This window comes from Dipodomys merriami, unplaced genomic scaffold (assembly GCF_024711535.1).
Source record: "Dipodomys merriami isolate MVZ:Mamm:240054 unplaced genomic scaffold, mDipMer1.0.p SCAF_319, whole genome shotgun sequence".
Classification (NCBI taxonomy): Eukaryota; Metazoa; Chordata; class Mammalia; order Rodentia; family Heteromyidae; genus Dipodomys; species Dipodomys merriami.
The window spans coordinates 423421-540249 of NW_027204704.1; the positions used below are offsets into that span (position 1 = coordinate 423421).

The 116829-nt window shown below is 39.0% G+C and overlaps 3 protein-coding genes and 1 pseudogene across 3 annotated transcripts in view; 1 reads left to right on the top strand and 3 right to left on the bottom strand.

The window, feature by feature from the left end:
* Positions 1-27273: 27273 nt before the first annotated feature.
* LOC138841389 (zinc finger protein 182-like) lies at positions 27274-49266 on the top strand. The gene is given in 9 exon segments (XM_070042058.1): positions 27274-27435; positions 29418-29541; positions 31620-31900; positions 34748-34874; positions 36051-36140; positions 37088-38316; positions 38389-38516; positions 38518-38609; positions 49193-49266. Coding segments are annotated over 9 exon segments (2307 nt in total).
* A 1974-nt stretch (positions 49267-51240) lies between these two features.
* On the bottom strand, positions 51241-72143 carry LOC138841390 (zinc finger protein 717-like; annotated as a pseudogene).
* A 6786-nt stretch (positions 72144-78929) lies between these two features.
* On the bottom strand, positions 78930-104056 carry LOC138841391 (zinc finger protein 25-like). Its single transcript, XM_070042059.1, has 5 exons — positions 103912-104056; positions 88759-88817; positions 81658-81784; positions 80857-80946; positions 78930-80218 (listed from the first exon to the last, which is right to left on the bottom strand). The coding sequence occupies exons 1-5, from the start codon at positions 104054-104056 to the stop codon at positions 78930-78932; spliced, it is 1710 nt and encodes a 569-aa protein (XP_069898160.1).
* A 5482-nt stretch (positions 104057-109538) lies between these two features.
* LOC138841392 (zinc finger protein 717-like) overlaps positions 109539-116829 on the bottom strand; it is a 13920-nt gene continuing 6629 nt past the window's right edge. The window contains exons 3-5 of the mRNA XM_070042060.1: positions 112420-112546; positions 111133-111222; positions 109539-110491 (exon numbers count right to left, since the gene is read on the bottom strand). Of these exons, the coding sequence (XP_069898161.1) occupies positions 109539-110491; positions 111133-111222; positions 112420-112546 (1170 nt within the window). The remainder of the gene's footprint in view (positions 110492-111132; positions 111223-112419; positions 112547-116829) is intronic.

Below are 116829 nucleotides of genomic sequence, written 5' to 3' on the forward strand. Positions count from 1 at the left end.
TAATGTAACATGTGTGGAAAGGCTTTCACCTGGAAGTAAAACTTCACTGTCCATCAGAAAACACACATGAAAGAAACCTTATGAATGTCATATGTGTGGAAAGATTTTCAGCTAGAAGCTACACCTTACTGTCCACCAGAGAGCACACACAGGAGAGAAATTTTATGAATGTAACCTATGTGGAAATTCTTTCACCCAGAACATACACCTTTCTGTCCATCAGAAAAAAACCCACCAGAGAGAAATGTTATGTATGTAGTAGGCATGGAAATTCTTTCATCTGGAAGGCAAACCTTAACATCAATCACAGAACACAAGGAGAGAAACCTTATGAATGCAACCAGTGTGGAAAGACCTGGAGTTCACAGTTTAACACACAGAAGTTGATTCACACAAATGAAATAACTTAGGATTGTACCAAATGGGGAAAGTCTTTGATCTGTAAGAAAATTGAAATTGCAATACTGAACCAATACAGGATAGAGACCTTATGATATAGCAGATGTCGAGTCCTCGAACTACAAGACACAGCTCAGAGTGCATCACAGAACACCCAAAAACACACAGAAACACAGACACATACTCTCACACACAAAGAGGAGAGAAATCATATGTAGGAAAAAATGGAAAGGTTTTCAAGGAAAAGTCCTAACTCAGTTTGCATCAGAGAACAGACACAGATGAGAAAATACAAATATATCAAATGTGGAAAGTCCTTTACTAAGTATTCATAGATCCAAGTTCATATAACACACAGCAGAGAAATCTTAAAAATATTACAAATGTGGAAGCTCTTTGACCTGAAAGGAATATCTCAGTGTTCATGAGAGAACTGACTCACATAGGAGAAAAGGAAGTAGTGCATAGAACATATGTGAAATGACTTTCAATCAGAACTGAGTCCTCAGCATATGTGAGATCAAACACAGCAGAGAAATTATGAGTATAGAAAACATTTTGCCCGAAGTCTAAGGTGATTTACAGTGTATAGAAGATTCTCTGGAGATTATATTAGAGGTGATTTGCATGGTATAGAATGATGTGTGCAGGTTACATGAAAGCAAACTAATAAATACATGTCAGATGAGACAAACATAATAAATAGCAAAGTGATCACTAAAATGAAACCATGTTAATATTGTAATATAAAAATAGTAAATATATCAGGTACTGTCTGATTTGAACAGAAGAAAACATACTCAAAAAACTCAATAAGCCAAAAAGACATACATAAATTATCAAGAAATTAAATCAATATAAACATATCATAAGCAACAATCATTATTGAAAAATACAAGTAGTCATAATATGAAAGGAAAGGAACCTCAGCACAAATTGTGTTACCACAGATACGGAGCATTGATAATAACAAGCAAATTATAAATCTGTATAACAAAAGTTCTATTCTGAAAAGTAGTCTACAAAGACATGATTAAAAGGACAAAGAATGATAATTTCTTTAATCTATCATTATGATAGGAGAATTAATTTTCCTCTTAATGATTGTATAACTAGACAAATGGTCACTAGAAACACACACAGGGATTGCATTATCTTTACAAAATGCTGTTTATAAAGCACTATGCAGTTATATTTACCAAGACAGACACACTGACAATAGATCTAAAGACAAATTGTCTAGAAATCAGTATGACAAATAAATCTATGATATAAATACAAAAAAATCCAACAATATGTTTCCAATAATCTAACAGTAAAATAAACAGAAGGAAACTAGAATGAATATGTAAAAATATATGTATGCTATCATTGTGATTTATTAAAGAGAGCTACTTTCTTACTTCACTTGTGAAATAAAAACAATTGTTTTCAATTATGTATGGTGTATTCACATGTATATCTTCTGGTGGGTGTGGCAGAGTCATAGAATGTGAGGGAAATAGGATGATGAAAGTAAAATATACAACTCAAGAGTAGAGATAAGAGGGAGAGATTGGGAGAGAATGAAGGCATGGAAGACACTGCATGAAAGGAAGGGTATTTTTTACCTCACTCATGACATATCTCTCTATACATCACCTCCATAATAAGATTAAATTACATTAGTTATAAAACAATACCTTCAGCATAAACAATCTGCTTAGTGAAGAAAATCTACCACACGTAGAACAGGTACAGTTGTTAGAAAAACAATACAACACTTAATTTGAAAGATAAACTATTTCAGTTTAGGTTGCAATATAACTCTACATAAACTAGAAACAATAAATTATTTCTTTGTAGTATCCAATTAAGTATTAATGTTAAATGTTGAAGTAAGAAAAATCAAGGCAAGTACTTCTTGCTCAGACTGTCATTTTAGCCTAGCTACTAAGGAGGAAACAGGTCTGCAAGCCAGCCTGGATAGACAACTCAAACTAAGCAGCTAATGAACAGGTTAGAGGTATGGCTCAAGTGATAGTGCCAACAGTGAGTGAGGATGTTGACTGACTATGAGACCTGCAGTTCAAGCTCAATAGTAGCTCAAGAACACCATGAGGTATATTTATTACTGTGTTTCTAAGTTAGAAGCCTAACTGTAGTGATACTAGCAAGTCTTCATCTCAGATATAAAGGGAAAAGAAGATGAGTGGAGGAGGGAGAGAAGGGAAGCAAAAGGTCAGGAAAAAGAAGGAAGAAGAGAGGACAAGAGAGTAGTGGAGTGGAGGGGAAAAGAGGAAAAGGGAAAAGAAGAGAAGAGAGATGGGGAGGAAAGTTTCATGGCATCAGATTTGACAGTAACTGGTCTGGGAAGATTGCTCAGTGGTAGAGTGCGTGCTTATCATGCATAAGGCCCTGGGTTTAATTCCTCAGTACCACATAAGCAAAATGTTGGAAATGTTCCTTTGGTTCAATCTGTAATGTACTCACCATGAGCTGAAGAGCTGAGTGACAGCACCCAGGCCTACAGTTCAGGACTCACTGCTGAGAAAAAAGAAAAGAAAAGAAAAAAAAATAAAGCAAGATTTGACAGTAATCCCATAAATAAAACTCCAAAACTACCTCTTGGAAAAAACAAAGAAACAACAAACAATGTGAGTCTCTGATGGATCACACCTGTAATATTAGGTACTCAAGAGGGTGAGATCTGAAGATCGGGTCTCAAAGTCAGCCTGAGCAGGTATAGCTGTGAAATTCTTACTTCCAGTAAGTCACAAGAAAACCAGAAGTGGTGCTGTGGCCAAAGTGGTAGAGTGCTAGTCTTGAATTTAAGAGCTGAGGGACAGTGTTCAGGCAAAGAGTTCAAGCCCCATGACCGACAATATATAAATAAATAACTAATAAATACAAATGAAAACCTTGTATATTGAAAAACACTACCAATAAAGGGAAAAAAGCATGTATGTGAGAAATATTTGCATATATCTCTAAATGGATTGCTAACCAATATGAATTAGAAAATATAAAGGAAATCCTTCAAGTAATGCAGACAACAAAATCTAATTTTAAAGTTGGAAAAAGATTGAAGAGATTTTGCTAAAAACGACATACACATGTAGTACATTAAAATATAAAAATAGTTTAATATCTGTAGTCATGAGAAAAATTCAAATCAAAATTCCAATAAAATAACATTTGATGCATGCTAGTATGGACATAGTTTTAAATAAAAACAACAAAAATACTCCCAAAGTCTCAAAAAAGCTAGGAAAGATGTGAAAAGGATGTAAACCTTGGTGCATTTCTGTCATGTATGTAAAAATATCAAAGATGAAGCCAGGTACCCGTGGTTCACACCTGTAATCATATCTACTCAGAAGGCTGAGATTTGAGGATCATGGTTCAAAGCCAGCATGGGCAGGAAAATCCGTGAAACTCTTCTCTCCAATAAAACCACCAGAAAACGAGAAATGTTGCTGTGGCTCCAGTGGTAGAGCGCTAGCCTTGAGCTAAAGAGCTGAGGGAGTACGGCTCAGGCCCTGAGTTCAAGCCCCTGGATCGACCTAACAAACAAACAAACAAATAATCTATCAAAGATGGTACGAAGAGTCCTAAAGAGAACTAAACATAGAATTATATAGGAATATGGTCCAGCTTTTCTATGCTTGTGTGCAACAGCAGATAAAGCAGGGAGTACAACAAATGCTTGGAGAATCACTTCTCAAAATCTACTCACAATAAGCAAAACATTGAAGCATGTAAACCAATAAATGTGTTCAAAGGAGAAAACTTTACTACATTTTATGGCAGGGATGAACTTTAAGTAAAATTAGCTAAATAAAACACACCAATCATAAAGGAACAGCCATGGTATAATTTCCCTTACTGAGCTTCCAAGGATCAACAAACTTGTGGAGCCCAAATGTAGGATGATTCCAGAGACTGGGATAGAGAGGAACAGGGGCTGCCTATTCAATGATTAAACAGCTTCACAGATGGAAGATGAAAAGTGTTGTAGATGGATGGATGGAATGGCTTCACAAGAGTGTGGCCCAGTGTTTTATCAATGAACTCTACACATAAGAATGGCTAATGTAGCCACACACAGTCTTAAACACAAGTATTCTCCCTGGACTTGGGAAACTCAAGAAAGATTATTTGCCAGCCTAGGCTACATAAAAAGATGAAGAGCTTGCTTGGAGGTGGGTGGGGGAATGTAGTCCAGGAGATGGGAGGGCCGGGATGGTAGGGGAAAAACAAAGGAGAAGGCAACAATGCTTAATAAGAAATGTACTCATTATCTTGCTCATGTAAGTGTAACCCCTCTGTATGGTATTTTCACAATAAATAAACTTATTTAACAAATAAGAGCTTGCTGGACTACATAGCAAGACCTATCATCCAAAGAAACATGGAAAAATCAAATTTTGGATTTTGTGGAGACATATGGGTGACAAACATATCTATTTTACCTACTAAAATAACAAACTGAAAGTGTTTGAACACATGCTAAAACAGTGTTTAGTTGGAAATACACACTACAAATAGCATTAATAACAAACACACATGGACAAAAATACAAATTATTATTATCTGTGTAGGTTTAAAAGATGATTTCACTGACTATTGCTCAAATGTGTCACATATTCCTGAGCCATTTCTTCCACTAGATTCCCGAGGATACATTGCCACACATGCTATTTAGTATTGAAGTTCCTGAGATTAAAGTTTACTACTTAGCAAATGTATGTCAGAATTTTCCATTAGTGATATTTCCAATACGAAAACCATAGTCACTGTATGTTTATTTTCACAACCAGCTTTTATCTTTTAATGTCAGTTAGTGCAAATATGCAAGCAGAGCAAGAAGAAAAAGGAAAACTTCAGGAACCACATCAAATGAGGTTAAACCAGAGAAAGATAATAGAATCTGGGAAACTCAAATTATTTTATGTTTAGCAACAATTTTCCTGTATAATGAGTGAGAAAAATGTCAATTTTCAGAGACACGTCACCAAAAGAAAACTGATCAGTAAGAAAATCTACTTCCCAGATAAACCATTTGAAGAAAAGTAAAAATAAGAGAAAAAATGGAGGAAAGAGAAGCTGAGAGAATGAAAGAGAAAAAGAGACAGAGAGAAAAATAGACAATGAGAGAAGGAAGAGAGAACTAAAGCTAGTGAAGCCACATGGTGGTGGCTCATGCCTGTAATCCTAGCTACTCAGGTGGCTGAGATCTGAGCATAGAGGTTCAAAGCCAACCCAGGCAGGACCATCTGTGAGACTTGCATCTCCAATTAACCACTAGAAAACTGGAAGTGGCAATGTAGCACCACTGGTAGAGTACTATCCTTGAGCTGCAGAGTTTAAGTATAGCGACTAGGCCCAGGGTTCCAGACCTCCAACTGAGAAAAAAAAGAAGAAAGAAGGATGGTAAAGGGAAACAAAGGAGGAGGCAACAATGCATGATAAGAAATGTACTCACTATCTTGCCCATGTAATTGTAACCCCTCTGTACAGTATGTTCACAAAAAAATAAAATGAAAAATATTACAAATGTGGAAATCCTTTGATCAGAAGGAAATACCTCATGTTTATCAGAGAACTGACTCACCTAGGAGAAAAGAAAGTAGTGCATAGGACATATGTGAAATGACTTTCAATCAGAACTAGGTATTCAGCATATGTGAGAGCAGAGACAGGAAAGAAATTATGAGTATAGAAAACATTTTGCCTGAAGTCCTATCTGTACAGGTGTCAGAGACCTGGACACATGACAGGATCTCTGTAACTATAAACATGAGAGGATGTCTTTCACCCAGAAGCCAACCTTCAGCAAGTATTAGAACATTCACCCAGGAAAGAAGCCCAATGTAGGAAAATCTTTGTCAGAAAACCTCTGTAAATTATACAGAGAAATCCTTCATGGCAGAGGTAAGCTAGGTGTGAAGGGAAACCATTCTTCACTCTTCAGCTTTCTTTGAGCCAACATTTCTCATCCTCTCATCGTGTTGAGTGGGGATGGTGTCATTCAATATTATCATTTGGCAAATACTTTTGCTTGAGCTCAAAATTTAAGGGACTTACTGCTCACTGAGTTGGTAAAGTACCCTTTCTTTCTTTTAATTTAAAACCTGCAATTAAAATGAGCAATGACACTCCCTCATGTGTGGAATCTTAGCTATTCAGGAGGCTGAAATTAGAAAGGTAGTATTTGTAGGCCATCCAATGCAAAAGCTTCATGAATATGGTTTCTTAGCCAATAAAAGGATGGATCTGGTCATATGTGCCTCTCTTGTTTGCTACTTGTGATATGTAAGTATAAAATTAGTGTGTTGAAAGGCCCAGACAAAGAAGCAAGACTCTAAGGTGAAAAATCAGTGATACAAAAGGGCATCTAGTATAGAAGGTGAAGGAAGCCTCACAAATTTTGTCCCTGAATTCAACCTGAGGACCACTAATATGATCTGTGCAAACAATGCATTCTTTCAAATATTTAGTGAAAGAATTTGGATGTGGTTTACAGAATGATAGGTAAACAGACCTCAACTGAGATTGCAAAAGGACCTTTGCATATGTCTATATGAATTTTTTATCCTATTCTGTGGAAACCATGAGTCCTGCTTGGATCAAGTAATTAAGATCTTCTGATCTAACAGGGCACTGGTGCTTCACATTGGAATTCTTAATTGCTCAAGAGTATGAGTTTTAAAATCACAATTGAAAGGGCAACTAGGTAGGAAATGCTCTGAGACTGTTTTCACCTAATTTCCCACAAGTAGTGCTGTGAATCATGTTGATAGACTGTCATCACTTTTGTTCCTTTATTACAAAATCTCAGGGACAGTACCCAGGTCCTGAGTAGAAAGAACTTCAAGGCCGGGGAAGATATTGTTTAAAATGGGTTCTTTGGCCTTCGTGCAGGAAAGTTTCTACTCCTATAGGAATCTGAAATACTCCATAGGGTATAGTCATGGTCCCTCAATTGAAGTTGATATTGAAATGTCTTAAAGCCTGGGTAATGATAAATTGTCACAAATAGTTTGGTATCTTTTGTCATGTGAATAGACATGCATATACCTTTATATTTCTGACTAGTTCATACATCCTTGCAGAGGTTCAAGTTACTATGTAGGACAATGTGGTCCACATCTGTAGGAATTAGACATTCCAAGAGAGATCTCAACATATAAAATGTGGCCGAATATTTCAATCTACTTGAAACAGTATCATAAGAAAAGAAGGAGTCAATAGTGATCATTTAAGATCCCAGAATACCAATATATTTGAATGAGAAAACAATGGTCTTCTACTGTGTGCACACAGATGTAGGAGAAAGAATCTTTTCAGTCTATTCTGTCCAGATGTGTAGAAGCAATATTGTTGTTCTTCCCTTATGGATTGCACTTTATTTCAAGGCCACTCCCGGGGGTGAATGACAGGATCTTTAGTTTCAGCTCATTCTAAAAGCTCCTATGTCCTGAGAAGAAAAGTGGTGAACCATGATTTGGGTACATATCCACCCTAGACCTAATCACTAAGAGTGGGTTAAGTTCTATAATTTTTCAGAATGTCAATGGTCCTACCACAAGGTTCATCCTGAAGCAATATCCAAAGTTAGGCTTTAGAAGAGGTCTCCCTTTCTTCAATGATTTCTACTCTAAATTAGATTATTTTCAATAGCCATTCATTGAATGTTACTGGGTAAAGTATACAAAGATAGTCACATCTATGTTACAGAACATTGTGATATCATCAGCAGGTGCAATTCATATGACCCAAAGTCATGACCCTGAAGAGTCTGCTCTCCAGAGATCTAAGTATTTAACCCAAAACCTCCAGTTCCCAAGCAATCTTGATCCCAATGAGAGAGCAGGATTTTAGGTGAATCCTTGTTTCTTCCTGAGGTTAACCTGGAATGATGCATCTCAGAGTGACTGGAAGGGACAGAAGCCGGGATACTGAGCACAGTGGGTACTGAACAAGGCTCTCATAGGATTTTCATTAGAACCTCAGGGACCACCCAAGGCCTCCTTCCATTAGCTTGAGCACTTATATCTTTAGTGTTGTCCACCTCTAGGTCATTTTTCCTCCCATAATTAGCATAGTATTAAGTGTACAATTTTCCTGCTCCTTTGAGAAACATCTTACCCTAACCTCTCTTTTCTGTTTCCTCAATGAATTCTGAGGTTCTTTTAAATTTTTTTTGTTCAAGGTTCTGGATCAGAAACATCCTTGTGTGAAGTCCCTGTTATAAAGTTGTCAGTACTTTGAGAAAATCACTACCTGGAGCATCCACAGCTAACCATCTTTTCTTCACTTGTCCATGGGGTCTGAGCAAAACCAAGACAAAATCTTTATATGTGCATTCTAACTTAAATGTTTGTTACCAAAAGTTTGATGTAGAGACTTCATCAGGTGTGTTGGAAGTTGTTTGGGCTCATAGTCTAGGCCAGAACTCAAAATGGAAGGTACAGGAAAGAAAAGATTGGTGAGGAGCCAGCCGAGGAGAGGAGCACAGTGCCAAAGTCTTCATGCAATATGCAAGCCTGGCAAGCCCCTTGGAACAGGAGTGAGGAGCCCAGAACAGGGCCTGTGCTACGCATCAGTACACCACCAGCACCACATGGCACCTCCAGCATGGGACATGGTGTGCCCAGGTTTTAGGAGGGCTGACTGTTGACACAGGGACCTGTTAGTCAAGTTAAGCCAGTGGCCTAATGTAATTGTCTTGTCTTGTGTAGATGATACAATTGCTGTGGACAAGAAGAATTGGTAAAAAAAAAAAAAAAAAAAAAAAAAAGAAGAATTGGTAATAAAACTATTGTGTGGTGAACTAGTTAAAATTCTTCAGGATATTTGTGTGTGTGTGTGTGTGTGTGTGTGTGTGTGTGTGTGTGTGTGTGTCCTAAAGAGAAATTGAAAAGTAATTCAGAGAGAACTCAAATGACAAGAGTGTCAGACTTAATTCCTCAGCAAGATAGATCCTTTACAATCACAACCAATAAGTGAAAAGGAAAGGTTTCCTTCACTTGTTTTTACCTACCTTCACAAAGACCATTGTGTTCAAGATAATAAGAACAGAAATGTATGTGTTGATGCTTACGGTTGTACAACAGCTAGTTTACAAGTGACAGCAGAGGCATAGAGTCTCTTCTGTATGCGGCCCCTGCACTCACTGGAAAGGAGGACAGTAGTATTGGAAGTGAACTAAAGTCACTTGTAAGTTTGTCTTTTAAATTGCAGGGAAGCATTGACTAATTTAAATGAGCAGACTTTTTGTTTTGCTGGTCCTTAGGCTTCAACTCAGAGGCCAGGTGCTGCCCCTGAGCTGCTTTTGCTAAAGTGTAGCTTTCTACCACTTGAGCCACAGCACCACTTCCAGGTTTTTCTGTGCATGTGGACCTGAGGAATAGAACCTAGCTCCTCATTCATGCGATGCAAGCACTATACCACTTTGCTACCTTGCCTGTCCTATAAGCAGACTTTTTATGTTAAAAGAAGATAGAATAGGTTGGTACGTAGTATCCACCTTCCATGTGCAAGTCCCAAGGTTTAATCCCCCAAAGTGAAAGGAAGAAAGTAGAAAATGGAATGATATGAACTATACAGATACAAGAACAAAGAAAAATAGAAGAACAAAGGCAATGAGCAAGTTTTTAGGTTTTTGTTTGTTCATAATTGTTTCTTTTTTCTTTTAATTGTTAGCTGTGGGGTTTAAACTCAGGGAGGGCCTGGCATATTCCTTAGGTTTTTCACTAAACGCTGGCATGCTACCACTTCCAGCCAGAATGTCACTTCTAGTTTTCTGGCATTTCATTGGTGATAAGTCACAATGAATTTTCTGCTGATGTGGGGCTGAGGAGTGGAACCCAGTGCCTCATGTATGCAAGGCAAGCTCTCTACCACTGAGCCACAATCCCAGCCCTGCCTCCTTTCTGAAAATAGTGTGGTTGGGGCTGGCAATGTGGCTTAGTGATAAAGTGCTTGCCTACCATGCATGGGGCACCAAGTTTGATATCTCAATACCTAACAAACAACAAAAACTACCAAACACCCCTAGAAGCACTGGTGTTGTAGCTCAAGTGGTAGAGTGGTAGGCTTCAGCATAATGAAATTCAGGAACAGTTCCCACACCTTGAGTTCAAGCCTCAGGAATGTCAAACAACAACAACAAATGAGCAAATGAAAACAAAAAACCCAATGTCAGCAAGTTTCATTGATAAACACCACACACACACACACACACACACACACTTTTTTTTTAAACCATATTCACCTCCTTTACTGTGTGTGCTCACCCTCCTGGCTCCAAATGCTACCTACATCCATAGGAGAACTTATTCTATGTTTCTGTTGTTTTTGCATTCTTATAAAAATTATTGTGGGGGCTGGGAAGGTGGCTCAGTGGTAGAGCGCTTGCTTTACATGCCTGAGGCCCTGGGTTCAATTCCTCAGCACCACATAAGCAAAAAGAAAATAAAAAGCTGAAAATGGCACTGTGGCTCAAGTGGTAGAGTGCTAGCCTTGAGCTGAAGACCTGAGGGACATGGCCCAGGCCCCAAGTTCAAGCCCCATGACCAGACCCCCCCCCAAAAAAATTATTGTAAAGGTGATATATATATATACATATACATCTGTACATACATATATCTGTCTATATATACATATATATGTACATATACATATGTATGTATATCATATATATTTACATCTATGTATACATACATATGTGTGTATACATATATACCTCTGTGTATATATACATATATACATATATATATATACCTATGTATATATACATATGTGTGTATATATGTATATATACATAGATGTATATATGTATGTCAAAGTTACATAACCCAGGTATTGATTTCATTACTTGATTGATTACTCAATTGATTTCATTACTTGTTGAACAATATGCATTTTTGTACAATTCCATCCCCTTTGGAAAGCAGCATTTATTTCCATATAACACAGTAAAATATACCAATATTAGGTATTGATCTCATTGTCTGGATGCTGTCCCTGACCATTTTATCTTAAGGATCTATCACTGGAGCCATCTATCAATTTCTACCCCTGGATTTTTAGGTGATTAATTGTAGATAAGAGTTTCTGTTTATGTGGTGCTGAGCAACCTAACCCAGGGCCTCATGCATGCAAGGTAAGCACTCTCCACTGAGCCACCTTTCTAGCCCCTACAGTAGCATTTTCAAAGGAATATATTAGGCCTTAGATATTTGTTTGTTGCACAGATTCAACAAACCATAGAACCCAAACACTTGACAAAGTATGGTACCTATAGTAAACATGCAGCCTTTGAAAAACTGCCATTATCTGATGAACAATGCATTGTAACAACTATTTAGTAGGATTTAAATTGTAATAGGTATCAGAGGTGATTTACGGTGTATATAATATTCCCTGGAAATTATATTAGAGGTGATTTGCACTGTGTAGAACGATGTGTGCAGGTTACATGAAAACAAACTAAGAAATACACATCAGATGAGACAAACATAATAAATAGCAAAGTAATCACTAAAATGAAACCATGTTAATATTGTAATATAAAAATAGTAAATATATCAGGTACTGTCTGATTTGAACAGAAGAAAACATACTCAAAAAACTCAATAAGCCAAAACGATATACATTAATTATTGAGAAATAAAAGTAAATCAGTATAAACATACCATAAGCAACAATCAATACTGAAAAATACAAGTAGTCATAATAGGAAAGGAAAAGAACCTCAGCACAAATTGTGTTACCACAGATACAGAGCATTGATAATAACAGGCAAATTATAAATCTGTATAACAAAAGTTCTATTCTGAAAAGTAAAGTCTACAAAGACATGATTAAAAGGACAAAGAATGATAATTTCTTTAATGTATCATTATGATGGGAGAAGTAATACTCCTCTTAATGACTGAATAACTAGACAAAAGGTCACCAGAGACACATGGATGACATTATCTTTACAAAATGCTGTTTATAAAGCACTATGCAATTATATTTACCAAGACAGACACACTGAGAATAGATCTGAAGACAAATTGTCTTGAAATCAGTAAGACAAATAAATCTATGATATAAGTACAATGAAATCCAACAATATGTTGCTAATAATCTAACAGTAAAACAAACAGAAGGAAACTAGAATGGATATGTAAAAATGTATGCTATCATTGTGATTTATTCAATATTAAAGGGAGCCACTTTCTTCACTTGTGAAATAAAAACAATTGCTTTCAATTATGTATGGTGTTTTCACATGTATATCTTCTGGCGGGTGTGGCAGAGCCATAGAATATGAGGGAAAGAGGGTGATGAAAGTGAAGTATACAACTCAAGAGTAGAGATAGGAGGAAGGGATTGTGAGATAGTGAAAACATGGAAGACACTGTATGAAAGGAAAGGTATTTATTACCTGACTCATGTCATTATAATCTCTGTATACATGACTTCCATAATAACATCAAATTACATTAATTATAAAACACTACCTCCAGCATAAACGATTTGCTTAGTGAAGAAAATCTACCACAGTTAGAACGGTTACAATGGTTAGAAACACAATACAACACTTAATTTGAAAGATAAACTATTTCAGTTTAGGTTGCATATCAATTCTACATATACCAGTAATAAAATCTACTTCCCAGATAAACCATTTAAAGAAAAGTAAAATTAAGAGCCAATTGGAGGAAAGAGAAACAGAGAGAATGAAAGAGAAAAAGAGACAGAAAAATAGACAATAAGAGAGAGAAAGAGAGAAATAAAGCTAGTGAAGCCACATGGTGGTGGCTCATGCCTGCAATCCTAGCTACTCAGGAGGCTGAGATCTGAGCATAGAAGTTCAAAGCCAGCCCAGGCAGGACCATCTGTGAGACTCTTATCTCCAATTAACCACTAGAAAACTGGAAATGGCAATGTGGCACCAGTGGTAGAGTATTAGCCTTGAGTATAGCACCTAGGCCCAGAGTTCCAGACCTACGACTGAAAAAAAAAAAGAAAGAAAGAAAGAAAGAAGGGACGGTAAAGGGAAACAAATGAGGAGGCAACAATGCTTGATAAGAAATGTATTCACTATCTTACCCATGTAATTGTAACCTCTCTGTATGGTATTTTCACAATAAATAAAATGTAATGCAAAAGAAAGAAAGAAAGCTAATAAACATGAAAAACAGAACTAATTGTGAAAATAGGTAAGAGAACTCCTATGAGAGCACCATAGAGAAAAACAGAGATTTCTATGAATACAATCAAATAGAGCCTAAGTTTCAAGTAAAACAAAGAGCACAAAACAGTCCAAGAGTATTTACAGAGATTAATTGAAGTACTTATAGCTCACTCAGTCCTTTAGAATATTTGAAGTTATATTTGACCACACTGTTTCAGCAAATCCAGTAAAATTTCATTAGGATAGTTTAATATTATATATGAGGATGTGATGTCTGAGCAGTTGCTAGCCATCCTTCACCTTCTATGAGAAGTCATCTCCTAGGTGTCACTGAACCACATAACTAGTGGGACAACTTTCTCTCACACTAGCAAAAGTAGAAACAAACTGAAGCATATCTGCTCTTAATATAGAATATCTGATTTTATAATCTGCTAAATCTCCAAGCCATCTTTATCTATTTTTTTTTTTGTCGGTCGTGGGGCTTGAACTCTGGGTTTGGGCACTGTCCCTGTGCTCTTCAGCTCAAGGGAAGGGCTCTACAGCTTGAGCCACAGCACCACTTCTGGTTTTCTACTGGTTTATTGGAGATAAGAGTCTCCCAGACTTTCCTGCCTGGGCTGGCTCTGAACCCTGATCCTCAGCTCTCAACTCCTGAGTAGCTAGGAGTACAGGTGTGAGCCACTGGTGCCTGGTTACATCTTTAGCATTTTTAGAAACATGGTCCTGAAGCTGAATCTTTCTTTTTCTCTTCTTCAATCTTGGACACCCTTAAGTTCATAATGGAATGTCAAAATGAGAAATCAAAGAATCTCACTAGAGATCTTTCATTCTTTCTTGCTCTTGACAATGAATAAAGATTCTGGAACCATGGCTAGGAGCGAAGGCAAATATGGAAGTCAGAAAAGAACCTGTGTGATTTTACCCTAGATGTTCCTGCTCAAAACATGATATGTGGGCTGGAAAAGCATAAAGCCTTCTTATGGGAGAAGAATCATTCCTGTCTTAAGAAGAGCATTAAAGTGTCAACTAAAGAAATATGCACAGGGGCTGGGAAGGTGGCTCATTGGTAGAGCGCTTGCCTTGCATGCATGAGGCCCTGGGTTCGATTCCTCGGCACCACATAAGCAGAAAAAAAAAGCCGGAAATGGCCCTGTGGCTCAAGTGGTAGAGCGCTAGCCTTGAGCTGAAGAGCTAAGGGACAGTGCCCTAGCCCAGAGTTCAGGCACCACGACCGGACCACCCCACCCCCCCAAAAAAGGACATATGCACGGTCAATTAGCAGGTAGATCCACAGTATAAAAGCAATTCATAGCTAGGTTAATATGCTTATAGATCACATAAAAACTAAAGCTCCTACAAAAGATTGTTGAAAAATTGAAACCAAAAAAGGAAAACATGCCATGCCACCTGTTTACTAAAAGTAATTATCACTGAAATACACCTAGTGATATAAACTATTTTTCTATTAATGTACCATAAAGATATCTTAGGCCTCCATTGAGTATTTGTACTCTACCTCATTTATTTACATATTCAAACATGTATGTTAGGAACAGTATTTTCACACAAAGTTATAGAGATAAAATATATACAACACATATTTTTGTTTTATAATATTTCAATAATGGTTGTCAAATGGCACGTTTCCCTTTATGCAAATAATTACCATACCTTGGTACAATGACTTGCAATTTGAGTTTGAACCTGCTTTGGCCAAAGGTACATCAGTAATGATCACATAAACACAGATTGAGAAGTCCATCACTTTCCTAAGTAGTCATATTAACAACCATGACCATTCTGCTGGAGATACAGGGCCTCATAAAGATGCAACATAAAATGCTGGTCAGAGGAGTGACAAAATCCCAGTCAACCATCCCCAGCCAAGGCACCAGTAGATTGAAGTCTTATGTGTTACTAAACAATCTTAACAGAAAATACACCCCAAAATGTAGATCCATCAAAATTAAAACCAACAAATTATATCACAATGTGCTTTTGCTTGTACTTATTGGTTGATTACACAGGATATTCTATTATTCAGAGTACTGGTGTAATTTTTACAATTACGTAGAATGGTAATTGTTAATATAAAATACATGACCTTTGCAGTGACATATACAAAAAGTGAAAATTTATTCTGTATACATCATTGAGGTTGTTTTTTCTCAGACAGACACTATGAATCCTTTAAAAGCAATAATTTCACATTACTACTGGGTTTTTCTGTCACAAGAATGTTTTCTTACTTTGAAAAACTTAAAAGAATTTATTATAGACTAAGTGTTCACATTCACAATACTTAAGATCAAGAGTATACAGATTTCAAGGTGGGGGCATTTTCTGTGTGTTTTGGGATTTGGACTGTCCTCATACACATTAGTGACTGAACATCCTGCCTTAAAATTTTCAAGTTTTCTATTTCATATTATTTCTTTAGAATATAATCTGAATTTTAAAAACAGCATTGTAACTGGGCTATCATGTCTATTAGCTGTAATCTTAAGTGTTCAGAATACTGAGATCTGAGGAAAGTTAGTATTATCCCAACCTTTAGTCCTCAGCTCCACCCAGACCTGAGCTCCTCCCAGACCTAGAGTTCCCTCCATACAGCTGGCCACTCCCTCTGTCATCTCAGACTCACCTGAACATGTACTTATCTCACTTCCTGCCCCCCAGATCCTGTTGCAACCTGAAGAGGGACAAATGCTTGTGCTCCCTCTCCTGGGAAATATGGTCCATCTAATAAAGCTTATAATAATCTTTCTCCTGTGCCTGCTTGTGGTCCCCTGGGATGGACATGAAGGAACCCTACAAGGATCACAGATTGAAGTTAGGAGGATATGAAAGTCTGAGAGATTTATCTCCAATACACTAGCAAAGGAGTGGGAAGTGTGAATGTGGCTTAAGTGGTAGAACATTATCATTAAACCAAATAATTTCAAGGTCAGTTTCCAGACCTTGAGTTCAAGAATCAGGACAGGCAGACACATAAAAGGGCATTGTATTGTACTCAAATTTTAACATATTTTAACAATTGTTATATTTAACATTAGTCATATTTTAACAATTGTTTTTGGTGTACATGTATAGGAAATCTCTCTCATTTATTTTGTCGGTTTGGGGCCTGAACTCTGAGCCTGGGCAGTGTCCCTCTGACCTTCAGCTCAAAGCTAGCACTCTACCACTTAAGCCACAGTACACTGCTGGCTTTTTCTGCTTATGTGGTTCTGAGAATCAAACCCAGGGCTTCATTCATGCAAGGCAAGCACTCTACCACTGAACCACCTGCCCAGCCAGTCTCTCTCATTTTAAGTGATGTAAAATGGGCTAATTATATTAGTGGAGAAATTATAACGTGTCAGAACGGACACATCAATTGGAGTATATCTTGCCAGCAACATTTTGAAAGTTTCAAAAGCCATAGGAAGTGCAGAGGGTGAAAAGAAGATCACTGTTTATATAAGACATTTTCAAGGAATGTTTACCATTCATTGGCTTCAATTCACAAAAAGCTAGTTTATAAAATCACATGGCTGACTACCAGAATCTCTAGGTTTAGGAGTATAAACGCACAACTCCTGACTCTCCTTGTCTCGAAAATCAGAGGTTTGTGAACCCCTTTCTGGCACCTGGAGTGCTAATGGCAGAACAAACCTATAAGCCCATAAAATATCATCCACCACAGACTGGGGAAAGATGGGAAGGGCAGACTCGGGCTAGGAGCCTCAGATTGCTTCATGTTACAGCTCCCAAGTTCCCCTGAAAAACAGAATCTGGGCTTCTACCTCTTGGCTCTGACTATGGAGTGCAAAGCTGCACTTTAGAGCACTTCCAGCAGCAAGGGAAAAGCAAAGTAACCCGAATTTGCAAAATAAAAACACAGTGAGCAAGGAGGAACTGGCACCTCTTCCTCCCTCCACACCCCATCCCCCACCCCACCCCCAAACTTTCAAAGGATCTATTCCTCCATAGAAACTACAATTCCCAGAATGCAATGCACAATTCACCTGGAGGAAGTGGGCTTGTTACAGGGTTTTGACTGGCACAAGGCACTTGGTCCTAAGTGTGCATGGATGCATGGGGACCTTTCTCTCCCAGCTGCGGGAACTTAGGTGAGTTTCTTCTTGAAAATTCAGTTAACCAACATAAATATTGTGAGACCAATTAAAAACACAAATGTATTAGGAGCATTGCATAATTTGGCTTTTTAATTCTTAGTTCTTTTAATATAATTGAGGTTATGAATCTACTTAGTTTAGATTTTTGTTTTTGTTCATAAAGTACGTTCTGCTGAATGTAAATTATGTCTCTGTTTTTCCTTAAAGTTTTGAATATCTCCCCTGTCACTTTACAAAGGTATTTGTAGCTGGGTGCCAATGGCTCATGCCTGTAATCCTAGGTACTCAGGAAGCTGAGATATGAGGATCCAAGTTCAAAGCCAGCCTGGGCAGGAAAGTCCATAAGTCTTATCCCCAACTAACTACCAAAAAATGGAAGTGGCCTTGTGGCTCAAGTCGTAGAGAGATCAATTTGAGCTGAATAACGCAGGGACAGTGCTCAGGCAGGGTTCAAGCCACAAGATCAACCAAAAAAAAAAAAAAAAGTACTTGCAGACAGTAAACTGATTGATTCTGGCATCATCTTCCTCTGCCCTAATATATATACTGGAATAAAATAAAAGAATTTAAAGACAGATATACTTTATAATCTTTGAATTAAATGGATTTGTCAAATTCTACTCATTACTTTCCCCCAAACTCCCAAATTCCATCTATGAAATTTTAAGGAGTTTTTGGTTATTTATGTCTGAATTTGCCTTTCCTTATAAAGTTTTCCCCTTGTTTTGTTGTTGGTCCTGTGGCTTGAACTCAGAGCTTGGGCACTGTCTGTGAGAATTTGCTGTGCTGTACTTGCCTTTCTTTTATTAATTGCTTCAGGAGACTAGTGAAAAGTTTCCTCCTAGGGGTTTCTTAGAAAATGGTACTCCTCCTCCAAGACTCTTCAAAAAAATGGTTGTGTAGGTAGATCAGGAAGAATGTGGGAGGAGGTAGAGTTCAGGGCAGGTCTATGTTCATGTGAAGCTTGATTACTTGCTCCAAACCAGCCTGTTTTTTTTTTTCTTTTCTGTTTTGCATATCCTATTTTGTTTTGATTTTCTATCTCTTCTCTGATCCTAGAAGTTCCTGTCAGCAAGTCTAGGCCACGTATCTAGGGGACCTCAGACTTGTCTTCCCAGACTGTATCCATTACACTGTGGAATAAATCTTTTGCCTCCCTCCCTCATATCAGAAATTCTAAGCTTGTCTCTTAAGGGTTTATTGTGATTGAAGATGATCCTTTCTCCACATTGGGAAGGATTGTGTAGGAAACTTTCATACCTGATATTCAGTCCTCCAGTGTAAGGGTTTTCCATCCCTCTTTTAGTGGGCCTTAGCTATTCCTCATGAAAATGGAGATCGTGAGGCACGTTTGGATGTATAGACGGCAACACTGGAGCACTTACAAAATATGAAGGAAAAAGAATTCTTTCTTTCTGTAAAAGTTAAAAGTAAGTTCCTGAGAGGCAAGGATATAAGGATCAGGCAAAAATGGGTGCTTCCTACACTAGCTGTGTCCCATAGTTGTCATTGTTCTTGGTTACATTTTTAAAACATTCACTTCTAAGTTTTATGTTTATTGTACTAGTATAAATAGAATTTACTTCCTATATTATTTTTGAATTGTTCATTGCTCACAGATGTAAGTCTCATTATTATACAAATATTATATCCTCTACTTCATTGATCACAGTTATTGACTATTGCAGATCCTGAGGTAGAAGGTAAAAATATGGTAAGGTATTCAGGGATATATTATGGGTCTGACTTCCTCTGGAGGAAAAGGCGAACCAATGGAAAAAGATGGAGCTTATGCATAACACTTGTAGAATTCCTTAGGCAGGAGATGTGGTGCATCCCTCTTGGGTTCCACTATACCCAGCGATTCCAATGGTTTCGATGATCCATCGCCTGTGGATTTCACACCTTGTCCACAGTTCTAGTGGTAGGAGTCTCCCAGTATGTAAGGCAGGACTGGTCTCAGAGGAGTGATGTGATCAGTGGTACCTTGCTGGCTCCCATGTTTGTCAGTTTGTGTGGACAAGCACACCCTGACAACTTGAGCCTGGCTCAAGTTAATGCCTCTCACCATCCCATACCTCTATTTCAGAGACCTGTCCAGTTTCATGGTTTTGTTTCATTTACTGTGCAAGCTTGTGTTATGTATCCATACATGCTAGTAGTTGGGCTGGGTATGGTTTTCATTGTTGAGGTGGTGTTTCATGCCTCTTGCAGGAACAATTGTGTTCTCACTAACTGCATGAGTAATCCTAGCTTACTATGCAATCTCCTTAACTTACATTGCATGTTCAGTTGATAGAACCTTGGTATAATAAGTTTGGGTCTCTGTTTGCTATCGAGGTTCAGAGGATTCTTTGCCATTGCTGCAGATTTTGGGGAATATTGGTTGCCCACATTATTGCTACCCCGACTCTTATTGCTAGTGCTACTGCTTCTCCTGTGACCCTTGTAGAAACCATATATACAGAAAAACGTGTTAATACTTTAGTTTGAAATGTTTCTGTTTTACCCTTGATATTCAGGTGGGAGTAGATAAAATGATTGTGATATGTTTTATGATTTGGAAACAGCAATGATGTATGTTGATAATCACATAGACCTGCTAAAGACCCAGTTAAAAATGATGTGTCATGCTAATTGTCAGTACATCTGTGTTATCCCTCTTAAATATGATGGAAATATGACGTGTACCAATATCCAGTGACATATTTGAGGAACCTTGCCCTCTGATCATTTAAGCTTAGGCATTATGCAGCTTCCGGGTCAGATATCTGGTATTGGTCACTCCACCATGCAGGCTTAGCTGTATCACTTCTCCATTACCTATAGGGATTCACCTGGGGAAATAGCACTCTTTTTGTTATTTCGTAGGCATTTTCCTGTTTATTGTTTTGGTATTTCTTTATTCTTCCATTCTTCCTGAGATGTATGATCTGCTGATTTTCCAGGTTCAGGCTGATAGACACTTGCTCAATTTACAAAATGAAAAAGGGGGAAGGGGTGCAGACCCTGAGGTGCCAAGAGCTGTAAAGGTGTGAGTAAAAGCTCCACAACCACAGACTCCAATCTTCAGGGCTATAAGTACTTGCCCTTGTCATAGGAGGGAGTGTTCCTTTTAGCTTCTGGGCCTAGGGGCTTACCTCTAGGTGTTTGTTGGACTAAGGTTGAACTAGAATGAGGAAAGATGCATATGGTCTGCACTTGTTGACTCAGTGAGTACTAGAACAATGTTATGCAAGCACTGGACCGATCTAGAAAGTGTCTACAGCTAAGGTTATTGCTGAAATAAAGAGAGATTCATCATTGGCGTTCTCTCAGTCTGTTCCATTATCATCCCGTTGTCCTTCCAGAGCACTGTTGGTGTTGTGGCTGTCCCGCAACAGTAGTAGAGTGCTTACCTAACATGTATGAAGCTCTGGTTCAAGTCCTCAGTACCACATACATAGAAAAAGCCGAATGTGGAATTGTGGCTCCAGTACTAGGGTGCTAGTTTGGAGCAAAACTTTAGGGACAGTGTCCAGGCACTGAGTTCAAGCCCCAAGGCTGGGACATAAAAGAAAAGAAATGCAAGCTGGGTGCTGGTACCTCATGTCTTTAATCCTAGCTATTCAAAAGGCTGAATCCTGAGGATCGCAGTCCAAAGTCAGCCTGGGCAACATTGTCTGTGAGACACTTATCTCGAATAAAAACCAGAAAACCAGAACTGGTGCTTTAGCTCACATTGTAGAGCACTTGGCTTGAGCTGAAGGGCTAAGGGATGGTTCCTAGGCTCACAGTTCAAGTGGCATAACCAAAAACAAAACCAAACCAAACAAAAGGATAAAAGAATAAAGAAATTCATCATAAATGTAGGCTTGAGCAATGAAAACTATATTTCAGGGATGGAAAGACGGTTCAGTGGTAGAGTGCTTGCCTTGCATGCATGAGGTCCTGGGTTCGATTCTTCAGCAACACATAAGCAGAATAAGCCAGAAGTGGCACTGTGGCTTAAGTGGTAGAGCACTAGCCTTCAGCTGAAGAGCCGAGGAACAGTACCTAGTCCCAGAGTTCAGGCCCCATGACCAACAAAAGAAAAGAAAAGAAAAGAAAACTACATTTCACAGATACTGTTGATAGCACCCCAGTTTTATCACTTTGTCTCTCAGGAATTTAGTTTTAGGGAGGATTATTTTTTGTGGTTGTGGGGCTTGAACTATGGGCCTGAGCACTTGTCCCTCAGCTCTTCAGCTCAAGGCAAGCGCTCTACCATTTGAGCCACAGTGCCACTTCCCAGGAATTTATTTTTAAAGAATGAAATTATTTTGTCTTTATATTGTTAGAGGTGCTTTTAAGTTGAAGTCTATACATTCAAATATGTTCTTTGATTCCCATTTTCATGAGGAATAGTTCAGCTCCACAATAGAGACATGGAGAACCCATACACTGAAGAACTAAAATCAAATGTGAAAGTTTCCAATCCAGTCTTTCCCAATTATTTTTTATAGAAGGGATTTCAAAATATCACAATAAACACCTAAGAGACAAGTGTAGGTTCTCTGATAAGAGAGAGGGAGACTGTTGTAGACCCTGGGGTGCCTGCCAGGAGCAGGCAAAATGGGAGCAAAAGCTTCAGAGCCATTAACTCCCACCCTCAGGACTGCAAGTCCTTGCCCTTTCTTGGTTTGAGGAAGTGTGTGTTCTAGCTTTTTGGCCTGGGGCTTTAACTCTCTGGAGGCTTGGGTGGAAAAGGTGTATTGAAATAAAATGAGGAAAGATGTGTGCTGTTTGCACTTTTGGGCACAGTGGGTCTAGACCAATATTACGCAAGCATTTGAGAAATATAGCAGAATTGTGCCATCAGCCATCTCTCTGTCCCCTTAATTATCATCCCATTGGCTCTCAGAGCCTTGCTTGTGCTCTGATGGCATTGTGGCAGGAGACAAAAGATTTGTTGCACACTTTCATGGATAACATCTGAGAAGACAAGTCTGAGGTCCCTTAGATATGTAGCCTAAAGCTACTGAGAGGAACTGTTAGGATCAGAGAAGAGGTAAGAAGTCTAAAGAGATTTTCACATGCAAAATGAAAAGACAAAAGCAGACTGGTTTGCAAGTGATTAAGCTTCACATCAACATAGCCTAGCCTAAACTTTACTCTTCTATCTCTCCTGCATTCATCCCTGACCCCCCTAACAACTATCTCTTTGAAGGGAAATGGAGGTGATGTGCCATATTCATAAGAATCCCTGTGTGGGAACTTTTCACTAGTTACCTGAAGAAATTATTAAAGGAAATGCAAATAGAGCATAGCAAATGCTCACAGACAATGCCTGAACTGTGAGGTCAAGCCACAGGACCAACAACAAAACAAAACATAAAATCCTTAAATGAAATGCAAAATTCAGCAAAAAAATAAAAACTCATTTGATTTAATAGATAGAATTGGGGAGTTTCTGGAAAATTAATTGTTAAATTTTTGTGAAATCCAAATCACCAGTAGTATTATGCTGCATATTTACCTAACAAGCTCACTATTTTATGCCAGTGTATACATTACAGCAATGGGAAATGACCCAGGTATAAGTTTAGTGGCAGTGAATACCTTTGTAAAGTAAGAGGGGATGTATTAAAAAATTTAAGACAAAAGAGAGATAAAATTTACATTCAGCAGAAGGCAGGCATTGAATAAACTGAAAGGTAGAAGCAACGCCGTCTCATAACCTCAAGTTCATTATTAGAACTAAGAATCAAAAAGCCTATACATCCAATTCTCCCCATATAAATCCATTTTCTGGGTGGTCTTATGTATTTCAAGAGGAAACAGTGGTTTTCAAGAAGAAACTGAGCTTAACTCCCACAGCAGGGAGAGAAAAGTCCCAATGCACACAAGCCACTTGTTCCCAGGTATGTAGCAGGGTGTCACCGAGCATTGTAGGAATTATAGTCTCCATGGAGGATATTTTCTTTGAAAGTCCTGGTTTGTTTTTGTTTTCCGGAGGGTGGAGGTGGGGCAGAAGATGCTTTTGCGCATGCGTCTCCCCGCCCACCATAGGCCTTTTAAGTCTGCCTCTTCATGATTCTTTTCTTTGCCTTGTCGCTGGAAGTGCCCTGAAGTATAGTTTGGCCTTAGGAGCCAGGAGTCCGGCGCCCAGCTCTGTGCAGTGGAGCTTGGGAGCTGTAACTTGAGGGAATCTCAGGCTTTGGAACTGATGTCAGGTAGGAACAGTGCTATTGCTGGGGAGTCTCCCCTCCATGGGTTTCTGTTTGTTTTTCTGTTTCTGTTTGTTTGGTGGGGCCTGAACTCTGGGCCTGAAAGCAGCATTCCTGAGCTCCTCAGCTCAGAGGGAGAGCTTTACACTTGAGCCAAAGCGCCTACTTCCCTCTCCACGCTTTTCTCCAGTCTGGGGTTGATAATTTGCTTGAGGTTCAGGAGTTTGTGCTGCCATTAGCCTCTGGGCCTTCTGATGCAAGAGCCTGATTCCCAAATGTCTGAGAGCAAGCTGGGTGATTGTCCAGACTAGGAGAGCCCAAGAGCTGTGCATTTGTACTCCAAAACCAAGGGATTCTTCTATTAACTCATGTGACTTTATTTGCTTTGCCCAGGTGGAGGAGGAGTACAGGAAGAATTCTAGTGAAATTGTGAGGTGTGTGCCTGCCTGAGTCCTCTTACACTGCAGTTGTATTTGGGGCTTCTGTGTTGTTTCTCTTAGACATGTTTTAATCTATTTGGCTTGAGTTTTTATTTTCCCGGCTTGAGTTCCCAAGCGTTTGTACACAATCCTGTTTCTAGAGACAGTTGTACATGGGATATTGGAGTAGTGAGTACTGGGCCTGTATTTTTAGGAATGAAGCCTAGCAATGTTTGAAGCAGAGCACCCTATGAAAAGGAATCTCCATCCTAAATGAATAGACCTGGTCAATTCTGGGAAGCCATATAGAGCAGAAGCAGAAAAGCACAGGAAGGGGAAGATGTTGCTAGCTTCCCTTGCCTTATGCAAAAATTGTTGCCATTTCCCTGAGTACCAGATTCACCTGGTACTCTTTCCTACACCACTCTCAATCACTTTTTGCTGTTGAAACATTTAAACTAATTTCTTGCAGTGTGATGTGATGGATTGAGGAATAAACCAGAGCGTAGTTATCACAGGGTACCTGAGGCAGTGGTTTGGGATGGTTGGGCAATTATTTTGACTGAAAGTATTTATTTATGTACAAATCCCTAATCTTCTCGCTAATTTATGCAGCCTGTTTCCACTAAGACTTCTAGTATGTAATCATTGAAACTTCTCTTAAATATGCCATCTGTGGATTTGCTAATGCTAGCTCTAATCAGTTGGTTGTGCCTGGTAGTTCAGGTGGTCAGGGACCTTTGGTCTTACAAGAAAAATCACAGAAGAAACCTTGGGGTAATATGTCTTCTCAAGGTTGTATGCTTTGTAGATGTTGCCTATCATCAGTTGTGTCACTCCTATATTGTGTATTTTATGCTGTACATTTTTTTAGCCCTGTATCTCCAGTAGGATGGCCAAGGTTCTTCCCATGACTGTTTAGGAAAGTGACCAGTAGGAACTTCTCAAACCAGGGTTTACATCATCTTTACTCATGTTCCTGTGGCCAAAGCATGCTAAATGTCAAATTACAAGTCATTGCATAGGTGTGCAATGGGTACAGTGAAATTTGCCATTTGACAATCATTATTGAAATAAGATCACACCAGAAATATGTTCTGTATATATTTTCCTTTATAACATTTGATAAAAACTACTGAGTTACATCAGACATGGATTCCATGGAGTTTAAATATGTACATCAATGAGGTAGCACATAAATTCTAATGGATTCCTAGAATACCTTTGCATTAAAAGAAAGCAATTCATACATCCTGAAGTACATTCAGTAATAACTACTTTTAGTGCAAATGTGATATGTTTTTGCTTTCAATTATTCATTTTTGGGGGAAACTTTCATTTTTACAAAGTTAGTGAGTATATAAACATGGAAATTAGTTGCTTTAATGATATCTATGTACCAGGAAATGGGCTGGATTTGTGTTTATAGGAGAAATTAATGTTCTTGAGACATTAAAGATTCTTCACTTATTAGAAAGCTTTATGCTTTTCCAGACCATGTATCATGTTTGCAAGAGGAAATTCTGGGGCAAAATACTCACAGATTCTTTTGTGAATATGTCATTTGCCTTATATCTCAGACATCCTTCCAGAATCTTCTGTTCATTGTCAGCAGCAAGAAAGAATGAAAGGATCTCTGGTGAGTTTTTTTTCAATTTTTATTTCTCATTTGTTTTCCATTCCATTATATAAACCTAAAGATGTTCAAGAATTAAAAAACAAGGGGGTGGGAAGGTGGCTCAGTGGTAGAGCGCTTGCCTTGCATGCATGAGAACCTGGGATCCATTCCTCAGCACCACATAAGGAAAAAGAAAAAAGCCGGAAGTTGTGGCTCAAGTGGTTGATTGCTAGCCTTGAGCTGAAGAGCTGGGGGACAGCGCCGAGGCCCAGAGTTGAGGCCCTTCGACTGGACCCCCCCCCCAAAAAAAAGAACTGAAAACAATACCAGCCACACAGATTCAGCCTCAGGAACATATTCTTAAATCAGATAAAGATGGCTTGTAGATTTAGCAGATTTAATGGTTATATTCTTTCTAAGTTGAATGCATATTTGTTTCAGAATGTCTATGTTTTGTGTTGTCATAAAGTTGATTCACACTTGTTATGTGATGTAATGACACCAAGGAGGTTATATATCTCATGAAAGGTGAAGGATAGATTGCAACCAGATCACATCCTCATGAGTAACATTAAACTAATTCAATGACATTTTCCTGGAATTGCTGAAATAGTCTGGTCACACAGAACTTCATGTGTTCTTAAGGAATGATTAACCTATATGTCCTTAAATTAATCTCCATATCTACTTTTTGAGCTACTTCATGGTCTTGGTCTTACTTGAAACTATATTTGTTGCTAAACTTTATGGTCTTCCTACAAAACCCTGTTTTCTAAAGTATCCTCACAAGATTCCTTTCCTCTATATTCTCCCTCCATTCTTGATTTTCTACTCACTAGTGTTGGTTATTTTTCTCTTCCTCACTCTTTGTATCTATCTTTGAATCATTTTTTTTTTTTTACTTTTTGCATTCCATCTTTCCTCCATATGTGTCTCAGTTGTTTCTTTTCTTCAAATGATCTATCTGGGAGCTAGTTTTTCTTAGTAATCAGTTTTACTTTGCTGACATGGCTCTTATGATTAGCATTTTTCTTACTCATTGTATAGGAAAATTGTTTCCTAGAGAGTTCTACAGGATTCCAGAACCAAAGACAATTAGAGAAACACAAAAACATAAACAGATAGACTTAGGGGAAATTAGGGTTTTGAAGGCTCTCTGGCACTTGGTCCCTGGGTGCCAGCAAGCAAGAATATTTCCTTGAGTGCACATGGGGAAGATTACTATTGATAACATGTAAAAATGAAGTATCTATATTAATATTACATTCAGAGCCACAACCGGTTGTGGGGGAAACATATTTCCTTATTCTCCTGAGACAGAAGACTGGTACCCAGAGAAAATGCAGACATGACGTTCACCTTACCTAGCCCTCAAGGTCAACAGCACCTCAGTTTCAGCTGCTATCTTTCCAAAACTAAGGAAAAGGCCTGCACTCCAGTTTCTGAACCCTCTCCAGAATTCTCTTTTAAGCCTTCTGCAGCCAGCTCTCAGTGCTCTCAGTGCTGTGAGGCTGGAATTCCAACCTCTCCATCCTTTTCCCCCTCAGCTCAACTTCAGAGTTCCATACAGAAAAGTAGTTCCTTCCCCCAATTGATACTCTACAAGAAAATCAGATTTCTCCTGCTTCTGTTATCTTTGGTCTAACTTCATTTGATGTGGTATTCAGTTTTGTTTTTCCTTCCCACTATTTTTGAATATTTTAATTTACTGCCAGTTTAAGATTTGAAGTACTTTTGATTAAAAAAAATAATACTGTGATGAGGTCTTCTCTATTAGAAATATCACTTGTTGCAAAATCTCACAGATGTTTGCTCCAGAATTTATTTTGATCTCTGAGGAATTTCACTAATAACTAACAAAAGTTGAAATATATCCTTAACGATCTACTGTTGAAATGACTCAGGAATATGTGCCACATTTGATCATTTGGTCATATTTATCATTTTTGTCATCTTGAGTGTTCCTTGACCCTGCATAAATTTGCCTCCACCTTCCATGAAGGCCTATTAAAATGAAAATCTTGTCAAGGAACATTTTATTTCCCTCCTACCTATATTTTGTATTGTAGAATGTAGGCAAACTTTACAAAACTTCATGGTAGCAGTTCTTTTTTATGTAGGAAGGAAATATCAGGGTATCTATGACCACATTTCAATATTTAGTATTTAAACCAAACATGGTTAACCTACGATATTTTTTTCTTTTTTTTTGGGGGGGGGATCCAGTCGTGGGGTCTGAACTCTGGGCCTGGGCGCTATCCCTCAGCTCTTCAGCTCAAGGCTATCACTCTACCACTTGAGTCACAGCGCCACTTCAGGCTTTTTCTTTTTGCTTATGTGGTGCTGAGGAATCAAACCCAGGGCCTCAGGCATGCAAGGCAAGCGCTCTACCACTGAGCCCAACCTAGGATATTTTTATATGGGAACTAAATCAAATCTTATAAGGGCCCAAAAAATCATTAGCTTCTTTCTGCAGTACTGCTACTGTTTTTTAACATTCATGTGGACAGTGCTTTTCATAGATCTGGTCATGTTCTATGTTCTGTATTCCATGTGATATTCTGAATATGTTCTGTTTGCTTATTATAGTACTTATTAATAGAAGATCTAAATAGAATGTATGGTCATGTAGTACATGTAAATGCAGGAAAAATATTTGTGTAATTCATTGTTACCCTGATATGTACTAAAATTTTATCAAAAATTATAATATAATTTTTAAGATACTACCTTAGGCTTATTGTTGTCATGACAGATTATTGTCTCCTTAGAATTTTTTTTTTTTTTTTTGGCGGGGGGTCTGGTCCTGGGGCTGAATTCTGGGCCTGGGCGCTGTCCCTCAACTCTTCAGCTCAAGGCTATTGCTCTACCACCTGTGCCATAGCGCCACTTCTGGCTCTTTTCTTTTTGCTTATGTGGTGCTGAGGAGTAGAACCCAGGGCCTCATGCATGCAAGGGAAGTGCTCTACCACTGAGCCACCTTCCCAGCTGTCCGTAGAATTTTTACCTTGTCTCTATTGCTAGCAGCAGAAATGTGTTTGCATGCATTAGGGAAACTGTAATTTTTTATTGGTCTTGGGCTTCAATTCTGGGCCTGGCTGTTGTCAATCAGCTCTTCGGGTCAAGGTGAGTGCTCTACCCCTTGAGTTACAGTGCTAATTTCAGTTTTCTGGTGGTTTATTGGAGATAAGTGTCTCATGGACTTTCCTGCCTGCACTGGCCTTGAACCATGATCCTCAGAACTTAGCCTCCTGAGTAGCATGGATTACACGCATAAGCCACCAGCACCCTACAAATCTGTGTATTTTAATGACCAGGTTTATATATTGTCAAATATTTCTAATTTGCTATTTAATTCTCCCAGTGAATAGATAACACAGCAAGCTGCAAACATTTTATGTAAGACAAAAGCATACCTGCAGCATAATGAAATTCCAGATTGGAGTTCTCATAACCCAGGTCTGATTTCTTGATGGACATGTGCCATTACAGAATTTATCATTTGATGATGTGGCTGTGTACTTCACCTGGAAGGAGTGGCAGGATCTGGATCCTGGTCAGAGGACCCTTCATAGAGATGTGATGCTGGAGACCTATAGCAACCTCATGTCCTTGGGTGAGCAAAGGTCATTTTTACTTGGAAGATCAAGTGTTTTTATTTTAGTAGACATTAGACTGTTTAGGTTATTTAGAGATAAGATTCCAGTCCATGGGAAGTTTCATTTCTTTCTAAGGGAAACTTCAACTTGATTATATGTAACTCAAGAGCTAATTTTATTCTCACTATTTAAGAAAGCAAATCAGTAGTTGGAAAAAAATCCTAAACTATGTTCCACTAATACGAGACTGACTTCCCAGACTTGGAATGATTATTGAGGTGGATCTGCAGTCTAGATAGAATATACATTACTACTGATTATGATGTGGAAATCAGTAGTTGAAAGTGTGTATTTGTACGCCAAACCCGATATAGAGTTTAGTGCTTCAAGCTTTGAATTCTAGATACTCTGGAGGCTGAAATCTGAAGATTTTGGTTTGAAGCCAGCAACTGTAGAAAAATGACCATGAGACTCTTATCTTCAATTAACCATTCAAAAACTAGAAATGTAGCTAAGATTCAAACTAGTACAATGCTATCTTTGAGCAAAAGAGCTGAGTTCAAGCCACACAATTGGCACAATAAACCAAAGTTGGGGAAACTCCACAATTGGGCTGTTAAGAATTGGGAAACCATGGGCTGGGAAGGTGGCTCAGTGGTAGAGCGCTTGCCTTGCATGCTTGAGGCCCTGTGCTTTGATTCCTCAGTACCACATAAGCAGAAAAAAAAGCTGGAAGTGATGCTGTGGCTCAAGTGGTAGAATGACACCAAGACAGGGATTCTGATCAAACTGCCAATTTTTATTTTTCACACAAGGGTATTTATATGCTTGGAATAAGTAAGCTTTTTCATTGGCCGAAGCAGCTGCAGGGTGTTTGCTTAGGGCAAGGTGAAAAGGTGGTTGTTAGTAGCTGCAGGGTGTTTACTTAAGGCGGGGTGAAAAGGTGGGATCTGTAAACTCAGCCTCAAGATATTCCAGTGAGATAGTTAAGCCTATTATGTTGAGAGACTTAACTTTTGATTCCCAACACTCCCCCTCCCCCCCAAAAAAAAAACAATTGAGAAATAAGATTTAGTAGCAAGCTTGGAAACAGGATGTCTGTGACCTTACATTAATGATGACCCAGCAAGAGCAATAGTTCTCCACTATTTCTTAATCACAGGGCTCTGTGTTCCTAAGCCTAAACTGATTGTCAAGCTGGAGCAAGGTGCAGAACCATGGATAAGAGAAGGCTCAGAAGAGAATTTCACAGGTGAGTTAAAGCATCTTGAATGGTAATGATGGGTCCAGAGCCCAGTTGGTCTGTTTAACTTGAGCTGTACAGAGCAATAGTATTCCTAGTGCTGCTGAGTCATGTATGGCAGAGAAGTAAGTGATCCTTTGTCTCAAGGAATTGTCAATCCAGAATTCACGTGGAGACAAACTGAATTTGGTATGCCAGTGTAGTTAATGTTAGCAATTCTCTTGTCTTTAGAGAAGTCATTCTTGAAGAAAGAAACACATTGAGAAATGTAGAAAAGGTGATCTCATTTTCCTTTAAACTAGTATGATGCAGGTGGGAGGAAAATAGGAGTATGCTAGGGCTGCTATCCTCTGATCAGGACAATTTCTTGTCAGTGGTGCTGGGCATAGAGTGAGATTCAGAATTGAAGCATTAAGAGTACATACATGAATAATTTGAGTAAATATTTCTTGGATAAAAATAGAAAAATCTGAAAAACAGAAAACATTGTTTTCTATTGTAAAATGGCAGTACTACTTTCTTAATTACTACATTGTGTAGAAAAGTATATATTCTGCATAAAACAATGCTTTATTATTTGAAAATCTTGTAACAGAATGTGAGGAAATATCTTTACATTAAGGAATTTATGGATCTCATTTATGTTTTTGTCTATTTTTCTATTATTCATTTAACATGTCCAAGAAATGGAGGATGTGATTAGCACCTGTCAGGAAAATCACAATGAATATCTATCTGAAGTAACAATCATGAATAGTAACCCAGGGGAGGAAAAAGTGAGACTTAAAAGAAGTTTTAATTTGAGCTCAAAACAGAAGTCAGAACTGATTAAGAATAATGGGAACTCCTTAGGGATGAAGACAGAAAAGCTCACTGGGTGTCAGAACATGGATGCTTTCAGTGAACCTGGTAAGATATGTGCTGCATATAGACCTCATGTGTCTTCTGTAGTTGAAGAATATAAACAGTGTGGAAGGTCTTTCACCGAGAAGACAAACCTTATTCTCCCTCAGAGAACACAAACAGGAGAGAATCCTTATGAATGTAACATGTGTGAAAAGATTTTCACCTGTAAGGCATATCTTACTGTCCACCAGAGAATCCACACAGGAGATAAACAATATGAATGTAACGTGTGTGGAAAGTCTTTCACCCAGAAGCAAAACCTTACTGGCCACCAGAGAACACACACAGGAGAGAGACCTTATGAATATAACGTGTGTGGAAAGTCTTTCACCTGGAAGACACACCTTCCTGTCCACCAGGATTACAGGCGTGAGCCACCAGCGCCCCGCAGAAATATATTCTATATACATTTTTCTATCTAACTTTGGGTGAAATTTACTGAGTTACATCATACATGCTTTCCATGGTGTTTAAATATGTAAATGAATGAGGTAGAACACAAAATCCAATGGATTCCTAGGAAACTTTTGCATTAAAAAAGCAGTTCATGGGCTGGAAAGTTGGCTTATTGGTAGAGTGCTTGCCTTGCATGCATGAGGCCCTGGGCTTGATTCCTCAGCACCACATAATCAGAAAAGGCTGGAAGTGGTGCTGTGGGTCAAGTGGTAGAGCACTAGCCTTGAGCTGAAGAGCTGAGGGACAGCACCCAGGCCCAGAGTTCAGGCACCAGGACTGGCAAAAAAAAAAAAAAGGAAAAAAAAGCAGTTCATACATCCTGAAGTATATTCAGTAATAACGAATGAATTTTCGTGGAAATATATGTTTTTGCTCTCAATTATTCAATAATTTCAGTGGGAACATTCATTTTTTCCAATTTAGTGTGTACATAAATATATAAATTAGTAGGTTTAATAATATCTATCTATCAGGAAATGGGCTGGATTTGTGTTTATTAGACACTTTAATGCTCTACCTAAGACATTAAAAATTCTTCGCTTATAAGAAGGCTTTACGTTTTCACAATAAAAAATAAATAAAAATTACAAAAAGAAGGATTTATGCTTTTCCAGTTCATGTATCATGTTTGCCAGAGGAAATTCTGGGCCCAAAATCTCACAGATTCATTTCTGAATGCATCATTTCCCTTAAATCCCAGCCATGCTTCCAGAATCTTCTGCTCATTGTCAGCAGCAAGACAAAATGAATGGATCTCTGGTGAGTTGTTTTATTATTTTTCATTTGTTTTCCATTCCATTATATGAACCTAAAGATGTCCAAGAATTAAAAACAATACCAACCACACAGATTCAGCCTCAGGAGCATATTCATAAATCAGATAAAGAAGGCTTGTAAATTAGCAGATAAAGATTGCTTGTAGGTTTCGCAGATTGAATGGTTATATTCTAAGTTGAATTCAGATTGGCTTCAGAATGTCTAGGTTTCATCTTGTCATAAAATGTAGTCATACCTGTTATTTGATGTAATGACACCAAGCAGGTTACTTCTCATGGAAGGTGAAGGATAGATTGCCACCAGATCACTTCCTCATGAGTAACATTAAACTATCTCAATGAAATTTTCTTGGAATTGCTGAAATAGTGTGGTCATACATACCTTCATGTGTTCTTAAGGAATGATTAACCTATATGTACTTAAATTACTCTCCATATATAGTTCTTGGACTGCTTCATGGTCTTGGTCTTACTGGAGACTTTGGTCTTTCTACAAATTCCTGTTTGTTTTCTAAAGTATTCTCACGAGATTTCTTTCCTCTATTTTCTCTCTCTATTTTTGATTTTCTACTCGCTAGTGTTGGTTATTTTTTTCTTTCTCTCTCTTTGTATCTATCTTTCTATCATTTTTTTCTTTTTTCATTCCCTCTTTCCTCCATATGTGTTTCAGTTGTTTCTTTTCTTCAAATGATCTATCTGGAACAAGATTTTCTTAGTGATCAGCTTTAAGTTGCTGACATGGCTCTTAGGATTGACATTTTTTTTTACCTGTAGTATAGGAAAATTATTGCCTAGAGAGTTCTACAGGATGCCAGAAACAAAGAAAATTAGAGAAACACAAAAACACAAACAGATAGACGTACGGGAAACCAGGGTTCCAAAGGCTCTCTGGCACTTTGTCCCTGTGCGCCAGAAAGCTAGCATAGTTCCTTGAGTGCACACTGGGAAGATTACCATTGATCATATGCAAAAATGAAGTATCTATATTAATAGTACAATCAGAGCCACAATTAAATCTTATAAGGGCCCAATCAATCATTAGTTATTTTCTGGAGTACTGTTACTGTTTTTTGAACATTCATGTGGACACTGCTTTTCATAGATCTAGCAATGCTCTATGTTCTGTATTCCATGTGATATTCTGAATGTGTGCTGCTTGCTTTTGAGAGTACTTATTAATAGAAGGTCTAAATAGGATTTATAGTGAAGCAGTATGTGTAAATGAGGAAAAATATTGGTTTAATTCATTTTTACCCTGGTATGTACTGAAATTTTATCAAAAATGATAATATAATTTTTCAGACACCTCCTTAGAGTTAATGTTATCATGCCAGATTATTGTCTCCTTAGAGTTTTTATCTTGTCTCTACTGCTAGCAGCAGAAATGTGATTGCATGCATTATGGAAACTGTAATTTTTTATTGGTCTTGGGGCTTGAATTCTGGGTCTGTTTATTTTCCCTCAGCTCTTCAGGTTAAGGTGAGTGCTACCACTTGAGTGATAGTGCTACTTTCATTTTCTGGTGGTTTATTGGAGATAAGTGTCTCATGGACTTTCCTGCCTGGGCTGGTCTTGAACCTTGATCCTCAGACCTCAGCCTCCTGAATAGCTAGGATTACAGGTATAAGCCACCAGCGCCCTGCAAATCTGTGTATTTTAATGACCAGGTTTATGTATTGTCAAATATTTCTAGTTTGGTATTTAATTCTCCCAGTGAATAGATAACAAAGCTAGCTGCAAACATTTTATGTAAGACAAAAGCATACCTGCAGCATAATGAAATTCCAGGTTGGAATTCTCATGACCCAGGTCTAATTTCTTGATGGAAATGTGCCATTACAGAAGCTGATGTCATTTGATGATGTGGCTGTGAACTTCACCTGGAGGGAGTGGCAGGATCTGGATCCTGGTCAGAGGACCCTTCATAGAGATGTAATGCTGGAGACCTATAGCAACCTCATGTCCTTGGGTGAGCAAAGGTTATTTTTACTTGGAAGATCAAGTGCTTTTATTTTAGTAGACATTAGACTATGTTATTTAGGGAGAAGATTCCAGTCCATTCCCAGGTAAAAAACTGCTAGTATAAAAGCCAGTCAAATTTGAGTCTGAGAGCTTGGTGCTGTTTGTCTTTCACACTAGTGCTTGAGCCACAATTCTATTTTAGCTTTTGTTTTGGGGTATATTCTGTGTTTCCGTGCCAGGTTGGTTTCAAGCCTGCCTCTTCTGATCTCACCTCCTAACTGTAGGATTACAGGTGTAAGCCTTTGGACCATTACACTTTCAAAAAAAAAAAAGATTAGGAGCATGGGAAGTGTCATTTTTTTCTAAGGGAATCTTCAACTTCATTATATCTAACACAAGAGCTAATTTTATTCTCATTTTTTAAGAAGGCAAATCAGTAGTTGGACAAAAGTTCTAAGCTATGATCCACTAATAGGAGACTGACTTGCCAGACTTGGGTAATTATTATAGGTGGATCTACAGTCTAGAACGTACATTATTACTGACAGTATGCTCTGGAAATCAGTAGGTGAAAGTGTGTATTTGTAAACCAAACCTGATACAGGGGTTAGTGCTTCAAGCTACAAATCCTAGATACTCCGGAGGCTGACATCTGAAGGTTTCAGTTTGAAATCAGCAGCTGTAAAAAATTGACCATGAGACTCTTACCTCCAATTAACCATTCAAAAACTCGAAATGTAGTGACGACTGAAACTAGTAGAATGCTAGCTTTTAGCAAAAGAGCTGAATTCAAGCCACACATTTGGCAAAATAAACCCAAAGCTGGATGCAACTCCACAATGGAGCAGTTAAGAATTGAGAAACCATGGGCTTGGAAGTTGACTCAGTGGTAGAGGAATTGCCTTCCCTGCATGAGGCCCTGTGTTCGATTCTTCAGCAGCACATAAGCAGAAAATAAAAGCCGGAATTGGCATTGTGGCTCATGTGATACAGTGTTAGCCTTGAGCTGAAGATCTGCTGGACAGCGCCCAGGACCAGAGTTCAGGTCCCACAACCAGACTGTCCCCACAAAAACAATTGAGGAACCACATTTAGGAGCAACCTTGTGAACAGGATGTCTGCGACCTTACGTTAATGATGACCCAGCCAAGATAAATCGTTCTCTACTATTTCTCATTCACAGGGCACTGTGTATCTAAACCAGAATTGATTGTGAGGCTGGAACAAGGTTCAGAACCATGGATAAGAGAAGCTTCAGACAAGAGTTTCACAGGTGAGTTAAAGCATCTACAATGCTAATGATGGGTCCAGAGCCCAGTTGATCTGTTTCTCTTCAGCTGTACAGAACGATAGTATTCATAGTGCCCCTGAGTCATGTATGGCAGAGAACTAGGTGATCCTTTGTCTCAAGGAATTGTCAATCCAGAATTCACTGGGGACAAACTGAATTTGGTGTGCCAGTGTAGTTAATATTAGCAACTCTCTTTGTCTGTGGAGAAGTCATTCTTTAAGAGCAAAAGACAATAGGACATGTACAAAAGGAGATCTCATTTTCCTTTAAACTAGTATTGTGCAGGTAGGAGGAAAATAGGAGAATGGTAGTGCTGCTATTCTCTCATCAGGACAATAGCTTATGAGTTGTGCTGGGCATAGAGTGACATTCAGAATGGAAGCATTAAGAGTACGTAGATGAATGATTTGAGTAAATATTTCCTAGAAAAAAATAGAAAAATCTGAAATACAGAAAAACAGTATATTCCATTGTAAAATGTCAGTACTACATTCATAGTTAGTATATTGCAGAGAAAAGGTTATTTTCTGCCTAACACAATGCTTTGATATTTGAAAATGTTGTAAGACTTAAAATGTGAGAAAATACCTTTACAGTAAGGAATTTATGGATCTCATTTATGTTTTTGTCTATTTTTCTGTTATGCATTTTAGATGTCCCACAAATGGAAGATGTGATTAACACCTGTCAGGAAAGTCACAATAAATATCTCTCTGAAGTAGCAGTCAGGAATAGTAACCCAGGGGAGGAAAAAGTGAGACTTATAAGAAGTTTTAATTTGAGCTCAAAACAGAAGTCAGAACTGATTAAGAATAATGGGAACTCCTTAGGAATGAGGACAGAAAAGGTCACTGGGAATCAGAACATGAGTGTTTTCAGTGAAACTGGTAAGATGTATGCTGTATATAGTCCTCATTTCTCTTCTGTAGTTGAAGAATATAAACAATGTAAAATGTCTTTCACCGAGAAGACACACGCTATTGTCCCTCAGAGAACATACACAGGAGAGAAACCATATGAAAGTAAAATGTGTGGAAAGATTTTCACCAGTCAGGTATATCTTACTGTCCACCAGAGAAGACACAAAAATGAGAATCTTTTTGAATGTAACATGTGTGAAATGTCTTTTACTTCGAAGTCAAACCTAACTCTCCACCAGAGAACGCACACAAGAAAGAAACCTTATGAATGTAACATTTGTGGAAAATCTTTCACCTGGAAATCAAACCTCACTATCCACCAGAGAACACACACAGAAGAGAAAACTTATGAATGTAACATGTGTGGAAAGACTTTCACCAAAAAGGCATGCCTTACTATCCACCAGAGAACACATACTAGAGAGAAACCTTTTGAATGTAACATGAGTGGTAAGTCTATCACCCAGAAATCAAAGCTTACTGTTCACCAGAGAACACACACAAAAGAAAAACCTTTTGAATGTAACATGTGTGTTAAGTCTTTCACCCAGAAGTCAACTCTCACTGTCCATCAGAGAATACACACAGGAAAGAGAACTTATGAATGTAATGTGTGTGGAAAGTCTTTCACCCAGAACTCACCCCTTACTTACCACCAGAGAAGACACACAGGAAAGAAACCTTATGACTGTAACATGTGTGGAAAGTCTTTTATCCGGAAGTCAGAGCTTACTGTCCACCAGAGAAGACACACAGGAAAGAAACCATATGAATGTAACATGTGTGGAAAGTCTTTCACCCAGAAGGCACACCTTACTGTCCACCAGAGAACACACACAGGAGAGAAACCTTATGAATGTAACATGTGTGGAAATTCTTTCACCAAGAAGTCAAACCTTACTGTCCACCAGAGAACACACACAGGAAAGAAACCTTATGAATGTAACGTGTGTGGAAAGTCTTTCACCCAGAAGGCACACCTTACTGTCCACCAGAGAACACACACTGGAAAGAAACCTTATGAATGTAACGTGTGTGGAAAGTCTTTCACCCAGAAGGCACATCTTACTGTCCACCAGAGAACACACACAGGAAAGAAACCTTATGAATGTAACATGTGTGAAAGGTCTTTTACCTGGAAGTCAAACCTTACTGTCCACCAGAGAACACACACAGGAAAGAAACCTTATGAATGTAACGTGTGTGGAAAGTCTTTCACCCAGAAGCTACACTTTACTGTCCACCAGAGAAAACACACGAGAGAAACCTTATGAATGTAATGTAACATGTGTGGAAAGTCTTTCACCAAGAAGTCAAACCTTACTGTCCAACAGAGAACACACACAGGAAAGAAACCTTATGAATGTAACATGTGTGGAAAGTCTTTCACCAAGAAGTCATACCTTACTGCCCATCAGAAAACACACAGGAAAGAAACCTTATGAATGTCATATGTGTGGAAAGTATTTCAGCCAAGAGGTACAAGTTACTGTCCACCAGGGAGCACACAGAGGAGAGAAATTTTATGCTTGTAAGCTTGTGGAAATTCTTTCACCGAAAACATACAACTTTCTGTCCATCAGAAAAAAACCCACCAGAGAGAAATGTATGTAGCAGGCATGGAAATTCTTTCGCCTGGAAGGCACAACTTAACATCCATCACAGAATACAAGGAGAGAAACCTTATGAATGCAACCAGTGTGGAAAGACCTGGAGGTCACAGCTTAACACACATAAGTTGATTCACACAAATGAAATAACTTAGGATTGTACCAAATGGGAAAGTCTTTGATCTGTAAGAAAATTAAAATTGCAATACAGAACCAATACAGGATAGAGACCTTATGATATAGCAGATGTGCAGTCCTCCAACTACAAGACACAGCTTAGGGTTCATCACAGAACACACGAAACACACACACACACACACACAGGAGGTCAGGTGTGGCTGGTGCCCTATTGGCCACATGGTAGATGGTGGGGTTTGGCATCTTGTCTTCATGCAGGGGGAAGGAAATTCCCCATCCATCACTTGCCTCCCAAATGATTGGTGTGGCTGGATCCCTGGAAGCAGGCATGGACATTTGGCTGATATGTTACTCAATCTGTTAGTTCAGTTTGTGGGACTGGGAATTTCCTGTAGCCCTGCCTCCTGCTTAGGCCCTATTTAGGCGCACCAGATGCCATGCCACATGTCCCTGTGATCATATCCTGTGTCCTGTCTCCTAGCTTGTCTCTGGTCATCCTAGTGTCCCAATTCATCAATCTCTTGGTGCTGATTTGTTTCTTGGTGTAGTTTTTATTCCTTTTTTCCTTTCTGTCCTCTTTCTAAGTGGTCTAAGTGTATTTGTGGACTGCAAGTCTTTGTTACAACAGGCTGCTTGCAGACTGCTAGCTGTGTAATAGACTCCAGTATTCCATCTTCCATAATGTGGCTTCCAACAAATATACTGTCTTCTTTTACAGAAACACAAAGGTTGAGACCAAACATTACAATTTCTAGAGCCAAGATAGATGCCATTGTATAGTTATGTAATTAAAGATATCTTGGAGGCATTTAGAAAAAATGTCTGTTACATCAGAAAATGCTTAATTAGTAAACCAAGACCAAGACTCCAGATCCTATATAAGCCAATCATTCTAGATATGTCCAGAGCAGTTTGGTTACATGAAGAGCTCTACTTTCACACTTTCATGAAGGAATGTTTTTGTTCCAATATCAGGTGTTGAACTCAGGAACTGAGTTGAAGCCAGCCGGAGCTGGCTTCAAGATGAGATTCTCTCATCTTGGCCTCTATAAAAGCTAGGAATCAAAGCATGAGCCCTGTGGGCTGTTCTGAAGAAATCTACCCCTGGGAGCAGGAGGTTTCCTTCAGTGCTTCAGCTCAGGCTTCCTGTGGCTTCAAAAATTTCAGTATTTATTTCAATTGTTCAAAAATAAAACTCCTCTTTACAGTATTTTCACAATAAAAAAAGAATCCTTAAATCCTGTCTATGATTCTATTTATAAGATAAGGACAGTGGACTTCACATTGCAAGATTTAGCTAGTTGCTCCCTTGACCTCTTCCCTCACACCATTCACCCTTCTGCTTTTTTGTGTGTGTGGGGAGGGGGAGGTCCAGTCTTGTGGCCTGAACTCTGGGCATGGGTGCTGTCCCTCAGCTCTTCAGCTCAAGGCTAGCACTCTACCACTTGAGCCACAGGGCCACTTCCAGCTTTTTTTTTCTTTTCATTTTTGTGGTGCTGGGGAATTGATCCCAGGACCTCATGCATGCAAGGCAAGTGCTCTAACAGTGAACTAACTTCCCAGCCCAACACTTCTACTTATCTACAGAGGCCTAGTAAAAAAAAAAATAGGGGATGTGGCACTGTAGTTCAAGTGGTAGAGCACTTGCCTTGAGCTGAAGAGCTGAGGGACAGCACCCAGGCCCAGAGTTCAAGCCCCATGACCGACCAAAAAAAAAATTAATGTAATTTTGGGCTGGGAAGGTGGCTCAGTGGTAGAGCACTTGCCTTGCATGCCTGAGACCCTGGGTTGGATTCCTCAGCACCACATAAGCAAAAAGCAAAAAGCCGTAAGTGGCGCTGTGGCTCAAGTGGTAGAGCACTAGCCTTGAGCTGAAGAGCTGAGGGACAGCGCCCAGGCCCAGAGTTCAGGCCCCACGACCGGACCCCCCCCCCAAAAATAGGGGGATTGGGAGGCACTTGTGTGTGCCTTTGGCCTTCCTACTTGTACCACACACACTCACACACACACACACACACACACACACACATACACACACACACACACCATCCATTTGGAAATCACTCATTCTCTCATGTTTACAAACAATGCTTTCTGAGAAGGGATGTTTCACAGACTGGAGTCCTACCTAGGCCTGTGATATAGCTCAAATTATGAACCAACATATTTATTTAAAGTATGCCTGATGATAACATTTTATTAATGTTTTGTATTATTTTTGTTATTTTCATTTGGCCAACACTTTGTTTGAACTCAGAATTTAAGGGACTTAATACTCACTGAATGGGTAAAATACTTTTTCCTCCTTTTAATTTAAGACCAGCAATTAAAAATGAGCAATTAAACTCCCTCATGTGTGGAATCCTAACTACTCAGGAAGCTGAAATTAGATAGTATTAGTAGGCCATCCCATGCAAAATCTTCATGAAAATGGTATCTTAGCCAATAAAAGCATGGCTCTGGTCATATGTGCCTATCTTTTTCTACTACCCGTGAAAGGTAATTATAAAATTAGTGTGTCGAAAGGCCCAGGCAGAGAAGCAAGACCCTAAGGTGAAAAATCAGTGATACAAAAGGGCATCTGGTATACAAGGTAAAGGAAGTCTCACACATTTTTGCCCTGAATTCAACCTGAGGACCAATAATATGATCTGTGTAAACAATACATTCTTCCAAATATTCAGTGGAAGAATTTGGATATGGATTACAGAATGATAAGTAAACAGTCCTTTACCAAGTGATTGCAAAAGGACCTGCATCCTGTTATGTGGACACCATGAGTCCTGCTTGGATCAAGTAATTTAGATCTCCTGATCTAACAGGGCACTGGTGCTTCACATCAGAATTCTTAGTTGCCCAAGAGTATGAGGTTTAAAGATCACAATTGAAAGGCAAACTAGGTAGGATTTGCTGTGAGAGTGTTATGGCCAATTATCATATTTCCTACAAGTAGTGCTGTAAATCAAGTTGATAGACTGTCAACAATTTTGTCCCTTTGTTACCAAAGCCCAGGGACAGTACCGAGGCCCTGAGTAGAAAGCACTCCAAGGGCAGGGAAGATATTTTGTAAAATGGATTTTTGGCCCTTGTGCAGAAAAGTTACCATTCTTGTATAAGCCTACAGTCCTCCATAGGGTATAGTCATTGTGCTCAATTGAAGTTGATTTTGAAATATCTTATAAGCCAGGGTAATGATAGAGTGTTATGAATAGTTGGCTATCTTTTGTCATGTGAATTCACATGCACATATCTTTATGTTTCTGACTAGTTCATAGGTCCTTGCAGAGGTTCAAGTTACTATGCAGGACAATGAGACCTTCAAAGAAAGAACCCAACATATAAAATGTGGCCAAATATTTCAGTATACTTGAAACAGTATCATAAGAAAAGAAGGAATCAAGTAGTGATGATTTAAGGTCCCAGAATACCAATATATTTGAACGAGAAGACTGTGGTCTTTTGCTGTGTGTACACAGATGTAGGAGAAAAACTCTTTTCAGTCTGAGCTGTTCAGACCTGTTTAAGCATTTTTGTTGTTTTTCCCTTTCTGATTGCACTTTATTTCAAGGCCACTCCCAGGGGCAAATGACAGGATATTTAGTTTCAGCTCATTCTAAAAGCTATGTCCTCAGAAGAGAAGTGGTCATCCATGATGAGTACATATTCACCCTAGACATAATCACTAAGAATGGGTTAAGTTACACAAGTTTTCAAAATGTCAAGAGTCCTACCACACGGTTCATCCTGTCGCCCTTTTCAAAATTAGGCTTTTTAAGAGTTCTGCCTTTGTATGAATATTTCAGTTCTAAATTAGATTATTTTCAATAGCCATTCAGTGAATGTTACTGGATAAAGTATACAAATAAACTCATATTTATTTTAGAGAAAATTCTGATGTCATCAGCAGGGGCAGTTAATATGACTCAAATTGAGGACCCAAAGAGTCTGCTCTCTAGAGATCTAAATATTTAACCAAGAACCTATAATTCCCTAGCTATATGAACCCTAATGAGAGAACAAGATGTTAGGTGAACCCTTGTTTCTTCCTCAGGTTAACCTGGAATGATATACCTCAGAGTGACTGGAAGGGAAAGAAGCTGGGATACTGAGCACAGTGGGTACTGAACAAGGCTATCATAGGATTTTCACTAGACCCTCAGGGACCACCCAAGGACCCCTTGCTTTACCTTGAGCACTTATAACTTTATGTTTGTCCAGCTCTAGGTCATTTTTCCCATAATTAGCTTAATATTAAGTGTACATATTTTTGTTTGCTAAATGAATTGAGAACTTCTTTTAAAATTATCTTTCATTTTTCTGGATGACTTACACCCTTGTATGAAGTCTCTGTTATAGAGGTCTCAGTACTTTGAGTAGATGACTACCTGGAGCATCCACAGCCAACCATCTTTGCCTCACTTGTATATGGGATCTGAGAAAAACCCAGCCAAAACTTTATATGTACATTCTAACTTAAATGTTTTTTTTACCAAAAGTTTGATGTGGAGACTTCATCTGATGTGGTGGAAGTTGGTTCAGCTCATGGTCTATGCCAGAACTCAAAATGGAAGGTACAGGAAAGAAAAGTTTGGTAAGGAGCCAGCTGAGGAGAGGAGGGCAGTGCCAAAGTCTTCATGCAATAGGCAAACCTGGCAAGCCCCTTGGGACAGGAGTGAGAAGCCCAGAGCAGGGTATGTGCTCCCCATCAGTCCACCACCAGCACAGCATGGCACCTGCAGCATGGGCCAAGGTGCACACGTGTTTCCTGCAGGGCTGACTGTTGACACAGGGACCTGTCAGAGCAGTCAGTGGCCTAATGTAATAGTCTTGTCCTATGTAGATGATACAATTACTTGTGGACTAGAAAAATTGGTCGTAAAACATTGTTAGATGAACTAGTAAAAATTCTTCAGGATGTGTGTGAATGTGTGTGCCCTAAGAAGAAAAGAAATTGAAAAGTAGTTCAGAGAGAAATTCAATGACAAGTGTGGGACTTGAGTGCACAGCAAAATAGATCCATTATTATCACAACAAATAGGTGGAAAGGAAGGGTTTCCTTCACTTATTTTTACCAACCCTTACAAATCCCATTGTGTTCAAAATAATAAGAATAGAAATGTATGTGTTGATGCTTAATGTTGTACAACAGCTAGTTTATAAATGACAGCAGAGTTCTGTTTGCGGTCCCTGAACTCTCTGGAAAGGAGGGCAATACTATTGGAAGTGAACTTATGTCACTTGTAAGTTTGTCTTTTAAATTCCAGAGGAAGCATTGATTAATTTAAATGAGCAGACTTTTTGTTTTGCTGGTCTTTAGGCTTGAACCCAGGGGTCAGGTGGTGTCCCTGAGCTGCATTTGCTCAATTGTAGAACTCTACCACTTGAGCCACAGCACCATTTCTGGCTTTTTCTGTGTATGAGAACCTGAGGAATAGAACCCAGCTCCTCATACCTGCGATACTAGCACTGTACCCCTTAGCTACCTTCCCTGTCCTATAAACAGACTTTTTGTGTTAAAAGAAGAAAGAATAGGTTTGTATGTAGTATCCACTTTCCATGTGAAAGTCTGAAGGTTCAACCCCTCAAGTGAAAGGAAGAAAGTAGAAAATGGAATGACAGGAAGTATACAGTTACAACTACAAAAAAAAGTAGAAGAACAAAGGCAATGAGCTAGTTATTAGGTTTTTGTTTGTTTGGGATTGTTTCTTTTTTCTTTCAATTGTTAGCTGTGGGGTTTAAACTCAGGGAGGGCCTGGTATATTCCCTATGCTTTTCACTGAAAGCTGGCATGCTACCACTTCCAGCCAGAATGTCACTTCTAGTTTTCTGGCATTTAATTGGTGATAAGTCACAATGAATTTTCTGCTGATGTTGTGCTGAGGAGTGGAACCCAGTGCCTCATGTATGCAAGGCAAACCCTCTACCATTGAGCCACACTTGCAGCCCTGTCTCCTTTCTTAAAACAGTGTGGATGGGGCTGGCAATGTGGGTTAGTGATAAAGTGATTGCCTAGCATGCATGGAGCACTAATTTTGATATCTCAGTACCTAATAAACAACAACAGCCCCCAAATACCTCTAGAAGCACTGGTGTTGTAGCTGAAATGGTAGAGTGGTAGCCTTCATCATAATGAAATTCAGGAACAGTTTTCAAGCCCTGAGTTCTAGCCCCAGGAATGTCAAACAAGAACAACAAAAACAAGATGAAATGAGCAAATGAAAACAAAAAACCCCATGTCAGCAAGTTTCATTGATAAACACCACACACAAATACACACATAGACACACATACACAAATAGACTTTTATCAAACCATATTCCTCTCCTTTACCATGTCTGCTCTCCCTCCCTGCAGCAACTGCTACCTACATCCACTGGAGAACTTACTCTGTGTTTCTCTTGTTTTTGCATTCTTAAAAAAATTTATTGTGAAGATGAACATATAAAAGTAGTATCAATACTCATGAGAAAAATTCCAATCAAAAGTACAATAAAATAACCATTTCATACATGTTAGTGTGGCCATAGTTTTAAACAAAACAACGAAAATCCTTCCAAAGTCTAACAAAATCTAGGAAAGATGTGACAACAATGTGAACTTGGTGCATTTCTCTCCGGTATGTAAAACTATCAAAGATGGGACAAAAAGTCCTAAAAAGAACTGAATATAGAATTACATAGAAATATTGTCCAGTACTTCTACACTTGTACATAACTTAGGGAAAAACAAAGATTTCTATAAATACCATCAAATACGGACTAAGTTTCAAGAAAGACAAATACCACAAAGAAGTCCAAGAGTCTTTACAGAGATTAATTGAACTACTTATAACACACTCAGTCCTGTACAGCAGTCAAATTATGTTTGAGCACACTTTTTCAGCAAATCCATTAAAACTTCATTAGGATAGTCTAATGTTATTTATGTGAATGTGATGTCTGACAAGATTCTAGGCAACCTTTACCATCCATGAGAACTTACCTCCTAGGTGTCATTGAATCCCAAAAAAGTGAGGCAACATTGTGGTCAAATTAAAAAATGAGAAGCAAACTAAAGCAAATCTGCACTTAACTTAGAAGGCAAGATTTGATCATCTGCTAAATCTACAAGTCATCTTTAGCTTTTTTAGAAACATGTTCCTAAAGCCGAATCTTTTTTTTTTTTTTTCTGTTTTTCAATCTTGGACACAGTTAGGTTCATAAAATGGAATGTCAAACAGAGTGAGAAAAGAATCTCATCAGAGATCCTTTCTTCTTTCTTGCTATTGACCATGAGTAAAGATTCTGGAACCATGGTGTGGAGAGAAGCCAAATGAGAGAGTCAGAAAGAACCTGTGTGATTTTACCCTAGAAGTTTCTGGTCAGATCATGATAGGTGGACTGGAAAAGCATAAAGCCTTCTTATGGGAGAAGAAACATTCCTGAATCATGTAGAGCTTTAAAGTCTCCTCTAAAGACAAATCCACAGAAGACTGAAATCTTATATATTACTGAACAGTATTAACAGAAAATACACTCCAAAATGTAGATCGATAAAATGTAACAGAAACAACTTATATAGGTGTAGAGAGCTGCGAGAGGCCGCACCTGGAAGATGGCACCGGCTTCCGCCCTCCGCCTTCCCGATGGCGAGTGCTCTCTGCGGTAAACAACTCCTTATATGGCTAAGGCAAAGAATCTGGCTTGCTTCCGCGCACCTGAACCTATTGGTGGTTCCCACGTGGCGTATCAGGGTTGGCTACCCAGCAGGTACTTAAGGCTGTGGGGGATTCTCCCTGGGATTGGGGTCCGAAGATTACTCAAAGGTCCTGAATAAACTGCAGAGAGAAGAGTTCGGTGTCGCGTCTTCCTTGCTGGTCGAGGAGGTAGCGACACATGGTGGCCCGTACGGGGAACTCAGCCATAACCCCAACGAGGACTCAGAACTCTCTGCGGTCAGGGTGGTGCACCGGTAAGTTCCCAGGTAAAAGGGGAATCCGCGACAAAAGCGGGGTAAGTCCCCAGGTAAAAGGGGAATCCGTGACAAAAGCGGGGGTAAGTCCCCAGGTAAAAGGGGAATCCGCGACAAGAGCAGGGAGTAAGTTCCCAGGTAAAAGGGGAATCCGTGACAAGAGCGGGCGGATTTTTGCTCTTCTCGGTAGATAGAGAGAGCGAGAACCCGGGGCTAGTCAGTAGAGTAGCCAAAAGTGAAAGTAAAAGTTTGTTTACCAGCTTTAAATGTTTAAAACATGGGCGCTTCTTCTTCGCACCCAATTTTTTTGGCTCTCAATGAGCTACTGCACTCAAAAAAGTTAAAAATAAAAAAGAGTACTTTAGAGAGATTTTTGAATGAATGTGACATCGTTGCCCCGTGGTTCGCTGTCTCCGGAAGCCTCACGGTGGCCTCTTGGGAGAAACTAGGGAGGGACCTAGATTTTGCCTCTGAACAAGGAACGCTTAAGAGTGCAGTGAGACCAATATGGAAACTGATAAGAGGCTGTCTCGAGGACCAGCGTTGCAGTGAGGCGGTAGAGAATGGTCAGGCCGCCTTAGAAATGCTGCAGGAAGAAAGATCGGAAAGGGCAGACAGTGAAAAGGAGGAGAGCAGGGGGGGTTATACCCTGATTTTGCTGAACTAGAGACCTCTGAGTCTACAGATTCAGAGGAACTACAATCACTCATAGAACAAATAGAAAAAACAAAGATAAGAAAGAGGAGGAAAGGGAAGGAGAGAGAGGACCCAGATAAAGACGAATGCATGCCCTCCATGCACCGCCCCACACCTTCGGCCCCTCCGCTCTATGCGGAGGACCCTGGAAGTGGCAGCCCCGGCTGTTCTTTCAGCCCAGGCGTGTGAAAAGCCGTCAGAACCGAGTTACATCTAGCCTGTCCAATATTTCAGGATCCACAGGGACAGCGGTATCATGACCCCTTAGATTTTAAGGTTATAAAATCTTTAGCGGAGTCTGTGCGGACATACGGAATCACAGCCTCCTTTACTGTAGCCCAGGTGGAGGCCCTAAACAGACACTGCATGACACCCAGTGATTGGAGTGGGCTCGCACGAGCTTGTTTGAGCCCAGGTCAGTATTTAGATTGGAAGGCCTTTTTGATTGAATTTGCTAGTGAAGAGGCTGCAGCCAATCAGGCTGCGGGAAACCCAGCTTGGGACAGAGATATGCTGCTTGGACAGGGGAGATTCGCCAATCAGCAGATAGGCTACCCGGTTCAAGTTTATGAACAAATCAATAAAATTGGCATAAAGGCATGGAAGGCCTTACCAAATAAAGGCGAGGTGAGTGGCAATCTCACCAAAATCCTGCAGGGCTCTACAGAGCCGTTTTCGGACTTTGTTGCTCATATGGTCGAGGCTGCTGGCAGAATTTTGGTGACCCAGACGCAGCCATGCCATTAATTAAACAGCTTGTTTATGAGCAGTGCACTAAGGAATGCAGAGCCGCCATAACCCCATATAAGAATAGGGGACTAGAAGCATGGATGAAAGTTTGCAGAGAGCTGGGCGGACCACTAACTAATGCTGGATTAGCTGCTGCTGTGGTGCAATTAACCCAGAAGAAAGGGGCTGGGAAGGTGGCTCAGTGGTAGAGCGTTTGCCTTGCATGCATGAGGCCCTGGGTTCGATTCCTCAGCACCACATAAGCAAAAAGAAATGAAAAAAGCCGGAAGTGACGCTGTGACTCAAGTGGTAGAGCGCTGGCCTTGAGTTGAAGAGCTGAGGGACAGCGCCCAGACCCAGAGTTCAGGCCCAGGAAAAAAACCTATTCAAAAAACGCTGCAAATTTGTCTAAACAGTTGTCTAGTTATCTTTTAGGTAATTGAACTGGGGAGTTCGACAGCCTGATAGAACAGCTCAGGGTTGCCATCGTCATGGTGAACTCGACCCAAGTGGATGCCGGATTGGCGAAGGGGTTATCTTCATGGATCTCCGCTGCTATGAATCATCTTAAGGAATGGGTGGGTTTGGGAGCCCTGACAGGCCTCCTGGTGTTAACCTCCTTGGTATGTCTGTGGTGCATTTGCCAAATTAGAGGTTCTCAGCGTCACAGTGCAGCCATGATTATCCAAGCCTTTACAGTCATTGGAGCAGGTCAGTCCCCCCAAGCGTGGCTTGCCACCCTAAAACAATGAACACAGATTGCAAAGCCAAAGTACTGCAGTCGAGAGGCATGAGTTTTGCCCTCGAGGAGAGCATGTTTGATTGCACACGGGTTCGATTCACCTTTTCCCGTCCTTGTGAAAAATGAATCAATGGACAGGCTGAGTCATCCCTAGAGAAGGTACCTCTGGGAGAAGGCTTGTATGCAGTCCTTGCATTGCACAACAAGGATCAGACCTCTGTTCTCATCTGTGTTCTTTAAACAAAAAAGGGGGAACTGTAGAGAGTTGCGAGAGGCTGCACCTGGAAGATGGCGCCGGCTTCCGCCCTCCGCCTTCCCGATGACGAGTGCTTTCTGTGGTAAACAACTCCTTATATGGCTAAGGCAAAGAATCTGACTTGCTTCCGCGCACCTGAACCTATTGGTGGTTCCCACGTGGCGTATCAGGGTTGGCTACCCAGCGGTACTTAAGGCTGTGGGGAATTCTCCCCGGGGTGGGGGTCAGAAGATTACTAAAAGGTCCTGAATAAACTGCAGAGAGAAGAGTCCGGTGTCGCGTCTTCCTTGCTGGTCGAGGCGGTAGCGACAGGCCAGCCTAAATAGGGCCTAAGCAGGAGGCACGTCTACAGGAAATTCCCAGTCCAGGCACTGGACTATCAGATTGAGTAACATATCAGCCAAAGGCCCATGCCTGCTTGCAGGGATCCAGCCACACCCATCAGTTGTGAGGTAAGTGATGGATGGGGCATTTCCTTCCCCCTGCATGAAAACAAGATGCCAGACCCCACCATCTACCATGTGCCAAAGGGCACCAGCCACACCTGACCTCCTTACTTAATATTACTGTATTATTAAATCAATTTATAAAATGTTACATCCTCTTTATCGTTTTGTAAACATTCAAAAATTTGCTTTTTGTAAAAGCCATATTTCTTGAGCTCCACCTCTGAAACAATAATTCTCACATTCACCAAAAATTAAACATTCGTCTTTTGAATAGTTTATTTCTTCCTTCTTCCTCATTCCTTCAATTCCTCTTTCCATCTCTCACTTCCCTACTCTTTCCTTCCTTCCTCTCAGGGTCTAGAAGTGATGCTGTAGCTCAAGTGGCACATGGTTTTATTTCTTTGTTAATTTCAATTTTTGTGAGAGATTGATCAATATCTTTGTGTGCTTGATTATTTCCCCTAATGTCATATCTACTTTGGCATTCTATGAGATAACACAGGTGCGACACATCGTCCACATGGTCTTTTATTATACCTCACTCAGCAGAACAACTAAATGGGCTAAGAGTGAATCAATCACAAGTTTTTCATCACCAGTGATTAATTAAAGAAAAGTGCAAGTACTGAAGACACTTTGGGGTTCTCCCCCAAGACAAAATGCAGGGCTGCGAAGGTGGCTCAGTGGTAGAGCGCTTGCCTTGCATGCTCGAGGCCCTGGGTTCGATTCCTCAGCACCACATAAGCAAAAAGAAAAAAAAAACGGGAAGTGGTGCTCTGGCTCAAGTGGTAGAGCGCTAGCCTTGAGCTAAAGAGCTGAGGGACAGCGCCAGGCCCAGAGTTCAGGCCCCACGACCGGACCCAAAAACAAACAAACAAACAAACAAAATGCAGAGATTCTAGTCTTTATTAATCCATCATATTTTTTAAATATATATTTTATTGTAAAGATACTGTATAGATTGGTTATACCATAATATGAGTTAGGTCATTAATACATTTTCTATCGAGCATTGTTACCCCTCCAAGAAAGACTTTACTACTGTTATGACTTTTTCTAGAAAACCTTTCCATTTTTTCTACATATGATTTTTCTCCTCTTTGTGTGTGAGGGTGTGTGTGTGTCTGTGTGTTTTGTATGTTCTGTGATGAACCCTGAGCTGTGTCTTGTAGTTCGAGGACTCCACATCTGCTATATCATAAGGTCTCTATCCTGTATTGGTTCTGTATTGCGACTTCAGTTTTCTTACAGATCAAAGACTTCCCATTTGGTACAATCCTAAGTTATTTCATTTGTGTGAATCAACTTATGTGTGTTAAGCTGTCTTTCAACATTGGTCACATTCATAAGGTTTCTCTCCTTGTGTCTGTGATGGATGTTAAGTTGTGCCTTCCAGGTGAAAGAATTTCCATGCGTGCTACATACATAACATTTCTCTCTGGTGGGTTTTTTTCTGATGGACAGAAAGGTGTATGTTCTGCATGAAAGATTTTCCACATAGGTCACATTCATAAAATTTCTCTCCTGTGTGTGCTCTCTGGTGGATAGTAGGTTGTAGCTTCTGGCTGAAAATCTTTCTGCAAATATGACATTCATAAGGTTACTTTCCTGTGTATTTTCTGATGGACAGTGAGGTTTGACTTCCAGGTGAAAGTCATTCCACACATGTTACATTCATAAGGTTTCTTTCCTGTGTGTATTATCTGATGGATATTGATGCTTGATTTCCAAGACAAGGACTTTCCACACATGTTACATTCATAAGGTCTCTCTAATGTGTGTGTTTTCTGGTGCATAGTAAGGTTTCCTTTATGGGTGAAAGACTTTCGACACAAGTTACATTAATAAGTTTTCTCTCTAGTATGTGTTCTCTGATGGAGATTAAGATTTGATTTCCTGGTGAAAGATTTTCCACACATCTTACATTCATAAGGTTTCTCTCCTGTGTGTGTTCTCTGGTGTCTAGTAAGATATGCCTTCCAGGAGAAAGACTTTCCACAAATGTTACATTCAAAAGGTTTCTCTCTAGTATGTGTTCTCTGATGGAGATTAAGATATGATTTCTTGGTGAAAGACTTTCCACACATGTTACATTCATAAAGTTTCTCTCCTGTGTGTGTTCTCTGGTGTCTAGTAACATATTCCTTCCAGGAGAAAGATTTTCCACAAATGTTACATTCAAAAGGTTTTTCTTTTGTGTGTGTTCTCTGGTGAACAGTAAGCTTTGATTTCTGGATGAAAGACTTTCCACAAACGTTACATTCATAAGGTTTTTCTCTAGTATGTGTTCTCTGGTGGACAGTAAGCTTTGATTTCTCGATGAAAGTCTTTCCACACTTGTTACATTCATAAGGTTTCTCTCCTGTGTGTGTTCTCTGATGTCTAGTAAGATATGCCTTGCATATGAAAGATTTTCCACAAATGTTACATTGAAAAGGTTTCTCTCTAGTATGTGTTCTCTGATGGAGATTAAGATATGATTTCTTGCTGAAAGATTTTCCACACATCTTACATTCATAAGGTTTCTCTCCTGTGTGTGTTCTCTGGTGCAGATTAAGATATGCCTTCCAGGAGAAAGACTTTCCACAAATGTTACATTCAAAAGGTTTCTCTTTTGTGTGTGTTCTCTGGTGGACAGTAAGGTGTGTCTTCCAGGTGAAAGACTTTCCACACATGTTACATTCATAAAGTTTCTCTCCTGTGTGTGTTCTCTGGTGTCTAGTAACATATTCCTTCCAGGAGAAAGATTTTCCACAAATGTTACATTGAAAAGTTTTCTCTTTTGTGTGTGTTCTCTGGTGGACAGTAAGCTTTGATTTCTTGGTGAAAGACTTTTGACACATGTTACATTCATAAGGTTTCTCTCCTGTGTGTGTCCTCTGAGGGACAACAGGGTGTTTGTTCTCAGAGAAAGACTTTTCACACTGTTTACATTCGTCAACTACAGAAGACACATGAGGACTATATGCCGCACATATCTTACCAGGTTCACTGAAAATACCCATGCTCTGACAGGCAGTGACCTTTTCTATCCTCATCCTTAAGGAGTTCCCATTATTCTCAATCAGTTCTGACTTCGGTATTGAACTCAAATGAAAACTTCTTATAAGTCTCACTTTTTCCTTCCCTGTGTTATTATTCATGATTGCTACTTCAGAGAGATATTTATTGTGATGTTCCTGGCAGGTGCTAATCACATCCTCCATTTCTGGGACATCTAAAATGAAAAATAAACAAAAACATAAATGAGATCCATAAATTCCTTAATATACAGATATTTCCTCACATTCTGTTACAATATTTTCAAATATCAGAGCATTGCTTTATGCAGAATATATATATTTCTCTGCAATGTAGTAATTAAGAAAGTAGTACTGACATTTTACAATGGAAAATAATGTTTTTCTGTATTTCAGATTTTTATATTTTTCTCAAGGAAATATTTACTCAAATTATTCATCTCCGTACTCTTAATGCTTCCATTCTGAATCTCACTCTATGCCCAGCACCACTGATACGAAATTGTCCTGATCCTATTTTCCTCCCTCCTGCAAAATACTAGTTTAAAATGAGATCTCCTTACTACATTTCTTACTGCCTTTTTCTCTTTATAAATGACTTCTCTACAGACAAATAGAAGTGCTAACATTAACTACACTGGAACAGCAAATTCAGTTTCTCTCCACAAGAATTCTGGATTGACAATTTCTTGAGAGAAAGGATCACCTAGTTCTCTTCCATACATGACTCAGGGCACTAGGAATACTATTGCTCTGTACAGCTCAAGATAAACAGACCCACTGGGCTGTGGACCCAACATCACTATTCAAGATGCTTCAACTCACCTGTGAAATTCTCTTCTGTGTCTTCTCTCATCCATGGTTCTGCACCTTGCTCCAGCTTCACAATCAATACAGGTTTAGGAATACAGTGCCCTGTCAGTAAGAAATAGTGGAGAACTATTGCTCTTGCTGGGTCATCATTAATGCAATGTTGCAGATATCCTGTTCACTGGGTTGCTCCTAAATCTGGTTTCTCAGTTGTTTTATTTTTGGGGGGTGGGATCGTTTTTGGGGCCTGAACTCTGAGCCTGGGAGCTGTATCACACCGCCTAAGCTCAAGGCAAGCACTCTACCACTTGAGCCACAATGCCAATTCTGGCTTTTTTTTTCTGCTTTTTTCATGCTGAGGCATCGAGCACAGGGCCACAAGCATGCAAGGTAATCGCTCTACCACTGAACCACCTTCCCAGCCCATGGTGTCTCAATTCTTAACAGCTCCATGGTGTACTTTCCCCCAGCTTTGGGTTTATTTTCCCAATGTGTGGCTTGGACTCAGCTCTTTTCCTCAAATCTAGCATTCTACTAGTTTGTGTCTTGGCTACATTTCTAGTTTTTGAATGGTTAATTGGAGATAAGAGTATCATGTTCATTTTTCTACAGTTGCTGGCTTTAAACCAAAATCTTCAGATTTCAGCCTACAGAGTATCTAGGATTCCAAGCTTGAAGCAATGCAACCTATGTCAGGTTTGGCTTACAAATACACACTTTCACACTTTCACCTACTGATTTCCAAATCATACTTACAGTAGTAATGTATATTCTACCTAGAGTGTAGATCCACCTATAATAATCACCCCAAGTTTGGAAAGTCAGTCTCCTATTAGTGGATCATAGTTTAGAACATTTGTCCAACTACTGATTAGAAATCTTAAAGACTGAGAATAAAATTAGCTCTTCAGATACACATAATGAAGTTGAAGTTTCCCTTAGGAAGAAATGACACTTCCCATGGACTGCAATCTTTTTTTTTTTTTTAAACAAAATGTAATGGTCCAAAGGCTTACATTTCTAACCCTATATTTAGGAGGTAAGATCAGAAGAGGCAGGCTTGAAACCAACCTTGGCATGGAAATTCAGAATATTCCCCCAAACAAAAGCCAAAATAGAGTTGTGGCTCTAGCAGTAGTGTGAAAGGCAAACAACATCAAGCTCCCATACCTGAATTTGGCTGGCTTTTATACTAGCAGTTTTTTACAAGGAAATGGACTGGAATCTTATACCTAAATAACATAGTCAAATGTCTACTAAAATAAAAGCACTTGACCTTCCAAATAAAAGTGACCTTTGCTCACCCAAGGACATTAGGTTGTTATAAGTTTCCAGCATTACTTCTCTATGAAGGGTCCTCTGACCAGCATCCAGATCCTGCCACTCCTTCCAGGTGAAGTTCACAGCCACATCTTCAAATGACATCAGCTTCTGTAATGGCACATTTCCATCAAGAAATTAGACCTGGGTCATGAGAATTCCAATCTGCAATTTCATTATGCTGCAGGTATGCTTTTGCCTTACATAAAATGTTTGCAGCTGGCTATGGTGTCTTTTCACTGGGAAAATTAAATAGCAAATTAGAAATATTTGACAATACATAAACCTGGCCACTAAAATAAACAGATTTTCAGAGAACTGGTGGCTTATGCCTGTAATCCTAGCTATTGAGGAGGCTGAGGTCTGAGGATCAAGGTTCATGGCCAGCCCAGGCAGGAAAGTCCATGAGACACTTATCTCCAATAAACCACCAGAAAACTGAAAGTAACACTGTGACTCAAGTGGTAGAGCACTCACTTTGCCCTGAAGAGCTGATGGACAATAACCAGGCCAAGAATTCAGGCCCCAACCAATAAAAATTTACAGATTCCCTAATGCATGCAAACACATTTCTGCTGCTAGCAATAGAGACAAGATAAAAATTCTAAGGAGACAATAATCTGGCATGATGACATTAAGTCTAAGGTAGTGTCTAAAAAATTATATTATTATTTTTGATAAAATTTTAGTATATATCAGTAGGTAACAATGAATTAAACAAATATTTTCTCTGCATTTACATTTATTGCTTCACCATAAATCCTATTTAGACCTTCTATTAACAAGTATTCTCATAAGCAAGCAGAACACACTCAGGATATCACATGGGATACAGAACATAGAACATTCCTAGATCAAAGAAAAGCAGTGTCCACATGAATGGTAAAAAACAGTAACAGTACTCCAGAAAGTAGCTAATGATTTATTGGGCCCTTATAAGATTTGATTTAGTTCCCACATAAAAATATCCTAGGTTAACCATGTTTGGTTTAAATACTACATATTGAAATGAGGTCTTAGATACCCTGATATTTCCTTCTTATGTAAAAAAGAACTGGTGCCATGAAGTTTTGTAAACTTTGCCTACATTCTACAACACAAAATATATGTGGGAGGGGAATAAAATATTTCTTGAGAAGATTTTCATTTTGATAGGCCTTCATGGAAGGTGGAGGCAAATTGATAGAGACTCAAGGAACACTCAGGATGACAAAAATGATAAATATGACCAAATGCTCAAATGTGTTAAATATTCCTGAGTCATTTCTCCAGTACATCCCTAAGGATATATTTCCACTTTTGTTAGTTAATAGTGAAATTCCTCAGAGATCAAAATCAATTCCTAGCAAATATCTGTGAGATTTTGCAACAAATGATATTTCTAATAGAGAAAACCTCATCACTGTATTATTTTTTTTTATCAAAACTACCTATCTTATACTGGCAGCGAATGAAAATATTTAAAAGTAGTGGTATGGAAAAACAAAACTGAATACCACAACAAATGAAGGTAGACTAAAGATAACAGAATCAGGTGAAATCAAATTTTCTTGTAGTTTATCAGTTGGAGGAAGGACATACTTTTCTGTATTGAAATCTGAAGTTGAGCTGAAAGGGAAAATGTTTTGAGAGTTTGGAATTCCAGCCTGACAGGACTGAGAGAACTGAGAGCTGGCCGCAGAAGGGTTAAAAGAGAATTCTGGAGATGGTTAAGAGACTAGAGTGCGGGCCTTTTCCTTACTGTTGGAAAGATAGCATCTGAAACTGAGCTGCTGTTCACCTTGAAGGCTAGGTAAGGTGAACTTCATCTCTGCATTTTCTCTGGGCGCCAGTCTTCTGTCTCAGGAGAATAAGGAAACATGTTTTCTTCGCAATGTGTTGTGGCTCAGATTGTAATATTAATATAGATACTTCAGTTTTCCATGTTATCAATGGTAATCTTCCCTGTGTGAACTCAAGGAACTTTGCTTGCTTGCTGGCAACCAGAGACCAAGTGCCAGAGAGGCTTCAGAACCCTGGTTTCCCCAAAGACTATCTGTTTATGTTTTTGTGTTTCTCTAATTTTCTTTGTTTCTGGAATCCTGTAGAACTCTCTAGGCAACAATTGTCCTATACAGTGGGTATGAAAAATGTCAATCTTAAGAGCCATGTCAGCAACATAAAGCTGATCACAAAGAAAAACTAGTTCCCAGATAGATCATTGAAGAAAAGAAAAAACTGAGAGACATATGGAGGAAAGAGAGAAAAAGAAAAGTAAGAAAAAATGATTCATAAATAGATACAAAGAGAGAGAAACAGAAAAATAACCAACACAAGTGAGTAGAAAAACAAAAGTAGAGAGAGATTATAGAGGAAAGAAATCTTGTGAGGATACTTTAGAAAACAAACAAGATTTTGAAAAAAGACCATAAAGTTTAGCAACAAATATAGCCTCAGCTTCAAGTAAGACAAAGACCATGAAGTAGTCCAAGAATTATATATGGAGATTAATTTAAGTACATATAGGTGCATATGACCACACTATTTCAGCAATTCCAGCAAAATTTCAATGAGATAGTTTAATGTTACTCATGAGAATGAGATCTGGTTGCAATCTACCCTTCACCTTCCACGAGATGTAAACTGCTCGGAGTCACTACATCACATAACAGGTATGACTACATGTTATGACAAGATGAAACCTAGACATTCTGAAGCCAATCTGAATTCAACTTAGAAAGAATATAACCATTTAATCTGCTAAACCTACAAGTAATCTTTATCTCCTAATCTACATGCCAAATTTTTCTGATTTATGAATACATTCCTGAGGCTGAATGTGTATGGTTGGTATTGTTTGTTATTCTTGAAAATCTTTAGGTTCATATAATGGAATGGAAAAAATGAGAAATTAAAAAAAAAATTCACCAGAGATCCATTCTACAGAATATATTTCTTGTGTTATAATATTTCAACAATGGTTGTCAAATGGCACATTTCACTGTACCCATTGCACACCTATGCAATGTCTTGCAATTTCCATTTAACATGCTTTGGCCAAAGGGACATGAGTAAAGATGAGGTAAATCCAGGTTTGATAAGTCCCTAATGTTCATTTCCCTTAACAGTCTTGGAAAGAACCTTGGCCATCCTAAAGATACAACATAAAATACTGCATATAGGAGTGACACACCTGAAGATAAGCAACACCTACAAAGCATACAACCTTGAGTAAGACATATTACCTCAAGTTTCCTTCTGTGATTTTTCTTTTAAGGCCAAATTTCCCTGACCAATACTTTCTGTACTACCAAGCAAAACCAACCAATAAGAGCTACCCTTAGCAAATCCTTACATGGGACATTTAACATAAGTTTGCATGATTAAATACTAAAAATCATAGTGATAACAGGCTGAATAAATTAGGAAGAAGAGGATTAGGGATTATTACATTAATAGATACTTTGTCATAACAATTACCCCACCTTCCCAAACCACAGCCTCAGGTACCCTCTCATAACTTGGCTCTGTCTTATTCCTCAGTCCAGCACATCACAATTCCTGGAAATTAGTTTAAAGCTTGCAACAACACAAAGTGATTGAGAGTGGTGTAGGAAAGAGTACCACGTGAATCTGGTGCTAAGGGAAGTAGCAACAATTTTTGTAGTAGGCAAGGGAAGCTAGCAACATCTTCCCCTTCTTGTGCTTTTCTGCTTCTTCCCTTCAGGGCCTCTCAGAATCGACATGGTCAGTCCATTTAGGATGGAGATTGCTATTCATAGGATGCTCTGCTTCAAACATTGCTAGGCTTCATTCCTAAAAATACAGGACCAGCACTCACTACTCCAATATCCCATGTACAACTGTCTCTAGAAACAGGGTCATGTACAAATACTTGTGAGCTCAACCCAGGAGATTAAAAACTCAAGCCAAACAGATTAAATTATCTCTTGGAGAAACAACACAGAAGCCCCAAATACAACTGCAATGTAAGAGGACTCAAGGCAGGCATATTTGTCACAATTTCACTAGAATTCTTCCTGTACTCCTCTTATACCTGGGCAAAGCAAATAAAGTCACATGGGTTAATAGAGGAATCGCTTGGTCTTGGAGTACAAATGCACAGCTCTTGGGCTCTCCTCATCTGGACAATGACCTAGCTTGCTCTCAGACGTTTGGAAACCAGGTTCTTGCATCTGAAGGCCCAGAGGCTAATGGCAGCAAAAACACCTGAACTTCAAGCAAATTATCAACCCCAGACTGGAGAAAAGCGTGGAAAGGGAAGTAGGCACTTTGGTTCAAGTATAAAGCTCTCCCTGAGCTGAGGAGCACAGTAATGCTGCTTGCAGGCCTAGAGGTCACGCCCCTCCAAACAAATAGAAACAGAAAAACAAACAGAAACCAGTGGAGGGTAGACTCCCGTGGCAATCGCACAGTTCCTACCTGACATCAGTTCCAAAGCCTGAAATTCCTTCAAGTTACAGCTCCCACGCTCCACTGCACAGAGCTGTGTGCCACCCTCCTGGCTCCCACCTGTGTAAGGCCAAACTGTACTTCAGGGCACTTCCAGCAGCAAGGCAAAGGAAAAAAATCAGGAAGACACAGACTTAAAACGCCCATGGTGGGCGGGGAGACGCATGTGCAAAAGCATCTTCTGCCCCACCTCCACCCTCCAAAAAACAAAAACAACCCAGGACTTTCAAAGAAAATGTCCTCCTTGCTGACTACAATTCCCACAATGCTCGGTGCCACCCTGCTACATTCCTGGGAACAAGTGTGCTCTTGTGCATTGGGACTTTTCTCTGCCTGCTGTGGGAGTTAAGCTCAGTTTCTTCTTGAAAACCACTGTTTCCTCTTGAAATACATAAGACCAACCAGAAAATGGATATATGTGGGGAGAGTTGGATATATTGGCTTTTTGATTCTTAGTTCTAATAATGAAATTGAGGTTATGAGACTGCGTTGCTTATACCTTTCTGTTTATTCAATGCCTGCCTTCTGCTGAATGTAAATTACATCTCTGTTTTGTCTTAAATTTTTTTAATATATCCCCTCCTACTTTACAAAGATATTGCCGGGTGCTGGTGGCTCAAGCCTGTAATCCTAGCTACTCAGGAGGCTGAGATCTGAGGAACAAGGTTCAAAGCAAGCCAGCGCAGGAGAGACTGTGAGAATCCTGTCTCCAATAAACCACTAGAAAACCGGAAGTGGTGCTGTAGCTCAAGTGGTAGAGTGCTCTCCTTGAGCTGAATAGCTCAGGGACAAGCGCCCAGGCCCAGAGTTCAAGCCCCACAACCGCAAAAAAAAAAAAAAAAATGTATTCACAACCATGAACTTATACCTGTGTCATTTCCCATTGCTGTAATGAAAACACTGGCATAAAATAGTGAGATTGTTAGGTAAGTATGCAGCATAATACTTCTGGTGATTTGGTTTTCACAAAATCTAACAATTAATTTTCCAGAAACTCCCCAGTTCTATCGATTAAATCAAATGAATTTTTTTTTCCTGAATTTTGCATTTCTTTGAAGGATTTTATGTTTTGTTTTGTTGTTGGTCCTATGGCTTGAAGTCAGAACTTGGGCACTGTCTGTGAGCATTTGCTGTGCTCTATTTGCATTTCCTTTAAGAATTTGTTCAAGTAAGTAGTGAAAAGTTTCCTCACAGGGATTCTTATGAACATGGCACATCACCTCCATTTCCCTTGAAAGAGATAATGGTTTAGGGTGTCAGGAATGAATGCAGGAGGGATAGAAGAGTGAAGTTTAGGCTAGGCTATGTTGATGTGAAGCTTAATCATTTGCAAACCAGTCTGCTTTTGTCTTTTCATTTTGCATGTGAAAATCTCTTTAGACTTCTTACCTCTTCTCTGATCCTAACAGTTCCTCTCAGTAGCTTTAGGCTACATATCTAAGGGACCTCAGACTTGTCTTCTCAGACCTTATCCATTAAAATGTGCAATAAATCTTTTGTCTTCTGCCACAATGCCATCAGAGCACAAGCAAGGCTCTGAGAACCAATGGGATGATAATTAAGGAGACAGAGAGATGGCTGATGACACAGTTCTGCTATATTTCTCCAATGCTTGAGTAATATTGGTCTAGACCCACTGTGCCCAAAAGTGCAAACAGCACACATCTTTCCTCATTCTATTTCAATACATCTTTTCCACCCAAGCCTCCAGAGAGTTAAAGCCCCAGGCCAAAAAGCTAGAACACACACTTCCTCAAACCAAGAAAGGGCAAGGACTTGCAGTCCTGAGGGTGGGAGTCAATGGCCCTGAAGCCTTTGCTCACATTTTGTCTGCTCCTGGCAGGCACCCCAGGGTCTACAACAGTCTCCCTCTCCCTTATCAAAGAACCTACCCTTGTCTCTTACATGTTTATTGTGATTTTTTGTAATCCCTTCCATAAAAAATAATTGGGAAAGACTGGATAGGAAACTTTCACTTTTGATTTTACTTCTCCAGTGTATGGGTTCAACATGTCTCTATTGTGGACTGGAACTATTCCTCATGAAAATGGGAATCAAAGAGCATATTTGAATGTATAGACTTCAACTTAAAAGCACCTCTAACAATATAAAGAAAAAATAATTTCATTCTTTAAAACTAAATTCCTGGGAATTGGCACTGTGGCTCAAGAGGTAGAGTGCTTGCCTTGAACTAAAGAGCTGAGAGACAAGTGCTCAGGCCCAGAGTTCTATCCCCACAACCAAAAAAAAAAAATCCTCCCTAAAACTAAATTCCTGAGAGACAAAGAAATAAAACTGGGGTGCTTCCAAGAGTACCTGTGAAATGTAGTTTTCTTTTCTTTCTTTTTTTTTCCTGTTAGTCATGGGGCCTGAAATCTGGGCCTAGGTACTGTTCCTCGGCTCTTCAGCTGAAGGCTAGTGCTCTACCACTTAAGCCACAGTGCCACTTCTGGCTTATTCTGCTTATGTGGTGCTGAAGAATCGAACCCAGCGCCTCATGCATGCAAGGCAAGCACTCTACCACTGAACCATCTTCCCATCCCTGAAATATAGTTTTCATTGTTCAAGGCTACATTTGTGATGAATTTCTTTATGCTTTTATCCTTTTGTTTTGTTTGGTTTTTGGTCATGCCACTTGAACTGTGAGCCTAGGAACCATCCCTCAGCCCTTCAGCTCAAGTCAAGTGCTCTACATTGTGAGCTAAAGCACCAATTCTTGTTTTCTGTTTTTTATTTGAGATAAGTGTCTCACAGACATTGCTGCCCTGGCTGACTTTGGACTGTGATCCTCAGGATTCAGTCTTTTGAAAAGCTAGGATTAAAGACATGATATACCAGCATCCAGCTTGCATTTCTTTTCTTTTATGTCCCAGCCCTGGGGCTTGAACTCAGTGCTTGGACACTGTCCCTAAAATTTTGCTCAAAAATAGCACCCTAAATATGTGGTACTAAGGACTTGAACTAAGGCTTCATGCATGTTCGTTAAGCACTCTACCACTGTTGCAAGACAGCCACAACACCAACAGTGCCCTGGAAGGGCAATTGGAAGATAATGGAACAGACTGAGAGAAGGCCAATGATGAACCTCTCTTTATTCCAGCAATAACCTTCGCTACAGACACTTTCTAGATCTGTCCAGTGCTTCCATCACATTGTTCTAGGACTCACTGTGCCAACAAATGCAGACCATATGCATCTTTCCAAATTCTATTTCAACCTTTGCCCACCAAATACCTAGAGGTAAGCCTTCAGGCCCAGAAGCTACAAGGAACACTCCCTCCTACAAAAAGGGCAAGTACTTATAGCACTGAAGGTTGGAGTCTGTGGTCATGGAGCTTTTGCTCACACCTTGCCAGCTCCTGGCACCTCAGTGTCTTTACCACTTCTGCCCTTTTCATTTTGTATATTGATCAAGTGTCTATCAGCCTGAATCTGGAAAATCAGCAGATCATACATCTCAGGGAGAATGGATGAAAAAAGAAATACCAAAACAATAAACAGGAAAATGCCTAAGAAATAGCAAAAAGAGTGCTATTTCCCCAGCTGAATTCCTGCAGGTAATGGAGAAGTGACACAGCTAAGCCTGCATGGTGGAGTGACCAATACCAGATATCTGACCCAGAAGCTGCATAATACCTAAGCTTAAATTATTGAGGGCAAGGTTCCTCAAATATGTCACTGGATATTGGTACAAGTCATATTTCCATCATATTTAAGAGGGATAACACAGATGTACTGACAATTAGCATGACACATCATTTTTAACTGGGTCTTTAGCAAGTCTATGTGATTATCAACATACATCATTGCTGTTTCCAAATCATAAAACATATCACAATCATTTTATCTACTCCCACCTGCATATCAAGGGTACCAAAAACATTTCAAACTAAAGCATTAACATGTTATGCTGTATATATGGTTTGTACAAAGATCACAAGAGAAGCAGTAGCACTAGCAATAAGAGTCTGGGTAGCAATAATGAGGGCAACCAATATTCCCAAAAATCTGCAGCAATGGCTAAGAGTCCTCTGAACCTCAATAGCAAACCGAGACCCAAACTTATTATACCATGGTTCTATCACCTGAACATGCAATGTAAGTTAAGGGGATTGCATAGTAAGCTAGGATTACTCATGCAGTTAGTGAGAACACAATTGTTCATGCAAGAAGCATGAAACACCAAATCCCCACCCTTGAAAACCATACCCAGCCCAACTACTAGCATATATGTATACATAACACAAGCTTGCACAGTAAATGATACAAAACCATGAAACAGGACAGGTCTCTGAAACAGAGTTATGGGATGGTGAGAGGCATTAGTTCAAATAGGCCTCATGGCAGCAGCCAGACTCAAGATGTCAGGGTGAGTTTGTCCACACAAATTGACAAACATGGGATCCAGCAAGGTACCACTGATCACGTCACTACTCTGAGACCAGTCCTGCCTTACATACTGGGAGATTGCTACCACAAGAACAATGTACAATATGTGAAATCCACAGGCCCTCCAGGGCGATGGATCATTGCAAACATGGGAATCACTGGGCATAGTGGAACCCAAGAGGGATGCACCACATCTCCTGCCAAAGGAATTCTACAAGTGTTATGCATAAGCTCCATCTTTTTCCATTGGTTCACCTTTTCCTCCAGAGGAAGTCAGAAACATAATCTATCCCTGAATACCTTACCGTACTTGTACCTTCTACCTCAGGATCTGCAATAGTCTATAACTGTCATCAATTAAGTAAGAGGATATAATATTTGTATAATAATGAGACTTACATCTGTGAGCAATGAACAATTCAAAAGTAATGTAGGAAATAATTTCTATTTATACTAGTACAATAAACATAATACTTAGAAATGAATGTTTGAAAACTGTAACCAAGAACAAGGACAACCATGGGACACAGCTAGTCTAGGAAGCACCCACTTTTACCTCTCAGGAACTTACTTTTAACTTTTACACAAAGAAATAATTATTTTTCCCTCATATTTTATAGGTGCTCCAATGTTGCCGTCTATCCATCCAAGTGTGCCTCATGATCTCCATTTTCATGAGGAATAGCTAAGGTCCACTAAAAGAGGGATGGAAAACCCTTACACTGGAGGACTGAATATCAGGCATGAAAATTTCCTACACAATCTTTCCCAAACATGATGTGGGGAAAGGATCATCAACAATCACAACAAACCCTTAAGAGACAAGCTTAGAATGTCTGATATGAGGGAGGGAGGCAAAAGATTTATTCCACAGTGTAATGGATGCAGTCTGGGAAGACAAGTCTGAAAACCCCTAGATAAGTGACCGAGACTTGCTGACAGGAACTTCTAGGTTCAAAGAAGAGGTAGAAAATCAAAAGAAAATAGGATATGCACAACAGAAAAGTAAAATCAGACTGGTTTGGAGCAAGTAATCAAGCTTCACATGAACCTGAACCTGCCCTGAACTCTACCTCCTCCCACATTCATCCTGATCTGCCTAGACAACCAATTTTTTGAAGAGTCTTGGAGGGGCAGTACCATTTTCTAAGAAAACCTTGAGAGGAAACATTTCACTAGTCCCCTGAAGCAATTAATAAAAGAAAGGCAAGTACAGCACAGCAAATGCTCACAGACAGTGTCCAAGCTCTTAGTTAGAGCCACATGACCAACAACAAAATGAGGAAAAAACTTTATAAGGAAAGGCAAATTTCAGACAGAAATAAGCAAAAACTCCTTAAAATTTCATAGATGGAATTTGGGAGTTTCTGGGAAAGTAATGAGTAGAATTTGACAAATCAATATAATTCAAAGATTATAAAGTTTATGTCTTTAAATTCTGTTATTTTATTGCAGTATACATATTAGAGCAGGGGAAGATGATGCCAGAATCAATCAGTTTACTGTCTGCAAGTACTTTTTTTTTTTTTTTTTTTGGAAGATCTTGTGGCTTGAAACCAGCCTGAGCACTGTCCCTGCGTTTTTCAGCTCAAAGTGAGCTCTCTATCACTTGAGCCACAAGGCCACTTCCATTGTTTGGTAGTTGGTTGGAGATAAGACTTATGAACTTTCCTGCCCAGGCTGGCTTTGAACGGGGATCCTCATATCGCAGCTTCCTGAGTACCTAGGATTACAGGCATGAGCAATTGGCACCCAGCTGCAAATACTTTTGTAAAGTGAGAGGGGAGATATTCAAAACTTTAAGGAAAAACAGAGACATAATTTGCATTCAGCAGAACGTATTTTTTGAACAAAAACAAAAATAAAATCTACGTAGATTTATAACCTCAATTATATTAAAAGAACTAAGAATTAAAAAGCCAAATTATGCAATGCTCCTAATACATTTGTGTTTTTAATTGGTCTCACAATATTTATGTTGTTAAAATGAATTTTCAAGAAGAAACTCACCTAAGTTCCCACAGCTGGGAGAGAAAGGTTCCCATGCATCCTTGCACACTTAGGACCAAGTGTCTTGTGTTAGTCAAATCCCTGTAACAAGCCCACTTCCTCCAGGTGAATTGTGCATTGCATTCTGGGAATTGTAGTTTCTATCGGAGCATAGATCCTTTGAAAGTGTGTGTGGGCGGGGGAGAGAGGGGAGGGGTAATCGGGTGAGGGGGAGGAAGAGGCGCCAATGCCACCTTGCCCACTGTTGGTGTTTTTAGTTTGCAAATTCAGGTTTCTTTCCCTCTGTCTTGCTGCTGGAAGTGCTCTGAAATACAGCTTTGCACTCCATAGTCAGAGCCAAGAGGTAGAAGCTCAGCTTCTCTTTTTCTGGGAAACTTGGGAGCTGAAACATGAAGCAATCTGAGGTTCCTAGCCAGCATCTGCCCTTCCCATCTTTCCCCAGTCTGGGGTGGATGATATTTTAAGGCTCATGGGTTTGTGCTGCCAATAGCACTTGTTTCTCCAGGTGCCAGAAAGTGGCTACAAACCTCTGATTTTCAAGACAAGGAGAGTCAGGAGTTGTGCGTTTATACTCCTGACCCTAGAGATTCTGATACTCACCCATATGATTTTATAAACTTGCTTTTTGTGAATTGAAGCCAATGAATGGTAAACATTCCTTGAAAATGTCTTATATAAACATATTGATCCTCTTTTCATCCTCTGCACTTCCTATGGCTTTTGAAACTTCAAAATGCTGCTGGCACAGATATACTCCAATTGATGTGTCTGTTCTGACAAATTACAATTTCTTCACTAATATATTTAGTCTAATTTACATCATTTAAAATGAGAGAGACTGGCTGGGCAGGTTGTTCAGTGGTAGAGTGCTTGCCTTGGGTGAATGAAGCCCTGGGTTTGATTCCTCAGAACCACATAAGCAGAAAAAGCCAGCAGTGTACTGTGGCTCAAGTAATAGAGTGCTAGTTTTGAGCTGCAGGTCAGAGGGACAGTGCCTAGGCTCAGAGTTCAGGCCCTACAGGGACAAAAAAATGAGAGAAAAATGAGAGAGGTTTCCTATACATGTACATCAAAAACAATTGTTAAAATATGATATTCGTTAAATATAACAAATGTTAAAATATGTGAAAATTTGAATACAATACAATGCCCTTGATATGTGTCTGCCTGTCCTGATTCTTCAACTCAAGGTCGGGAAACTGACCTTGAAAGCCACATTTGCACTTCCCACTACTTTGGTAGTTTATTGGACAGAAGTCTCTCAGACTTTCCTATCACCCTCGCTTAAATCAGTGATCCTTGTAGGGTTTCTTCATGTCCATCCCAGGGGACTTGTGGCAGGCACATGAGAAAGATTATTATAAGGTTTATTAGAAGGACCATATTTCCCAGGAGAGGGAGCACAAGCATTTGTTCCTCTTCTGGTTGCAACAGAATCTGGGGGGCAGGAAATGAGTTAAGTACATGCTCAGGTGAGTCTGAGATGAGAGAGGGAGTGGCCAGCTGTAGGGAGGGAACTCTAGGTCTGGGAGAAGCTCAGGTCTGGGTGGAGCTGAGAAGAAAAGGTGAGGATAATACTAACTTTCCTCAGATGGCAGCCTTCTGAGTAGCTAAGATTACAGCCATTAGACATGAGAGCCCAGTTACAATGTTCTCTTTGAAATTCAGATTATATCCAAATAAAATATTATGAAATAGAAAAGTTGACAATTTTAAGGCAAGATATTCAGTCACTAATGTGGATATGGACAGTCCAAATCCTAAAACAAACAGAAAATACCCCACAATGAAATTTGTAACAGTCCTCATCTTAAGTATTGTGAATGTGAACACTTAGCCTATAATAAATTCACTTTAAGTTATTCAAAGTAAGAAAACATTCTTGTGATGTGGGAAAGCCCAGTAGTAATGTGCAAACACTGCTTTTAAAGGATTCATATGGTCTTTCCTATCAAAAACTACCTCACTGAAGTAAACAGAATAGATTTTCTCTTTTTGTAAATGTCACTGCAAAGTTCATGTAGTTTATGTTACCAATTACCATTGTGGGTAAGTGTAAGAAAAACCAGAACGCTGGATAAAAGAATTTCCTGTGTAATCAACCAACAAGTATAAGCAAAAGCACATACCTATATAAGTTGTTTCTTTTACATTTTATGGATCTACATTTCTCACTGTATTTTCTGTTAATATTGTTTAGTAACACATAAGACTTGACTCTTCTTTGGATTTGTCTTTAATGGAGACTTTAATGCTCTACTTGATTCAGGAAGGTTTCTTCTCCCATAAGAAGGCTTTATGCTTTACCAGTCCACCTATCATGTTCTGAGCAGGAACTTCTAGGGTAAAATCACACAGGTTTTTTTCTGACTCTCTCATTTGGCTTCTCTCCAGGCCATGGTTCCAGAATCTTTATTCATTGTCAACAGCAAGAAAGATGAAAGGATCTCTGATGAGATTCTTTTACTTCTCACTCTGTTTGACATATCAGGTTATGAACCTAACTGTGTCCCAGATTGAAAAACAGAAAAAAAAAAAAAAAAAAATAGATTCATGTCTCAGACCGGCTCTGTCGGGACGACGGAGGACACCTAGTGGAGGAACTGGAATAGGTAGGGAGATGGCAAACAGACAACTCACACACAAGAGGAGTGAGTGCTGAGTGCGATTTATTGCAGAGGATAACAAGCTTTTATAGCAAAAGTGTTGATGAGAAAGGGCAAAAGGTTACACAATCTTGCTGCAAGACTTTGTTCTTGGGTGGTCACCAGCTGGTCGCCTGATCTTGTTTTTTGGATGACGAACTATGACGATAGGCACTTCTTTTTGGCTTTACCTCTATTTTTAAGAAATACAATGGGTTTCGATGTTTATCACCAATTAACCATTAACCAGAGCATATGGGCAAGGTGCTGAACAGAAAGGCATGAACTCTAGTACTTCATAGTTACTTTTGTTTAGTTTTGTACTTTATACGTTTCAAATCTTTTCTAAGCAATTGTACTTAGAGGGTTCCCAATTTGTGGCCAAAAATCATGATATTCAGTATACTTAGTTAAATCTGGCCATATATCAAATTTAAGCTCATAGTGTCTTTTTTGTAACCCTTTCACATAATCGTTTACTCTTCTCCATAGAGGCCTTAACTGTCTCATAAGATCTTTCTTGTTCCTTCATTAATAGTAAGCACCAAGGAGACCTAGATCTAGCAAGTCTCTCAGTAAATGAAAGAGACTAATAGGAAGTTCGTTCTGCTAAGTAGTTTTTCCAACGGTTGCCATCCTTATCATACACACCTGTTAAAGGCTATGGATCTGGCGGAAGTCTTTGGGGTCCTCTAGATAATGGAGGATCCCACCATTTTCTTCTGATAAGCCATTGCCACCTTCCATCTACCAACTTTTTAGGAATTTTATTTAGCTTTTGGTCTAAATATCCCTCTACATCTTTCTTATCTACAGGATATCTATATGAGTCTATTGTATATGCTTTAGGATTAAAGGAAAGTCTCCAGTAGCCATACACTGTTTCTGCTCTGTGCCCACAGCTTCTTATAAATCTCTTACAAACAATTCCTTCTGTGGAAGTGAGGTCATGAAACCCCCAATACTTTTATATTTACTTATGACTTGTCTACTAGCCTCCACAAGAGGGGCTTTCAGGGTAGCATTTAACTCTGGTGAGTTAGTCATATTCTCAGGACACTCATCGGATGTTGGAGTCATCAATACTTCTAAGAAAGAGCCTTGAATAAGGGAACGTTGAGCATGAGTAAGTACAATGAGCAGCAGGAACAGTAAAAGATTAATAGGCACTCCTATACAGTGAAGAAAAGAAAAACAGGAACAGAAACACATCTTTCCCAGGGGCTTGCCAGCCTTTCCAGGAGGTAGGCCCCATTCTCTGAGGTAGACTTCGGTGAAGTCCCATTCTCTGAGATAGGTCTCTTTGAAGCCTCAATCTCTGAGGTAGACTTCGGTGAAGTCCCATTCTCAGAGATAGGCTTCTGTGAAGCTCCATTCTCAGGTCTAAAAGCAGGTTTCCCATGCTAAGCAGACTCCATCGGAGTAGGCATGGCAGATTCAGCTTTAGGAACATGTTTCTCAAAAAGCTAAAGGTGTCTTGTAGATTTAGCAGATGATCAAATCTTGCCTTCTAAGTTAAATGCAGATGTGCTTTAGTTTGTTTCTAGATTTTTAATGTGAGGACAAAGTTGCCTCACTCTTTTTGTGATTCAATGACATCTAGGAGGTAACTTCTCATGGAAGTAAAGGTTGGCTAGAATCTGTTCAGACATCACATCCACATACACACATTAGACTATCCTAATGAAGTTTTAATGGATTTGCTGAAAAAGTGTGGTCAAACATAATTTTGACTGTTGTACAGGACTGAGTGTGTTTTAAGTACTTCAATTACTCTCTGAAAATACTCTTGGACTTCTTTGTGGTATTTGTCTTTCTTGAAACTTAGTCCTTATTTGATGGTATTTATAGAAATCTTTGTTTTTCTCTATGGTACGTACAAGTGTAGAAGTGCTGGACCATATTTCTATGTAATTCTATATTCAGTTCTTTTTAGGACTTTTTGTCCCATCTATGATAGTTTTAGATACCTGAGAGAAATGCACCAAGTTCACATTATTGTCACATCTTTCCTAGGTTTTGTTACACTTTGGAAGGATTTTTGTTGTTTTGTTTATAACTATGTCCACACTAACATGTATAAAATGGTTATTCTATTGTACTTTTGATTGGAATTTTCTCATGAGTATTGATACTACTTTTATATTTTAATCTTCACAATAAATTTTTTTAAATGCAGAAACGAGAGAAACATAGAATAAGTTTTCTAGTGCATGTAGGCAGCAGTTGGATCAGGGAGGGTGAGCAGACATAGTAAAGGAGAGGAATATGGTTTGATAAAACTATATTTGTGGGTGTGTCTATATGTGTGTTTGTGTGTTTGTGTGTTGTGTTTATCAATGAAACTTGCTGATAGTGGGTTTCTTCTTTTCATTTGCTCATTTCATCTTTTTTTTGTTGTTTTTGTTTGAGATTCCTAGGGCTAGAACTCAGGGCTTGAAAACTGTTCCTGAATTTCATTATGCTGAAGGCTACCACTCTACCATTTGAGCTACAGCACCATTGCTTCTAGGGGTGTTTGGGGGCTGTTGTTGTTTATTAGGTACTGAGATATCAAACTTAATGTTCCATACCTGCTAGGCAAGTACTTTATCACTAACCCACATTGCCAGCCCTAACCACACTGTTTTAAGAAAGGAGGCAAGGCTGGGACTGTGGCTCAGTGGTAGAGTGCTTGCCTTGCATACATGAAGCACTGAGTTCCATTCCCCAGCACATCAGCAGAAAATTCATTGTGACTTATCACCAGTCAAATGCCAGAAAACTAGAAGTGACATTCTGGCTGGAAGTGGTAGCATGCCAGCCTTTAGTGAAAAGCCTAGGGAATATGCCAGGCCCTCCCTGAGTTTAAACCCCACAACTAACAATTGAAAGAAAAAAGAAACAATCCCAAACAAACAAAAACCTAATTACTTGCTCATTGTGTTTGTCCTTTTATTTTTCTTTGTAGTTGTAACTGAATACTTCCTGTCACTCCATTTTCTACTTTCTTCTTTCACTTTGAGGGTTTGAACCTTTGGACTTGCACATGGAAAGTGGATACTACATACCAACCTATTCTTTCTTCTTTTAACATAAAAAGTGTGCTTATAGGACAGGGAAGGTAGCTAAGTGGTACAGTGCTTGCATCGCAGGAATGAGGAGCTGGGTTCTATTCCTCAGGTTCTCATACACAGAAAAAGCCAGAAGTGGTGCTGTGGCTCAAGTGCTACCCTTGAGCAAAAGCAGCTCAGGGACAGCACCTGACCCTTGAGTTCAAGCCTAAAGACCAGCAAAACAAAAAGTCTGCTCATTTAAATTAATCAATGATTCCTCTGGAATTTAAACCACAAACTTACAAGTGACATAAGTTCACTTTCAATAGTATTGTCCTTCTGTCCAGAGAGTTCAGGGACCACACACAGAAGAGACCTAGGGCTCTGCTGTCATTTATAAACTAGCTGTTGTACAACAGTAAGCATCAACACATACATTTCTGTTCTTACTATTTTGAACACAATGGGATTTGTAAGGGTAGATAAAAATAAGTGAAAGAAACCATTCCTTTTCACCTTTTCGTTGTGATAATAATGGATCTATTTTGCTGTGCACTCAAGTCCCACACTTGTCATTGAAGTTCTCTCTGAATTATTTTTCAATTTCTTTTCTTCTTAGGACATACACATTCACACACATCCTGAAGAATTTTTACTAGTTCATCTAACAATGTTTTACTACTAATACTTCTTGTCCACAAGCAATTGTATCATCTACATAGGACAAGACTATTACATTAGGCCACTGACTTCTCTGACAGATCCCTGTGTCAACAGTCAGCCCTGCATGAAACACGTCTACACCTTGGCCCATGTTGCAGGCGCCATGCTGTGCTGGTGGTGGACTGATGGGGAGCACATACCCTGCTCTGGGCTTCTCACTCCTGTCCCAAGGGGCTTGCCAGGTTTGCCTATTGCATGAAGACTTTGGCACTGCCCTCCTCTCCTCAGCTGACTCCTTACCAAACTTTTCTTTCCTGTACCTTCCATTTTGAGTTCTGGCATAGACCATGAGCCCAATCAACTTCCACCACATCAGATGAAGTCTCCACATCAAACTTTTGGTAACAAACATTTAAGTTAAAATGCACATATAAAGTTTTTGCTGGGTTTTTCTCAGATCCCATATACAAGTGTGGCAAAAACGGTTGGCTGTGGATGCTCCAGGTAGTCATCTACTCAAAGTACTGAGACCTGTATAACAGGGACTTCATACAAGGGTGTAAGTGATCCAGAAAAATGAAAGAGAAAAATTTAAAAGAACTTCTCAATTCATTGAGGGAACAGAAAAAAATGTACACTTAATGTTAAGCTAATTATGGGAGGAAAAATGACCTAGAGCTGGACAAACATAAAGATATAAGTGCTCAAGGGAATGCAAGAGGGCCTTGGGTGGTCCCTGAGGGTCTAGTGAAAATCCTATGATAGCCTTGTTCAGTACCCAGTGTGTTCTGTATCCCAGCTTCTGTCCCTTCCAGTCACTCTGAGGTGCATCATTCCAGGTTAACCTGAGGAAGAAACAAGGGCTCTCCTAACATCTTGTTCTCTCATTGGGATCAAGATGGATTGGGAATTGGAGGTTCTTGGTTAAATACTGAGATCTCTGGAGAGCAAACTCTTCAGGGTCCTGACTTTGAGTCATATTACCTGACCCTGCTGATGATATCAGAATTTTCTCTAAAATAAATACGACTTCATTTGTATACTTTATCCAGTAACATTCACTGAATGACTATTGAAAATAATCTAATTTAGAGCTGAAATCTTCATACAAAGGCAGAACTCTTCTAAAGCCTAATTTTGAAAGGGGCTACAGGATGAACCATGTGCTAGGACCCTTGACATTCTGAAAACTTATGTAACTTAACCCACTCTTTGTGATTGCGTCTAGGGTGAATATGTACCTAAGCCATGGTTCACCACTTCTCTTCTGAGGACATAGCTTTTAGAATGAGCTGAAACTAAATATCCTGTCATTCACCCCTGGGAGTGGCCTTGAAATAAATTGCATTCAGAAAGGGAAAAACAACAAAAATGCTTAAACACATCTGAAAAGCTCAGATTGAAAAGAGGTTTTCTCCTACATCTGTGTGCACACAGCACAAGATCACAGTCTTCTCGTTCAAATATATTGGTATTCTGGGACCTTAAATCATCACTACTTGATACTTCTTTTCTTATGATGCTCTTTCAAGTATACTGAAATATTTGGCCACATTTTATATGTTGAGATCTCTCTTTGAAGGTCTCAATCCCCACTTTACAGACGTGGACCACATTGTCCTGCATAGTATCTTGAACCTCTACAAGGACTTATGAACTGGTCAGAAACATAAAGGTATGTGCATGTGGATTCACTTGACAAAAGAAACCAAAATATTCGTACAATCTATCATTACCCTGGCTTATAAGACAGTTCAATATCAACCTCAATTGAGGACAATGACTATACCCTACTGAGGACTTTAGGCTTAAACAAGAATGGTAACTTTTCTGCACGAGGGCCAAAAACCCATTTTCCAAAATATCTTCCTTGGCCCTGGAGTGCTTTCTACTCAGGGCCCGGGTACTGTCCCTGAGCTTTAGTAATAAAGGAACAAAAGTGTTGACAGTCTATCAACTTCATTCACAGCACTACTTGTGGGAAATTTGGTGATAATTGGCCATAACACTTTTACAGCAATTCCTACCTAGTTTGCCTTTCAATTGTGATCTTTAACCCTCATACTCTTGAGCAAGTAAGAATCCCGATGTGAAGCACCAGTGCCCTGTTAGATCAGGAGATCTTAATTACTTGATCCAAACAGGACTCATGGTGTCCAAATAACAGGATATGAAATTCATAACATCATATAGCCCTATGCAAAGGTCCTTTTGCAATCACTTAGTAAAGGACTGTTTACCTATCATTGGGCAAACCACACCCAAATTCTTCCACTAAATATTTGGAAGAATGTATTGGTTACACGTACCTCATTGTTGGTCCTCAGCTTGAATTCAGGGGCAAAAATTTGTGAGGCTTCCTTTAACTTCTATACAAGATGCCCTTTTTTATCACTGATTTTTCAACTTAGGGTCTTGCTTCTCTGCTTCTCTGGACCTTTCAATACACTAATTTTATAATTACATATCAGAAGTAGTAAAAAGATAGGCACATATACCCAGAGCCATGCTTTTATTGGCTAAGATACCATTTTCATGGAGCTTTTGCATGAGATGGCCTACAAAACTATCTAATTTCAGCTTCCTGAGTAGTTAGGATTCCACACATGAGGGAGTGTAATTGATCATTTTTAATGAAATTAAAAGTGGAAAGTGTACTTTATGAATTCAGTGAGCATTAAGTCCCTTTAATTCTGAATTCAAGCAAAGTGTTGGCCAAAAGATAATAACAAAAATAATACAAAACATTAATAAAATATGTGATCATCAGGCATACTTTTAATGAATGTGGTATGTTGGTTCATAATTTGAGGTATATAACAGGCCTAGGCAGGACTCCAGTCTGTGAACCATTCCATCTGAGAAAGCATACAGTTTGTAAACATGGGAGAATGAGCAATTTCCAAATGGATAGTGTGTGTGTGTGTGTGTGTGTGTGTGTGTGTGTGTGTGTGTGTGTGTGTGTGTGTTTGTGTGTGTGTCTGTGTGGTACAAATAGGAAGGCCAAGGGCACAGGTGCCTTCCAATGCCATTTTTTCTACTAGACCTCTGCAGATAAGCAGAAGGGTTGGGCTTGGAAGGTTCGTCAGCGTTAGAGCACTTGCCATGCATGCATGAGGTCCTGGGTTCGATTCCCCAGCACCACATAAGAAAAAGAAAAAAACTGGAAGTGGCACTGTGGCTCAAGTGGTAGAGTGCAAGCCTTGAGCTGAAGTGCTGAGGGACAGCGCCCAGGCCCAGAGTTCAGGCCACAAGACCAGACCTCCCACCCCAAAAAAGAAGAATGGTGAACAGTGTGATGGAAGGGATTACGCGAGCAAATAGCTAAATCTTTCAATGTGAACTCCACTGTCCTTATCTTGTAAATGGAATCATAGGCAGGATTTAAGGATTCCTTTTTTTATTGTGAAAATACTGTAAAGAAGAGTTATTATTTTTGAACAATTGAAATAAATACGGAAATTGTTGAAGCCACAGGAAGCCTGAGCTGAAGCACTGAAGGAAACCTCCTGTTCACATAGAGAGATTTCATCAGAACAGCCTACTGAGCTCATGCTTTGATTCCTAGATTTTATGGAGGCCAAGATGAGAGAATCTCCTTTGAAGCCAGCCAGAGCTGACTTCAAAGACACACACACACACACACACACACACACACACACACACACACACACACACACACACACACACTATCCATTTGGAAATGGCTCATTCTCCCATTTTTACAAACTGTATGCTTTCTGAGAAGGGATGGTTCACAGCTCTGGCTGGCTTCAACTCAGTTCCTGAGTTCAAAACCTCATATTGGCACAAAAACGTTCCTTCATGAATGTGTGAAAGTAGTGCTCTACATGTAACCAAACAGCTCTGGACATATCTAGAATTACTGGCTTATATAGGATCAGGAGCCTTGGTCTTGGTTTATTAATTAAGCTCTTCCTGATGTAACAGAAATTGTTTCTAAATGCCTCCAGGATATCTTTAATTACATAACTATACAGTGGCATCTATCTTGGCTCTAGAAATTCTAATGTTAGGTCAAACTTCGTGTTTCTGTAAAAGAAGACAGTATATTTGTTGGAAGCCACATTATGGTAGATGGAATAATGGAATCTATTACACAGCTAGCAGTCTGCAAGCAGCCTGTTGTAACAAAGACTTGCAGTCCAAAATACACTTAGACAGCTTGGAAACAGGACAGAAGGGGGGGGGGGAGCAATGAGAAACCAATCAGCACCAAGAGAGTGCTGAATTGGGACACTATGATGACCAGAGACAAGCCAGGTGACAGCACACAGGACATGATTACAGAGACACGTGGCATGGCATCTGGTGCCACTGCTGGGCCAGCCTAAATAGGGCCTAAGCAGGAGGCAGGTCTACAGGAAATTCCCAGTCCCAGGCACTGGACTATCAGTTTGAGTAACATATCAGCCAAATGCCCATGCCTGCTTGCAGGGATCCAGCCACACCCATCAGTTGGGTGGTAAGTGATGGATGGGGCATTTCCTTCCCCCTGCATGAAAACAAGATGCCAGACCCCACAATCTACCATGTGGCCAATAGGGCACCAGCCACACCTGACCTCCTTACTTAATATTACTGTATTATTAAATCAATTTATAAAATGTTACATCCTCTTTATCATTTTGTAAACATTCAAAAATTTGCTTTTTTAAAAGCCATTTTTCTTGAGGCCCACCTCTGAAAGAATAATTCTCACATTCACCAAAAATTAAACATTCTTCTCTTTTTTTATTTTTATTTTTTTTAATTTAATTTTATTTTATTTGGGAACATACTGTACAAAGGGGTTACAATTGCATGGGCAGGATAATGCGTATATTTCTTACCAATCATTGCAGCCTCCTCCTTTGTTTACCCTTCACATCACTTCCCAGCCTCCCGCGCCCCCCCCCCCCGCAATCCTAATCCTTCTCCTTCCCTCCTCACCCCTCCCCCCGCCCCCCGCACCGACGTTGTAAAGTTCATTTTGGACACGTCAAATTGTACTTCTCATCGTTGCAACAGGTCCACCTGTATCCTTAAACAACTGTTTTTTCCCCATCTCCTCCACAAGTTATACTGACATCAAATATAGTGAAAGCAGGGGTTATACTGTGGGGGAGGGACATACAAAGCAACAAGTAGATAATCTTATAAATGTGTTAGAAACACATGCATGAAAGAAAAAAACATTAAAATACATATCTAAGGTTTCATTTTCCTGACATCACATTATCTGACCTTTTCTGCTTGACTCATACATATACTAGATATTGCAAATAAGGGAAACCCTGGGGCCTATGTTTCTTTGGGCCTGGCTTACTTCACTTAATATAATTTTTTCCAAGTTTTTCCTTTTCCTAACATTCTTCTCTTGAATAGTTTATTTCTTCCTTCTTCCTCACTCCTTCCCTTCCTCTTTCCCTCTCTCACTTCCCTCCTCCTTCCTTCCTTCCTCTCAGGGCCTAGAAGTGATGCTGTAGCTCAAATGGCAGATGGTTTTATTTTTTATTAACTTCAATTTTTGTGAGAGATTGATCAATATCTTTGTGTGCTTGATTATTTCCCCTAATGTCATATCTACTTTGGCCTTCTATGAAATAACACAGGTGCGACACATCTTCCACACTGGTGTTTTATTATAGCTCACTCAGCAGAACAACTAAATGGGCTAACAGTGAATCAATCACAAGTTGTCCATCACCAGTGATTAATTAAAGAAAAGTGCAAGCACTGAAGACACTTTGGGGTTCTCCCCCAAGACAAAATGCAGAGATTCTAGTCTTTATTAATCCATCATATTTTTAAATATATATTTTATTGTAAAGATACTGTATCGATTGGTTATACCATTATATGAGTTAGGTCATTAATACATTTTCTATTGAGCATTGTTACTACTCCAAGAAAGACTTTACTATTGTTATGACTTATTCTAGAAAACTTTTCCATTTTTTCTACATATGATTTTTCTCCTCTTTTTGTGTGAGGGTGTGTGTGTGTGTGTGTGTGTGTGTGTGTGTGTGTGTGTGTGTGTGTGTTTTGTGTGTCCTGTGATGAACCCTGAGCTGTGTCTTGTAGTTCGAGGACTCCACATCTGCTATATCATAAGGTCTCTATCCTGTATTTGTTCTGTATTGCAATTTCAATTTTCTTACAGATCAAAGACATTCCGATTTGGTACAATCCTAAGTTATTTCATTTGTGTGAATCAACTTATGTGTGTTAAGCTGTGACCTCCAGGTCTTTCCATATTGGCCACACTTATAAGATTTCTCTCCTTGTGTTCTGTGATGGATGTTAAGATGTGCCTTCCAGGTGAAAGAATTTCCATGCCTGCTACATACATAACATTTCTCTCTGGTGGGTTTTTTCTGATGGACAGAAAGGGGTATGTTCTGGATGAAAGACTTTCCACATAGGTTACATTCATAAAATTTCTCTCCTGTGTGTGCTCTCTGGTGGATAGTAAGTTGTAGCTTCTGGCTGAAAATCTTTCCGCAAATACGACATTTATAAGGTTTCTTTCCTGTGTGCTTTCTGATTGACAGTGAGGTTTGACTTCCAGGTGAAAGTCATTCCACACATGTTACATTCATAAGGTTTCTTTCCTGTGTGTATTATCTGATGGACATTGACGCTTGACTTCCAAGAGAAGGTCTTTCCACACATATTACATTCATAAGGTCTCTCTAAGGTGTCTGTTTTCTGGTGCACAGTAAGGTTTCTTTTATGGGTGAAAGACTTTCGACACAAGTTACATTCATAAGGTTTCTCTCTATTATGTGTTCTCTGGTGGAGATTAAGATTTGATTTCTTGGTGAAAGATTTTCCACACATCTTACATTCATAAAAATTTCTCTCCTGTGTGTGATCTCTGGTGGACAGTAAGGTCTGCTTCCGGCTGAAAGACTTTCCATACATATGACATTCATAAGGTTTCTTTCCTGTGTGTATTCTGATGGACATTAAGGTTTGACTTCCAGGTGAAACACTTTCCACACACGTTACATTCATAAGGTTTCTCTCTAGTATGTGTTCTCTGGTGGCGAGTAAGTATTGATTTCTGGGTGAAAGAATTTCCACACTTGTTACATTCATAAGGTTTCTCTCCTGTGTGTGTTCTCTGGTGCATAGTAAGATATGCCTTCCAGGAGAAAGACTTTCCACAAATGTTACATTCAAAAGGTTTCTCTTTTGTGTGTGTTCTCTGGTGGACAGTAAGCTTTGATTTCTCAGTGAAAGACTTTCGACACATGTTACATTCATAAGGTTTCTCTCTTGTGTGTGTTCTCTGGTGGAGAGTAAGCTTTGATTTCTGGGTGAAAGATTTTCCACACTTGTTACATTCATAAGGTTTCTCTCCTGTGTGTGTTCTCTGGTGGCGAGTAAGATTTGCCTTCCAGGAGAAAGACTTTCCACAAATGTTACATTCAAAAGGTTTCTCTTTTGTGTGTGTTCTCTGGTGTCTAGTAAGATATGCCTTGCATATGAAAGATTTTCCACAAATGTTACATTCAAAAGGTTTCTTTTTTGTGTGTGTTCTCTGATGAACAGTAAGCTTTGATTTCTGGGTGAAAGGCTTTCCACAGATGTTACATTCATAAGGTTTCTCTCCAGTATGTGTTCTCTGGTGGACAGTAAGCTTTGATTTCTGGGTGAAAGATTTTCCACACATGTTACATTCATAAGGTTTCTCTCCTGTGTGTGTTCTCTGGTGTCTAGTAAGATATGCTTTGCATATGAAAGATTTTCCACAAATGTTACATTCAAAAGGTTTCTCTTTTGTGTGTGTTCTCTGGTGGACAGTAAGCTTTGATTTCTGGGTGAAAGACTTTTGACACATGTTACTTTCATAAGGTTTCTCTCCTGTGTGTTTTCTCTGAGGGACAACACAGTGTTTCTTCTCAGGGAAAGACTTTTCACACTGTTTACATTCATCAACTACAGAAGACACATGAGGACTATATGCTGCACACATCTTACCAGGTTCACTGAAAATACCCATGCTCTGACAGCCAGTGACCTTTTCTATCCTCATTCCTAAGGAGTTCGCATTATTCTTAATCAGTTCTGACTTCTGTATGGAGCTCAAATGAAAACTTCTTATATGTCTCACTTTTTCCTCTCCTTGATTACTATTCATGATTGCTACTTCAGAGAGATACTTATTGTGAGTTTCCTGGCAGGTGCTAATCACATCCTCCATTTCTGGGACATCTAAAATGAATAATAGAAAAATAGAGAAATACATAAATGAGATCCATAAATTCCTTAATGTAAAGATATTTCCTCACATTCTGTTACAATATTTTCAAATATCAAAGCATTGCTTTATGCAGAATATATATATTTCTCTGCAATGTAGTAATTAAGAAAGTAGCACTGACATTTTACAATGGAAAATAATGTTTTTCTTTATTTCAGATTTTTATATTTTTCTCAAGGAAATATTTACTCAAATTATTCATCTACGTACTCTTAATGCTTCCATTCTGAATCTCCCTCTATGCCCAGCACCACTGATAAGAAATTGTCCTGATCCTATTTTCCTCCTACCTGCAAAATACTAGTTTAAAATAAAATGAGATCTCACTATATTTATTAATGTCTTTTTTCTTTATGAATGACTTCTCTACAGACAAAGAGAATTGCTAGCTTTAACTACACTGGAACATCAAATTCAGTTTGTCTCCACGAGAATTCTGGATTGACAATTCCTTGAGACAAAGGATCACCTAGTTCTCTTCCATACATGACTCAAGGGCACTAGGAATACAATTGCTCTGTACATCTCAAGATAAACAGACCCACTGGGCTCTGGACCCAACATCACAATTCAAGATGCTTTAACTCACCTGTGAAATTCTCTTCTGAGCCTTCTCTCATCCATGGTTCTGCACCTTGCTCCAGCTTCACAATCAATATAGGTTTAAGAACACAGTGCCCTGTGAATAAGAAATAGTGGAGAACTATTGCTCTTGCTGGGTCATCATTAATGTAATGTTGCAGACATCCTGTTCACTGGGTTGCTCCTAAATCTGGTATCTCAATTGTTTTATTTTTGGGGAGGTGGGATCGGTTGTGGGGCCTGAACTCTGAGCCTGGGAGTTGTATCACAGCTCCTAAGCTCAAGGCTAGCACTCTACCACTTGAGCCACAACACCAATTCTGTCTTTTTTTTCTTCTTTTTTGGTGCTGAGGAATTTAACACAGGCGACAAGCATGCAAGGCAAGTGCTCTACCACTGAGCCACCTTCCCAGCCCATGGTTTCTCAATTCTTAACAGCTCCAAGGTGTATTTCCCCCCAGCTTTGGGTTTATTTTGCCAATGTATGGCTTGAACTCAGCTCTTTTGCTCAGATCTAGCATTCTACTAGTTTGTGTCTTGGCTACATTTCTAGTTTTTGAATGGTTAATTGGAGGTAAGAGTCTCATGTTCATTTTTCTATAATTGCTGTCTTCAAACCAAAATCTTTAGATTTCAGCCTACAGAGTATCCAGGATTCCAAGCATGAAGCAATGCAACCTATGTCAGGTATGGCTTACAAATACACACTTTCACACTTTCACCTACCGATTTCCAGATCATACTGATAGTAGTAATGTATATTCTATCTAGACTGTAGATCTTCCAAATAAAAGTGACTTTTGCTCACCCAGAGACATTAGGTTGCTATAAGTCTCCAGCATTACTTCTCTATGAAGGGTCCTCTGACCAGGATCCAGATCCTGCCACTCCTTCCTGGTGAAGTTCACAGCCACATCATCAAATGACATCAGCTTCTGTAATGGCACATTTCAATCAGGAAATTAGACCTGGGTCATGAGAATTCCAATCTGGAATTTCATTATGCTGCAGGTATGCTTTTGTCTTACATAAAAGGTTTGCAGCTGGCTATGTTATCTTTTCATTGGGAAAATTAAATACCAAATTAGAAATATTTGACAATACATAAGCCTGGCCCTTAAAATACACAGATGTGCAGTGCCCAGGTGGCTTATGCCTATAATCCTAGCTATTGAGGAGGATGAGGTCTGAGGATCAAGGTTCATGGCCACCCCAGGCAGGAAAGTCCATGAGACACTTATCTCCCATAAACCACCAGAAAACTGAAAGTAGCACTGTGACTCAACTGGTAGAGCACTCACTTTGACCTGAAGAGCTGAGGGACAATAACCAGGCCTAGAATTCAAGCCCCAAGACCAATAAAATGTTACAGATTCCCTAATGAATGCAAACACATTTCTGCTGCTAGCAATAGAGACAAGATAAAAATTATAAGGAGACAATAATCTGGCATAATGACATTAAGTCTAAGGTGGTGTCTAAAAAATTATATTATTTTTTTGATAAAATTTTAGTTCATAGCAGCATAACAATGAATTAAACAAATATTTTCTCAGCATTTACATTTACTGTTTCACCATAAATCCTATTTATACCTTCTATTAGCAAGTACTCTCATAAGCAAGCAGAACACATGCAGGATATCACATGGTATACAGAACATAGAACATTACTAGATCAGGTTTGCTAAGGGTCTGTCAATTTTGTTAAGTTTTTCGAAGAACCAACTCTTTGTTTTGTTGATTCTTTCTATAGTTTTTTTGGATTCTAATTCATTTAATTCTGATTTAATTTTGATTATTTCTTTCCGTCTACTGGATTGGGGTTTATCTTGCTGCTCTTTTTCAAGGAGGTTTAGATGTGTCATTAAATTGTTAGTTTCCGATCTCTCCAATTTGTTGATGTAGGAGCTCAGAGCTATAAACTTGCCTCTGAGTACTGCCTTTGCTGTGTCCCAGAGGAGCTGGTAATTTCTGTGTTCATTTTTGTTGAATAGCATGAACATTTGAATTTCCTTTCTAATCTCTTCCATGACCCACTCATGACAGACCCTTAGCAAACCTTATCAGAAAAAGGAGAGAGCACACCCAAATTAATAAACTCAGAGATGAGAATGGAAACATCACCACGGAAACAACCAAGATTCAGAACATTATAAGGGAATACTTCTCAAAACTTTATGCTAATAAGTTTGAGAACTTGACAGAAATGGACCTTTTCCTAGCAAATATTGACATGCCAAAACTAAACCAAGATGAGTTAAACCAGCTTAACAGGCCCATATCAAGCATTGAAATAGAAACAGCAATAAGAGACCTCCCAGCTAAGAAAAGTCCAGGACCAGATGGTTTTACAGCGGAATTTTACAAGGCCTTCAAAGCAGAGCTCACACCAATACTCCTCCAACTCTTCAATGAAATTGAAAGAGAAAGCTCACTACCAAACACATTCTATGAAGCCATCATAACCCTCATCCCAAAACCAGGCAGGGACTCATCAAAGAAAGAAAACTATAGACCCATTTCTTTGATGAACATTGATGCAAAACTTCTCAACAAAATTTTGGCCAATCGACTTCAACAATTCATCCAAAAAATCATACACCATGATCAAACAGGATTCATTTCAGGGATGCAAAGCTGGTTCAATATACGCAAATCAATTAATATTATTCATCACATCAACAGGAGCAAGAATAAGAACCACATGGTTATCTCAATAGATGCAGAAAAAGCATTTGACAAGATCCAACACCCCTTTATGATGAAGGTTCTGGAAAAATTAGGAAGCCATGGAACATTCCTCAATACAATAAAGGCTGTATATGACAAACCTACAGCCAGCATTATACTCAATGGTGAAAAACTAAAGCCATTTCCTCTTAACTCAGGAACAAGACAAGGATGCCCACTCTCTCCACTTCTCTTCAATCTAGTATTAGAATGCCTAGCTACAGCAATAAGGCAAGATGCAGACATAAAGGGGATCCAAATAGGGAAAGAAGAAATAAAACTCTCCCTCTTTGCAGATGACATGATCTTGTATTTAAAGAATCCCATAGACTCCACTCCCAAATTACTCAAGCTGATTCAAAACTTTGGCAAAGTAGCAGGTTATAAAATTAACCCCCAAAAATCAATGGCTTTTCTATATGCCAACAATGAGAAAAGTGTGGCTGAAATTAGGAAAGCAACTCCATTTGTAACAGCCCCACAAAAAATAAAATACCTAGGAATTAACTTAACCAAAGAAGTGAAGGACCTCTATGATGAAAACTTTAAAATCTTGAAAAAGGAAATCAACACAGAACTTAAAAAATGGCAAAACCTCCCATGCTCCTGGATTGGCAAGATTAACATCGTGAAAATGGCAATACTTCCCAAGGCTATCTACAAATTCAACGCGATACCTATCAAAATTCCACCCTCATTCTTCAAGGAAATAGAGGAGGCAATCCAAAAATTCATATGGAACAATAAAAGACCCCGAATAGCAAAAACGCTCCTCAACGGAAAGAACACTGCTGGAGGAATTTCAATACCAAATTTCAAACTCTACTATAAAGCCATAGTAATCAAAACAGCTTGGTATTGGCATAAGAACAGACCTCAGGACCAATGGAATAGAATTGAAAACCCAGAAATGAACCTACACACCTATAGCCATCTAATCTTCGATAAGGAAGCTAAAACAATAGAATGGAAGAAAGACAGCCTCTTCAGTAAATGGTGCTGGCAAAATTGGTTAACTACATGTAGAAAACTAAAGCTAGATCCTTATATATCACCCTGCACCAGAATCAACTCCAAATGGATCAAAGACCTTGAACTCAAAGCAGACACTCTGAAAACATTACAGGATGGAATAGGAGAAACCCTAGGTCTCCTTGGCTCAGGTCGAAATTTTCTGAATAGAGACCCGGAAGCACAACAAATCAAAGAAAGGTTGGACAAATGGGATTGCATAAGATTGCAGAGCTTCTGCAGGGCAAATGACATAGCTGGCAAGATCAATAGAAAGCCCACCGATTGGGAGAAGATCTTTACTAGCCATACAACGGACAAAGGTCTCATATCTAAAATATACTTGGAACTCAAAAAATTAAACCACCCAACAACAAATCCTCAAAGAAACAACTGCCCAATAAATAAGTGGGCGAAAGACTTAAAGAGAAGCTTCTCTGAAGAAGAAAGAAGGATGGCCAATAGACACATGAAGAAATGTTCAACATCCCTAGCCATAAAAGAAATGCAAATCAAAACAACATTGAGATATCACCTCACTCCAGTTAGAACAGCAAAAATCAAGAACTCTAATAACAACAGATGCTGGAGGGGATGTGGACAGAAAGGAACCTTACTTCATTGTTGGTGGGAATGTAAACTTGTTCAACCAATTTGGAAAGCAGTATGGAGGTTCCTCAAAAGACTTCACATAGATCTCCCCTATGATCCAGCAATCCCACTTTTGGGCATTTACCCAAATGTTTACAAACAAAACCACACTAAAGCTACCAGCACAACTATGTTTATTGCAGCATTATTTACCATAGCTAAGATATGGAACCAACCCAGATGCCCCTCAGTAGATGAATGGATCAAGAAAATGTGGTATATATACACAATGGAATTCTATGCCTCCATCAGAAAGAATGACATTTCCCCATTTGTTAGGAAATGGAAAGGTTTGGAAAAAATTATATTAAGTGAAGTAAGCCAGGCCCAAAGAAGCATAGGTCCCATGGTCTCCCTTATTTGCAATATCTAGTATAGGTATGAGTCAAGCGGAAAAGGCCAGATAATGTGATGTTAGGAAAATGAACCCTTAAATATGTATTTTAATGTTTTCGTTTCTTTCATGCATGTGTTTCTAATGCATTTATAAGATTATTTCTTTGTTGCTTTGTATGTCCCTCCCCCACAGTGTAACCCCCGCTTTCACTATATTTGATGTCAGTATATCATGTGGAGGAGATGGGGACAAACAAGTCGTTTAAGGATTCAGGTGGACCTGTTGCAACAATGAGAAGTACAAAATGTCATGTCAAAACCAGCTTTACAATGTCGGTGTGGGGGGGGGGAGGGGGGTATAATTGGGTGGGGGGAGGGGGGTAAAATTGGGTGGGGGGAGGGGGGAGGCAGGGAAGGGAAGTGAAGGGTAAACAAAGGAGGAGGCTGCAATGCTTGGTAAGAAATGTATGCATTATTCTGCCCATGTAATTGTAGCCCCTCTGTACAATATGTTCTCAAATAAAATAAAATACAATTTAAAAATAAATAAATAAATAAATAAATAAAAAAAAAAAACTTTTTGAGAATATGTTGTAAGGGTTTCCCAATTTCAATGAAAAGTTAGTTTTTGATTTAATATAAATCGATAAAAAAAAACCTCTCAGAGATAGAATTTATGTGTTGCGATGAAGTTTTGTGGAATCTCAAACTGAAAATCAAAGTAGAAATCTAGTTGGCATAAAATTGTAAGAATGGGAAAACCAAACAAAATGTAAACAATCTCTATGAATCCATGCTCTGATGACTTTCCCTTTGTCTACAGACTGAGAGCATGTCTAGCAATACATATGATGTGATAAGAATAGCATAAGAAGAATAAGAATAAGTTGTGTGGTAAAGAAATGTATGAGAAATGAATTTCAGGTTTTCTGAAATGTTCAGTTTGAATGACTACATTATATGGTTAGAGTGGCTTATTATATAATTCAGAACTCTACAGTTACATAATATTCCAGTTACCACTAAAATACATTGTTGTCAGAAATAAAAATCTAATTGTTAAAACCTCAAAAAAAAAAAAAAAAAAAAAAGAACATTACTAGATCAAAGAAAAGCAGTGCCCACATGAATATTAAAAAACAGTAACAGTACTCCAGAAAGTAGCTAATGATTTATTGGGCCCTTATAAGATTTGATTTAGTTCCCACATAAAAATATCCTACATTAACCATGTTTGGTTTAAATACTAAATATTGAAATGTGGTCATACATACACTGATATTTACTTCCTATGTAAAATAGAACTGCTACCATGAAATTTTGTAAACTTTCTCTACATTCTACAATAAAAAATATAGGTGGGAGGGGAATAAAATGTTCCTTGAGAAGATTTTCATTTTAATAGGCCTTCATGGAAGGTGGAGGCAAATTGATAGGGACTCAAGGAACAAGGAAAAAAATAATAAATATGACCATATGCTCAAATGTGTTAAATATTCCTGAGTCATTTCTCCAGTAGATCCCTAAAGATATATTTCTACTTTTGTTAGTGAATAGTGAAATTCCTCAGAGATCAAAATCAATTCCTGAGCAAACACCAGTGAGATTTTGCGACAAATGATATTTCTAACTGAGAAAACCTCATCACTGTATTTTTTTTTTTCATCAAAACTACCTACCTTATACTGGCAGTGAATGAAAATATTTAAAAGTAGTGGTATGGAAAAACAAAACTGAGTACCACGACAAATGAAGTTAGACCAAAGATAACAGAATCAGGTGAAATCAAATTTTCTTGTAGTTTAAAAGTTGGATGAAGGACATACTTTTCTGTATGGAACTCTGAAGTTGAGCTGAAGGGGGAAAAGGTTTGAGAGGTTGGAATTCCAGCCTGACAGGACTGAGAGAACTGAGAGCTGGCCGCAGAAGGGTTAAAAGAGAATTCTGGAGAGGGTTAAGAGACTGCAGTGCAGGCCTTTTCCTTACTGTTGGAAAGATAGCATCTGAAACTGAGCTGCTGTTCACCTTGAAGGCTAGGTAAGGTGAACTTTATGTCTGCATTTTCTCTGGGCGCCAGGCTTCTGTCTCAGGAGAAAAAGGGAACATGTTTTCCTCACAAGCTGTTGTGGCTCAGATTGTAATATGAATATAGATACTTCAATTTGGCATGTTATCAATGGTAATCTTCCCTGTGTGAACTCAGGAACTATGCTTGCTTGCTGGCAACCAGAGACCAAGTGCCAGAGAGGCTTCAGAACCCTGGTTTCCCCTAAGTCTATCTGTTTATGTTTTTGTGTTTCTCTAATTTTCTTTGTTTCTGGAATCCTGTAGAACTCTCTAGGCCACAATTTTCCTATACAGTGGGTATGAAAAATGTCAATCCTAAGAGCCATGTCAGCAAACTAACAATAATCACAAGAAAAACTGGTTCCCAGATAGATCATTGAAGAAAAGAAAAAACAGAGACATATGGAAGAAACAGAGAATGAGAAAAGTAAGAAAAAATGATTCAAAAATAGATACAAAGAGAGAGAAAGAGAAAAATAACCAACACAAGTGAGTAGAAAACCAAAAGTAGAGAGATTTTAGAGGAAAGAAATCTTGTGAGAATACTTTAGAAAACCAACAAGATTTTGTAAAAAGACCATAAAGTTTAGCAACAAATATAGCCTCAGCTTCAAGTAAGGCCAAGACCATGAAGTAGTCCAAGAAGTATATAGGGAGAGTAATTTAAGCACATATAGGTTAATCATTCCTTTAGAACACACGAAGGTGCGTATGACCACACTATTTCCCCAATTCCAGCAAAATTTCATTGAGATAGTTTAATGTTACTCATGAGGATGAGATCTGGTTGCAATCTACCCTTCACCTTCCATGAGATGGAACCTGCTCTGTGTCACTACATCACATAACAGGTATGACTACATGTTAAGACAAGATAAAACCTAGACATTCTGAAGCCAATCTGAATTCAACTTTGAAAGAATATAACCATTTAATCTGCTAAACCTACAAGTAATCTTTATCTCCTAAATCTACAAGCCAACTTTATCTGATTTATGAATATGTTCCTGAGGCTGAATCTGTGTGGTTGGTATTGTTTTTAATTATTGGACATCTTTAGGTTCATATAATGGAGTGGAAAACAAATGAGAAATAAAAAAAAAACAACTCACCAGAAATCCATTCATTCTGTCTTGCTGCTGACAATGAACAGAAGACTCTAGAAGCACAGCTGGGATATAAGGCAAATGATGTATTCAGAAATGAATCTGTGAGATTTTGGGTCCAGAATTTTCTCTTGCAAACATGATACATGGGCAGCAAAACCATAAAGCTGCCTTAGAAGAATCTTTAATGTCTCAGGCAGAGCATTAAAGTCTCCAAGAAACACAAATCCAGTCCATTTCTTTGTAGATAGATATTATTAAACCAACTAATTTCTATATTTATGTACACATTAAATTCGAAAAATGAATGTTCCCACAAATATTATTGAATACTTGAAAGCAAACACATATCACATTTCCACTAAAAGTATTTATTACTGAATATACTTCGGTATGTAGGAACTGCTTTTTTTAATGCAAAGGTATCCTAGGAATCCATTGGAATTTGTGTTCTACCTCATTCATTTATATATTTTAACACCAGGGAAAGCATGTATGATGTAGCACAGTAGTTTTCATCCAAAGGTAGAGAAAAAATGTCTACAGAATATATTTCTTGTGTTATAATATTTCAACAATGGTTGTCAAATGGCACATTTCACTGTACCCATCGCACACATATGCAATGACTTGAAATTTCCATTTAACATGCTTTGGCCAAAGGGATATGAGTAAAGATGAGGTAAACCCAGGTTTGAGAAGTCCCTAATGTTCATTTCCCTTAACAGTCTTGGGAAGAACCTTGACCATCCTAAAGATACAACATAAAATACTGCATATAGGAGTGACACACCTGAAGATAAGCATCACCTACAAAGCAAACAAACTTGAGTAAGACATATTACCTTAAGTTTTCTTCCGTGATTTTTCATTTAAGGCCAAATGTCCCCGACCAACACTTTCTGAACTACGAGGCACAGCCAACACATTAGAGCTAGCATTAACAAATCCATAGATGGGACATTTAAGATAAGTTTCAATGCATACATACTAAAAATTATAGTGGTAACCCAGGCTGAATAAATTAGCAAGAAGAGGATTAGCGATTACTACATGAATAGATATTTTCAGTCAAAACAATTACTCCACCTTCCCAAACCACAGCCTCAGGTACCCTCTGATAACTAGCCTCTGGGTTATTCCTCAAGCCAGTTCATCATGACTCCTAGAAATTAGCTTAAATCTTGCAACAACACAAAGTGATTGAGAGTGATGTAGGAAAGAGTACCACGGGAATCTGGTGCTTAGGGAAGTAGCAACAATTTTTGCATAAGGCAAGGGAAGCTAGCAGCATCTTCCCCTTCCTGTGCTTTTCTGCTTCTTCCCTTTTGGGCTTCTCAGAATTGAAAAGGTCTGTCCATTTAGGAAGGAGATTCTTATTCATAGGGTGCTCTGCTTCAAACATTGCTAGGCTTCATTCCTAAAAATACAGAACCAGCACTCAATACTCCAATATCCCATGTACAACTGTCTCTCGAAACAGGATGGTGAACAAACATCTGTGAACTCAAGCCAGGAGATTAAAACCTCAAGCCAAAAAGATTAAAATATCTCTAGGAGAAACAACACAGAAGCCCTAAATACAACTTCCATGTAAGAGGACTCAAGGCAGGAACACACCTCACAATTTCACTAGAATTCTTCCTGTATTCCTCTTCCACCTGGGCAAAGCCAATAAAGTCACATGCATAAATAGAAGAATCCCTTGGTCTTGGAGTACAAATGCACAGCTCTTGGGCTCTCCTTGTCTGCAGAATCACCAAGCTTGCTCTCAGACATTTGGAAACCAGGTTCTTGCAGCTCAGGGCCCAGAAGCTAATGGCAGCACAAACTCCTGAACCTCAAGCAAATTATCAATCCCAGACTGGAGAAAAGCGAGCAGGGGAAAGCGGGTGCTTTGGCTCAAGTGTAAAGCTCTCCTATCTAGCTGACAAGCTCAGGAACATTGCTTGCAGGCCCAGAGTTCAAGCCCCACCAAGGACCAAAAAAAAAAAAACAGAACCAGAAAAAGAAACCCATGGAGGATAGACTCCAGCAGCAATCCCACAGTTCCTACCTGACATCAGTTCCAAAGCCTGAGATTCCTTCAAGTTACAGCTCCCAAGCTCCACTGCACAGAGCTGGGCGCCTGCCTCCTGGCTCCCACCTATGGAAGGCCAAACTTTACTTCAGGGCACTTCCAGCAGCAAGGCAAAGGAAAAGAACCCAGAAGGGGCAGACTTAAAACGCCCAAGTTTGGCGGGGAGACGCATGCGCAAAAGGATCTCTGCACCACTTCCGCCCTCCAAAAACAAAAACAACTCAGGACTTTCAAACCAAAAGCCTTCCAGCGAGACTACAATTCCCATAATGCTCGGCGCCACCTTGCTTCACCTCTGCTCAGAAGAGTGCTTGAATGCATTGGGACTTTTCTCTCCCTGCTGTGGGAACTAAGGTGAGTTTCTTCTTCAAAACCACTGTTTCCTTCGTGAAATATTGTAAGACCAACCAGAAAATGGATATACATGGGGAGAATTAGATTCATTGACTTTTTGGTACTTAGTTCTAATAATGAAATTGAGGTTATGAGACTGTTTCTCATACCTTTCTTTTTGTTCTATGCCTGTGTTCTGCTGAGTGTAAATTATATCTCTGTTTTGCTTTACATTGTTTAATACCTCCCCTCTCATCTTACAAACGTACTCATAGACACTGAACTTATAACCGGTCATTTTCTTTAGAGTAATTTACACACTGGCATAGAATAAGAAGATGGTTATGTGGATATGCATCATAATCCTTGTGTTGATTTAAATTTTGCAAAATCAAACAATTAATTTTTCCAGAAAATCCCCAACTCTATCTATTAAATGAAAATGAGTTTTTAGCTGTTTCTGAATTTTGCTTTTCATTTAAGGGTTTTATGTTTTTTCTTTTTCTGCTCATCCTGAGGCTTCAACTCAGAGCTTGGTCACTGTCTGTGAGCATTTGCTGTGCTCTACTTGGATTTCCTTTAATAATTTCTTCAGGTAACTAGTGAAAAGTTTCCTCACAGGGATTCTTAAGAGCATGGCACATTTCCCTGATTTTCCTACAAAGAGAGTGGTTTGGGGGTCAGAATGAATGCAGGTGAGTAGAAGAGTGAAGTTTAGGCTAGGCTATATTGATGTGAATCTTAATCATTTACAAACCAGTCTGCTTTTGTCTTCTCATTTTGCATGTGAAAATCTCTTTAGAATTCTTACCTTTTCTCTGATCCTAAAACTTCCTCTCAGTAGCTTTAGGCTACATATCTAGGGGACCTCTGACTTGTCTTCTCAGACCTTATCCATTAAGCTGTGGAATAAATCTTTGTCTTCTGTCACAGTCGTACAGAGCACAAGTAAGACTTCTGTGGGCCAACGGGATAATAATTAAGGAGACAGAGAGATGGCTGATGGCACAATTCTGCTATATTTCTCAAATGCTTGTGTAATATTGGTCTACGCCCACTGTGCCAAAAAGTGCAAACAGCACACACCTTTCCTCATTCTACTTCAATCTATCTTTTTGACCAAAGCCTCCCTTCACTTAAAGCCCCAGCCCAAACAGCTACAACACACACTTCCTCAAACCAAGAAAGGGCAAGGACTTCCAACCCTGAGGGTGGGAGTCAATGGCCCTGAAGCCTTTGTTCACAGTTTGCCTGCTCCTGGCAGGCACCCCAGGGTCTGCAACAGTCTCCCTCTCTCATATTCAGAGATCCTATACTTGTCTCTTAAATATTTATTGTGACTTTTGGTGATCCTTTACATACAATATAATTGAGATGGTTTGGATTGGAAAGTTTCATGCCTGGTTTTAGGTCTCCAGTGTATAGGTTTTCTTTATCTCCTTTTTGGACCTGAATGATTCCTCATGGAAATGGAAATCAAAGGACATATTTGGATTTATAGACTTCAACTTAAAAGCACCTCTAATATTATAAAAAAATTTAATTTCATTCAAAAAAAGTAAATTCCTGAGAGGCAAGGAGAAAAGGATCAGAAAGAATTGGAGTACTTCCAAGACTACATGTGAAGTGTAGTTTTCATTGTTCAAGCCTGTATTTCTGATGCATTTACTTATATTTTTATCCTTTTTTGGGGGGTCATTCATGGCACTTGTACTCTGAACCTAGGAACCATCTCTGAGCTGAAGTACTCTACCATGTGAGCCACAACACACTTCTGGATTTCTAGTGGTCACTGGAGATAAGTGTCTCACACATGTTGGTGGCCAGGCTGACTTTGAACTGGGATCCTCAGGTTTCAGCCTATTCAAAAGCAATGATTACAGACATGAGGAACCAGCACCCAACTTGCATTTCTTGTGTTTTATGTCCCATCCCTGGGGCTTGAACTCAGTGCATGGACACTGTCACTGAACTTCTTTTGTTCAAGACTAGCATCCTACTACTTGAGCCACAATTCCACATATTGCGTTCCTGTGTATGTGGTAGTGAGGACTTGAACCAGGGATGCTAGGTAAGCATACTACCACTGCTGGGGGCCAGCCACAACACCAGCAGTGCTCCAGAAGAACAAGGAGATGATAATGGAAGAGACAGAGACCAGGCCAATGATGAATCTCTCTTTATTTCTGCAATATCCTTAGCTATAGACACTTTCTATATCTGTCCAGTTCTTGCATCACATTGTTCTAGGACTCAATGTGGCAACAACTGCAGATCATGTGCATCCTTCCTCATTCTAGTTCAACCTTTGTCCACCAAACTCCTACAGGTAAGGCCCCAGGCCCAGAAGCTAAAAGGAACACTCCCTCCTATGAAAATGGCAAGTACTTACAGCCCTGAAGGTTGCAGTCCATGGTTGTGGAGCTTTTGCTCACACCTTGACAGTCCTGGCACCTCTGAGTCTGCAACAAGTCCTCCTTTTTATTTTGTAAATTGAGCAAGTGTCTATCAGCTTGAGCCTAGAAAATGCAGCAGATCCTACATCTCAGGAAGAATGGAAGAAAAAGGAATACCAAAACAAGAAACAGGAAAATGCCTAAGAAATGGAAAAAGGAGTGCTATTTCCCAGGTTGAATCCCTGCAGATAATGGAGAACTGATGCAGCTAAGTCTGCAGGGTGTGCTACCTATAGGGTGGAGTGACCAATATCAGATTTCTGACTCTGTAGCTGCCTAATGTCGAACCTTAATTTATCAAAGGAGGGCTGGGAAGGTGGCTCAGTGTGGCTCAGTGGTAGAACCCTTGCCTTGCATGCATGAGGTCCTGAGCTCGATTCCTCAGCACCACATAAGCAAAAAGAAAAAAGCAAGAATGGCACTGTCGCTCAAGTGGTAGCCCGCTAGCTTTGCAGCGCCCAGGCCCAGAGTTCAGGCCCTATGACCAGATCCTCCCCCCCAAAAAAATTATCAAAGGTCCGGATTCCTCAAATATGTCACTGGATATTGGCCCATATCATATAACACAGACGTACTAACCATTAGCATGTCAAATCTTTTTTAACCGGGTCTTTAGCACATCTACTTGATTATCAATATACATCATTGCTGTTTCCAAATCATAAAACATATCACAATCTTTCCAAGCCCACCTGCATCCCAGGGCACCAGAAACATATCAAGCCAAACTATTAACATATTGTGTTGTATATATGGTTTGGATAAGGTTCACAGCAGAAGCAGTAGCACTAGCAAGAACATTTAGGGTAGCAAAAATGCTGGCAACCAATATTCCAGAAAATCTGCAGCAATGGCTAAGAGCCTATAAACCTCAATAGAAAACAGAGACCCAAAATTATTATACCATAATGGTTATATCAACTGAACAAGCAACATAAGTTAAGGTGATTGCATAGTAACCTCAGAGTATTTATGCAGTTAGTGAGAACACAATTGTTCCTGCTAGAGGCATCAAAAACTACCCCAGCCTTGAAAACCGTACCTAGCTCTACTATCAGCATGTATGGATACATAACACAACATTGCACAGTAACTGATACAAAACCATGAAACAGGACATGTCTCTGATACAGAGGTATGGGATAGAGAGAGGCATTAGTCCAAAGGCCTCAGCAGCAGCCAGTTGCAGATGTCAGGGTGAGCTTGTCAAAATAGGCTGACAAACATGGGGGCCAGCAAGGTACCACTGATCACGTCACTCCTTGAGCCCAGTTATGCAGTGCATACTGGGAGACTTCCACCAGTACAACAGTAGACAAGATGTGAAATCCACAGGCTCTCCATAATCCACATGCCCTACATGGGGGTGGATCATCACAACCACAGGAATCTCCAGGCATAGTGGAACCCATGAGGGGTGCACCACATCTCCTGCCAAAGGAATTCTAGAAGTGTTATTCGTTCACCTTTTCCTCCAGAGAACGTCAGAACCATAATCTATCCCTGAATACCATACTATACTTGTACCTTCTACCTCAGCATCTGGAACAGTCAATCATTGAGATGAATGAAGGAAGAGGATATAATATTTGTATAACAAATAATGAGACTTACTCTGTGAACATTGAACAATTCAAAAATAATGTAGGAAGTAAATTCTATTTCTCCTAGTACAATGAACATAATACTTAGAAATGAGTGTTTGAAAAATGTACCCTTGAACAATGAAAACTATGTGACACAGCTAGTCTAGGAAGCAGCCATTTATACCGGATCCTTATCTCCTTGCCTCTCAGAAACTTACTTTTAACTTTTACAGAAAGAAAGAATTATTTTTCCTTCATATTTTATAGTTGCTCCAAAGTTGATGTCTATACATCCAAATGTGCCTCATGATCTCCATTTTCATGAGGAATAGCTCAGGTCCACTAAAAGAGGCATGGAGAACCTATGCACTGGAGGACTGAATATCAGCCATGAATATTTCCTACACAATTCTTCCCAATCATAATGTGGGGAAAGGATCATCAACAATCACAACAAATACTTAAGAGAAAAGCTTGGGATGTCTGGTATGAGGGAGGGACGCAAAAGGTTTATTCCACAGTGTAATGGATACAGTTGGGAAAACAAGTCTGAGGACCCGCAGGTGGCAGAAACTTCTAGGATCAGAGAACAGTTAGAAAATCAAAACAACAGGATATGCAAAACAGAAAACTAAAAACAGACTGGTTTGGATCAAGTTATCAAGCTTCACATGAACATAGACCTACCCTGAACTCTATCTCCACCCACATTCACCCTGATGACCCTAGACAACCATTTTTGAAAGAGTCTTGGAGGAAGAGTACCATTTTCTAAGAAACCCCTGGGAGGAAACTTTTCACTAGTTTCCTGAAGCAATTAAGAAAAGAAAGGCAAGTACAGCACTGCAAATGCTCACAGACAGTGCCCATGCTCTGAGTTCAAGCCACAGGACCAATGACAAAAGGAGGGAAAAACTATTAAAGGAAAGGCAAATTTCATATGCAAATAACCAAAAACTCCTTAAAATTTCATAGAGGGAATTTGGGAGTTTCTGGAAAAATAATGGGTAGAGTTTGACCAATCTATTTAATTCTAAGATTATAAAGTATGTCTACCTTAAAAATTCTGCTATTTTATTCATATATATGTATGTATATGTATATATTTAATGTATATATACATACATATATATACATACATACATAAATACATATATATATATATATATATATATATATATATATATATATATATATGTTAGAGAAGGGGAAAATGATCCCAGAATGAATCAGCTAGGTGTATGTAAATACCTGATCTTGTGGCTTGAACTCTGGGCCTGAGCACTATCTGTGAGCTGTTCAAGTCAAGGTGAGCTCTACACCACACCACCTGAACCACAAGGCCACTTCCGTATTTTTGGTGGTTAATTGGAGAGAAAGCTCATGAATGTTCTTTTCCAAGTTGGCTTTGGACCAGCATCCTCAGATCTCAGCATCCTTAGTACATAGGATTACAGGCATGAGCCACTGGCACCCAGCTGCAAATACCTTTTTTTATATATATATATCTATTATTTTATTTTATTTGAGAACATACTGTACAGAGGGGGTACAATTACATGGGCAGGATAATGCATACATTTCTTACCAAGCATTGCAGCCTCCTCCTTTGTTTACCCTTCACCTCCCTTCCAACCCTCCCCCCTCCCCCTGCAAATACCTTTTTAAAGTGAGAGGGGAGATATTCAAATTTTTAAGGCAAAACAGTGACCTAATTTATATTCAGAGGAACATACTTTTGAACAAAAACAAAATCAATAAACATGGAGTCTCATAACCTCAATTACATTAATAAAACTAAGAATTAAAAAGCCAAATTATCTAATGATCCTAATACATTTCTTTGTTTTGGTTGATCTCACAATGTTTCAGGAGGTAAACTGATTTTTCAAGAAGAAACTCACCTTAGTTCCTGCAGCTGGGAGAGAAAGTTCCCCATGCATCCATGCACACTTAGGACCAAGTGTCTGGTGCCAGTCCAAACCCTGTAACAAGCCCACTTCCTCTAGTTGAATGCATTGTGTTATGGGAATTGTAGTTTCTATTGAGGCACAGATCCTTTGAAAGAATGGAGGGCTGCCGGGGTAAGGCCCTTGAACCTACTTTGCCACTGTTGGTGTTTTTACTTTGTAAATTCAAGTTTCTTTCCTTTTGCCTTGCTGCTGGAAGTGCTCTGAAGTACAGCTTTGCATTCTATAGTCAGAGCCAAGAGGAAGAAGCCCAGTGTCTCTTCTTCAGAGGAACTTGGGAGCTGTAACTTGAAGCAATCTGAGTCGCCAGCCAAAGTCTGCCCTTACCATCTTTCCCCAGTCTGAGGTTGATGATATTTTTTGGCCTAATGGAATTGTGCTGCCATTAGCACTTGTTCCTGCAGGTGCAAGAAACTGGCTGAGAATCCTCTGGTTCTCTAGACAAGGAGAGTCTAGAGACTCTGGTACTCACCCATGTGGCTTTATCAACTTGGTTTTTGTGCTTTGAAGCCAATGAATGGTAAACATTCCTTCTATATGTCTTATATAAACATAGTGATCTTCTTTTCACCCTCTGCACTTACTATGGTGTTTGAAACTTTCAAAATGCACGTGGCACAGATATACTCCAATTATTGTGTCCTTTCTTGACAAATTACAATTTCTCCATTAATATAATTAGTCTATTTTACATCACTTAAAATGAGAGAGACTGGCTGGGCAGGTGGTTCAGGGGTAGAGTGTCTGCTTTGCATGAATGAGACCCTGAGTATGATTCCTCAGAACCACAGAAGCAGGAAAATCTGGCAGTGCACTGTGGCTCAAGTAGTAGAGTGCTAGCTTTGAGTTTAGGAGCTGAGGAACAGTTCCCAGGCTCAGAGTTCAGGCTCCACAACAAACAAAAAAGGAGAGAGAGAGAGAGAGACTTCCTACCTATGTATTACAATTTAATTGTTAAAATATAATTTGAATACAATACAATGACCTTGATATGTGTGTGCTTGTCCTGATACTTGAACTCAAGGTCTGGAAAATGACCATGAAATTATTTGGTTCAATTATAATGTTGTACCACTTAAGCCACACCTCCCCTTCCAGCTACTTTGGCTATTTTATTGGAGATAAGTCTCTCAAACATTCTTTTACCAATGGCTTCTTTTTGTGATCCTTGTAGGGATCCATCATGAGCATCCCAGGGGACCACAAGCAGGCACAGGAGAAAGATTATTATAAGGTTTACTAGAAGGACCATATTTCCCAGGAGAGGGAGCACATGCATGTGTCTGTCTTCAGGTAGCAACAGGAGCTGGGGTCAGGAAGTTAGGTAGGTGCAAGCTCAGGTAGGTGTGGGTAGAGGGAGGGAGTGGTCACCAGTATGGAGGGAACTCTAGGTCTGGGAAGAGCTCAAGTCTTGGTGGAGCTGAGGAGCAAAGGTGGGGATAATATTAACTTTTGTCAGATCTCAGTCTTCTGAAAAGCTAAGATTACAGCCATTAGACATGAGAGCCCAGTTACAATGTCCTCTTTTAAATTCAGATTATATTCTAATAAAATAAGATGAAATAGAAAACTTGACAATTTTAAGGCAGGTTGTCAGTCACTAATGTGGATGGGGACAGTGCAAATCCCAAAACACCCAAAAATATCCCACTTTGAAATTTGTAACACTCCTCATCTTAAGTATTGTGAATGTGAACACTTAGGCTATAATAAATTAACTTTAAGTTTTTCTCTTCTTTTTTTCGGTCGAGTCGTGGGGCCTGAACTCTGGGCCTGGGTGCTGTCCCTCAGTTCTTCAGCTCAAAGCTAGCCCTCTACTACTTGAGACACAGTACCACTTCCATCTTTTTCTTTTTGCTTATGTGGTGCTGAGGTATCTAACCCAGGGCCTCAGGCGTGTAAGACAAGCGCTTTACCACTGAGCCACCTTCCCAGCTCCACTTTAATTTTTCAAAGAAAGAAAATATTCTTATAATGTAGAAAAACCCAGTACTAATGTGCAAACACTGCTTTTAAAAGATTCATATTGTGTTTCCTATCTAAAACAACCTCACTGAAGTAAACAGAATAAATTTTCGCTTTTTGTAAATGTCACTGCAAAGTTCATGTATTTTATATTAACAATAACTATTGTGGGTAAATGGGGAAAAAACTGAACGCTGGATAATAGAATGTCCTGTGTCATCAACCAACAAGTATAAGCAAAAGCACATACCTATATAAGTTGTGTTTCTTTGCATTTTATGGATCTACATTTTGGGGTGTATTTTCTGTTAATAGTGTTAAGTAACACATAAGGCTTTAGTCTTCTGTGGATTTGTCATTCCTGGATACTTTAATGTTCTACTTGATTCAGGAATGTTTCTTCTCCCATAAGAAGGCTTTATGATTTTCCAGCCCACCTATCATGTTCTGACCAGGAACTTCTAGGGTAAAATCACACAGGTTCTTTTCTGACTCTCTCATTTGTCTTCTCTCCTAGCCATGGTTCCAGAATCTTTATTCATTGTCAACAGCAAGAAAGAATGGAAGGATCTCTGATGAGATTCTTGTATTTCTCAGTGTTTGACATTCCATTTTATGAACCTGAGGGTGTCCAAGATTGAAGAACAGAAAAAAAAGATTCAGCTTCAGAAACATGTTTCTAAAAAAGCTAAAGATGGCTTGGAGATTTAGCAGATTATCAAAACTTGCCTTCTAAGTTAAGTGCAGGTTTGCTTTAGTTTGTTTCTCATTTTTTTTAAATTTAATTTTATTTTATTTGAGAACATACTGTACAGAGGGGCTACAATTACATGGGCAGGATAATGCATACATTTCTTACCAAGCATTGCAGCCTACTCCTTTGTTTACCCTTCACCTCCCTTCCCAGCCTCCCCCCTCCCCCCACCCAATTATACCCCCTCCCCCCCCCCACGACATTGTATAGCTGGTTTTGACATGACATTTTGTACTTCTCATTGTTGCAACAGGTCCACCTGAATCCTTAAATGACTTGTTTGTCCCCATCTAAGACTTCATATAGATCTCCCCTATGATCCAGCAATCCCACTTTTGTTTCTCATTTTTGAATGTCAGGACAAAGTCGTTCCACTTGTTATGTGATTCAATGACACCTGGAAGGTAACTTCTCATGGAAGGTAAAGGTTGGCTAGAAACTGGTCAGACATCACATCCTCATACACAACATTAGAATATCCTAATGAAGTTTTACTGGATTTGCTGAAATAGTGTTGTCAAACATAACTTTGATTGCTATACAGGACTGAGTGTGTTATAAGTACTTCAATTGTCTCTGTAAATACTCTAGGACTGCTTTGTGGTATTTGTCTTTCTTGAAACTTAGGCTGTATTTTTGATGGTATTTATAGAAATCTCTGTTTTTCTCTAAGGTACGTACAAGTGTAGAAGTGCTGGACCATATTTCTATGTAATTGTATATTTAGTTCTTTTTAGGACTCTTTGTGCCATCTTTGATACTTTTACATACCTGAGAGAAATGCATCAAGGTTCACATTGTTGTCACAACGTTCCTAGCTTTTGTTGGAGTTTGGAAGGATTTTGGGTGGTTTGTTTAAAACTATGGCCATACTAACAGTGTAAAATAGTTATTTTATTGTAATTTTGATTTGGATTATTCTCATGACCATTGATACTACTTTTATCTTTTAATCAGCTATTTGTGTATGTCCATTTTAGAAAAGTCTCTTCAATCTTTTTCCTATTTTAAAATTAGATTTTGTTGTGTGGGGGTTACTTGTAGGATTTTCTTTATATTTTCTAATTCAGATTTGTTAGGAATCTATTTATAGACATATGCAAATATTTTCTCCTACCATGCTTTTGCTTCTTCGTTGATAGTTCTTTTCATTATACAAGATTTTGATTATGTGCACTTAATCTTGTTTGTTTGTTTTTTTGTTTGGGTTTGTATTTATTTTTTAATTTTTACTTATGATTTATTTTCTTGGCTTTGTTTTGTTTTCTGTTTTTGGTCAGTTCTGGGGCCTGAACTCTGGGCCTGGTTGCTATCCCTCAGCTATTCAGCTCAAGGCTAGCACTCTACCACTTAAGCCATAGCACCCACTTCCGACTTTTTCTACTATATTCTCATGACCCTATTTCCCTCAAATTCTAAGGCTCTGCCACCCCTGCCAGAAGATATTCATGTGAATTCACCTTACATAATTGAAAGCAATTGTTATGATTTTACAACTGACCTAAGACAGTTGTTCCTTTAATATTCTATACATAATAGTAATAGCATACATTTGATACAGATCCATTCTAGTTTCCACCTGTTTTACTGCTAGATTATTAGAAATATATTATTGAATTTTATTGTGTTTATAACAGATTTCTTTCTCATACTGATTTCTAGACAATTTGTCTTCAGATCTATTCTCAGTGTGTCTGTCTTGGTAAATATAACACCATAGTGCTTTATAAACAGCATTTAGGTAAAGATAATGCCTTCCACATCTTGTTTGTCTGTGTTTTTAGTCATTAAGTGGAGTATTAGAGGCCGGGCACCAGTGGCTCCCGCCTGTAATCTTACCTACTTAGAAGGCTGAGATATGAGGATCACACTTCAAAGCCAGCATGGGCAGGAAGTCCATGAGACACTTGTTTCCAATAAAGCACTAGAAAACCGGAGGTGTCGCTGTGGCTGAGGGGGTAGAGTACTCACCTTGATCTCAAGAGCTGAGGGATAGTGCCCAATCCACAAGTTCAAGCCCCAGGGCCGACAAAATAAAAGTGGAGTACCAGTTCTCCTATCATAATGATAGATTAAAGAAATTATCATTCTTTGGCCTTTTAACCATGTCTTTGTAGACTTTACTTTTCAGCATAAAATTTTTATTATACAGATTTATGATATACCTGTTGTTACCAATGCTCTGTATCTGTGGTAACACAATTTGTGCTGATGTTTATTTCCTCTCATATTATCAGTATTTGTATATTTTATGATCAGTATTTGTATTTTTCATTATTGATTTTTGCTTAGGGTATCCTTATATTGATTTATTTTGATTTCTTGATAATTAATGTATATCTCCTTGAAAAGCTTATTGAGTTTTATGAGTGTATTTTTCTTCTGTTCAAATCAGACAGAACCTGATATATTTACTATTTTTACATTACAATATAAACATGGTTTCATTTAGTAATTACTTTGCTATTTATTATGTTTGTCTCATCTGATACTTCTTTCTTAGTTTGCTTTCATGTAATTTGCTATTTATTATGTTTGTCTCATCTGATACTTCTTTCTTAGTTTGCTTTCATGTAACCTGCACACAGCCTACTATACAGTGCATATCACCTGTTATATAATCTCCAGGCAATCTTCTATACACTGTAAATCACTTCTGATACCTACTACAATTTAAATCCTACTAAATAGTTGTTATACTGCATTGTTATTAGGATAATGCCAGTTTTTTCAAAGACTGCATGTTAACTATAGGTGGCATATTTTTCAAGTATTTTGGTTCTATGGTTTGTTGAATCTGTGAAAGAAACAAATATGTAAGGCCTAATAAACTGCTATGAAAATGCTAGTACAGGGGCTGCAAGGTGGCTCAGTGGTAGAGTGCTTGCCTTGCATACATGAGGCACTGAGTTCCATTTCTCAGCAACACTTCAGCAGAAAATTCATTGTGACTTATCACCAATTAAATGGCAGAAAACTACAAGTGACATTCTGGCTGGAAGTAGTAGCATGCTAGCCTTTAGTGAAAAGCTTAGGGAATATGCCAGGGCCTCCCTGAGTTCAAACCCCACAGCCAATAATTAAAAGGAAAAAGAAACAATCCCAAACAAATAAAAACCTCATTACTTACTCATGGCCTTTGTTCCTCTTTTACTTTCTATTTGTAACTGAATACCTCATGTCATTCCATTTTCAACTTTCTTTCTTTCACATTGGGGGTTGAACCTTGGGACTTGCACATGGAAGGTGGATGCTACATACCAACCTATTCTTTCTTCTTTTAACATAAAAAAAGTCGGCTTATAGGACAGGGAAGTTGGCTAAGTGGTACAGTGCTTGCATCCCATGAATGAGGAGCTGGGTTCTATTCCTTAGGTCCCCATACACAGAAAAAGCCAGAAGTGGTGCTGTGGCTCAAGTGGTAGAGTGCTACCCTTAAGCAAAAGCAACTCAGGACAGCACCTGAGCCCTGGAATCAAGCCCAAGGACCTGCAAAACAAAAAGTCTGCACATTTAAATTAGTCAATGCTTCCTTTGCAATGTAAAGATATTATTTCCAATCACTTTAGATGACTTTCAACAGTATTGTCTTCCTTTCCAGTGAGTGCAGGGGCCACACACAGAATAGACCTTATGCATCTGCTGTCACTTATAAACTAGCTGTTGTACACCAGTAAGAATCAACAGATACATTTCTGCCCTTATTATTTTGAACGTAACGGGATTTGTAAGATTAGGTAAAAATTAGTGAAGGAAACCCTTCCTTTTCACTTATTTGCTGTGATTCTAATGGATATATCTTGTTGTACACTCAAGTCCCACACTTGTCATTTGAGTTCTCTCTGAACTACTTTTCAATTTGTTTTCTTCTTAGGACATACACATACACACACATGCTCAAGAATTTTTACTACGTCATCTAACAATTGTTTTATTACCAAATCTTCTTATCTACAAGCAATTGTATCATCTACCTAGGACAAGACTATTACATTAGGCCACTGACTTCTCTTACAGGTCTCTGTGTCAACAGTCAGCCCTGCAGGAAACACCTGCACACCTTGGCCCATGCTGCAGGTGCCATGCTGTGCTGGTGGTGGACTGATGGGTAGCACATACCCTGCTCTGGGCTGCTCACTCCTGTCCCATGGGGCTTGCATGGTTTGCTGTTGCATAAAGATTTTGGCACTGCCCTCCTCTCCTCAGCTGGCTCCTTACCAAACTTTTCTTTCCTGTACCTTCCATTTTGAGTTCTGGCATAGACCATGAGCCCAACCAACTTTCACCACACCAGATGAAGTCTCCACATCAAACTTTTGGTAACAAATATTTAAGTTAAAATATACATATAAAGTTTTGGCTGGTTTTGCTCAGACCCCATAGACAAGTAAGGCAAAAGATGGTTGGCTGTGGATGCTCCAGGTAGTCATCCACTCAAAGTACTGAGACCTCTACAACAGGGACTTCATACAAGGGTGTAAGTGATCCAGAAAAATGAAAGAGAATTTTAAAAGAACTTCTCAATTCATTGAGGGAACAGAAAAAATGTACACTTAATGTTAAACTAATTATGGGAGGAAAAATGACCTAGAGCTGGAAAAACATATAGATATAAGTCCTCAACATAATGCAAGGGGTCCTTGGGTGGTCCCTGAGGGTCTAGTGAAAATCCTATGATAGCTTTATTCAGTTCCCACTGTGCTCAGTATCCCAGCTTCTTTCCCCTTCCAGTCACTCCAGTCATTCCAGGTTAACCTGAGGAAGAAACAAGGTTTCAACTAACATCTTGTTCTCTCATTGGGATCAAGATTGATTGGGAATTGGAGGTTCTTGGTTAAATACTTAGAACTCTGGAGAGCAGACTCTTCAGGGTCCTGACTTTGAATCATATTACCTGCCCCTGCTGATGATATCAGAATTTTCTCTAAAATAAATATGACTTTATTTGTTTACTTTATCCAGTAACATCCACTGAATGGCTATTGAAAATAATCTAATTTAGAGTTGAAATCTTCATACAAAGGCAGAACTCTTCTGAAGCCTAATTTTGAAAAGGGCTACAGGATGAACCATATGGTAGGACCCTTGACATTCTGAAAACTTATGTAACTTAACCCACTCTTAGTGATTGTGTCTGGGGTGAATATGTACCTAAGTCATGGTTCACCACTTCTCTTCTGAGGACATAGCTTTTAGAATGAGCTGAAATTAGGTATCTTGTCAATCACCCCTGGGAGTGACCTTGAAATAAAGTGCAATCAGAAAGGGAAAAACAACAAAAATGCTTAAACACATCTGAACAGCTCAGATTGAAAAGAGGTTTTCTCCTACATATATGTGCACACAGCACAAGATCACAGTCTTCTCGTTCGAGTATATTGGTATTCTGGGACCTTAAACCATCACTACTTGATACTTCTTTTCTTATGATGCTGTTTCAAGTATACTGAAATATTTGGCCACATTTTATATGTTGAGATCTCTCTTTGAAGGTCTCATTCCACACTTTACAGATGTGCACCACATTGTCCTGCATAGTATGTTGAACTTCTACAAGAACTTATGAACCAGTCAGAAACATAAAGGTCTGTGTATGTGGATTCACTTGACAAAAGAAACCAAAATATTCATACAATCTATCATTACCCTGGCTTATAAGACATTTCAATATCAACCACAATTGAGGACAATGACTATACTCTATGGATGACTTTAGGCTTAAACAAGAATGGTAACTTTTTTGCATGAGGGCCTAAAACCTATTTTACAAAATATCTTCCCTGGCCTTGGAGTTCTTTCTACTCCTGTCCCTGAACTTTGGTAATAAAAGAACAAAAGTGTTGACAGTCTATCAACTTCATTCACAGCACTACTTGTGGGAAATTTGGTGATAATTGGCCAAAACACTTTTACAGCAATTCCTACCTAGTTTGCCTTTCAATTGTGATCTTTAAACCTCATACTCTTGAGCAAGTAAGAATCCCGATGTGAAGCACCAGTGCCCTGTTAGATCAGGAGATCTCAATTCCTTGATTCAAACAGGACTCATGGTGTCCACATAACAGGATATAAAATTCATAATATCATATAGCCATATGCAAAGGTCCTTTTCCAATCACTTGGTAAAGGACTGTTTACCTATCATTGGGTAAACCACACCCAAATTCTTCTACTAAATATTTGGAAGAATGTATTGGTTACACGTATCTTATTATTGGTCCTCAGGTTGAATTCAGGGGCAAAAATTTGTGAGGCTTCCTTTACCTTCTATGCCAGGTGCCCTTTTTGTATCACTGATTTTTCACCTTAGGGTCTTGCTTCTCTGCCTGGGCCTTTCAACACACTAATTTTATAATTACATATCACAAGTAGCAAAAAAGATAGGCACATATACCCAGAGCCATGCTTTTATTGGCTAAGATACCATTTCCATGGAGCTTTTGCATGGGATGTCCTACAAAACTATCTAATTTTAGCTTTCAGAGTAGTTAGCATTCCACACATGAGGGAGTGTAATTGCTCATTTTTAATTGCTGGTCTGAAATTAAAAGAACAAAGGGTACTTTACCAATTCAGTGAGCATTAAGTCCCTTTAATTCTGAATTCAAGCAAAGTGTTGGCCAAATGATAATAACAAAAATAATTCAAAACATTAATAAAATATGTGATCATCAGGCATACTTTTAATGAATGTGGTATGTTGGTTCATAATTTGAGGTATATAACAGGCCTAGGTAGGATTCCAGTCTGTGAACCATCCCTTCTCAGAAAGCATACAGTTTGTAAACATGGGAGAATGAGCGATTTCCAAATGGATAGAGAGAGAGAGAGAGAGAGAGAGAGAGAGAGAGAGAGAGAGAGAGAGAGAGAGAGAGAGAGAGAGAGAGAGAGAGAGAGTGGTACAAATAGGAAGGCCAAGAGCACAGGTGCCTCCCAATCCCATTTTTTTTACTAGGCCTCTGTAAATAAGCAGAAGGGTATGCCTGCGAAGGTGGCTCAGTGTTAGAGAACTTGCCATGCATGCATGAGGAACTGGGTTGGATTCCCCAGCACCACATAAGCAAAAAGAAAAAGCTTTTATGGAGGCCAAGATGAGAGAATCTCATCTTGAAGCCAGAGTTGGCTTCAACTCAGTTCCTGAGTTCAACACGTCATATTGGCACAAAAACATTCCTTCATGAAAGTGTGAAAGTAGAGCTCTTCAAGTAACCAAAAAGCTCTGGACATATCTAGAATGATTGGCTTATATAGGATCTGGAGACTTGGACTTGGTTTATTAATTAAGCACTTTCTGATGTAACAAACATTTTTTTCTAAATGCTTCCAGGATATCTCTAATTACATAACTATACAGTGGCATCTATCTTGGCTCTAGAAATTCTAATGTTAGGTCAAACTTTGTGTTTCTGTAAAAGAAAACAGTATATTTGTTGGAAGCCACATTATTTTAGATGGAATACTGGAGTCTATTACACAGCTAGCAGTCTGCAAGCAGCCTGTTGTAACAAAGACTTGCACTTCACAAATACATTTAGACAGCTTGGAAACAGGACAGAAAGGGGGGGGGGGGAGTGAAATAAAAACAACACCAAGAAACCACTCAGCACCAAGAGAGTGCTGAATTGGGACACTATGATGACCAGAGACAAGCGAGGAGACAGCACAAAGGACATGATTACAGAAATATGTGGCATGGCATCTGGTGCCACTGCTGGGCCAGCCTAAATAGGGCCTAAGCAGGAGGCAGGTCTACAGGAAATTCCCAGTCCCAGGCACTGGACTATCAGTTTGAGTAATATATCAGCCAAATGCCCATGCCTGCTTGCAGGGATACAGCCACACCCATCAGTTGGGTGGTAAGTGATGGATGGGTCATTTCCTTCCCCCTGCATGAAAACAAGATGCCAGACCCCACCATCTACCATGTGGCCAATAGGGCACCAGCCACACCTGACCTCCTTACTTAATATTATTGAATTAGTAAATCAATTTATAAAATGTTACATCCTCTATATCATTTTGTAAACATTCAAAAATTTTCTTTTTGTAAAAGCCATATTTCTTGAGCTCCACCTCTGAAACAATAATTCTCACATTCACCAATAATTAAACATATTTCTTTTGAATAGTTTATGTCTTCCTTCTTCCTCATTCCTTCCCTTCTTCTTTCCTTTTCTCACTTTCCTACTCCTTCCTTCCTTCCTCTCAGGGTCTAGAAGTGATGCTGTAGCTCAAGTGGCACATGGTTTTATTTTTTTGTTAACTTCAATTTTTGTGAGAGATTGATCAATATCTTTGTGTGCTTGATTATTTCCCCTAATGTCATATCTACTTTGGCCCTCTATGAGATAACATGGGTGTTTTATTATAGATAACTGGTGTTTTATTATAGCTCACTCAGCAGAACAACTAAATGGGCTAAGAGTGAATCAATCACAAGTTTTTCATCACCAGTGATTAATTAAACAAAAGTGCAAGCACTGAAGACACTTTGGGGTTCTCCCCCAAGACAAAATGCAGAGATTCTAGTATTTATTAATCCATCATAATTTTATCGTAAAGATACAGTATAGATTGGTTATACTATTATATGAGTTAGGTCATTAATACATTTTCTATTGAGCATTGTTACCCCTCCAAGAAAGACTTTACTACTGTTATGACTTTCTCTAGAAAACCTTTCCATTTTTTCTACATACGATTTTTCTCCTCTTTGTCTGTGAGGGTGTGTGTGTGTCTGTGTGTTTTATGTGTTCTGTGATGAACCCTGAGCTGTGTCTTGTAGTTCGAGGACTCCACATCTGCTATATCATAAGGTCTCTATCCTGTATTGGTTCTGTATTGCAATTTCAATTTTCTTACAGATCAAAGACTTTCCCCATTTTGTACAATCCTAAGTTATTTCATTTGTGTGAAGCAACTTATGTGTGTTAAGCTGTGACCTCCAGGTCTTTCCACATTAGTCGCACTCATATGGTTTCTCTCCTTGTGTTCTCTGATGGATGTTAAGGTTTGCCTTCCAGGTGAAAGAATTTCCATGTCTGCTACATACATAACATTTCTCTCTGGTGGGTTTTTTTTCTGATGGACAGAAAGGTGTACGTTCTGGATGAAAGACTTTCCACATAGGTTACAATCATAAAATTTCTCTCCTGTGTGTGCTCTCTGGTGGATAGAACGTTGTAGCTTCTGGCTGAAAATCTTTCCACAAATATGACATTCGTAAGGTTTCTTTCCTGTGTGTATTATCTGATGGACATTGACGCTTGACTTCCAAGAGAAGGACTTTCCATACATGTTTCATTCATAAGGTCTCTCTAATGTGTGTGTTTTCTGGTTTACAGTAAGGTTTCTTTTATGGGTGAAAGACTTTCTACACAAGTTACTTTCATAAGGTTTCTCTCTAGTATGTGTTCTCTGGTTGACATTAAGATTTGATTTCTTGATGAAAGATTTCCCACACATCTTACATTCATAAGGTTTCTCTCCTGTGTGTGTTCTCTGGTGCAAAGTAAGATATGCCTTGCAGGAGAAAGACTTTCCACAAATGTTACATTCAAAAGGTTTCTCTTTTGTGTGTGTTCTCTGGTGGCGATAAAGCTTTGATTTCTCGGTGAAAGACTTTCGACACACGTTACATTCCTAAGGTTTGTCTCTAGTATGTGCTCTCTGGTGGCGACTAAGGTTTGATTTCTTGGTGAAAGACTTTCCACAGTTGTTACATTCATAAGGTTTCTCTCCTGTGTGCGTTCTCTGGTGGACAGTAAGATATGCCGTCCAGGAGAAAGACTTTCCACAAATGTTACATTCAAAAGGTTTCTCTTTTGTGTGTGTTCTCTGGTGGCGAGTAAGGTGTGTCTTCCAGGTGAAAGACTTTCCACACTTGTTACATTCATAAGGTTTCTCTCCTGTGTGTGTTCTCTGGTGTCTAGTAACATATTCCTTCCAGGAGAAAGACTTTCCACAAATGTTACATTCAAAAGGTTTCTCTTTTGTGTGTGTTCTCTGGTAAACAGTAAGCTTTGATTTATGGATGAAAGACTTTCCACAAATGTTACATTCATAAGATTTCTCTCTAGTATGTGTTCTCTGATGGAGAGTAAGCTTTGATTTCTGGGTGAAAGACTTTCCACACTTGCTACATTCATAAGGTTTCTGTCCTGTGTGTGTTCTCTGGTGTCTAGAAAGATATGACTTTCTTGTGAAAGATTTTCCACAAATGTTACATTCATAAGGTTTCTCTCCTGTGTGTGTTCTCTGAGGGACAATAGGGTGTGTCTTCTCAGTGAAAGACTTTTCACACTGTTTACATTTGTCAACTACAGAAGACACATGAGCACTATATGCAGCACACATCTTACCGGGTTCACTGAAAATACCCATGCGCTGACAGCCAGTGACCTTTTCTATCCTCATCCGTAAGGAGTTCCCATTATTCTTAATCAGTTCTGACTTCTGTATGGAGCTCAAATGAAAACTTCTTATAAGTCTCACTTTTCCCTCCCCTTGGTTACTATTCAGGATTGCTACTTCAGAGAGATACTTCTTGTGACTTTCCTGGCAGGTGTTAATCACATCCTCCATTTCTGGGGCATCTAAAATGAATAATAGAAAAATAGACAAAAACATAAATGAGACCCACAAATTCCTTACTATAATGATATTTCCTCAAATTCTGTTACTAGATTTTCAAATATGAAAGCATTGCTTTATGCAGAATATATACTTTTCTCTGCAATATAGTAATTAAGAAAGTAGTACTGACATTTTACAATGGAAAATAATGTTTTTCTGTATTTCAGATTTTTATATTTTTCTCAAGGAAATATTTACTCAAATTATTCATCTCCATACTCTTAATGCTTCCATTCTGAATCTCCCTCTATGCCCAGCACCACTGATAAGAAATTGTCCTGATCCTATTTTCCTCCTACCTGCAAAATACTAGTTTAAAATAAAATGAGATTTCCTTACTACATTTCTTATTGTCTTCTTCACTTTATGAATAACTTCTCTACAGATAAAGAGAATTTCTATCATTTCCTACACTGGAACATCAAATTCAGTTTATCTCCACAAGAATTCTGGATTGACAATTCCTTGAGACAAAGGATCACCTAGTTCTCTTCCATACATGACTCAGGGCACTAGGAATACTATTGCTCTGTACAGCTCAAGATAAACAGACCCACTGGGCTCTGGACCCAACATCACTATTCAAGATGCTTTAACTCACATGTGAAATTCTCTTCTGAGCCTTCTCTCATCCATGGTTCTGCACCTTGCTCCAGCTTCACAATCAATATAGTTTTAGGAACACAGTGCCCTGTGAATAAGAAATAGTGGAGAACTATTGCTCTTCCTGGGTCACCATTAATGTAATGTTGCAGATATCCTGTTCACTGGGTTGCTCCTAAATCTGGTTTCTCAATTGTTTTATTTTTGGGGGGTGGGATCGGTTGTGGGGCCTGAACTCTGAGCCTGGGAGCTGTATCACACCTCCTAAGCTGAAGGCTAGCACTCTATCACTTGAGCCACAACACCAATTCTGTCTTTTTTTTCCTTCTTTTTTGGTGCTGAGGAATCGAACACAGGGCCACAAGCATGCAATCACGGGGTGAACCACTGAGGCACCTTCCCAGCCCATGGTTTCTCAATTCTTAACAGCTCCATGGTGTACTTTCCCCCAGCTTTGGGTTTATTTTGCCAATGTGTGGCTTGAACTCAGCTCTTTTGCTCAAATCTAGCATTCTACTAGTTTGTGTCTTGGCTACATTTCTAGTTTTTGAATGGTTAATTGGAGATAAGAGTATCATGTTCATTTTTCTACAGTTGCTGGCTTCAAACCAAAACCTTCCGATTTCAGCCTACAGAGTATCCAGGATTCCAACCTTGAAGCAATGCAGCCTATGTCTGGTTTGACTTACAAATACACACTTTCACACTTTCAACTACTGACTTCCAGATAATACTGACAGTAGTAATGTATATTCTATCTAGACTGTAGATCCACCTATAATAATCACCCCAAGTCTGGGAAGTCAGTTTCCTGTTAGTGGATCATAGTTTAGAACTTTTGTCCAACTACTAATTTGCCTTCTTAAAAAATGAGAATAAAATTAGCTCTTGAGTTACATATAATGAAGTTGAAGTTTCCCTTAGAAAGAAATGACACTTCTCATGGACTGGAATCCTTTTTTTTTCAACAAAATGTAATGGTCCAAAGGCTTACACTTGTAACCCTCCATTTAGGAGGTATGATCAGAAGAGGCAGGCTTGAAACCATCCTGGGCATCCAACTTAAGAATATATCCCAAAATAAAATCCAAAATAGAGTTGTGTCTCGAGCAGTAGTGTGAAAGGCAAACAACATCAAGCTCCCCAACCTGAATTTGGCTGGCTTTTATACTAGCAGTTTTTTACCTGGGAATGGACTGGAATATTATACCTAAAAACATAAACAGTCAAATGTCAACTAAAATAAAAGCACTTGATCTTCCAAATAAAAGTGACCTTTGCTCACCCAAGGATATTAGGTTGCTATAGGTCTCCAGCATTACTTCTTTATAAAGGTTCCTCTGTCCAGGATCCAGATCCTGCCACTCCATCCAGGTGAAGTCCACAGCCACATCATCAAATGACATCAGCTTCTGTAATGGCACATGTCCATCAAGAAATTAGATCTGGGTCATGAGAATTCCAAACTGGAATTTCATTATGCTGCAGGTATGCTTTTGTCTTACATTAAATGTTTGCAGCTGGCTATGTTATTTTTTCACAGGGAAAATTAAATAGCAACTTACAAATATTTGACAATACATAAAACTGATCATTAAAATACACAGATTTGCAGGGCATTGGTGGCTTATGCCTGTAATCCTAGCTATTGAGGAGGCTGAGGTCTGAGGATCAAGTTTCATGGCCAGCCCAGGCAGGAAAGTCCATGAGACACTTATCTCCAGTAAACCACCAGAAAACTGAAAGTAGCACTGTGACTCAAGTGGTAGAGCACTCACCTTGACCTGAAGAGCTGAGGGACAATAACCAGGCCTAGAATTCAAGCCCCAAGACAAATAAAAAGTTACAGATTCCCTAATGTTTGCAAACACATTTCTGCTGCTAGCAATAGAGACAAGATAAAAATTCTAAGGAGACAATAATCTGGCATGATGACATTAAGTTTAAGGTGGTGACTAAAAAATTATATTATTATTTTTGATAAAATTTTAGTACATATAAGCGTAACAATGAATTAAACAGATATTTTCTCTTCATTTACATTTACTGCTTCACCGTAAATCCTATTTAGACCTTCTATTAACAAGTACTCTCATAAGCAAGCAGAACACATTCAGGATATCACATGGGATACAGAACATAGAACATTACTAGATCAAAGAAAAGCAGTGTCCACATGAATATTATAAAACAGTAACAGTACTCCAGAAAGTAGCTAATGATTTATTGGGCCCTTATAAGATTTGATTTAGTTCCAACATAAAAATATCCTAGGTTATCCATGTTTGGTTTAAATACTAAATATTGAAATGTGGTCATAGATACCCTGATATTTAATTCCTATGTAAAAAAGAACTGCTACCATGAAGTTTTGTAAACTCTCTATATTCTACAATACAAAATATAGGTGGGAGGTGAATAAAATGTTCCTTGAGAAGATTTTCATTTTAATAGGCCTTCATGGAAGGTGGAGGCAAATTGATGGAGACTCAAGGAACACTCAAGATGACAAAAATGATAAATCTGACTAAATGGTCAAATGTGTTAAATATTCCTGAGTCATTTCTCCAGTAGATCCCTAAAGATATATTTCCACTTTTGTTAGTTAATAGTGAAATTCCTCAGAGATCAAAATCAATTCCTCAGCAAACTACTGTGAGATTTTGCAACAAATGATATTTCTAATAAAGAAAATCTCATCACTGTATTATTTTTTTAATCAAAACTACCTATCCTATACTAGCAGTGAATGAAAATATTTAAAAGTACTGGTACGGAAAAACAAAACAGTACCATGACAAATGAAGTTAGAGCAAAAATAACAGAATCAGGTGAAATCAAATTTTCTTGTAGTTTATCAATTGGAGGAAGGATGTCCTTTTCTGTATGGAACTCTGAAGTTGAGCTGAAGGGGGAAAAGGTTTGAAAGGTTGGAATTCCACCCTGAAAGCATTGAGAGCACTGAGAGATGGCTGCAGAAGGCTTAAAAGAGAATTCTGGAGATGGTTAAGAGACTGGAGGGCAGGCCTTTTCCTTACTGTTGGAAAGATAGCATCTGAAACTGAGCTGCTGTTCACCTTGAAGGCTAGGTAAGGTGAACTTCATGTCTGCATTTTCTCTGCGCGACAGTATTCTGTCCCAGGAGAATAAGGAAACATGTTTGCCTCACAACCTGTTGTGGCTCAGATTGTAATATTAATATAGATACTTCAATTTTGCATATTATCAATGGTAATTTTCCCTGTGTGAACTCAAGGAACTATGCTTGCTTGCTGGCAACCAGAGACCAAGTGCTAGAGAGGCTTCAGAACCCTGGTTTCCCCTAAGTCTATCTGTTTATGTTTTGGTGTTTCTCTAATTTTCTTTGTTTCTGGAATCCTGTAGAACTCTCTAGGCAACATTTTCCTATACAGTGGGTAAGAAAAATGTCAATCCTAAGAGCCATGTCAGCAAACTAAATCTAATCACTAAGAAAAAGTAGTTCCCAGATAGTTCATTGAAGAAAAGAAAAAACTGAGAGACATATGGAGGAAAGACAGGAGAAAAGTAAGAAAAAATGATTCAAAGATACATACAAAGAGAGAGAAACAGAAAAATAACCAACACAAGTGAGTAGAAAACCAAAAGTAGAGAGACATTATAGAGGAAAGGAATCTTGTGAGGATACATTAGAAAACAAACAAGATTTTGAAAAAAGACCATAAAGTTTAGCAACAAATATAGCCTCAGCTTCAAGTAAGACCAAGACCATGACCATGAAGTAGTTCAAGAAGTATATATGGATAGTAATTTAAGTACATATAGGTTAATCATTCCTTAAGAACAAACGAAGGTGCGTATGACCACACTATTTCAGCAAATCCAGGAAAATTTCATTGAGATAGTTTAATGTTACTCATGAGGATGTGATCTGGTTGCAATCTACCCTTCACCTTCCATGAGATGTAACCTGATCGGTGTCACTACATCACATAACAGGTATGACTACATGTTATGACAAGATGAAACCTAGACATTCTGAAGCCAATCTGAATTCAACTTAGAAAGAATATAACCATTTAATCTGCTAAACCTACAAGTAATATTTATCTCCTACAAGCCATCTTTATCTGATTTATTAATATGTTCTTGAGGCTAATTCTGTGTGGTTTGTAGTATTTTTAAATCTTGGACATCTTTAGGTTCATATATTGTAATGGAAAACAAATGAGAAACAAAAAATAAAACTCACCAGAGATCCATTCATTCTGTTTTGCTGCTGACAATGAACAGAAGACTCTGGAAGCATGGCTGGGATATAAGGCAAATGACATATTCAGAAATGAATCTGTGAGATTTTGGTTCCAGAATTTTCTCTTGCAAACATAATACATGGGCTGCAAAACCATAAAACTTTCTTAGGAGAATATTTAACATCTCAGACAGAGCATTAAGGTCTCCAAGAAAAACAAATCCAGTCCATTTCCTGATAGATAGATATTATTAAACCAACTAATTTCTATGTTTTTGTACACATTAAATTCGAAAAAATGAATGCTCCCACAATTATTATTGAATGCTTGAAACAAAAACATATCACATTTCCATGAAAAGTATTTATTACTGAATATACTTCGGGATGAAAGAACTGCTTTTTTCAATGCAAAGGTATCCTAGGAATCCATTGGAATTTGTGTTCTACCTCATTCACTTATATATTTAAACACCAGGGAAAGCATGTATTATGTATCTCAGTAGTTTTCCCCCAAAGGTAGAGAAAAAATGTATGCAGAATATATTTCTTTTCTTATAATATTTCAACAATGGTTGTCAAATGGCACATTTCACTGTACCCATCGCACACATATGCAATGACTTGCAATTTCCATTTAACATGCTTTGGCCAAAGGGACATGAGTAAAGATGAGGTAAACCCAGGTTGGAGAAGTCCCTAATGTTCATTTCTCTAAACAGTCTTGGAAAGAACCTTGGCCATCCTAAAGATACAACATAAAATACTGCATATAGGAGTGACACACCAGAAGATAAGCAACACCTACAAAGCAAACAAACTTGAGTAAGACATATTACTTCAAGTTTTCTTCTGTGATTTTTCTTTTGAGGCCAAATGTCCCTGACCAATACTTTCTGTACTACCAGGCAAAACCAACCGATAAGAGCTAGCATTAGCAAATCCTTAGATGGGACATTTAACATGAGTTTGCATGATGACATACTAAAAATCATAGTGGTAACAGGCTGAATAAATTAGCAAGAAGAAGATTAGGGATTACTACATGAATATATACTTTCAGTCATAACAATTACACCACCATCCCAGACCACAGCCTTAGGTACCCTCTGATAACTACCCTCTGGTTTATTCCTCAATCCAGTGCATCACAATTCCTGGAAATTAGTTTAAATCTTACAACAACACAAAGTGATTAACAGTGGTGTAGGAAAGAGTACCACGAGAATCTGGTGCTCAAGGAAGTAGCAACAATTTTTGCAGAAGGCAAGGGAAGCTAGCTTTTCTGTGTCTTCCCATTAGGGCTTCTCAGAATTGACAAGGTCTGTCCATTTAGGATGGAGATTCCTATTCATAGGGTGCTCTGCTTCAAACATTGCTAGGCTTCATTCCTCAAAATACAGGACCAGCACTCACTACTCCAATATCCCATGTACAACTGTCTCTAGAAACAGAGTCATGTAC

Bases quoted from the DNA above. Each gene is read 5' to 3' on its own strand.
- LOC138841391 (XM_070042059.1), bottom strand. From the start codon at position 104,056: ATGCAAGCCCCATGGGACAGGAGTGAGCAGCCCAGAGCAGGGTATGTG. The intron at 81,785-88,758 runs GTGAGTTGTTTT...GTGCCATTACAG, and splicing joins ACAGAATGAATGGATTTCTG to AAGCTGATGTCATTTGATGA. The intron at 80,947-81,657 runs GTGAGCAAAAGT...TCTTATTCACAG, and splicing joins TAGCAACCTAATGTCTCTGG to GGCACTGTGTTCTTAAACCT.